At 41.4% G+C, this 144,179-nt stretch overlaps 1 protein-coding gene across 6 annotated transcripts; it reads right to left on the minus strand.

Moving 5' to 3' along the window:
• Positions 1-6,889: 6,889 nt before the first annotated feature.
• NR3C1 (nuclear receptor subfamily 3 group C member 1) lies at positions 6,890-113,223 on the minus strand. 6 transcript variants are annotated; one of them, XM_045513385.2, is made up of 9 exons: positions 113,084-113,223; positions 107,415-108,629; positions 34,312-34,478; positions 28,316-28,432; positions 23,258-23,536; positions 22,128-22,272; positions 18,382-18,512; positions 11,606-11,763; positions 6,890-11,059 (listed from the first exon to the last, which is right to left on the minus strand). In XM_045513385.2, the coding sequence occupies exons 2-9, from the start codon at positions 108,614-108,616 to the stop codon at positions 10,907-10,909; spliced, it is 2,352 nt and encodes a 783-aa protein (XP_045369341.1). In that variant the 5' UTR covers positions 108,617-108,629; positions 113,084-113,223; the 3' UTR covers positions 6,890-10,906. The 6 variants fall into 6 exon arrangements, with proteins under 6 accessions (XP_045369341.1, XP_074216971.1, XP_074216970.1 ...); XM_074360870.1 differs by lacking the exon at positions 113,084-113,223 and adding an exon at positions 112,201-112,333; XM_074360869.1 differs by lacking the exon at positions 113,084-113,223 and adding an exon at positions 111,811-112,133.
• Between the last annotated feature and the right edge of the window lie 30,956 nt (positions 113,224-144,179).

The raw sequence follows: 144,179 nt of genomic DNA on the forward strand, positions 1-144,179 counted from the left end.
GCATTTAATATAAATGGATTTGCAAAATATGTGGTCTTTCGTGACTGGCTTCTTTTACTTAGCTTAGTATTTGCCGAGTTCATCCATGTGGTAGTATGAAGCCAAATGTCATAATGAAAAATGATTTGGCAATGAAAAGAAATGAAATACTGTTTCTCCATTTTTCAGTTGGTGGACATTTAGATTGCTTCCACTTTTTGGATATTATGAATAATGTTGCTATGAATATTTGTGTTTAAGTTCTGTGTGGACATGTTTTCAATTCTCTTGGCTGTATATAGAAAAAGATAGTTTCAATTTTGATTTTTAGCTTTGATTGTCCTCCTTCTACTCAATGACAGTTAATGAAATTTAGCTCAAATTTATACGTATCAGTTACAGTGATAGCCTGGGGAAACTCTCCATGTGGGGTAAACAGGCTGGTTTTCTTTATTTTGTCAGTTGTCTTATTGGCTGGAAAAAATTCTGTACGAAAGGCTTAGGTCAAATCTATCACTTCTCACATCTCCTTTGATCTTACTGCCTTGGCACTGTTCTTCTCACGCTTTGAGGTACTGTTTAGAAATGGAAGACCCTTTCTGAAAGAATGTTGAGTGCCTCTGGGTTACCCCTGCCAAGGTCTGAGAGTTGGGAGTGTACGGGATAGTGAAAGTGCAGGCCAGTAATGTAACAGCCTTTTATTAATTAGGGCACATGAGGCTGGAAACTTGAATGCAGTTCTTGTGTTCACATCGCTCTCCAACGTTCACCTTGATCTTTTCTGTACATGTTAGGGGAGAACATTAAAAAAAAAAATTCCCCTTTTCTTAGATTTCCTTGGATTTCTGAGATTTCTCTTAAATGTCCTTGATCCAACTAACATCTCTCGAGCACTTGCTGTATGATAGGAAGTGAGCTAAGTAACTTAAATATGCTGTATATCATTTAATTCTGTCATTCCTTTAAGAAATTGGTATTAGTTCCATTTTTCAGATGTGGGAATAGGCCTGAAGTGGCTACAGCACGTTCCAAAGATCGCAGATTTAGTGACAGAAGTAAGACTTGAATCCAGATTTGCCTCATTATTGGAGCTACTAAGGTCTTAACCATTATTAACATTTAGCACTTGTGCCACACTTTCTCTCGTATTTAAAATAAGCAGCCATGTGTCTGCTGTGAGGTTTTAACCTGCTGTGTTGGCAGGCTCTTGGCACATGGTTGCTGTCTCAGGATGAGGACAACATACACCTCATCAAATACTGCGGGGGGCTATCTATTAATATTAAATGGATAAGCCTTTGTGCTGCTGAATTTCAGTGCATCTTTCAGTACCCAGCACAAGGAAGACACCTTCTCATAGGCTTTCCTGAAAAACGGCTGCACCTGCCTTTATGTATTCAAAGTACTCTGTACCGGCCTCTGATACAGTGACGGGCAATTTTACGTTGGCTTGTCCACTCTTAGATATTTTTAAAAAAGTGTGTGTATAGACACACACACACACACATACACACACACACACACAGATGTAGTTTACATACCATGAAGTTTACTCACTTAAAGTGTACACGTTTATGATCTTTATTAAATTTACTGGGTTGTGCATCCATCATTATAATCCAGTTGTAGAACACTTCCCTCTCCCGTTAAAGTCTCCTCATACCTATTTTCACTTAAACCCTGATGTCCTTCCCAGCCGAAGGCAACCATTGGTCTGCTTTCTGACTCTGTAGACCTGTATTTCTGGATATCTCGTATAAGTGAAATCAAGTAACACATGGTCTATTTTGTAGGACTTGTTGGCATAGTGGTTTTGAGTTTGATCCGTATTATAGCAAGCATCATCTTTTTTATTGCTGTACAGTATTCTGTTGTATTGCTGTGCCATATTTGGTTTATTTGTTCATTGATTTCTGTTATGTATTTATGTTGATGGACATTTGGGTTGTGTCTACTTGGCTATTATGAAAAATGCTACTGTGGACAGTTGCATCTAAGTCATTGTGTGGCCTTGTTTCTATTCCTTTTGAATAGATACACAGCAGTGGAGTTGATGAGCCATGGGTCTCTCATCTATGATTCCCTGAGGGCAGGAACACCACCCTGAAGTTTTCGTGTTGTCTTAGTGGTCTTTGAATTGGCTCCTCTAGCATGCCTGCTACATAGTGGGTAGGGAAACAGATCAGGAGATAGTTATTGACATAGTTTGATGTTCTGTGAACCTTTGTTTGGCTTTTATGCACACGATCCCTCATTACACACACTTGGAAAGTTTTAATTTTACCTCCATTTCCTTCAATGCTAGCAAACCATTCTAATGGTTTTGGGTGGCCTAGGTTTTTTTTCATTTCTCAGATTTATTAGGTAGAATTGTTAGAATGGGATTGCATGTATATATTATATTGCATGTAAATACATATATATAATACTCTGCACATGTTTTTAAAATTTATATATATGTACTGTTTCTAAGAATGTTTATAGAGCTTTAGCTATTTAAACATACGTAGTTATCAAAGGAATAAAGCCAACTAAGAATTAATTCAAAAAGATACATACACCCTGCTATTAACAGCAACATTATTTATAATTGCCAAGATATGGAAGCATTCTAAGTGCACATCAATAGTTGAAAAGATAATGGAGATGCAGCATATATATGTAGTGGAATACAACTCACCCACAAAAAAGGATACCTTGCTTTTTTGAACCCTTTGTTCTCCTTTTTTTTTTTTTTTCACTTCAAAAACCAGAATTTTATAACTGGCATAAACATTTGCATTGCGTCAGCAACTCCTGTCAAAATACTCAACATTTCTAGAGCAAACAATTCCAAAATTAAGATGGAATCATAAAAGACCCTGTACTGCCCAAAGCAACCTTTTGTAGGTCTTTTTTTTTTTTTTTTCCTTTCTTCTTCTTTTTGTTCTTTCATTACAGTTTTAGAGAAGCTCCTTTTAACATTTGTTGTAAAGCTGGTTTGGTGGTTTTGTTTATCTGTGAAGCTTTTGATTTCTCCATCAAATCTGAATGAGGGCTTTGCTGGTTAGAGTATTCTTGGATGTAGGTTTTTCCCGTTCATGACTAAATATATCGTGCCACTCCCTTCTGGCATGTAGAGTTGCTGCTGACAAATCAGCTGAGAACCTTATGGAAGTTCCCTTGTATGTTATTTGTTGCTTTTCTCTCGCTAATTTTAGTATTTCTTCCTTATGCTTAATTTTGTCTTTTTGATGTCTATGTGCCTTGGTATGTTACTGTTTGGGTGGATGCTGTGTGGAACTCTCTGTGCTTCCTGGACATGGGTGACTGTTTCCTTTCCCAGGTTTGGGCAGTTTTCGGTTATTATCTTTACAAGAATTTTCTCAGGTCCTTTTTCTTTCTCTTCTCTCACTGGGACCCCTATAATGTGAATATTAGTGCACTTCATGTTGCCCCAGAGTTCTCTTAAACTATCCTCATTTATTTGCATTTTTTCTCTTTTCTGTTCTGAGGTAGTGATTTCCACTAATCTGTCTTCTAGCTCATGGATTCGTTCTTCTGCCTCATTTAGTCTATTTTTGGTTCCTTCTAGTCTGTTATCCATTTCACAAATTTTACTCTTCAACTCTGGGTATCTTTTGTTTTCCAACTCTTTGCTGAAAATTTCACTCCTATTGAGTTGTCTGATCATCTTCATCATTACTTTCAATTCTTTCTCGGATGAATTGCCTATCTCCTCGTCACTTACTACTTCTGGTATTTTACATTGGGCCTTGGCCTGGGAGATACTCCTCTGCTGCCTTGTTTGTCTTTCTATTCATGTTTTTAGGTGGGTTAGTTACATTCCTCAACCTTGGAGAAGTGGCTCTCTGTGGGAGACGTCCTATATGTCCCAGCAGTACAGTCCTCTCTTGTCACCCAAGGGCCGGGGTCTAGCCTGTCCCAATGCAGAGCCTGGCCTGTGTTTGTGGATTCCTTCCTCAGGCTTTGGGATTGTTTTCTTATTTCTGTAATCTGTCCCCTGATGGATGAGGCTGGACTAAAGGCTTATACAGGCTTCCTGGCAGGAAGTGTCAGTGCCTGTCCACTGCTGGGTGAAGCTTGGTCCTGGACCTCTGGTGGGTCGGGCTGTATCTAGAGGCCTTTGTGGCTTAGGAAGTCTGCTGATGAGTGGGGCTGTGTTCCCACCCTGTGTGTTGTTCGGCCTGAGGCTTCCCTACAGCCTGTTGGGTGGGGCTAGGTCTTGGTGCTAATGATCCAATCAAGCTGTCAGCCTCCAGGAAAGCTCATGTAGATGAACACTCCTAGAATGCCGGCCACCAGCCTTTATGTCCCCTGGTTGAGCCGCAGCCATTCCCTAACTCCTCAGGAGACCTTCCAAAACCGGCAGGCAGGTCTGGCCCAGGTTCCTATGAAATCACTGCCTCTGCCCCTGCCCTTGGAACTAGAGCATGCAAGATTGTGTGTACACTTCCCAAGAGAATGAAGTCTTGTTTCCCCCCAGTGCCATGGGGCTCGTGGAGCAAAGCCTCTCTGGCCTTCAAAACCAGATGTCCTGGGGTCTCCTCCTTGGGGTGGCCCAGATTCTTATTTCCAGCCTAGCCTCATGTATACTCAAAGACGGTACTTTGTAAGAGAATGCCACAGTAACAGTAATAGAAAATTGATGGCTTATTTACAGTATGCACACATATTAACCTGTTGACTATGGTGAGGGTACAGAAGATGAACAGTATAAACTGCTGGTTATTCAAGTGGGCTGGACTTGAGCAAGGAGTTTTTTGTGTGTCTGCTGTGGTCTACGTGAACTCTTGTTCTGAAATTAACATGTCTGTACGCAGATGGAAGTAAAAAGAAAATGGTAAAAAGTGTTTCCCTACCGAAGTCTGGTTTCAGTTTTAAGTGGGAAGTAGAAGCCTGATAGAAGAAGAGGAAGCTGGGTTTTCTTTTACCAAAGAAAATGCTATAAAGTTGCTAACGCTGTTAAGAGACACTTAATGCCAATTAATAGAGATAAGTTGGTCTTAAATACATACTGAACTAGTGTAAATCCCTCTGTATTTTCAACACCCGACAACAGGTTCATACTTTACCTGCCAAATTAAGAATTAATTTGGACTTGCATCGATTCAGTTGTAAACTGTCTCCCTCCGTTTAAATGTAGCCTATATGCTCTACGTAGCTTGAAGAAATAAATTTGTTGATTTTTCTGTGGGCATTAGTTGCGTTAGGTCCCTTACTAGTGTATTTGACAAACAAAAGGTAGTGTCATCTCTGGGCAGCTGTTTCTCACCATCAGTATCCCCAGGGGATAGGACACATGTTTTAAGGACAAGGAATTATCATTGTTAGATGTCTAAGTCAAAACTGATTTAAATTTAGAGGACGAAGTGAAGTTCAGCAGCACAAAGGCTTTAATCCTTTCTGCTACTGTTAGCTTTAATGGGAGCAGAAAGGATTAAATGAGATCATGTCAAAAGCCCTGGCACATAATGCTCAATATGGGTTTATTTAATCTAGTTTGGAGCTTTGTATTAATCATTTCTCAGTAGTGCCTAAGAGCATGGACTCTAGAGCCAGATGCCCAGTATTTTTATTTAAAAAAAAAAAAAAAAGTCCTACTTAACCAGTTCCAAGCTTGTGACCTAGACAAACTACCCAACTGTTAGTCTCCTTGTATAAATGCAAGGTTAACAGTACTATTTTATAGTAGCACTTTATAGGGTTACTAAGTTTAAATGATATAATATATTGAAACATGATGCCTGGCACAGAGTAAGTGCTCAGTAAAATTGAAACATTAATTTAAAAACAGAAAAACAGAACCAGCTCCCTGCGAGCTTACAGCCTAGAGACATGTTGTCTGACCTGGGATAAATGGCCTCATTATGGGTATTTTTTTCATTCAGACTTGAATAAAAGGAGCGCTAGCAGCTGTGAACCAGTTGCTTAAACTCTGAGCTTGTTCCCTTTTTCTAAAATGGAGTTGATAGCTTCCTTAGCATTTGTTTTTTATTTCATTCACTTATTGGATGAGGATTAACTGGTACAAAGTAAAGTATGTGAAAGTGTTCTACAAATGTAAAATTCATATTTGAAGTAAGTGGTAAAGCAGTAACGTGTGTACCTACTGGTGCCATACCTGGTACTTCTGCCTTGTACCTCAGGATACTGGGAAAGGAGGTTTGTTACACGCTTGCAAGTGACTGAGGGTAGCAGCAGTATTTTCCTTGTTCACATCGTCAGTATTTATCAAAATTTAGCAAAAACTTGATGCACGTATGACAGGTAAGGCAAACTTGCTTTTAAAAACACAATACCGCTTTCTTAGTGATGGAGGTCATGTCGAGAAAAGAGTATTTATAGGCAGGTTTGCTTTTTAGATTATCCAGTTCAGATACGACCTGAACAGATGCTTTTGGAAATAGTGTGCAGATATACAGAATAAGCTGGTTTACCACTTTGCCCCTTATGCCTTTCTTGTATATAAGGTGCAGCATTACTATGGTGTTTGCTAAATATTTATGGTGTTTTCTGGCGGAAAGAGTTGACTTACAATTAAATAAGGTATGAATGTTGACTAGGTAACATTTGTTTATATAAAATGTCATTTTTCATGATAAAGACTTAGATTTGGAGATGCTTTAGGCATGCGTTCTTCCTTTCCTTAGTACCTTTGCAGAAACTGGCACATGACCATTTAAGGCATGGATGGGATAGCCTTTGGGTCTTTGACACCAGGATTAAGCACATTTTGAATTTATGCCATACTAGCATGCAACCGTTGCCACATCGACATTTAAATGTCCACTTGAGCATCTTAAGCTTCCTGAAGTGATAACTCTACCTTCAGTTGAAGGAGGCGGGGGAAAAAAGGAGGAAAATTTGAATTGCATGAGTTCCATAAAAGCATGTTGGAGTCATGTAATGAAAAAGCAGATTTTTTTTATTACGATGTTTTTCCATATTTGTCGTTGCTGTAAATCGCTAGCTAATATTTACTGCCAATTCAGTACAAATGTGTGGTTCAGTAATACCAGAACAGCAAATTTAAATGGAAAAGAAAAGTTAAACATTGCCACACAAGATTTTACATTTACAGTCTGACGTTTCACTGCGTAGGTAAAAAGACTTTTTTTTAACTGCAGATTATTCAGCATGAATAAAAAACTACAACTTTCATTTTTAAACAGGAGTCACTGGTTTTAATTCTTACACATTTTAAAATTACTGTGATAAAAAATAATGAAAAAGCTTCTTAATAATGCCATACACAGTATAATATAGATTTGTCCCCATTATATAGCATTTGTTTAATATACAAAATAGAATATTGACACACTTGACTCTATATGTAGGTAAGCAAGTTATTTGAGGAGGGTAATTTCATACAGCCTATCAATCATCAGAAAATAAAATCTGTCTTTGAGGCATTTTCTAGAGAAGCTAATCCTTTCCCAAAAACCTGGTCACTAATCCTTGGTGGACCAGGCTGACTGGTAATAGTCTGGAAAATGATGAAACTTCCATTCTAAGTGGTTAAAGTGTCCTCCTTACACTCTTTATTTTCCCTTTTGACTCTCAAACCAGGCACATAAAAACACATTCATCTACACCTACGGTCTCCTGGGTGACCTACCAGGATCGAAATCTCATTGAGGGCTGCCACAATTCTTGAATTGTGATAGATCAGAGTGTAGTAATATTGTTCACTCCATGGTGATGTAGTTTTAGGATATTTAAGAGAACTAAAATGGTAAGACTAAATGACAAGAAGATGTATAGACGGATGAGTAAAGTTGGAGTTGCTTATCCTCCCATCCCCCAGTTCGGAGGTGAGGCTGGCTTTCCTTTCTATGCATATCCAGAGTTCATCCTATGCTAAATATCAAGGTCTTCCTAGGCACTAATCATGCTAGTTTTCCTTCTGGGGTGCCAATTTCTTTTTCTTTTTCTTTTTCTTTTTTAGGAGAAGGCAGGTGCTCTTTTTGGTTCCCCTCCCATAGTTCTAGATAATTGAGTATGTATATATCCCCAAAGCACCTGAATAGTACCCCATAGCAAGGCCTAAAAACACTTGAGAGGGTCACTTTTTTCCACCAGTAATTAAAAATGTTTAGGATTTAAGTCACCTAGGCATGCCGCCTCTCACTGAAAATCCTACAATAGTTTGGGCTGGCAAGATACCACATACATAGAAAATGAAGCTGCTTTCAAATAGCACCATAGCTTATTTTCCACTTAAATCCATAATTAATTATACCAAACGTGATGAAGGTAAGTTTTTTCTTTCTCACACAATCTAAAAGGACACAGCTTTTATTTGCATTTAATGTACAGCCTCCTATAGTTTTATGAATGTCAGTTCATTTCCTTCTAACAACAAAGTGCACACATCTTTTTTTTCTCTGAGCTCTTTTTTTGGAGCCAAGTTGTTGGGACCAAAATTAAGATTAACGTGTGGTGTGCTTTCTGATTTTAACCATAGAACATTCTATAAATGAATAAAAATGTATCTTTCAGGAGCTTTTTTTGAAACTTAACACTGTCATTGATAATATTCAAGCAGTATTTCTTAGGCACGAAAAATTCACATCCAGCTCGGTTACAAACTATCTGAAAATACTTTGAGATCAATTTAAACGATTACAAAAGGTACAGCCCCCTTTAGAGAGCATTCAAAAAGCAAATGATGACATTTTTTATTAAATAGTTTCTCCAAAATACTGAAAAATAACAAATAACATTCAAAAGCATTAAAAGAAAGGATACACACATGTCCTCGTTTTATTCGGAAATGAACCCTTGTAGGAAAGAAAGGAATTAGTGTATTATTGGCGACCTAGGAGATTCTGCACTATTTACACGTTGCTGGTACCTCTATGCATATTATTGCCAAACTTCTAAAGCCTCTGGATTTATTAAATTGTTGGAGAGGCTGTGTGTGATGGTGCTTGTAAGTGTGTAAACACCACCTTTCTCTGTCCCCCGTTCATATACTTGAGCACAAGAGGAGATTTAGTAAACCTGTGCCGACAGACTCACTGCTGGAATGAGAAGGGTGGTCAGTCTGGGAGGCAGAGGATGACTTCCTCCGTGATCTGAATGGGACGGAGCCTCAGCAACCTTCACTGCACATGGGGCCAGTCTCCGTTTCCCTCTTCCTCGAGAGCAAACCTTTTTGGTTTCTGAGACCATTTCTGCCTGTATGAATGCTTGCACACACTATAAATCGTATAGGTTATCCATCAACATTTCTCTGACCCCTACAAAAAATATATAACATGTCGCGATAAAACAATCTCATCTAAAAATCATTCTTATGTTACACTGTACAAGCTATTTTACAATCATTTTAATAAATTGCATGTAAAGCTGCAGTAGCCCTTCCCTTCCCAGATTAGTGAATACCAATATGATATATATCTGAAACTATAACTAAATATAAAAATATATTAGAAGTTTCATATTTTTAATATTAGATGTTCAGTTTTCTATTACACAAATAATTTGGCCACCTTGAACAGAAATCAGATTTCTCGTGGCTTAGTTAAGTACATTCTGAATGTACAGAAAGTTGGTAAGGTGCACACAGAAAGGGCTACTACAGCTTCTATCTTGTTTAAAATAATTTCCAACATCGAGGAGGAGAAATTCACATGACTTTTGTTAAACTCTATGGCACACACAGGGATGTGACGGATGTATAGTTTTATGAACATGGAAGTCTGACATACAGCTCTAAGTCAGAAAAATCAGTCGCTGACCTTTCCTGTACCCCCAGGAAAGGTGGACCAGTTGGTGACAAATGGGAATGTGAAAATGGGTGTCTAGCCACTTTTGCCGTATTAGAGATTTGTTTTTTGGGGGTGAAGTTTAGTGCGAGGAATTACTTGGTCTGATGAAAATCTCTCAGCTGTGTTTCAGCTGGTCATTTGGAATTGTAACTTTTAAGAAGTTATACAAACTACAACAAAAGGTCCTGAAAGACAGCTTCCCAACTTTCTTGCCATCTAACCATTGCAGAGATAGGGCGTTAGATACAAACAGGGCCTATTGGTAGTTTTTTTTTTTTTTGAAACCATCACCTATGGTTTACCCAGCAGGTCACTGGACTAGGTGCTCTACACTGGTTAGGACGGTTAATTTGCACAATCTATATAATTCTCCACTGAAGCAGATATATACAAAATATGAGCTTTTTGACAAGAAAACTGGAGATTTGAGTCAATTTTTGTGGTCTTCTGACAGCTAAGTGCCATCAGGTTAGAAGCACCAACCCATTTTCACACAGAAGATTAATGTTTAGAGTTTATTTAGGAGAGCTATGAACTAGCTGCCCATCTTAAACAGCTGTACAATAACTTGAGTACAAAAATTATGTAGGAAAAAATGAGCAAGCGTAGTTCACTGAATAGAAAGGAAATTGTTAAAACCAGACAGTGATAGCTATAAAAGGCACAACTTCCCTTTTCTGATATACACTTGTAAACTTTTCAGGTTTCCATGCATAAATCAAAAAATGCTACCCTAACTATACAGGGGGAGATAGGCCAACAAAAAATAGAGAAGATTTTGTCCAGCCAACTCTGAGAAGTCTGAGCAGAAAGTTCGTCACACACATTTGGGGCACTGGTGGTTTAGGTGCCATCCTTCTCTGACAGTGGAGGTTACCCCTGTGGTACTGCGTCTAATTTTTTGGGATTCATCAACTATCACTTTCTACTTTGCCCATCACTGAAAAGTGATGGCTCAACTGCTTCTGTTGCCAAGTCTTGGCCCTCTGTAAACCACATGTAGTGCGTATTCAAAAACAAAACGAAACAACAAAACCCGGACAAAAAGAAAAATGATAAACAAAACTGCTACAGGACAGATTGATAGTTTGTACAATGAAAGCTATAAATTCAACTTTCTTTAAGGCAAACCTTTCTTCTTAAGGCAGTCACTTTTGATGAAACAGAAGTTTTTTGATATTTCCACTTGAATATTTTGGTATTTGATTGGTGATGATTTCAGCTAACATCTCTGGGAATTCAACGCTCAAGGACTTATCCAAAAATGTCTGGAAGCAATACTTAAGGAGATTTTCAACCACCTACAAGAAAATACATAGTAATGATTAGTCTTAAAATTTATCCATAGGGACATCTCATGCTTATTGTTGGCGTCTAATTTTTTTAAATTTCTGACTTAGGATATACCAATCTCTGCTGGAATTCCCCAGGTAAAAAAGTTTAATTAAGTAAAATGAGCATTTGGGTACTGAAGATACTGTGAATTGCTTAAATTGTATATAGAATATATGGAATTAAGTTTATCATGATGAATTGCAGTACCATGACATATGAAAGACAGAATTTGCTGGATTAATCATGGCAAAACAGAGAATTCTACCTTTTAAAAAATAGTGTTAAATTCTGTATTAGCATCATGATGTTAGGTGCCCATGAGTAGATGAACTATTTCACAATTGGCCTTAGGAGAAATGTGTGCCAAATGGAACTTCACGAATTGAACCCAAACCATCACCAAAATGCATAAATGGGGAAAAAATAAAACCTGGTAATCATATGCACTAATCAGGACATACGTTATGTCTCAGAAAAGTCTTGTGATATGTTGATTTTTGTTTGACACTTACATCATGCATGGAGTCCAAGAGTTTTGTCAGTTGATAAAACCGCTGCCAGTTCTGACTGGAGTTCCCTTCCCTCTTGACAATGGCTTTTCCTAGCTCTTTGATGTAGGTCATTCTAATCTCATCAAATAGCTCTTGGCTCTTCAAACCTTCCTTAGGAACTAAAAGGTGAAGATGTAGTCAATTAATTTTCTTACGGTAACTTTTCATACATGCAAGTAGTCATAGCACATTATCATGACTGACTTTGTCTATGATGCTCTGTATGCATTCTATTAACATATAAGCATTTTCAAAGGACTGTGAAGCTAACGCCAAGGGAGAATATGGGATAACAGGAAATTGGAGGACTGAACTTGGAGTATGTGACTTTGAGTATATAGCTTTGTTTCTCATCTATGAAGTGGAGCTCGTACTGACAGCTTCCTCCCTAGTTCACCAAGCGAGTTGGAAGACCAAATGAATAATGCCCTGATGATCATTCTGCCCTTGAGTCTGATGCTAGTACAGACGTAGAAGTCTTCAACGACAGTGTTGATTTCACCAGTTCTGTCTGGGAATACCTGTGATGTCTCCCTCAAAATCAGCATGCTGTGCACTTTACTAGTCAGGGTGTGATACCAATGTAAAAAGAAACTTAATTTTTTATGTGGCTCATATATAATACCTTACTGGGGAGCAAACATCTGCCTTTCTTTATGTGGAGAAATATAAAATACCTCATGGATCATAAAGTTGGCATAGAATGAGTGCTTTTAGACGAATCTTTAAAAACTGATACTAGTCAGAAGGACTGTGTACAGAGGGCTAATCACGCTTTCACTCAGACTTGCAGAGATGAGTCTTGAGGATGTCCCACTTCTTAAAGTGTGCTTCTAGGAATGCTGGTTCTGTGTTAACAGTGATGAGGGAAAAAAGGAATTTGGCCAAAATGGAGCACAACTAAATGTTAAGCAGATTGGTAGATTTCAGGACTTCTCAAGAGTTGTAATTAAGCACTCTCCAGGGAGGGGAACACATTGTTTATCAAACCTAAACTTCACTGCTGTTGACATCTTAGAAAATGCTGGAATAGAGAAAAAGCAGTGGGTTTAGGAGCAAAAAGTCTTCATGTAATTCCTACTTGCCTTGTGGACTTGAGTTATAACCTCCCCTAGCCCGTTTGCTACCTTCTTTCTCAGTGGAGTTAAAAAATTTTTTTATTTTTTAAAAGTTAGCTATAATTGGCATTTTGTAAAATTTAGATATAAATAGCATATAACATTAGGTTTAGATGTACAACATGAGTATTTGTATAATTGCGAAATAACGACCACCATAAGACTAACATCCATCATCATAAATTGTAACAGAATTTTTTCTTGTGATGAAAACTTAAGATTTACTCTCCTGTCAACTTTCAAATACCAAATACAGTATTACTAAGTATAGACACCATGCTGTACATTACATCCTCGTGACTTACTGTACAGCTAGAAGTTTGTACCTTTTGACCACCTTCCCCCATTTTGCCCATCTGCCAACACCCCTTCCTCCAACTTCTGGCATCCACCAATTTCTGCTATGTATCCCTGAGCTTTTGCTTTTAGATTCCACATAAAAGTAAGATTATATGGTATTTATCTTTGTCTGATTCATTTCACTTAGGAGAATGCCTTCAAGGCCCATCCACGTAGTTGCAAATGGCAAGACTACATTTTTTTCTTATGGCTGAATAATAATCCATTGACGACAGACACCGTATTTTCTCTATACAGTCATCTGTCAGTGCACACTCAGGTTGTTTCCATAGCTCGGCTATTATAAATAGTCCTGCAAATGAACTTGAGGGTCTTTTCCCGTTAATGCTTTTGGTTTCTTCGGATAAATACCCCAAAGTGGAATTGGGGGATCATATACAGTAGTTATATTTTTAACTTGAAGAACTTCCATACTGTTTTCTAGACTGTCTGCACCAATTAAAATTCCCTGAGGAGTGCACAAGGGTTCCCTTTTCTCCACACCATCACCAACACTTTGTTACCTTTGGACGTGTGGATAATACCCATTTTCATAGATGGAAGGTGGTATCTGATTGTGCGTTTGATTTGCATGCATTCCTCTGATGACTAATGATGTAAAGCACCTTCTTATGTATTGCTGACTATTTGTATGTCTGTTTGAAATGTCTGTTCAGATCTTTTACCCAGTTTTTCATCAGGGTTATAGTTTTTATGCTGTTGAGTTCTTCATATGTTTTGGATATTAACCCCTTATCCAAATATATCCAAACCCCAGATACATGATTTGCAAATACTTCTTTCCATTTGGTTTGGCTGCCCCTCCCCCCCCTTTTTTTTCATTTTGTTGATGGTTTCCTTTGCTTTGTAGATGCTCTTTAGTGTGCTACAGCCTCACTTGTTTATTTTACTTTTGTAGACTTGGCTTTTGGTGTCTGACTCAAAAAATCAACACCAAGAATGATGTGAAGGATCTTATTACCGCCTATGTTTTCTTCTAGGAATTTTATGGTTTCAGGTCTTACGTCCAAGTCTGAGCCATTCTGAGTTAATTTTTGTGTGGCATAAGATAGTGGTCTAGTTTTCCCCAGCATCTTATTAAAGACTGTCCTGTCCCCGTTGTGTATTGTTGCACGTCTGTCTTTAATTAATTGACCATGTATGCATGGGTTTATTTCTGGGCTGTCAATTATGTTTCCATTGATCTGTGTCTGTTTTCCTTGGAATACTACACTGTTTTCTTTTTAATTGAAATATAATCAGTTAAAACACGGTATTCCCCATTTCCTTGTCCCATATCTTGTTAACCTTGCTGTTGTTCATTTCCCTTACCCATGTTGCAATTTTCCAATACAGTGCTGCAATTACTACTTTAAATAGTTCCTAGATCAATCAAGAAAAATGAAAGCTTATTTTCATCTCCTTCTCTAAAGCTTTTCCTTTTATAAAGATCCATGTTTCTGAGCTGTATCATCTTCCTTCACTCTGAAGAACTTTTTTTAACATTTTGTGCAAGGCAGATCTACGAGTGACATTCCCCATTTTCTGCCTGAGAAAGTCTTTATTTTGCCTTCACTTTTGAAGGATAATTTCACTAGACACAGAATCTTAACGTAGGTAATTTTTTTCTTTCAACACTAAATAGGTCACTCCATTCCCTCCTTGCTTGTATGGTTTGTGGTAAGAATTCTAGTATAATTGTTATCCTTGTTTCTCTGTAGGTAACCTGTTTTTTCCCTCTGGCCTTTTCCGAGATTTTCTTTCTGTCTTTGATTTTTTACAGGTTAACTGAAAGATGCCCAGGTGTAGTGTCTACCTTTCTTGCTGTTTTCTGTGCTTCCTGGGTCTGTTTTCATGTCTATCATTAACTTTGAAAACTGACTAGTTGTCATTACTTCGTAGATATTTCTTTGGTTCCTTCTGATTACTCCGCTACTTACGTTACACCTTTTGAAACTGTCCTCACAGTTCTTGAATGCTCTGTTGCATTTTTTTCATTCCTGTTTCTCTTTGAATGTAAGTTTGAACTGTCTGTTGACGTATGTTCCAGCTCAATGATTCTGTCCTTGGCTATGCCCAATCTACTGACGAGCCCAGCATGATGTTTCCATTACAGTATTTTTAATTTCTAGGATTTCCTTTGGATTCTTGGAGTTTGTACCTCTCTGCTTACAACACCCGTATGTTGCTGTGTGTGTTTTACTTTTTCTCTTAGAGCCCTGAACATACTAATGGTAGTTACTTTACACTCCGTCTCTGATCATTACAGCACCAGGGTCACGTCTGAGTTGGGTTTTGTCGCTTGTCTCTCTACACATTATTGTTTAGTTTTTTGCTCAGAGCTGGATATGACATGTGAGAGCTGAGGTAATTAGGCTGTTAACCTGGCTGGGATCTGGGCCGTGTTTAGCGGCGGCTGCAGCTGTAGGTGTGAAGCGGCTTCCGTTTCCTCTGGTTGCATCGTTCCTATTCTACTTTCTTCCTTGCTGTCCTTGCGTTTCCCTAAGAGCTCTTCACATGGCTGTGTCCTAGAGCTCTCTCAGTTGTACCCCTGAATTATCCTGGAGCTCTGTTAATATGGCGGTAGGGTGATGGGGATGTGGAATGTTTTACACCTTTATGGGTAAACGTCAGGTTTTTTTTTTTTAAAGTAGGCCCGAGTCCCTGGGCTGTGACCTTTAGAGGTGTTACTGAGCCTTTTTTCCCTTCCCTCCCTGTATGAGATAGGAAGGTTAGAGGGAGCTGGAATGACTGACTTGCTTTTCCCCCCAGGTCGGATAAAGCTTTATCACAGCAGTTTCCCTTAGAGGACAGAAACATGACGGGGTCTTTGTCTGAGCTTCACCATGAGAACCTGGTGGAGCTTCTGGAGGGAAACCCAGGAAGTATGGGTAACAACCTCACTAAGAAGTTTTTAACACACCAGCTATTGTTCACTTGGTCTTCAATGATTCACCAAAATTATCACAACTATCGCTACCTTACTGGCTCCAGTGGTTTCTGTTCCCAGAAAGCTGATCTTGGCTGTGTTTCTGTATATCTGCCTGTATTCTTCACAATTTTTGCTCTGTGACCTCGCTTCTCTGATGATCTTAGAAAAGTCATTGATTTTGTTTGCTCAACATTTTCTTACTGTGAGGATGGGAGTGAAACTTCCAAGGTGTCTACTTGTCAGAACTGAAACTGGAAATCCACCCTCATCTTTCACTTTGCTTCCTTAGTTTAGTTTAAAAAAAAAATTCCTTTTTCTTGAACTGCTGCTGTTCTGGAAGGTTTCCATCTCTTTGTGTAATATTTTTTTACCTTTCATTTTGGATATTTGATTATTATTAGGCTAGAACTTTTTTCAACGGATGTACTATGAATAGGTTGCCAATGTGTTAGATAATGGTCTGCTTTGCTCGTTGCAAGTGGCCTCACTCATTCACCTCATTGTGCTATGTATGAATACTGTTTTTATGTTAATTGTGACATGAAAAGAGTTGTGAAGCAGTGTTTTAGTCCTCCATCAATCATGTCTTACCCTTGTTCATTTACATGAATACATAATACATATCCATATATAAATATGAATACATGTACACACATAGGCACCTTAAAAACTGTATTCTGGTTAATTTCTTCAGATATATATTTCACTTTAAATGTCTTCAAGTCCATCTTCTAATCTGCCTTTAGATACATGATACATTTTTTTTCAATGTCACTTGTGTTTAAACTAGCTAAATACATTGATCCACCAGGCTTTGCAGATACCCTCTGAGAGAGGCAGCTTCAGAGTGCAGTTTGCCTCTTTGGGTACTTGCCTATACTTGGTCTGTAATTTTTTCAGTTCAGTATTTTTTAGTGGGAGGTTAGGATACCTATGTCAGTGTTGTGTCAGAGTGGAATTCATATTATACCTGGTTTTAGGTATGTATTATCATCCTTGTGATTGTATTTTTTTTTTTAAAGGAACCAATGACAGATACTGCTTCAAGTTACTTTTTCCTATCTAGAATGAAAAAAACATACAGCTCAGTGAGCCTGGTATGTATAAACCTTAAACCGTAATTTTTTTTTTTTTTTTTTTTTTTTTTACCAATAGTATGTAGGCATTGACCTATACCTGGATGTTACCCATCAAAATCACGATTCATGGGCAGAACTTGAACTGTTTACTCCCTCGAGTAAAATCAAGCTCACTTCTTTAACAAGAGTACTTCTGCTGATAACCTTTAAAAAATTAGGTTTTTTAATGGGTTGTGGAGAATTCTCTTGCTCTGGTTGAAATATTATTAATACTCCTTAAATCCATTAATATAAAATAGCCTTTTGGAGAACAAAGATAGTAAGAGAGCATTAAGATGGATGTGTGCTTTGGAGAAGCTTCACTAGATAAAGTCATGGGCAACATCCAAGGCTCCAAGTTACTTAGGTACTTTGAAACCACAGTTACTAACGGAAGGAAGGTTTTTTTCCTTTAAATGGCAAAGGTACTTACTTGTATGTGAAAGAGGAATTCAGCCATCGACTCCAGTGTTGTATAAACACTAACCTGATCATTTTTACTGGAGTGGCCTTAAGTTTATAATACCAACTAGTTCACAGACCTTCATTTATTAGTTGTTGAAACTGCCACATTTTCACTAATACAGACCAGATAGTTTTCAGAAGCCTTCTAGTATGTCTTTGCTGGCTGAAACTAGTCTCAGTAAACTTCACATACCAATAAATTTACATAAATTTTCAGGATTGTTTTCTAAACCCTTGTTGCTCTTTTCTAGATAGATTACCTCTAACAGTCCTGCTGCAGTGCCGCAGGAAGCAACCGTCTACCAGTCATCAAGCACCCCTTCTGTAGGTCATACCTTTTTCTCCCACCATGTCTCACACACGGTAGCATTCATCGCATCATGAAAAATTCCGACCCAGTGACAGTGTAGTAAGTAGGGAAACAGAAGTCATCCTAGTTGGCTTGCTTTTTCCATGTCGTCTATAGTGGTATTGTCAAAGGTCACAGGAAAGGAGGAGGAAGTCCGTAGGCATTCTAGATCAGCAGAGACCTCCCCTATCCCCACCCAGCGGTTCAGATGCCTCTCCATTTCTCATTAATCTTGGTATCACTGGCTGTGCCTTTCTAAAATCTTACATTGTTGAAAATCCGCACTATCTGACTAACAGGAAGTAGCAGTAGACTTGGTGTAATTATGAGTGTTTTGTATACAAATAAACCTTTGTTTCTAGACGCTGGTAGTTCACATTTTGGACGTATTTAGAAGTGAAGAGGTGTTCACCAACCTGAAGAGAGGAGCAGTAAGGTTTTCATACAGAGGTACTCTTCGTAAGATACCTGAAGCCTGTGTAACTCAGAGGAAACATACAGCATATGTTTACACTGGTCATACATGCAGGGTAAAGCCATTCTCTGCCTGTGGAAAACAAATGATCAATGTTTGAGTTAGAAAGAAATAGTTTTTGTCCCCGTTAAAAAACAAAAGAAAACAAAACTTTTTTTGTTTTATTTTTTGCAAAGCTATGAAGTCATCTTACTGTTGCTATTAATGCTTATTCCTTATGGGTCAGGGTTTTGAAAACCTTTGCTTAACATAGTGGGGAAATGACTGTCATATATTTGTTGTATTTAAGTGTTTAGAATTTACTCCTAGAGAATTTATTGCTAGTTGTTCATTTAAATCAAGGTTTTCTGGTAGCATTTGAATCTGGCTAATTAGACAATACAGTTTTAAATCCTACCTATTTGAACATCAAGGTATTTTTTCCGCACAGCATTCCATTATAAAGACAACTTAGGTGTGATACTGTGAGTTATGCGGAGGGTCAGAATTAGAACCGGACTGGGCCTTCCGGTACCCCAGATCAGCCTGGGACTGAATATTTTTCTAACGAAAGGTACCAAGTAAATGTTCAATAGTTACTATCATGTAGATCTCTAAAGTTCTGTAACTTTTTAAATAACACTAAGAGCCCCAAACTGTGCCTTGTTCACTGTTTGTTAAGACGTGGTTTTTGTGTTCGTGTTTCTTTTGGAGTTTGACAGAAAGTGATCTTGAACTTAACAGAAAAAAAGAAAAGATTATCTGAGTAGCATAAAGATACAAGAATGGGAAATAAGAATGCCCTCTTAAAAACTACTGTTTTTGTAAGCTTTCTATCCTACAATGAAGTTGAACACAGAAAAAATTTCTGTAATTCCTCCTGTGTAAGAACTACCAGGTTATGGTATAACTGTTTAAATGAGTGGTCCCAAAATCAAAACTCTAAATTAGATTCACTTTATAACACAGAAATATGTTAGTGTTTCATATAAATCTGTGCTTGTAGTTTTAATCCCATGAAATGATTTCAAATGGACTTTTAGAAAGTGACAGTAAGTAGTAAATATTGTCAATGATGTTTTCAGTTTTTTAAGCATGGATGGAGTCTGAAATGAGCAGCAAGGACTGTATTTATCAGTTAAATTTGATCAAACAGCTTGTATCTTGTTAAATTGTGATGCAGTGGTTCGAGCAGTTCTTTTTTTGGCAGTAGACAGGCCAGTTCTGTCTCAGAAGCAGATCCCTAAGAGTATGTCTGTGGGAGGTGTGGTCTGGCCAACCACATGGAGGTGCCTCTAACTGAGGGCTGGGAGAGATGACCCCTGGAATAGAGTTGGATGACATCATATGCTTGACATTCCTCTTGTCATGCTGCTTCTCGCTATGAAGTCTGGTCTTCACCTCTTCCTCAACTCAGATGATATCTCCTCCAGGCAGCCATTAGCCACCCTATCTCCAGTAAAAACTCTCATCACAATGTGAAAATGACTTATTTGGTGGTGGCGTGTGCCTGCCCGCCTCGCATATACACGCAGTGAAGGCGAGGAGTCGTGGTGGGCTTGTTCTGCGCTAATGACGCACTGGGCGCAGAGGACGAGAGTGGTATTTGTTTTCCTCCTCTAATCCATTTTCCATCATGTTGTCATCTATTTGAAGCCATGATCCCCCTTCCTCCCAAACTGTCTTCTTCATGCTAGAATAAAATCCAGACTCCACATCATGGCCTACACGATTCTGCCTGACTTGGCCCGTCCACTTCTCTCCACTCACACAATAGCCTTAGTGGCTTGCTCTCGATGTCTATACGTGCCAAGGTTGTTTGCAGCCTCTGTGACTCATCTCTCCTGGCTGAGCACGCATCTCTTCTGCCTGAAGTGCCCTGCTTTTCCTCCAGCTTCTTTTTTAGAGAGAGTTCTTCTATCGTGCCCAGATCCAAAGCAGCACACACCCTCTCACCTTTGTTCTCCCCGATCATATCATGGCTCTCTGACATAATTTTGGTCATTTATGATTTTCCTGAGTTGTATAGCTCAAGCTTTTAAAAGACCATCTGGCACTTGGTAAGTCCTGTACCGTGCTGAAAAGTCGGGATCACCAATAGAAAAACAACATCAAGTTGAACTGAATAGTTCAGCCTCTTTTAAAATACCTGGAGCTAGTATCATCCGGTCTCTGAAAACACATATGATAATTTGGGCTAACTACATCATAAAGCAAGCCCTCCCATTAAATACTTAGCTCAAACAGATGCTTTTCTATAACCTCTGCCCATTATTTTTTGTGACTGGCATACCTAACAGAGAAAGCAATATGTGTGTTTTATCTTCCTAGGACAGCGTCTTAGGCTGTCCTCATTGTTGCCAAGCAGCCTTTTCTCTTTCCTCCATACATCCTCTGTTCCTCAGTTGATGCTGATTTCCAAACTCCTTGCCACTCTGGACATCCTTAAAGTTGTCACTGTTACCTTGAACACGGTATTCAGTTTTGAACACACACTACTTACTGGTGATGAAATAACTTAGAGTATAATGAGACTGTTATTCTGCGGACTATTAATGTGGCTTAAGATGTCAATATTTTTTTCTGGATCTCTAGTCAACAGCACCTGCAGCTCACAATTAAAAACACAAATCTTTCATTTTTTAACTCTGCCCAGACCATGGGTGTGTGTGTGTGTGTGTGTGTGCGTGCATGTGTGAATTCTGTGCTTGCATTCTAATTAAGGACGATTAGCTGTGAACACAAAGAAGTAATAATGCAAGGCAGACAGTGGTAAGAGCTAGGCAGATAAAGCAGAGAGGTTCTACAGGATGATGTGAACATCGTGATCTAGGGGTATGTTTGAAGGATAGATGATCTGAGTGGGAAAAAGGAGGATGTGAAAGAGGACGATGAGAGAGAAAGTGGAGGCCAGATTGTGGAAAGCCAGAAACCTTGCTGAGTGTGCAGTGAGTGGTCAGTGAAGACATCTGTGTCAGGGACACACATTATATGATCACACTGTGTGTTAAGAAGATAAAATGAGTCAACATGATGGAGGATACACTGGAGGTGGAAAACTAGTGGGGAAACAAATGCAGTGGAGGTAAGGGGAAGCGAACACCTGAAACAGGTCTCAGATAGAAGCAAGAACCTAGAGGACGAGAGGCAGCTGGTCTATCAAACCTTAAAGCTTGGTTGGTTCTCTCCCAGATAAAAAAAAAAAAAAAATTGTCCCTATGTTCTTTGCTAGTTATAAACATGGAGCGAGCCTTGCTACGCAAAAGGATAGCCTTTGTCTGCGGGTCCGTGCCTCCCATCCCCTCAGCCCAGCTGCTCTCGTGTGTAGTTGTCCTACTGAGAGCAGGGTGCACGTGAATTGTGTCACGCTTTGTTTCCCGTCTGGAATGGGATTTCACAGTGAAAGCAGTGCCACAGTAAGGTTCCTTTTTACTTGGTGTAGACTTTACTGATCCCAAGAGATGTTCCCTGCTTAAAAAATAGCCTCAAGTATGTCCTGGGACAGTCATGATGCCACAAGTAATATGCTCTGCAGTACACTTGGCCTGCCTTCAGAATTAATAAACAACTCTATTTCAAGTTTGCCCAGTTCCAAGACAACTGGTAGGACTGACTCAGTCCCTGAATGATCACAATGCACAACAGGAGTCCATCAGGAAAACATCAGCTGGGTAAAAATACCCTGTGAAAACAGGGAGAACGACTTACTCATTAATAACCAGATCAGGAGCAAAACAGAGCAGGTTTGCGTTCGATTGTCTGTAGGATCTCCATCCCAGGGCGAATGCCATGAGGAACATCCACGAATACTGAAGTAGGGTCATTTGGTCATCCAGGTGTAAGTTCCTGAATCCTGAAATCGGAGACATGAAGGTCTGAGCAAACAGTCCAGTTATCAAAGAGATGATCGTCTTGCTGGGAACTGCCCAAGACAGCACTGGGGGACCCCTGACAGACAGAGGAAGTGAAGCACCAAGTAGGCAGAGTTTTCTCTGATCTGGCATGTTAGGACGAAAAAGCAAAAAACTTAAGAGTTCAGTCAGTTTTAACAGTTTTTGCCGACTTAAGTATCCACTAAATAAATGGTGTACTACACAGTAAAATAGAAAGCTAAGAGTCCTGGCCCAGGACGTTACTCGTTCAGTGAATATAAGTTGAAAAACTTCCCCTAATAGTTACACCTCTTTCCCTCGTGACAGAGCATGAATGACAGGAGGCAAGGTTACTTTATTCTTGTCTGTCTCTAACTATTGGTGTGAACTGAAACTTGTCAGTTCCCGTGTAACTGTGACGTCCGAGTTGACACTGACGTTGACTTCTGCCGTGCTACATCCAGTTTCAGTAGGGGAACTTTTATTTCACATTATGTTGAAGTTAAATTAACTAAAACTTACAGTCCACACGTAATTTTGAGTGAAGAGTTGAAATCATTTTCAATTTGAGTACTTTTTGACAGTGTTACTAGGGCTGTTACTAGGCAAGTTTGGAAAGAACCTGATTTTACAAGTGATACTTAGAAGAAATACTATACATTATTATGTCCTAGACTTCTAGGTAAAGGAATAGTGAGTAACCCTGGTAACTGTAGTTCTGATGTTACATTATCTCATCTGAAATCACTACGTGCTCCGAGTAATAATCTAAAAAGCAAGGAGCAGTGTAGAAGTTTTATCATAGACTCTTCACTCTTGCTTAGTTACCTGACCGTCATCGTCAGTGCCCAGAACCAAGTAAGAGAAACGAGACGCGCCACGGGATCAGGATGATGAAGAGCGAGAGGGTTTCATTGAAAAAATGTTAAGGTTTGTGCGTTAGCTGTGTCATCTCTGACGTCTTACCTGGTATGGCCTTTGCCCACTTGACTGCCGCAATCACCTGCCGCCCCCCTAGCATATTGAGTGTGGTCATGAGCCGCCACGTCGTATCCGGAACAGAACTGTCGTACCCTGCGTATAACACCTCGGGTTCGATGACCTCCAGCAGTGACACCAGGGTAGGCGTGAGTTGTGGTAATGTTGTAGGAACTATTGTTTTGTTAGCAGGGTTTTCAGAAGTGTCTGGTGAGACTCCTGTAGTGGCCTGCTGAATTCCTTTTATCTTCTTCTTTGTTTTTCGAGCTGTGTGTATTAAAAAAAATACACAGAAATGAGTTGCCATGGGAAGGTCTGGGTGGTATCGTTTATTTAAGAGGTATTTTAACTTCTGAAACTATTGAGATGGAAAGAGGAGAAATCTTTTATATAGCAATGACGATAAAGTGACATGGAAGAAAAGAGAAATTTTTTCCTTGAAAGCAAAGGATCAAGAGGAACCCATGCATTTAACTTCCTTTTCCAATAAGCCAGTTACTTCATGCCAGTTATGCAGAATTGTCTTACAACACTGTGTTTAAACAATTTAAACAAATTACTTCTATGTATTCTTCCATAAATCGTCTCAGTTTCATTGCAAAGTCAAAATGGTCATTACCTACACAAGGCAAATTAGTTTGACTGTTAATCGAAAGAAAGAATCTTGTTTGTAATACCGCATCAGTCGGTCATGTGTTAGGGTTAATCTAAATTATGGTAATAAGTATAATGAAGAGAGTGATACTCCCTACAGGCTTGCACAGAGTCCCCTTTCTATCAAGATGCTGAGATGATACAGCAGATCACAGGCTAAAAATAGTATTAGTTCTAACACTAAAAAATCCACTTTTTACATTTTTATGATGGATATATATATATATATATTTATTTATATAAATCACTAGTGGGTACTTTCCCTCCTGTAAGAGATTTTTATCGATGACTCTGTAAACGTAAAGTTACCCATTCTCATAGTATGTAAAAAGTCACTAAAGTTATCTTTTATTTTTGACTGAGTTTGGAACAGTATAATCAAATGACAACAAGGATTCTGTAGATTTTTAAGGAATACTTGACGTAATTGGTTCCAGTGACAAAAGTATCATTCCTTGTTAGTTGATGTGCTGAAGCCAGCAAAGAATTAGTCTTCTTAAAAGGAAGTGTTCAGAGCTGCAAGGAAGGGCGAGGAGACTAACTGACCTTTAAGAAGAAATGTACCTGTCTTCTGCTGTAAGGTAGGCAAACTCTCTTGCTAAGCGGAAAGTGAATGCAAATTACCTTTTAGAATCATTATTAGATGCTCTGTCCCTAAAATGACCAACTGCAGTTAGTGGAGGACAGATGCAGTGGCGAGAACTATACATCTCAATGTCCAGTGTTGGGGAGGGGGGAAGTCTGTTGTTTACATTGAATAGAACGGTCCCATTTCTTACTGCACTCTCTGCTGCCACATTGAAGAACTGTTAGTTACCATTTGAAAGCAGAGAAAAAGGATCATGATCATTTATTTTACTGTGTTCTGTAGAAGAGAAAGTATGGTATAGTAGTAAAGAGAGCTTGAGTAGGAAAGCAGCATGTTTGAATTTAAATCCTGGCTCTGCCATTTTAGTAGTTGGGTATCTGTGCAAATTACTGCATGGGCCTTGATTCCTTCTTCTGTACAAGGAGGATACTGTTAGTACCTGCTTCTTAGAGTCTGTCTGTCCAGATTTAAGTCAGTTGACAGAATCGTTCCTGGCACACGTTAAGTGCTATACAAGACTGATGCTTGCCTCAACTGGTGGTGAAGTACGGTTGTAGAGTATTTTGAATTTGCATAGTCTGAGTCTGTAGAGGAGTGACAAAGCTTTAAAAAAGGAAGAGCTCCTTTACATAAAGAAATCCTCTCAACAGCCAAAGGCGTCTCAGTGACACCCAGATGTCAAAGTCATGATATGTACTTTGACAAGTTAACAAGGACATGCATGTCCCAAATGAATACACTGCAGCGATATTGTAAAAATCTCAATGAACCGTCAGTTTGCAATTTGTTTAGAACATATGTTCCTACACTGCACATTAGAAAAGAGAAGGACACAGACAAGATGGCATATTTTGAAGTCTTTTCTTATCCTCACTATACAATTAGTCTCTTACTGCTTACCTATACTCCTTAGAGAAAGAACTGGTTTTGAATTAAGCTAAGAAGCACTGGTGAGTCCAACTGTGTAAAGCAGAGCAGAGCAAGAAAAGGTACTAACAGATTTTCACATAACTTAGCAGGAAGTTGTTAATTGAATTAGTTAAACAATAACTATTTTAAAGCAACTTAGTTGATGAGATTTTACTGTAAATGAAGTTCTGGTTGGACCATAAGGATGAGCAGTCAATACATGCTCTGTACAGGAGTCTGTGATAGCTCCATTTTATTTTTAATAAAAGTAAAGTCATCTTGGTTTAAACCTTAGCTTAAATACCGGTTAGGAAATGCAATAATACCATAAGGCTCCTTGCCTGTAAGTTCCACTTAGCTCTTGATGGCAAAAATAAAGTTGTAATTGGGAATGATTACAGTATACCTTAAAATGAAAGAAGGATAAAACATTTAGGATCTCCAGGAAGAAACTCACAGTGTATGCAAATGCCAGGCACTCTGAGCAGTGAAGACGACTGCCTTGAAATCAATCTTGAGAATGACTTGGTATGGGGCAGCAGTATCAAAATACACCACTTGCAGTGCTAAATTACATCTGTGGAGAGAACTGCTCTGAGAGAGTTGATGGCTTCTGCAAAATTACTCTGGGGATGTCACGAAGCTGCTTGGCTTAGGCAAAGACTCGAGCAAATGCGAACATTTAAAAAAAATTTTTTTTAAATAAGAAGAATATAGATGAGCCATGTGTTTCATACTTAAGTATTATGGCCCATCAAGTATTTCTGGGACACACATAGACTTCAAAGAAAGGTTTTATATATTACTAGAATAACTTTTTTAAAAAATGAGGCTTCCACGCTGGAAACACACGTATATAAAAAGTCTATTAACTTAGATTTTTTTTAAAAGACGGCTTTCTTTAAATTTTTCTACAAGTAGAATGACATTATCAACGGCATGATAGGTGCTACCTAATATCTAATACATGATTATAATGACAAAGTGTGTAGTGTAAGTGGACATAAGGTTAACCTTGGCCCGAGTGGAGAGTGTTTTTTATTTGAGGGTCCAAAATAACCTCGTTGAATAGAAGGTATAACCAAGACTAGCATGTTGTAGCTCTTGACAAAGGCTCGTAGGCCCAATTTCTGATATTTTACATGAGACCCTAGAAAAGCATGCAGTGTGGTTATTTTTTAGTAGTGTTTTGAGACATTGCATCTCAGTTTAAGTCGTACGTTTAAATTTTATTCATTCAAAAAAGGTGACTTTTCAACCGAAGATCTGATTAGAAATGGCAGTGATGATACACTCGATCATACAGAGAAAACAGAGATGTCATTCACTGCCTTGGTCTTCGAGTGAGGTGAAGGCCAAGGGCACTACAACTGTTACTGAATTGTAAGAGGGAAGAGAAATGGGACACAGTTAGGCCATCAGAATCAGTACTTGATCTTTGATGCATCTTATTTCTTTTGAATAAGAAAATTCCCTCATACGTTGGATAGACAAGGAACAGCTGAAGAGAGTATTACATGTTGAAAGCTCCAAAGATGAATGTGAAGCTTGACGGGTAGTTGACCGGTAATGTCACCGGGTAAGCAGCCGCACTATAGTAGGGATACAGGCTGGCGCTGTTGCGGTCAAGTTCAAGCAACCTAGGCATTCTTAGAAGAAACAGGGTTAGGTGATGATGTCATGACTGTGTGTAAACATGGTAAAGAAAAGACTAATTTCATCTGTCTCTTTTGCTATGCAAGTAATAGGATGAAGTGAGAAGATCATGTTGTGTGTGTGGCTTGGGGAGTTAAGACTGTATTCACACCCGTCAATCTACTGAATAGCTCAAAACATACACGACGTGCTAAATAGCAGCAACATTTAGTCTCTCCTATCGAATGAACAGCATGGTTTCCATTCTCCCTCTAATACCAGCGTATGCAAGATGACTGTTTCCAAAGCACCAATCTGATCATGTCTCTGCCTTTATTTTCCACCTAACTCTCCCACTCGGCTTGTCTAAATTTAAAATGAAATGTTGCTTCTTGCAGGAATCTTCCCCGCCCTCCGGGACAGAATGCGGTGACCCTCCCCTCGTTCCCGTTGTCGCTCTATTCCTTTTGTGTGCTGTATGTGCTGTTTTGTGATTGACTCTGCAGCCCAACTAGATGGTCAGCTCCTTGAATACAGGTGCTATTTTACTGATTTTAAATACTGACACTGTTATAGTCATTTTATGTCTAGTGTCCACCTTGTTGGTGAATATCTGCTGAATCAAAATGCACATGGGTTTACAAGGCACCCCCACCACCACTTTGACAGAATTTCAATTAAAGCAAAATTCCAAACTCTTTTTTTTTTTTTTTTCAGAGAAAAGATTTTAAATGACGAGGTGAATGTTAAGTATATGATGTGCCATATAAGTAGGAATGTGAAATAAACTTAGAAGTCGTTTCGGATTCCTTCCTTACTCAAAAAACAAAACTATCCAATGTGTCCTTGAGGAGTCCCTCCTTGCTACCGATCGGTAAGAAATCACATAGACACACAGCACATACATACACCTATGTCAAGTAAGAGGTAACTAACAGAAAAGTGGACATGCAAAAATATCTGAGCAGTATTTCTAACCGTAGGAAATAGTTCTGATGTTGAGAAAAGGAGTAAGATAAAAGTAATGCTGCTTACAATACTCTAAAGTTCACGGTGACATAATTTTCTTTCTTAGTCTATGGTCTGGGTATACTGAATTCACTGTGTGTAGTAAGAGGGGGTGAGTACACTTGAGCAGATCATGAAAGAGTCATTTAAAAATTTCTACTTGTCAATACTTCATCTCTTAGATTTTAAAAAGGAAAACGATACATTTTTATCTGATGCAGAGAGAATTCCTTTTGGATACTTAAGATTACCTTCCAGGTTCATTCCAGCTTGAAGACATTTTCTATAGCGGCAGGCGGGGCAGTTTTTCCTTCGAATTTTATCGATGATACAATCATTTCTTCCAGCACAAAGGTAATTGTGCTGTCCTAAATGGGAAAGGAAGACACTGTTAAAATGTAAGAGGTCTAAAAGAATATTTTCATGGACAGGCTTTGTATTTTTGTTCTGGGTGGAACACAGCCCAGGATCAAAGGCACCGATGAAGGAAGGGACAGTGTACTTCTTTACATGCGTTACAGAGTGGAGGGGTCAGCCTCAAAAGTCTGTCTTACTGTGTTCGACAGAGTTTATTAAACTCGACTGCAGTATACATATAGAAATGGGCACCAATCGTAAGCGTACCGCCTGCCAAATTGTGATAGACGGGACGCTTCCACATCATCAGCTCTCGGATCAACAACAGTACCCCACAAGCCCTCTTCCTGCCCCTGTCCAGTCACTACCCACCGCACGGATCCTCTTTGTGGATAAACGGTTCTTTAAATGGTCTTTAAACAGTTTCTTCTTTTTAACGAAAGTTAGAGTATCTGTGTAATGACTATTTGATTATGATTTCTGACCTAATGTGAAGGAGGAGTGACAGAGGAAAGTGGTTTAAAAATATTATGAGAATCCTAAAGGGAAAATGACTGTAGTTCAACATGATGTCACCATATGCCAACAAAGTGTGTTCCGCCCTCCAAATACTGAACGAAATGATAGGTGAGCACTGAATCTTGAATGTTAAGGCTGCCGGGTGCATCAGACTTGGCAAAGTGAAGAATTGTATCTTAGGGATATTGGATCATTATTTCACAGATAGTAAAATGTAAATATGAAAGGTCGCTACTGCTTAAAATCTTTTTTGGCACACAGTATTCAATAATGTGTTCAGAGGTTAAGATGCAGTTGTCACCTGGCCAAAAATGTCAAGGAAAGTTTAAAAGGAAAAGAAGGAAAGTGTTCCAACCCCGGACCCCACCTCCCAAATCCATCTGTGTAGTTTTTTTTTTGTTGAAGAAAAGGATCGGAGGATCCGCTAGCCTGGCAGACACGGAGGGCGCCGCCTCCACGAGGCCGGCACGTCCCGTAGCTAGAGTAGATAATGAGGAGTCCATGCCCACGATACCAGAGGGGACGGTCTTCAGAAGACTTCAGGGCGTCTGTCTTCTCAAGTAGATCATATTCCAGGAAGAGAGAAGAAGATCGTAACTATGAATTTGCTCGGCAGAATATACCTAGATCAGACTTCTGGGAAAAGACCGTTGAGGCATAGGCCAACCCTACCCTTGACTTGGATGAAAACATACTGTATTTTTCTTGTTCGTAGTATGGTAAGTCACAGTGCTCCTTGCAAGCGCTCGTTTTGGGGAGCTGGTTAACAGTATCAGGTTCAGTTCTTTGTGAGGACAGGCCGCAGAGTTGACTGCTGGCCTACAATTCTGCTTTGTTCCAGAGTCGTGCTCCAATGCCAAATGTCGGTACCAGCTGTTTCAGTTCCTCTCTGTATCGTGTACGTTTCCTAGCCTCTCGACTTGGACATGGAATGGAAGCATTAACCCCATAATTCTGTCCTCTATAAAGTTTAAATAGGAACAACAGATGCCATCATCGCTGGAGCAGTTACAAAGCAATTCTACCAGAGGAACGTCCCTGAATTGTTGTCCTGCAGCGACTAGAAAGGACAACTGAAGAGATGACTCACTGCTCTCCACAGGAAAAGGTGCAATGCTTGATAGATATCTAAGCAAAAGATGAGAACGTACATGTTAAGCTAATGATTTTTCCCCCAGGTGTGTCTTGAGCACAGTTAGGAATCTGAGCTATAGGACTGGGGGCCTTTTCCTTCATAAACTAAAATCAGTTCTGTCTGGTTATAGGAAGTTGGGTAAGTCTCTGGGTGTCTTCTCTATAAAAGGGGGAGTGTTAGCTAGCGGTTACTATTTTATAAGGCATGGACAAGTACCAGTAAAAGTCCCTGCCTGTCAATGCTTTTGATGAGACGACGAGACACTGCCATTGCTGTCTTCTGCCACTTGGTAAATTCCTTTTGTAAAGAAGGCAGATGAGATGTCAGGAGAAGAGCCTTCAGGTCAGCTGGAATTGCTTAACATTGTTTTGTGTGCATTATTTTTTTTTATGGTAGATACGTAATTTTGGCTATGGATTCTGATTTTTATTCTCAGTAGGTGTGGTTACCGGTCTCTCAGATGGCCCCCAGCAGTGTGTCTTCTGACAGTCACCCTCTTAGGCAATCACTTCCCATAGTATACCAGGATGGGTCTGTGTGACCAAAATGTATGGCAGAAATGACCGTGTGTGACATGTGAGATGAAGTTATAAACACGATTTGCTTCCATATCTGTCACCCTGTCTTGTGTATCATGTGTTTAGAGGGATGCTGGCTGCTACGTTGAGAGAGGAGGCCCACAGAGCGAGGAACTGAAGCTTCCTGCCGAAACCATCGTGAACGGTTTGGGAAGTGGGTCCTCCAGCTGCCGTCCAGCCTTCAGATGTCTGCAGCCCCCACCCGCAGCCTGATGTCATTTCATGAGAGTCTTCAGGAGTACCCGGCTAATGAGCTGCTCCTAAAGTCTTGACTCTCCTAAAGTGTATGATATAGTAAGTCTACTGTTGAAAGCTACTGATTGGGGGGACAATTTGTTACCTATGAGTAAGTAGCTAACCCAGGAGGGACAGTCAAGTTGTTGCTGTTGTAAGTAAACTGTTACTGAAAGAGTGGTCCAAGGCGAATGCGAAGGAACGGGGCAGCGATGCGCGGACACGGCCGAGAGAAGGCAAGCGCTACAGGAAATGGGCAACGTGGCAAAGGGCGTGTTCGAGGGCTCTGCGCCGTTGGCAGGCCCTGTGTGAAGCGTGCAAGTTGTAAATGGGAACTGGGACTGTCAGCTTGGGCTTCTTCCTCGACTGCTCTCAAAAACAGTGTCGACGAGGGGCACGTGTACACGGTGAGCTGCCAGGGAGCCCTTGATCTCAGTGGCAGCTCTGTTTCCTAGCCGTGTGGTTTCAGCCATGCTGACTAACCTTGCTGAGCCCGTTCCCCCATCTCTGTAAAGCTGGAACATGAGCACCGATGCTGCCGTGCTTTTGCCAGGGTTAAAGGCCGTCGCGTCGAAGGTTCTTAAAAAAACAGCGCCGAGCACGTCGTAAGCTCTCGATGAATGCTAGCTATTAAGTAATCCCCTCGTTAGGGCTTTGATCTCAGTATGTAACTAGAGTGTAAACTGCCAGGAGACAAGACCTTTGCCATATCTGGGGGGCAGTGCAGCACCGTGGTGAAGAGTGTGTTTGGAGACAGCTATGTTTGAGTTCTAGGTCTGCCACTGAAGCTGTGTGAGGTTCAGTTTCCCGGACTAGCAAATGTGGATCATCACACCATCTAAGAGCTCACAGAGCTGTTCATGACATGATACGATACACATATATGGTACTCGGTACAGGGGAAATAGAGGGCAGCCGACGCCCATCTCCGTCGCGACCCACCGACGACGATGGCACGCCCTTACGGGCAAAGGGGACAAAGGAAAAAGGGACTCGGGGGGAAAAAGATGACTGAACTAGTTTAGATGAAAAGAAGTGGAGCTACCCACAGTTCTTTCGTGTGAGCAGGAAAGCAAGTCTCAGAATAAAGAATAAAAATTCAGCATATCCTTGATGTGTGTTGTACGGATAAGAAGTAAAACTTCTGCAGATTTCCTAAAAATACTTAAATGTTTGGGTATTTAATAGATGCTGTACTGATGTGGTGGATAACCTGTAATTTCTAGCAGGTGTTAAAAATGGAATGCACACAGTATTGTAAAATCATACAACGAGCACCTTTGTCACGATTGAAGAGTGCTGCAAAATAAGTATCTGGGCTTAAAGCATACTTGCATCGTGACTCGGAAGGAAAAGTGGAAAAACTGCTATGAGTTAGGCTAGCGAAGGATGACAAAAGTTTAGAGGTGGAAGGAGTGTGAAGACAATTTAAATCCAAATTAAGGATTTAATTAACTCAGTCCCCATTTTAGCCTTTTCTTAGTAATCATGTCACGTAGCCAGCATACTTGAGTGAAATACTTAGCTGTACTGTTTCAAAATGTGTATCATTTAATAGTCAATGACATTTTTACCTCAAAACAAGTCTTAAGAATTTAATTGTCAAGCGGGGATTTAGCCCAGAGGGCCTATGGCCTGCAGCGATGTCTCACTTGGGAGGGATGTTTAGCCCTTTTTTCTTGGTAAATGACATGTGGATGCTTCTAGGCAGGGCATGGCTGCACTCCCGTGACAATGATTGCCCTCCTTCCTCCAGCTGTATTGTATTTGGCCAGTGACACACACTGGGTTCCTGTAGGCCATGGAAGTGGAATCTGTAGCCCGGTGTTAAAGAACAATTTTAGCGAAGATGAAGAGCAATGAAAAACATTTTTAAAATACCTGTAAGTGTTTTAAGGCTCCACTGTGTGATTCTGAATGTCTCTTTTAGTATTCAGTCTGTCAGTATTCTTTACTATATACAGGAATAGTGCAGTACTGCTAGCACTGAATTTATATCCTGGAAATCAGTAACGAGTTGAGAAGTGCTGAGTAAAGGAAGGACAAGAAGCTTCCTTCTCCTTGGGGTTTGTGGTAAATAACAGCTCCTGTGTTAGTGGCATTGTGTGAGCTAGCGGTGGGCTTTACCTAAGGACCGTCTCGTCTACTCAGTAGCTGGATGATGTAGCAAAGCAGTCGCAGCCTGCATCGCTGTGCCGTATGTGGCTAACGTGGGTCATTTTATAGTGTGTTAATGTATTAAAAGCCATCCAAACAAAGGAAAATGACGTACAGAACTGTTAAGGACATGCAAACACAACTCAAGGCTAATGATACTAGTAGTAGTAATCCTTCTCATCCTGTGAATGAATAGATAATGATATGTCTTTAAAAACTCATATAATCAGAGGTGTAGGTAATTCATTCAGGCCACACTGCCTTCTAAAGGTTTGCAAACAACTAAATGATGCAAGTTTGTTTCCCAGAGAAATTGCTGGTATTAGAAAATGTTAGTGGGCTTCCAATAAGTTAGGAAACGAGTGTTTCCTTCTTTGAGAAGTTGCCTTTGTAAGCAGACTGAATCTGTCACAAGGGTCACATTTCTATGCATAGAATAATTGTAGGGTGAAATCCCTTTCTCTAAAACACTGTCTTTCCTGACCTCCTCAGGCAGTGCATCACTTGTCCGTCTGTGCTATCATCTCGGTTGCTTGTCATTGTTAACTCATCTTTTCCCTCCAAGTTGACCGTGACCTCCCAGAGGGCCGGGAGCAGGTCAAATTCGTATAAACACCACCGCATTTAGGCGTTCCTTAGCACACTGCCATGGCTCACTAGGGAGAAACAGAAACAAATCCTTTCCCCCCTCATGGTTTTCACTGTCACTCATTTTTGCCAGAGTGGAAAAGCTGGCGGTTTTAGAAGCAGCCAGTCTACGGGGATGGAAGTCCGCGCCAGTAACACGACGAGCACCGTCACTGCCGAAGCCTAGCGCGATCACCGTACGTGACGGCGACGTCTTGCGGTTCTTTTCTGTTCTCTGACCGTGCTCCCTCCCTTGAGTTCATGCTCTTCTATTGTATTCTAGTTGGCCTACGTTGCTTTTGAACTAAGGTTTTTTTCCTTTTTTTTTTTTAGGGGGCGGGGAATGTAATTAGGTTTATTTATTTTTAACTTTCTTTTTGGTTTCTAACGGAGGTAGTGGAAATGGAAGGCAAGACGGCATGCGTGTCAGGCATGCGCTCCACCAGTGAGCTCTCCCCTCCTGCTTTGCGTTGCTTTTTGAAGTCTCTCTTTCCCACGAGAGGACTGAGGAGCCAGCTCCCTCTTCCTGGTTTGACTTACTTCTAGCTTTAATGGACTTTGCATATAGTACACATTTCCAAATCCACTCAGAGAAACAGAAACCCAATAGAGGAAGAACAAAACTCTTCAAAACACACACTACCTTCCACTGCTCTTTTGAAGAATACTTTACAGCTTCCACAAGTCAGGACCCCATAGTGACATCCCGAAGCTTCATCCGAGCACACCAGGCAGAGTTTGGGAGGTGGTCCCGTGGCCGCTGAAGAGCTGGATGGAGGAGAGTTGACGTCTGGTCTCATTCCAGGGCTAAAGAAAGGAGAGAGGCATGTTAGAAGGTAACCGTCACGACTGCCAAAGAAGTATGAAAGCAGTTGTGTTAGAGTCTCACGCCACCGTGAGTGCGTTCACACTGTACTCTGGCTGCAGATACTAGGCAGCATTAAAACAGGCTCCGTGAACAGGTTCCAATGATGTTGTAGTCTTCTTTTATACAAAATTAAGAGTAAGATAATTTCTTGGTAAGTATTCTTAAAAAGGATGGTGAGATCGTGCTTCCCTTAGATGAGCATTTTTAGTTGCGTAGGATTTGTTAGTATTTATAATCACCTTTATGCAAGTATTATTTACATACAGTAACGTTCACGTTTTACAAGTGTACAGTTGATGAGTTCTGTCAAGTGGATAGTTGTGTCATTACCACCATGATCTACCACCACGTTCAAGAAAGTATAGCATCTATCCATCACCCCCAAAAGACGCTTCCTCCACTTTTTAATGCTTAGGACATCTTTTTTTCTTCTGAATTTAAGATATTGTACAGGCATCTTTTCCGCCTTAAGAAATTGTTTTGAATTTATTTTTTATTGAAGTAGAGTCAGTTGACAATGTTGCCAGTTTCTGGTGTACAGCCTCATGTTTCAGTCTTACATATACATACATACATACATACATACTTACATACATTTGTGTTTGTATTCTTTCTCATTAGAGGTTACTATAAAATATTAGAGAGTCCCCAGTGCTGTACAGTATGAACTTGTTGATGTGTTTTATATATATTAGTAGCTGCAGAGCTCGAACTTCCCATTTATCCCTTCCCGACCTTTTTCCCCCTAGCGAGCATAAGTTTGTTTCCTATGTCTGTGAGTGAGTCTGCTTCTGTCTGGTCAGTAAGTTCACGCGTCTGCTTTTTAGAGGGCACATAGAAGTGATATCATACGGTATTTTTCTTTTTCGGGCTGACTTCACTTAGTAGGGTGATCTGTAGGTCCGTCCATGTTGCTGCAAATGGCATTATTTTATTATTCTTTCTGGCTCGGAAGTATTCCGTTGTATAAATATACCATAGCTTTTTTATCCAGTCATCCGTGGATGGACATTGGGGTGGGTTCCACGTGTCGACTACTGGAAATAGTGCTGCTATGGACAATGGGGTGCACGTGTCTTTTCGAAGTAGAGTTACCTCTGGATATATGCCCAGGAGTGGGACTGCCGGACCATACATACGGTAAGTCTGTTTTTCAGTCTTTGGAGGAATGTCCATCCTGTTTGACCATAATGGCTGCACCAAAGCAAAAAACCATCAGTGTAACAAAGACAGCCTACAGACTGGGAGAAAATACTTGCAAAAGATGTGACTGCCGAGGGCTTAGTTTACAGAATATAGAAGCAGCTCACAGAACTTAATAAGAAAGAAAGAAACAAACCCACAAAGCAAAAATGGGCAGAAGCCATTCTCCCATGAAGACATAGAAATGGGCAATAGGTGTACAGAAAAATGCTCAGTTTTGGTAATGATGAGCGAAATGGAAATGAAAACTATAATGAGATCTCACGTCACGCCAGCCAGCATGGCCATCATTCAGAAGTCCATAAATGGTCAATGCCGGAGAGGGTATGGAGAAGAGGGAACCCTCCTACGGTGCTAGTGGGAATGTTGGTTGGTGCGGCCATGGTGGAAAACAGTATGGAGATTCCTCAGCCGTCTTGCTAAATGGAATCGAGTCTCATGACGTTTCTACCCGTGTCTCTAGTAAGTGGAAACATTTTACAGGCATACCTCGTTTTATTACTTTGCTTAATGACACTCACAGAGGTCGCAGTTCTTAAAGACTGAAAGTTGGTAACCGTGTGTTGTCAGATGGTTAGTATTTTTTAGCAAAGAGTGTTTTTAAATTAAGGTATTTGCATTGTTTTTTAGACACGATGCTACTGCACGGTTAATAGTGTAAACATAATTTTTACATGTACTGGGAAAGCACCAAACTCGTGTGACTTGCTGTCTCGCAGTATCTGCCTTCTCACGGTGGTCTGGAAGCAAACGCGCAGTCCCTGTGAGGGGTGAGTGCGTTCGAATGTCTGGTTCCCCATAGCATCCTCGCTGAAATGACAGGTTCTTATGACTTGGAAGAGAGTGACGCAGAAACCTGACCTCGTGTGACCTTCCAGTCTGACAATGAGGACTTTTTTCCAGTATTTGGGTCCCACCAGTAAGGACTGTTCTGCCCTCCCGACTCGAGATGTGTCCTGGAGGCAAACATGGAAAAGGTGGACCTGCTTTTCCTGCTTTACGTCGGGTGTTGACGTTGTAAGACTTCTTGCCACCATCAGTGTAGGTGTAGTGTTTAAAGATAATGCCTGTTTTCCTAATGTATGTTTTGAAAATTTTCAAACCCAGAGAACTGTTGAAAGCATGTGTGCCGTGGATAAAGGTCTACTTACACTCATGAATGCTCAACATTTTGTCGCACGTGGCTCCGTGTGCTCCCTCCAGGCCCTCCTCCTTGTCTGTAAAACTCTGGCCCAGAGCGGCTGCACTACGTTAGGCATGAATGCTCACATTGGTTTATGAAGATACATTTGTCAACATCATAGTAATCTTTATAATGCTAGAGGAAAAATCGACCCTAAAACACTTCTTAACAGATGATACAGCGGCTTCCAATACTGCATCTTCGTAAGGAATTTTCATGTTACACGATAACCTTAGAGCCAAAACTGTACTGTGTGACTCAGGAGTTTGTAAAACCGTGTGATGAGAGTTTCTAAGACTTTGCATACCTCAAAAGTCTCTGAAACTAGTTTCTGGAGACCGCCCCGTTCTTTCTCTTGTGATGTGTCTGTCAAAAATGGGGTGGCAGCAGTCTGCTGATTCTGGAACTCTACAGTATGCTTTTCCTCCTACGCGTGAGCAAGCTCATAGACACCCCATCCCCTCTGTCTGAGGTCTTCTTGGTCTGCCTGCAGTTCTAGAAGAGATGGCATTGAGGAATGAGCTTGAATCATTGGTGAGCTTCCTCTAGGTCATCCTTGATAAATGCAGCTGATGACATGACTAGATGTCCAGCGGGGTGAAAGTCACTCAGAGCCATGTCACTAAAATGGTTTGGCTTAGTATCATGGTTAGAAACGACACTGTTCTATGTTTCATCGTTATTGTTGTTCTGTGCTAGGAGTAAGGGTTCAAAGTTAATTGTAAAATGACAGCATTTTGTGTAGAGTGAGCATGTGTTTTATAAATGTCAGTGCAATGAGGCTCAAACTCAAAGCTCCCCCTAAAGTTTGTCCTGAAGGAAGCGTGCTGAACGTTGCCAATCGTCTGTGTATCTAGAGGCTTAGCCAACAGGCCAACGTTCCCCCTGCCCTGGTTCTGGGAAGAGGCGGCAGGGTTTCACGTTGTTCTCTAAACACCGTCCAGGAGCATCTCTGGTTGCTTCCGTGGCACAAGGCATCGATTCCCTGCTATATCTGGGAGTGTGGACGGAGTGCCTACTGACCACACACAGTGGAAGAGAAGAAATTGAAAGGAGTGTGCTGTAGGCCTGGCACGAGGCACCCTGGATGAATGGCAACCTGTGCCTAATGTAGTGGAGCCGCTCTGGGCCAGAGTTGTACAGACAAGGAGGAGGGCCCGGAGGGAGCGCACGGAGCCATGTGAGGGAAGCAGAAACTTCGTTGGCTGCGGTTCTGAAGATGCTCCTTGTCCTGCTCAGCCCATGTCTGTCATCTGATTTCTATTCTTAGGGACCAACCAGTTGTCTGTGTATTCAGTGTATGTCAAATCAGTGCAATATTGAAGGATTGGTAAGGTTAATTCTGTCATGTTTCCTCAAGCCATTATAGATGTATTTATATACATGACGGATAGAAACACCCGTATGAAGAATGTGTAAGTAGTCCTTTGACAGGACTTGAGAGTTTTAGAGCTCTTTTGTGAATAGAATGGCATGTGTTGTCTGCAGAACCGTGTGCAAAGGATGCCGTGTCCTGTCTGTGCGGTCATGCAGTTGTAGGAGGTCGAACAGGGAGCCTGTTGGTGGTGAAACGGACATGCTTCCGATCCCACATGTAGCGTTTTAAAGGTCGTGTGACCTGACCTTGGATAGGTATAGACTACCGTGGGGCTGTTTCTTCACGAGTAAGCTGTGAAGGCCATCACCTGTGTGTGTGTGTGTGTGTGTGTGTGTGTGTGTGTGTGTGTGTGTATGTGCGCGTGCTGTGTAAAAAAGAGAACGCACAGGATTCTAGTCTATAGTTTGTACATCTCGCAAGCATTCAATAAATGTTTGTTGTTTTGTCTTGCTGGGAAAGTGGAGAGGTGATGAAAAAGCACGCTTAAGTATTATGAAAATGGAAAGTAGCAGTGTAAGTGTCAAAGTGAGGACTGTATTCCCAAAGTCTCAATTATAATGAAAGCTTTTGGCAAACATGTTGAGGTCACTCAACTGTGAGCTAGAGATGACAAACAAAAAGGAAAGTTAAAAGTAAACGAACAGATGGATGGATCGACCTGTAAGCAACTGGAATGTAGGGCAGGCTTCTGACATCTCATCGGGCAGTCATTCCAGGCTCCCTTCGATGAGCACTGAGTCCGTGGGAAGCTGCCCAGTGTACCACGGACAGCAGTGGAAAAAATCAGGTTTTGTCACAGTCATAAGGGCACTAGGAGGGCCTCTAGTGTACACCCCTGGAAGGAAAAGATGAATGGAAAATAGCATCGAGTGGCCCGTGCGAACCCCATGATACTGCTAAAAGGAGTAGGGTTCAGTGAAGTAGGAAGTGGTTAGAACTCAAAAGTAAAACCGTATTGAATCACAGTTTTTAAGAAGGATATAGGGCAGAAAGAAAGAAAAAGCATGCCAGAGGAAGAGTGCGTGTGACACACGTGTTGCATGGAAAAGCTAACCTGTGCTGCTCTTTGCTTCCGTTTGTGTTTACAGCTGTGTGCGACATCCTGAAGATACTAAGGTTTTGTGTCCAAGGGACTCTCTGCAGAGTGCTTTGTCATAAGAGAAGAGCCGCAGCAACAAAGTGCATGTTCCGGGTGAGTCCTTGAATGCTGTCCCCCATGCAGGATGGAGAGCGTGCTGGGTCTAGAGTTACTCTGGAGGCTACTGAGTGTATGTTAGAGAGAGAAAGAAACATGTATGAAGGAGGTTTTGCTATTGAATTCTATGGCCAGGAGCGCAGCTGACGAAGGAGGATCCTGGGTGGATGAGGAATGTGACGCAGCCCGACAAGCAGGGAAAATGGGCTCGTAAATGATTCCGTGTGTCTCAGCACGTACTTGCAGGCAGCTGAATGCCCGGCACTGAGGATCCAGAGGTCTCGTCACCTATGGAAGTCCTAACGTGCGTGGAAATGCATTCATGAACTTTGCAAGTTCGATAAAGGCAGGAGAGCATGTCTTAACTGGTTCTGGGTTATGCATAGTACTATTGGGAAGAGATCTGGCTCTGTCTATATATGCTATATACAGTGTGTGTGTGTATATATACACATGCATACACACACACCCACATGTATGTAGACAAATGTGGTTCCACTCTTAGCTCCACCGCTGTAACTGTGTGACAGTGGCCAACAGACTGAACCCCTGAGTCTGAGTTTGTTTCCTTAGTAGTAGCATTTCAGGAAATTGTGTAGAGTATATGAAGTACTGGCACATGTGCAGTGATCATCCAGCAAAACGTCTCTCCTTAACCCTCAGGCTTTAACTTCCTTTTTTGTCCCTCCCCAAATGCCTTCTCTTCCTGGAGGATCGTAGGTAGGGAATGAGAAGTGCTGTCAAGAGCCTTCCCTGTGAGCCAGGGGAGGGTTCAGGGTCCAAGAGAAGCGTAAATTCCAGTCACCGTAAGGAATTTTTTTTGATAGTACACCAGAGTTGGACCATTTGGTTTTACAAAGGTGAGTGAGTGCAGGAATGGATTGTTTGTAAGTGTTACGTGAAAAGCCATTGGCCTGTCTTGCCCCTTGAATGTGCATCTTTGATGCAGGTGTGATTCTGTAGTACCGTGCAGGAGTCATCGGAACAATTCTGGTTCCCCAAGTGACACAGGTGTTACACATGTAGACACCGTTCGTGCTAGCGTACAAAAGAGATGCACAAACTCGGTGACAGAAGGTTTCAAAATTGTAAATGTTCTTTGACACCTCTAATGTGTATCGATAGGCAAGAAATACTGTCAGTTGTGTTCCTTGAAGTGATCAGCTCCCTTCAGCTATTTTTCAGAAAGTATCTGCCCGATACCCAGCACCGACAAGCACAGCTCATCCACGCTCTACCGCGGAAGCAGTGGTGCGTTCACGTCAGAAGTTGAACGGTCCAGCACGTGGTCTTTTCTGAGACAGCCGTCCTGTACGGCACCTGCTGCGGCACTGCTTTATGCATCTTCCCATCGTGTCACTCAGATACGAAACAGAGAGTGCAGGGGAGAGGTTTAGTGGAGGTAACATAGTGCCCCGTCAAGGATGTCCTTAGGAGGAGCTGGCTGGCTTTCCTTGCACTGTGACTGCGTGGCAGGGAGCGCGGTGACTGCTGCGCCCTGAGCTGCCAGCAGTGTGACTCCTCACGGGTTCGGTATCATCACTGCCAATGTCAACAGGGTGCAAAAGGCACATCAGGACCAGGGCTTGTCATGGAAAGTGTTTTCAAAGGGTTGGGGATTCCTAGGGCTTTGTCGACCATGTTTTGGGAAATGGTGTTGCAGAGGGCTAATAAAGAACAGAACTCAGGCAGAGCAGGACGTGTAACCCAACGGCAACGTAGCAGGTGGCTGACGTGTTCTATGTCCGTCCATCTCCACTGCCCTGTGTCTGAGCGGGAGTCGTTATGTAGCTGACCCAACGCTGCGGTACTGCTGACTAAGGTAGAGGAAGGAACAGAGACGATGAAGTGTTAGAACCCCCAATGGTGTGGTTGGCCTAGGCTTCCATTTAAGTGAGCGTAAGTAATAAATTTTGAATGAAATGGGAGAAGTTCATGTTGAACAAAAGCGAAAAGGAGAGTTTCGCCTCAGGAAACTACTGTTGAGTAACAAGGGGAAAAAATGGTAGGAATCAAGGTGGCCCCGCCAGATCAAAGTTTACCAGCTGCCAACGGAAGAGGCTGCCAGGCATTGTCCCAGTGGCCCAGAGCAGGAGCTGTGAACGAGGCGTGCCGGTGCCCCGCGGGCCCCTGGCCCCGTCTGGAGACACGGTGGTCCGGCGGCCCTGAGCTAAGGCCACCGGGCCGGGGTGGGACGAGGCCTGGCCTCCCCGAGGGCGCGGGACACGCTCTTGGGCAGCGAGGCCTCTGCAGCTCGCTGCGTCGGCTGTGCTGAGGGTCATCCCCCCTTGCTACCACGTTGAAGCAAAGTAAGATGGAAAAAAAGGAAAATTCAACAAAGATTGGAAAAGTTCCTGTGAAACCCTCTTCACTGTGTTTCAAAATGGAGCAACAGCCCTCCTGAGGAAGAAGTCAATATAGTTTGATTCACAAGAAGTCCGCAAAGAGATTTAAAACGGCGCTGAAGTCGGGCACTAGACTGGTCTCCTGCTGACCCAGAGTTAATGGAGTTTTGTCTTCTCCCCTAGCGGTAGCCCTGAAAGGTGGCATTTATACATAGTCACCTGGAGTTTTCTTTGTTTGTGCGGACACATGTAACTCCTCAGCCGCACGCAGCAGGTGATCGCAGCGCGTGAGTGCGCATGTGGCCCCGCGGGGGCAGAAGGGTCCCTGACGTGTGTGACAGAGAGATATGGGATAGTTTTCAGCGCAAACAGAAGGATCCTTTGGGGGGAAGCCTTTCACGGTATTTCTGTTAACACGCACTCAGGCAACACAATGTGTCTTACTGAGCAGGGCCAAGGAAGAGTGATGTGTTCGCTCTGCCTCTGTGGGAGACCTTTCTAGGGCGTTTCAGTTGAGGTCCACACTGAGCCCGCCTCCCCGCGTACGCATCACTCACACCCAGTGCTGTTAGAGCAGAGCGGGGCCTCACAAAAGCAGTGCTGTAAGGGGCCAGGGACTTTGTGAGGAAAGGATGAGTGACGGAGGCGATGTGTTTCTTGAGGTGTCTGACACCCATGGCCTGTCACTTAATGTTTCTGGGCTTTGAGTTTTCTCATTTGTAAAATGAAGGTTTGGACTCAATCCCCTCCCAAGCAGCTGTCCCTCCCTAGTTCCTAAGAGAGCCATAGAGCTAGGGAAGAGGATTTCATGTCAGTTGACTTTAGGCATCTGAAAGGGTGATCACGGAGTGTAATTTGCATAGCATACACTTCCACCTTGGCTGTTCACCACCACATGTGTCTAAACATCTTCTTCCATGGGGGGGAAGAGGGGAAGAGGGGAAGAGGGGAAGAGGGGAAGAGGGGAAGAGGGGAAGAGGGGAAGAGGGGAAGGGGGGAAGAGGGGAAGAGGGGAAGAGGGGAAGAGGGGAAGAGGGGAAGAGGGGAAGAGGGGAAGAGGGGAAGAGGGGAAGAGGGGAAGAGGGGAAGAGGGGAAGAGGGGAAGAGGGGAAGAGGGGAAGAGGGGAAGAGGGGAAGAGGGGAAGAGGGGAAGAGGGGAAGAGGGGAAGAGGGGAAGAGGGGAAGAGGGGAAGAGGGGAAGAGGGGAAGAGGGGAAGAGGGGAAGAGGGGAAGAGGGGAAGAGGGGAAGAGGGGAAGAGGGGAAGAGGGGAAGAGGGGAAGAGGGGAAGAGGGGAAGAGGGGAAGAGGGGAAGAGGGGAAGAGGGGAAGAGGGGAAGAGGGGAAGAGGGGAAGAGGGGAAGAGGGGAAGAGGGGAAGAGGGGAAGAGGGGAAGAGGGGAAGAGGGGAAGAGGGGAAGAGGGGAAGAGGGGAAGAGGGGAAGAGGGGAAGAGGGGAAGAGGGGAAGAGGGGAAGAGGGGAAGAGGGGAAGAGGGGAAGAGGGGAAGAGGGGAAGAGGGGAAGAGGGGAAGAGGGGAAGAGGGGAAGAGGGGAAGAGGGGAAGAGGGGAAGAGGGGAAGAGGGGAAGAGGGGAAGAGGGGAAGAGGGGAAGAGGGGAAGAGGGGAAGAGGGGAAGAGGGGAAGAGGGGAAGAGGGGAAGAGGGGAAGAGGGGAAGAGGGGAAGAGGGGAAGAGGGGAAGAGGGGAAGAGGGGAAGAGGGGAAGAGGGGAAGAGGGGAAGAGGGGAAGAGGGGAAGAGGGGAAGAGGGGAAGAGGGGAAGAGGGGAAGAGGGGAAGAGGGGAAGAGGGGAAGAGGGGAAGAGGGGAAGAGGGGAAGAGGGGAAGAGGGGAAGAGGGGAAGAGGGGAAGAGGGGAAGAGGGGAAGAGGGGAAGAGGGGAAGAGGGGAAGAGGGGAAGAGGGGAAGAGGGGAAGAGGGGAAGAGGGGAAGAGGGGAAGAGGGGAAGAGGGGAAGAGGGGAAGAGGGGAAGAGGGGAAGAGGGGAAGAGGGGAAGAGGGGAAGAGGGGAAGAGGGGAAGAGGGGAAGAGGGGAAGAGGGGAAGAGGGGAAGAGGGGAAGAGGGGAAGAGGGGAAGAGGGGAAGAGGGGAAGAGGGGAAGAGGGGAAGAGGGGAAGAGGGGAAGAGGGGAAGAGGGGAAGAGGGGAAGAGGGGAAGAGGGGAAGAGGGGAAGAGGGGAAGAGGGGAAGAGGGGAAGAGGGGAAGAGGGGAAGAGGGGAAGAGGGGAAGAGGGGAAGAGGGGAAGAGGGGAAGAGGGGAAGAGGGGAAGAGGGGAAGAGGGGAAGAGGGGAAGAGGGGAAGAGGGGAAGAGGGGAAGAGGGGAAGAGGGGAAGAGGGGAAGAGGGGAAGAACCCACGTCATCACTCTGTCAACTGTATCCATCGTCCACTGCAGGCACCTGCACTCCGACTGCTTCCACCTGCGACGGCCTACCCGGACATGACGCTTGGGACCAGGGACCTCCCCCCACCCCCACAGCCGTCTCGTGTACGGGGCGGGAAGCACCTTCCTCCTTGCCTTGTGTATTCACGCATTAATAAAGGGTTTGATAGGTGACCCAGCCCTCTGTCTGACTGACTCGTTTCCGTGTGTCCCCAGGCCCTCCCCCTACAACCCTCGGTTCTCCCAGCTCGCATTTTCGACTGTTGCCTTTCCGGATCCAAGACCATCTCGAAACATCCCTAAAAAAAACACACTGTACACAATACCCGGGCTGGGCCTCTTTCAATTTTATTACGTACACTTCTGACGGTCTGCCTGCACACACACCACACGGCACTTCTTTCCTTCAGTTGACACACAGGTGCACTCGTCACGGGCTCTCTGATCAGAGGAATGCTGCAGCTTTTGAAACTTCTATCACTCTCAACGTCAGACAGCCCATGACAACAGAAGAATCCACAGACTGCAGCAATCCAAGCATCAAAGCTGCTTAGCTGTGCTGACACATCTTCCAGCCAGCCATCAGCTACGTCACAAAGGAAAAGTCCTTCATTCGGGCCACTCTTACTGTCTACCTTGCAGACTGCACACCTAGGCCCTACCAGACGGCACTTCCCTTGCTCCTTCCACCCACCTCGCTTCAAAGCACACTCTTCAACTCCATTCCGACGGCTTCACAAGTCCTTACGCATTTAGGCCCCAGGACCATTCCATGGTATACACAGACCACGGCATCTTCATCCACTCTACATACGATACCTTCGGATGTATGTTTCTATCAGTGCGTCCTGTCACGTCACACTCCATGTCCTAGGGCTCTTTGCTCCCACCAGCATCGTGTCCAGGAGACGTGATTTTACTGAGCTTCCTCACACATTAGATCATCATCATCTATTCTGCAAAACAACTGGAGGCAGCCGACATGGGAGATGTTGGAGAGATTTGACACAGACGAAGGGGGGCACCTCAATAATACTAGCACCTACTATGCAAGCTCCATCTTTAGACACGGTACCCTCTTTAATCCTCCCCACAAACCTACAAGGGGAGTACTACGTTCCCTATTTTCCACAAGTAAACACACTTACACAGGTGGACCAGCCTACGGTGACACAGTAGCTCACCACGTTGCGACTCAAACCCAGCTCTTCCTGACACCAAAATCAGGGTCCCGAGGCCCGCTTCTGCACATGATCTGCAAAAGAAAATTTTTGCCCTAACGAGGGTTACCATAGCAGGTCCCACACATAAAGCAGTTACCTCAAAAGTAAACGACACTCTGTATGTTCGACGACATTGTCAAACGCTGTCCAAACTAGGGCCTATCTCATAGTCTACAATTAAACCAGTATCTAAGTTTCGACATCCCTACTACAATGTTTGCAAAACAATCACACTGCCGCACAACCGCTGTGTCTACACTCATATGTATATTACTACAGTGGAAGGAAGAAAATCCTCAGCACTCACCTGAACCTAGAGCCAACACTGGATTCCTGGACTCTTAAATAAGCATAAGAACTTCTGTGCTGTCCCCCCCCCCCCCCACCACCACACAGGCCAAGTTGTCAGCTCACGTTCTCCCCGCATACCTTCCCATCAGCTTGGCATGCAAAAGCTCTCACTTCACAGCCCACATCCTAAATATCCACTGAAACAATGGAAAGCAATCACTGAAAACATTTCACGTTGAGCAAACACACTGGTAAACTCGTCCCTAGAAGAGCAAGGAAGGAATAAGAAACTGGTCGTCTTTAGAATGCTACAACTTCACCCTGTCTGCCATCCTCTTCGAGGAACACGGGCACTGACGGCAGTGACATGAACATTTTCACACGGCAAACCTTTCCACCAGGTAACACAAAACACTCCCACTATACTACTGCTCATACTGCATACGACTAGACTGATTTTTACCTCAACCACCCACCCCCAGGGCTAGGGATTTTAATCTATGATCTCAAGGAATCCTTTCCACCACTCCACGTGACAAATGCACATATGGCCGTCGAGCCCTGGGTGGACCCAAAGTCCCATCACCACAATCTACGTGGGAACTCCAGACCGCCTGACACCGGGGTCCATGTTCCTGACGCTCGTGCCTTGGCCACCCAGGGCCACACCTGCAGGTCAATATCCAGTCATCTTGATAGAATTCTTCAAACACTGCACAAGGATCAAGGAGATACTCTGGAGGTCAAGCTACACATCAACAGTGATTGCTCCTCCCCTCTTCTGACTATCCCTGCTATACCAATGCAGTAGAAACTGCCTGTCTATCACTAAAACATACAAAGGACATAAATACGAAAGATCAGGGAGGAAATACATAACATAAACTATACAGTTCACAAAACCCAAAACACCGGGACCTGGTTTCTTGAAAGAATAAACAAAATCGACATACCTCTGGCCACGCTCGGCAAAAACACAAGGCTCAACACGAATAGACAAATAAAGAAAGGAACATGTAGACATGACAACCAACACCACAGAAATACAAAATAGCGTAAGACAATACAAGGAACAACCCTCTAGAAACAAACTGGACAAACTAGAAGAAACAGACAACTTTTCTGTAAACGTACACTCCATCGAGACTGAATCACAAAGAAACAGGCCACGAGAACAAACCAGTCACTAGAAAGTAAATACAACTTTAGCAGGAAAAAACCTCCTGACAAACAAAAGTCCACAACCACATGGCTGCACTGATGAATTCGACCAGACATACGAAGCAGCAGGCACACTGACCCTCACCAACATCTTCAAACACAAGGGACTACTCCCAAACACATTCTAGAAGGCCACCGTCTCCCCGACACCAAAACCAGACACACACACCACCAAAGAAGACACTCAGAGACCAAGATCACTGATGAATACAGATGGAACAAGCCTCAACAAAATATTCACAAATAGAACCCAACAGCACATAAAACACATCACACACCACGATCGACTGGCGTTCATCCCAAGGACACGAGGACGCTTCGACAGACACACATCACAACGTGATACACCACCTCTTCAAAAGAAAGGACAAAAACCACATGATGGTCTCCACAGATGCAGTAACACCATTGGATAAAACGCCACACTCATGTATGAAAAAACCGCTCACCAAACTGGGGATAGACGGAACATATCTCCACAGAATAAAACTTATTTCTGCCAAACCCACAGCCAGCACAGGACTTGACGGTGAAAGACCGAAAGCCTCCCCAGTAAACTGTGGAACGAGACAAGCATGTCCACTCTCACCACTTTGATAGAACACTCTTGGAAGTCCAACCCACAGCAATCAGGCAACAGAGAGACACATACAAGGGATCCAAATAGGACGACAAGAGGTTTAAGTGTCACTATAGGCCAATGACCTGATGCTATCTATACAGAGAAAACCCTCAAAGCTCCACACAAACACTACTAGACCTGAGAAAAGAATGCAGCAACGGAGCAGGATACAAGATGGACATACAAAAATCAGCTGCACGCCTTCAAACTAACAACGAATTATCAGGACAAGGAAACTAAAGAAACCATCCCTTTTACATTCACATCCAAAACAGTAAAATACTCACAAATAAATCTCACCAACGAAGGGAAAGACTTGCACACAAAGAACTACAAAACACGGCAGAAGGAAATTACACAAAGACGTAAACAAATGCACAGATATCCCATGCTCTGGGATGCGACTTATCCACATTGTTCCAATGGCCATACTGCCCAAGGCACTCTGCACATGGAATGCGATGCCTATCAGATTGCCCAAGGACATCTTCTTACAGAACTAGAACCAACAATCCTAAAATGTATATAGAATCACTGAAGACCCAGAGGTGCCAAAGCAATACACAAGCAAGAACCTACGCTCCCAGACTGCACACACAACTACAAAGCAACACTCATCCAAACATCACGTGATTGGCATCGAACCAGCCACATGGATCCATGGAACAGGATAGGGAGCCCAGAAATAAACTCACAGACTGAACAGTCAATGAATCTTCCACAAAGCATGCAAGACTGAACCCTGGAGAAAAGACAGTCTCCTTGAGCAAGTAGTGTTGAGAAACCTGGATGGCAGCACCTCAGTCAAACAACTTACAACACTACATCACCCCGTACACGACAATTAACTCAACATTCCTTACAGACTCAAATCCTAGACAAGACACAGTACGTCTCCTAGAAGAAAACACAGACAAAAGTTTCTCGCACATACGTCTCAGCAATGTTCTCCTGGGGCAGGCTACGCAAACCATACACGCAAAAGCAACAATAAACAAATGGGACCTAATGACACTCATAAGCTTGTGCACAGCAAAGGAGACCATGAGCAAAACAAACAGAGTACCTATGGAACACAAGGAAAGACCTACAAAACAGGACCCCGACAACAGTGTCGTTACCCAACTATATAACCCACTCATACAACTTTGTACAGAAAAAACAAACAACCCGATCCAAAAATGAGCAAAAGGCCTAAACGAGCGATTTTCCAAAGAAGACACACAAATAGGCCAAAAGGCACATGAAAAAAAGCTCAATACTGCTTATGCTCAAACAAATGGAAATCAAAAACCTACAATGAGGTAGCACCTCACACCAGTCAGAAGGGCCACCGCGGAAAAGCCCACCAGCAGCACACGCCACAGAGGCTGTGGAGAAACGGGAGCCCTCCCACACTGCTGGCAGGAATGCAGTGAGGGGCAGCCACTCTGGGAACCAGGACGCAGACCCCTCAAAAAAGGACAAGTACTTCAATATTGTAGAGATGATAACTATAGAATACTACAACTACCCTCCCCCCTTCTTTTTTTTTTTTTAACAAAAACTAACATCACATGATGCCCAAAGTCACAATTATCACACAGACAGATTTCGTACTATTCACAACACTTGCATTATCCATACACCACGCCTTCTCCAGATACAGACTTTACAAAGCTGACTATATCTTAAAAATACATGTAACCTGCTCGAAAATTCAGCCCTTTACCGACTTAAGATCTGTTGCTCAATGATATAATTAACGACCAGTCAAAACAAAAGGAAACGACACCGTGGCACTATCACATATACGTACTCTAACCTCAGCGGGCCCACAGACACATATTCTCAACACAACTCCAGAAGTAACAGTGATAAGCAACAACCTATCACGTAGGTTCACTTTGGCTACACTGAGCAATAAAAACCAAGCAAGCTGTGGTTTGTTTCCCATAGTCCATACAAGTGGAAATTACGGCAGTTCAATGTGAACCTTTGCTAGAAGACTAACTTCTGTTTCTTCTACTGCTGGACCTGCTAATGAAACTTGAAAAGCAAATGATGCTAGGATGCTGACTTCAAAAAGTTTTGGGGATATCCCTCGCAAGGTACACATTTCAAGGACACAGGCAACACCTTTGTGGAGAACACATCAAGGCTAAGTAGGGTGGACGCTGGCCATCTGAAAGCTCTGAATCTCATATGCAATTACGATCAAGTAACAATACTTTTTCTAAAACAATCTGCAGAATATTTACACATAAAACGCTTGATTCCCACACACTTATCTTAACAGCTCTCTCCAAGTTTGTGTCTTCACAAAACTATTATAAAAATTGTCACTTTCACTGAACCAAGGCCCTTCCTTAAAAGCACATGAACAGGAGTGGCCGGCCGTTAGAGACTGTTGTACAATGCATTTCTGACGTGGGCAGTCACAGACCTGGCCGAGGACCGGGGCACATCGGACACTTCCGGTCAAAGGATAGCTCCAGAGCCAAAGAGAAATGGAGCGGCTGAAAACACAGCCCTCTGTTTCAAAAACCACAGTGTTTTTCACATGTGCTACTTTGAACCAACATCACCACTTCACAAAATCTTCGTCAATTCAACACAGTAACAAACATCCAGGCAGGCCTCGCGTGACTGCGCTCTGCTTCACCGAGCTCTTCGGCAGATACTGTGGTTCTTCTACACAGAAGACTGCTGGCAGGCCTGCGTCAGCTAGTCTTTCGATCCCACTGTTCCAACAGCAGTTGCTCGCTTTGCATAGCTCGGTCACATTTTGCTAACTCCATTGATACTTCAAACCTAACCTCTACTACCTGTATTATGGTGGCCTCTGATCAGTGATTTCTGATGTTACCACTGTCACTCGAGGAAGGCTCAGATGATGGTGACCATTTTCTAGCAGGAAGGTATTAGACAGTTCAAGTATGTATTTATTTTAACACATGATGCTATCACACATTGAACAGACTACCGTATACTGTAAATAGAACTTTTACCTGCACTGGGAAACCAAAAACGGTGTATGACTCACATGACAGAAGTATTTGCTTAACCGGGGCGGTCTGCAACCTAACTGCAGTATCTCTCCCGTGGGCCTGTACAGCGACAGAAGACGGCAACGCTTCCAAGGGGGCGGGGAGGGAAGAAAAGGAACTGTGAAAACGATAACTTTTACAGAATGTTCATCCATACTTTAAAACACAACACAAAACATCGGCTGTCGGCCAAAAACAAGAATCACAAAATGAATATTTCAGGGAGACCTTTCATTGCTGATCCATGACTCCCTCAGATGAAGACAGGAAGCAGACAAGTTTTTAGGACAGCACAACAAGACATCACAAAGTGAATTCCTACCTAGAAGGGAGACAGTCCGTGCATGACGGCAGCTCGACCAGGCTTAGGTAACACAGTTGGGATACCCTGAGTGTTCCTGTTGCTTGTTTACTTCTCCATCCCTTTCCATCAGAACTACAGACTACATCATCACACCCAAGCCATGAAAAGGAAGAGTACTAAGAGCAAGAGGAGGAGAGGCATCTTTCAAAATTACACGGGAGATGGTGAGCCAACATTGGTCCAGCACGAGGAAGAAACTTACTTCCTAACCAAACAAAGCTGCCAAAAGAGTGTAAATAGTATCTAAGAACGTTCCTGTTTGAATTTTTTCTTCTCTTCTCACTTCCCAGAAAGACTAACGTACAGGAAAAAAAAAAGGGACTTCTGAAATATAGCACAAACCCTAAGCCTGAAAAGAATGAGGACCGGTGACAAAGGACATGGACACAACAGGGAATGGAAGGGCTCACCCTTGGTGGCTGCTGCACTGGGTAAAGTGACCGGACGACTCCATTTGCGGGCAAGAGGCTCTCATTTGGAACAGAAAGCAAACTGCTTTTCTCCCCGCAAGCACGAACAAATACACATCACGTGCGGTACAACGTTACCTGTTCCCGTGTTCAGGCCGGTCTACGAGTGGGCGTGCGGTATTTTGCACCCACCTGGGAAAGGACAACGGACTACACCAGGATCCCTGCACAGAAGAACACTCGTCACTCCGCCCATAAAAGGCCCAAACGGCTTTTTCCTACTTCACTTCTTCATATGCAATCCGTCGTCGACTCCAAGATGACTGCTTTACATACACTGACAAAAATACAACTAGATAGAATGAAACAGTGATTGGCCAAAGAAAGCTACATTGGAAGATACTTTTACAATTATAAAAGTATTAAGGATGTCGTTCAAACATTAGGGAAACATCCAAAAGATTAAAAGCAGAAAAAAAGACAAACTTTCTGTCCGAGAAAACCCAACAAACACCTCTCTGTAAATCCTTAATCTAAGAGAAAAAAATAGAAAGCTGTACACATTGCTTTTGGGGGTAACACTATGGATGGCTGCTACACCTCCAGCTCTTTACATGGGAGGCACTGGTCGTCGGTTGCTCAAGACTTCACAACATGTTGAAAAAACACTCTGTATGTCAACAGATCATCTTTTACAACATGATGCTTTGGTAATCCCCAATTATTTGCTTTTCACTTAGCCATTCTTTCATTGCTGCGGAGTCCTTGTTTTTCTTTTCTCACTGCTGTAAATACCACCGCAGAAGCCTTTACACACATCTTGGACTATATTTGTCCTTCAGGTAAATTCCGAAAAGGGCAAGGAAAGTCAACGGACGACGTCAGGGGCGCCTCCCGCGTGCGGTGAAACTGCCGACCTTCCCTCGTTCCGACACGGCGGGCACGAGCACGCCCCTGCGTCCACTCCTCACGGGGAGCAAACCTGCCAAGCTGCCAACAAACGACCCCGGCCTGCGGCTCCACAGGGCTGTCTATCTTCTCTTGCTTTCCAAGGATGCTGTGGATAGTAAGCATTTCAACCCTCCATCCACTGACGACGTGTCTACAAAGCCCTGTCTTACAACACTTTAAAAATACTTCACATCCAATGACGAGACTCTGTCACCTGCAGAGCCTGCGCTGTTGCTCGCGTGATACTTCTCTTGGCCGTGATACTCTCCGAAACAGTACGTGAGCTTAACAACAACTGACCGACCCAATACAGTTTTGGATCAAGATGTCACTTTTAACACAGGCTTTTATTTCAGCGCTCTCTGCAGCCCAATAAAGTGACAGGAATGACATTTATTTTAAAAGGGATAACCCCCTAAGAAAAAAGACAATGAGGGAAGCGGTATTTGGTCAATTATCACACAGCAACGCTGGGCAGCGGGGTGGGGACAGCAGAGACACCGGGAGCGCCGTTTCCCACGGGCCCGGGCGTTCCGGGGCCGGCTGTGGGACCAGCGGTGAAAGCTACGAAGCGACCCGATAGACTCGACGGAACTGCCAAACGGCTCAGACACTGGGGAGAGAGGTAGGGATCCAAATAAGGACAATGGGCCCAAAGGCTGTGGAATACCACTTCAGGAAGACGGCAGGCCAGGTTATGGCAGCCAGTCTGCCCATCAGAGACAAAATGCTACGTAAAAAAGGTTTATGGAAAACCTGGTTCAGAGCACCCGTCAACTAACACGACAACAAGGCTGAAGTCTAAGGCTCAGCGCGCTGGGCACCTGTGCTCTGTGAATATTTACAAATATAGACAAACATGCATTTCAAACAAAAGGGCAGAAAACCCTCCAGAAAAACAGACAAAAACTGACACAGATATTTTATAAAACAGCAACTCCCAACGGCCAACAAACACATAAAAAGTTTTAACAGCCTCATCGATCATCCCGGGAATGTAAATTGACACCACCGTTAAACACCATGACAGACCCACCAGGCTGGCAAAAATTAAAACACGCGACAAAAAGGACAGAGTATAAATGGTACACCACTTTTAAAAACTCTTCGGCATGATGTAGTATAAAGACTGACACAAGAATATCCTAAGATCCAGAAACGCCACCACTTGACCTGTACCAAGAGGTTAATCTGCGTACCCAGTACCACGGGGACCGACGCTGACAGCTGCGTGTCCTGTGTAACGCCAGAACTGCACACGACTCCATTGTTCATAGTAATCATGGAATGGAAATAGATACACAGGGCTGTAATTCTACGCAAGGAACTGTACTTATACATACTACCACGGAGGGACTGTACAGTGTGAAAGCAAGCAGATACAACATAACCTGTATGGTATCAATCTATTTGTTACAGCGCAAAAAGATGCAAACTCACTTACACCGCTTAAGGGTAGTCAGGGAGGAAGACACGCTCAAAGGTAACTACCGTGAAGTGTGAGGGGACAGCTTCCCTCTAGAGAAAGGGAGCAAAAAGGCACTGGAATCTCACAAGGTAACAAGGAGCTTTCGAACGTGTTGGCAGTGTTCTTTTTCTTTCCCTGCTCGGTAGTTACCCGAGCGCTAGCTTCATAATTATTTATGACAGTGGATATACATGTATCTTGTTTGTTCTTATGTATGCTTTCTTTCAAAGTAAAATTTTTCAAAAATTCTGACTACAATAAACGGACAGGAAAACACGCAGGTCACCGAAGCCCTGTGCCGTCTCTGCTACTCCGGAGGCGGACGATCTCTTCCGTCCCGCTGTCCACCTTGCCTGGTCCTCTCCATTTCTCCCCTAGTTTCCATCTATCTATCTTTTTGCTCTTCTTTCTGGGCTAATCTCCCCAACTTCCACTGAGCTTTTCATGTACACGTTCAACTTTGTAACTTCCAAGACTTTGGTTTTACGTGCTCAATCGTCCCTCTTTTTAAAAACCTCCTTACGCTTCGGTGACGAATACACTATCTTCCCCCTCTCTCAGCATATACAGAATAGATTACGGGGATGTCCCTGCTCTCGGCATAGCTCCCGTCTCCTCTGAGGTGGACTCTTCTGTCATCTTGATCTCTGCTTTGGAGACTAGAAGCTATGACCCTTCCTTTCGCCCTGTCCATCCCCTCCTTCCGGACACAAGACCGAAGGCCTTTCTCGGTAAAGAGCAAAATAAAAGGGCTCTGAGATGAAGGATTCCCCACAGAGTTGAGGGCAGAGGTACTTGACAGAAAACAGGAGGATTAAGTGAACTGTTTCATACCTGATATCCGTGGAATTCATATACTCTGAAGGACAGAGAGGAAAAAAAACTGGTGAAAATTCAACGGTACCTCGGGGACCTGACAGACTTCACGTGGCCTAACGTACGTAGAAAAGAAGTCCCGGAAAGACAAGACGGTGAGAAGACAGCAGACAGATATTCAAAGAAATACTTAACAGAAATCAGAATACATTACAGACACTGAGGAGGGTCACCAGGCACAATGTATAAACATTAAACCTCCGTCAAGAGATTAGAACGATCCGAAAATGAAATGCGCTCTGATTTTTTAATTACAGCAGAACAAAAACATCTACACACAAAATATGGGCATAAATGGGGACAACATGCAGAACTCTAAGGGAACACTAGCAAACACGGAGGAAAGACACAAACGAGGATCTAACTAAACGGAAGGATAGAAAACGTCAGTTACGTCTGCTCTCGCCACATTGATTTATACACTCGATGCGAGACCAGTAATGATCCGAGCAGGCTGTCTGGACGTGCAGACATGCACAAGGGGATTCTCAACTTTCCGCGGAAATGCAGAGACTGGGAAGAAACCCTAACCACGGCCCTGCCTTCTGGGGGAGGGTCAAATGCCTTCAAAGGGATCATTCATTTACCAAATAGCTTTCAGTAGCAGCCACCAAATAACCATAATGAAGGCAGCGCATCTGTTCAAACTGAAACTGTTTTTCACTCTGCGGGCTTACACAAAACTCTGCCTTCAGATGTGTTATAAGCCTCTGGGGTTTCAAAATAATAAACCAGAGTACTTGATTTAGTCAAAAGCCTGGAAAAGATTACACAAGTCACTGCTGCAAAGAAACAATCGGCAACCGGGTCATGGAATGTGAAAGGCAAACAAACCAACTAGAAGGAAAGTCCCTTTTGCCAAAGGGTGGGTTGAATACGTTCACTCGGAATGACACTGGTTCTGTAACTGATGAGGTTCTCGTTTCAGTCCTTTAAAGAATTAACGTAAGGGATCCGGTGCTTGCCGCTCTGACGTAAAACGTCTCGATGTGAGCTCATGGAACATCTCGCTCTAACGTGCTGGATGCTCTGCTGCTCTACTTCAGCATAGTCATCAGAACAAGAGCAAATTTGAGCAAAAGAGTGAAAACCACAAGTCCATCCCCTCGGCAACCAGAACGCCAACTAAAAGTGCCCGAAGAACAAAGAACCACATCCACCGCTGGTCTTCTCAGGGATATTCGTATACACTGCTCACAGCTCTCCTGAGGAACAGGCCTTTCCGGTGTAAGAAGACAAGGCTTCCGACTGCCAAAACCCTTTTAACACGACCTATGCTTCACATCCGTTTGTATTCATTTCGTTATTTTCTCTCACAACTAGAAAGTTAAAACTGAAATGACATTAAATACTTAAAACAAATCTGTTCTTAAATACCGTTACATATTTACTCTTCTTTCGTTATTAACGGACAATCTTTTTGGAAAAGAAAAGACCGACTGCAAATAAACGGTGACTGACTGTAGGATGACTGAACTGCTAACACATAATATATGCACATGCCCTCCAATTTCCATGACTGGACCTGAAATGTTCCTACTATGCTACATTCGAGCCTGACATGAACAGACTTCTGTGGCAAAGAAAACACAGAGAAGGAAGAGAGAAGAAATGAACGTCTTTCAACCCATCACACCCTGTCTCACGGCCATCTGATGCTTCTCCAGGATGAACTGACTCTTGGATCATAAGCTCTGCTGCAAACGCCGTGTTCAGAATGACAAGCTGGTCTCTCCGACCTTCCAAGGGAATCCGGGACAGCCACGGTCAAACAGTATGAATAGCCAAGAGGGGCCATGCAAGGGTTTCAGAGGAAAAAAAGGGCTCTGAAAAATCATACGTTTGAACAGAATTTCTTTCCTTTCGGTTACCTCGTAGAATCTGTTGAATAATTGACTGATTTAATCTACAATTAATGGTCGCTCATGTTCATTTAGTACATGTTAGGCACTGTGCCACACGCGGTATAGGAATCATCTCCGTTATTTTCACGTCGCTGACGTCTTTCAGAATGGGTTCTACTAATATCTTCACTTTAAGAATGAGGAATAAGAATGGAAAATCAGGTCAAACGGTCCACCGTCCACGGCCACCAATGTGGCAGCTCTGTGAGAACGGGAATCCACATTCTCAGACTGCCTGCTGAGGAGTTTCTCTCCCAAGTTCTGTGGCTCCTCGCCATTTTGACGACTTCATCCATAACATTTCCTAGCGATACACATTGGAAGAATCGATCTTGAGACGTTGGAAAAGCTACCAAAAGGCACTAACAGAAAATGGTAGCAAAACCAAGAGGAGGAGATGCCCCCAGCTATACTGGGATGGAATCAGAAACTCCTGAGCAAGTGAGGCAAGACGATCGAGTTCCCAACCAGGAATTACCAGACAGACAACGGTCTGTATACACAACACAACAATGTCTTTTCATGAAGCTTCCACAGCCCCTGTAGGGGACGTACAAGGCAACGGGCAATTGTCATACACTATCATTCTTGCTGCCGCAGAAGAATATGGACGGACCTTTAGGCAGAGAGATGTGTCAGCGATGTGCTCCTCGAAAAAGTGGCATCGATGCCAAGAGCTGCAGAGGCAAAGGGGGGAGGGAGGGAGGTCAGGATAAAGAAGGTAACATGTGCAGAGGTCTCTTGATATACAGAGTAGGGCCTTTGTGGGGAAACTCAAAGTAAATACAACAGAACAGTATCAAGATAAACACTAGAGAACAGTAGAAAACACTCCCTAGGCAAGGTCCAAAGAGATCTGGAAGTCAGAGGTGAAATTTCTTAAAGTGCTCATGCAAGATACCACCTAGGGAAAGGCAGAAAGACAGAAACCTTAATGACACCAACAGGCACGGCGCATTTCCACCTTTACAATGGCACAGCATTCTGATGCAGAGAACAAACCCCCTGAAATGGACAACCAGAGAAATTCCAATTCCTACCACTAGGTCACGGGGCACCATCATTGGTATAGAACTCACTGAGCTTCCCTGGCACTTCAGGCTCCTTCTGGGACTCACAGATGAAGGCGCTTATCTTCCAGGGGCAGGAGCTGGATCTCCCACTTGTCTCAAGATTCTTTCAGTTCTGATACGGTAATCCTCCAGTGGAATGATGGCAAACAGCCAGAGATGACAACAACAAAAACCCTATCTCGGTGAGAACCAGCGGCCGTAACTGTGCCTTTAACACCAAGCACTGCGTGTCACCTCCAGGTTCCCGATTCCGTCTTCCCCACAACCGTATGAGGTAGGTCCCGCTGTTATCCCCAGACAAAGAAAACGCAAACTCAGACAACTCCCCTGCCCAAGATCACGGACCTAGCCATCGGGGGACTCGACTTTCTCATCTCGACACGCATCATTTATCAGCCCCACGTTACGGAAAAAGAAACGTAGGCTCAGAAAGATAGTTTTCCCAGAGGAAGTGACACAACTAGAAAACGGTGGTATCTGGATCCCAAATGAGGTACACCGCTCCAGATGCCAAGCTCTTCCCCGCGGTACCGAACGTCCACTGTTACACCTTTACTAAAAGGCAGATTACTGCGAGGGATACGCTGCAGGCTGTCAGAATCCTAAATTTAACTTCTATAAGTTAATGATTGAAAAGTTAGCGATAACTGGCAAGTGATGACGCTCAGATCCAGCAGGTTAAATGAGACAGCAGCTGTGGACAACCGAGGGGCCGTATCGCAGTCACTGTTCCACCGCTCCCTGTTTCTCCCTTTCCTCACAACAACTTTAGAATTCCACGCCATCTGACGTTGGGAATGGCGAAGCCTCCTCATTCGTTCCCACCTAGGTCCCACAGACCTCACATCTTTGATCGCTACAGAGGGGTCCGCCAAAAGAAAGATGAAATAGGACACACGAGGGAAATAAGTCTTGACCCAGCCACTTAATACACTCAGCATGATTTCAGTCTGACTTCAGTTTCTGCCTTTCCCATGTATCATGCCATCAGTATTCTTAGATAATTGAGCAAGAGGCCTAGGGTCTTGAACAATATATAAAAAACTGTTTTTTTGTGCTTTTGTAATAAAATTATAAATCTAGAACATTAAAACTTTTCAAATTTGGACACTCAAGAATACAATGAAAAGAGTGCCACCCAGACGATTTTCAGATCCCCAGGAGTAGCTGACATGAAACATTCTTACAACAGGTTCATAAAGTTAACCAGAAAAACTGGAATGACTAAAAACTACATTATTTAACTACACTTGAAAAACTAACAATGTAGAAAGTAGTTTTTGACTTCAGGGACACAAGAATTAAGAGAATCAAAAAATCAACATTATTTTATATTTGAAGACTGCTTGGCAGAAGCATAGTAACCGTGAACAAGGTGACTGAAAACTGCTTTTTCACATTACCAAAGCAGCAGTAAGAGGGTGGCCTCACAATGCGCTGTTTTCTCTGTTTCATGATTTACAACATAAGCTTCACTAAGTAACTCTATGAAGGACGTCCCTTGTCAGAGAAGCTCTTCTCTGTGAGAAGTGTCCCTCACCCCCTTGTCTCTTCCTGATACTTAAATGAAACGGTATATAAAACGTACAATTGATACACAAAGGGCCAAACATCCACATACCCATAAAGACACAATTCCTGGGCGATTATCTCTGATTGCAATGGATTCCCATTCTCTTTCATTAAAGTACGAAGGACACAGACCAAAGTATCCTCCTCTATGACAAAAGGGAATACAACGTGTAACACGTACACAAACGGTAGTCATTACCGATGGCAAGAAAGGAAACTGGAACAACTGCTGGCATTTTGCCTTACTTACATTAAAAACCATACAGAAAAAAAAAAAAAATTCTCCATGTAAAAGCTGGTATCTTAAGCCACTGCCATGACTGCTAGGCCCCAACTCTTTATTACTTTTATAGGGTTATTGCATTATTACAGCACTAAGGGCCTTCTTCACTTGTAAATCCCTCTTAAATTACATGACATTATCTGTTATAGGCATTAGAGGGCATGGACACTGCTTTTTTGGAATCCTACTTTACTACACGTCGAACTGGAGCTTGCCAAGAGCTTAACCAGGTATGAACTTCTGCTACCCAAGAATTGTAGCCTACAAAAGCCACCTCCTCCTCCTAGTCACGAATGTGCAATCACATTCTCACTGCAAAAACTTAGGCCAAACTACACACGGAGGAGTATCCGCTGGTGAAACGACACTGGTGGTTTTAGGCAGGTAAGAACTCTATCAAATACAGGCTCCTGAAGAGCTGCTTTTATGCCGCCCCTCGAAAACTCATAGCTTTGTCCTGTGGAGGATAAAATCCAAACTTCTTCGGTCAGCAGATACTGCTACGACAGTCTGTGCCCAGTCTGCCTGCTTCGGCCGTCTTCTTGCTCTCTTTTAAGTACACGCTTCATGACCAGCTTTCAGTCTCTGTCCCCGGACCAACTTATCTGACTTCCTGTCCGTTTGTGCCTTTTTGGTCTGAGGCCTAGACCCTCAAAACATAGGCACCCTTGTAAGAGTTACCCTGCGCACGACTCTTCAGGACTCATTTCAAATCTCAGCTTCCATGAACGTTTGAAAACGTTTCGATCCCACAGTCATCGTGGTAGATGACCTGTTGATTTCGCCTCACGGCATCAGCTCCCCTTTCTCGTAGCATGCTTGGGATCTTCAAGCATAAGATCTGAAATGTGACTTCTGATGAAACTATTACAATGGCCCACAGAAACTGAAACATTAAGTGACTAAAAATCAGGGCAGATCATAACAGAAGTAATAATACTTTAAAAAACGGATTCAATAATCGGGTAAACTGGTGGAAATGATTCTCATTATCTGCAGGTTCCCCTACTTGCTACAATTTACTTGTTAACTCCAAAATCGATACTCACAGTGTCTTCCTGGCCATCTGTAGAGAAGCACGGAATGGCAAAAAACTTGAATGGCTCGATGCACACATTCCCAGCTGAGGTCAAGCAAAAGCACGCCATTAAACACTATGTTGTTTCACCTCTCATACTGCAAATAAGTGTCCTTTTCCCAATATACTTAATGCTGTATTTGTGCATTTTTGTACTTTTTATTGGGGATGTCCCTGTTTAAAATGGCTCAGTATTCCTAAGCACAAAAAGACTGTGATGTACCTCAGGGAGGAAGTGTATCCAAAAAGCTTTCATCGGGTATGATTTACAGTTCTACTGTCCATGGGTTCCATGAAAATGAATCAGTGATGTTTATTACATAAGGTGTCTTTAAATAGAAACACACGTACAACAAGGTACATACTGATGGGTTGGGAAAAATATTGTGACCAGAGGCTCAAAAGGAACCTAGCCCTGCATTTCCCCTAACAGTAACGGACTCTCACTATTTGGTAATTCGATCTTCATTGAGACTATTTTGGAAACTACAGTAAATAATGAGAAGACTATATATCCATATGATAGATATCACACATGTATTAAAAAGTATGATTAGACGAGGGGCCACAAATTTTTTTCTGTAAAGGGCTAGATAGTAAATATTCTACACACTGTGCATCACATATTTTTTGTTTGTTTTTACAATCCTTTAAATACATAAAAACGACTCTCTGAAGGCTGGGTTTGGCCTGTGGGCTACTGGCCTGCCAGCCTCTGACGTAGCTCTAGAAGCATCATCCATCCTCGTCCACTGGTCCATAAATACACTCATGTATTGATCCACTTAATCCCCCCTTCATTCAACAGATTATTATATGAATATACTTGTGGCAGAATACTAACTGAGTTTCCTTTTTTTAAAAAAAAATCTAAGAGCTCAATTAAAATCTTTTATATAAAGACATCTCAACTCAATTGTTATTCTGATTCAACTTGCTCTTCTATTATTCATTATACACTGCTTTCAAAGTTTTTTTTCCTCCCTTATAAAATTCTCTCTCTTTTTAAGTTTTATTCCTGCATAGGCGTTAGATACATAAAGAAATAAACTCCGTATGGACCACAATAGGTAACTGATACTCCATAAGCCACAGTGCCAGACAGATAGGAGCAAGATGAAGAAGCAGAGGAACCACTCCCAATTCAAAGAGCAAGAGAAATCCCCTGACAGTACAATCAAGGAAATAAACATCAATGGCCTACTAGATCAAGATTTCAAAAAAGGAGTAATCAAAGTACTGAATAAACTAAAACAGATAGTGTTGAGAGATATAAAATATTTCAAAAATGAAACGGAAGCTATAAAGAATAGCCAGGTAGAATTGGTAAACTCACTGGCTGATATGAGAGCTGACCTAAAGGCTGTACAAAGCAGGCTAGATAATGCAGAGGAACGAATAAGTGACCTAGAAGACAAGACAACAGAAAGCACCCAATCAGAACAGCTGAGAGGAAAACAAGTAAAAAAAACAATGACAACAACATAAGGAACCTATAGGATAATATAAAGCGTGCCACACTAAGCATAATGGGGGTCCCAGAAGGGGAAGAAAGAACCGAGGGGACTGAAAAAGTACTGGAAGACATCATGCCTGAAAACTTCCCAAACCTAAAGAAGGAATCAGATATCCAAGTACAGAAGGCTCAGAAGGTCCCAAACAGGAAGAATCCAACAGACCCACACCAACACATGTCATAATCAAGATGGCCAGAGTCAAGGATAAACAAACGATCCTAAGGGCAGCAAGAGAAAAACAAACAGTAAGTTACAAGGGGACTCCCATAAGGCTCTCAGCTGATTTATCTACACAAACACGACAGGCCAGAAGGGAGTGGCAAGATAAATTCAAAGTCCTGAAAGAAAAAAAGATGCAGCCTAGGATACTTTATCCCGCAAGGCTATCCTTTAGAATAAGAAGGAGAGAGAAAGAATTTCACAGACAAGCAAAAACTAGAGTTTAGCAACACTAAACCCATGCTAAAAGAAATACTGACATGTCTACTCTAAATAGAAAAGAAGCAGGATGCTACAAAAATCAGAAACTCGTAACTGGAAAGGTAAAAACTACCATGAATAACAAATAGAATAAACATGAAACTGTACAAGAAGATATCTAAATCATTAAGACTGGGAGAGGGAAGTGAGTAAATACAGACTACTTTTCTTCTTTCTTTTTTAAATGTTTTCTTCTTGGTAGGATGGTTATGAGCTTATATTACTATCTCTTTAACACTAACAGTTATAGTCATGGGCTAATGGACCTACAAAAAAGGGCAACCACAAGCCAAAAACTTACAAGGGAGTCCCAAAAACTAAATAAAATCCAAGATAATACAAAGGAAAATTATCACACCACAAAAAGAAGAAGAAAGGAACAAAGAGGAGATACCAGATCCACTGCAAAAATAAGTTCAAAAATGGCAATAAACACACATTGATCATTAATTACTGTAAATGTTAATGGACTAAATGCTCCAATGGAAAGACGTAGAATGGCAGACTGAATAATAAAGCAAGAACCTTCACGATGCTGCATACAAGACACCCACTGTAGGGACAAGGACACATACAGATGGAGAGTGAAAGGATGGAAAAGGATATTCCATACAAATGGAAAAGCCAAAAATGCAGGCATACCATCAGTACTGACTTCAGACAAAACAGACTTGAAAACAAAGACCATAAAGAAAGATAAAGAAGGACATCTAATAATGACTAAAGCAGTAATACAAGATGAGGATATTACACTCCTTAATATATATGCCCCCAATATAGGAACACCTAAGGACATAAAGCAATGACTAACAGAGATAAAGGGGGATATGGATGGGAATACAATCATTGTTGCAGATTTCAACACTGCATTAACTTCAGTAGACAGATCTCCCAGACAGAAAATAAATAAGGCAACAGAGAAATTAAACGATACAATAGAAAAATTAGAGTTGGTGGATATTTTCAGAGCATTACACCACCCCAAAACAGGATATACATTCTTTACAAGTGCACATGGAACATTTTCCAGGATTGATCATATACTTGGGCACAAAAGAAGCCTCAACAACTTTGAGAAGACAGAAACTATCTCAAGCATCTTTACTGACCACAATGCCATGAAACTAGAAATCAACTACAGAGAAACAAAGGAGAAAAAAAAGAAAGCATGGAGATTAAACAACATGCTACTAAAAACCCAATAGGTCAATGATGCAATCAAAGTTGAAATTAAAAAAATACCTTGACACAAATGAAAATGAAAACACAACCACACAAACCTCATGGGACGCAGCACAGGCAGTGCTGAGAGAGAAGTTTATAGCCATACAGGCCTTCCTCAAAAAAGAAGAACAATCTCAAATAAACAATCTAACTCACCACCTAAAAGAATTAGAAAAAGAAGAGCAAAAAACCCCAAAGGGGAGCAAAAGGAACTAAATAATAAAGATCAGGGAGGAAATAAATAAAATAGAGACTAAAACAACAATAGAAACAATCAATCAAACCAAAAGCTGGTTTTTTGAAAAACTAAATAAAATTGACAAACCTCCGGCCAAACTCACCAAGAAGAAAAAATAAAGAATACAAATAAGCAAAATAAGAAAGGAAAATGGAGAAATTACAATCAATAACAGAAATACAGAATATCAAATGAGAATATTATGAAAGACGATATAGAACCAAAATGAGTAACCTAGAGGACATGGACAAGTTTCTGGAAGCATTCAGTCCACCAAAAATTAATCAAGAAGAAACTGACCACTTGAACAAACCGATCACTAGAAATGAAATCAAATCAGCAATTAAAATATTAAAAAAAAACCCTCCCTATAAATAAAACTCCAAGATCAGACGGCTTCACCAGGGAATTCCACCAAACATACAAATAAGAACTCATACCAGTCCTTCTCAAACTCTTCCAGAAGATTGAAAAGGAGGGAATACTCCCAAACTCATTCTATGAAGCCACCGTCACCCGGATACCAAAACCAGGCAAAGACACTATCAAAAAACAGAATTACAGACCAATATCACTGATGAACACAGATACAAATATCCTTACCAAAATATTCACAAACAGGATCCAACAGCACATAAAAAAGACTATACATCATGACCACGTAGGGTTCATCCCAGGGACACAAGGCTGCTTCAACATATGCAACTCAATCAATCTGATACATCGTATCAACAACAGAAAGGACAAAACCCACACGATCATCTCAACCGATGCAGAAAAAGCATTTCATACAATTCAACACCCACTTATGATACAAACTCTCACCAAAGTGGGTATACAGGGAACGTATCTCAACATTATAAAAGCAATTTATGACAAACCTACAGCCAGCATAGTACTCAATGGTGAAAAACTCAAAAGCTTCCCACTGAAATCTGGGGCAAGACAAGGCTGCCCACTCTCACCACTCCTATTCAACATCGTCTTCGAAGTCCTAGCCACAGCAATCAAGCAAGAGAGAGACATAAAAGGGATCCAAATGGCAACAGAAGAGGTGAAAGTGTCACTATACGCTGAGGACATGTTACTATATATAGAAAACCCTAAAAGATCCACACACAAACTACTAGAGCTGATCGAAGAATTCAGCAAGGTAGCAGGTTACAAGATGAAGGTTAACAAATCAGTGGCATTACTTTACACTAACGATGAATCAACAGAAAGTAAAGAAATAGTCCCCCTTACAATAGCACCCAAAGTAATAAGATACCTAGGGATAAATCTAACCAAGGAGGTAAAAGACTTATACATGGAAAACTATAAACCACTGATGAAGGAAATTGAAGACTTAAAAAAAAGGAAAGATATTCCATGCTCCTGGGTTGGAAGAATCAATATTGTTAAAATGGTCACACTGCCCAAGGCAATCTACAGATTGAATGCAATCCCTATCAAATCACCCAGGACATATTTCACAGAACTAGAACAAATCATAATAAAATTTATATGGAACCACCAAAGACCTAGAACTGCCAAAGCATTACAGAAGAAAAAGAAAGAGGCTGGACTAGTAACTCTCCCAGACTTCACACAATACTACAAAGCTACAGTCATCAAGACAGCATGGTACTGGGACAAAAACAGACCTATGGACCAATGGAACAGAACAGAGAGCCCAGAAATGAACCCACAGCCTTTTGGTCAACTCATCTTCGACAAAGGACGCAAGAAAACACAATGGAATAAAGACACCCTCTTCAGCAAATGGTGTTGGGAAAACTGCACAGCAGCATGTACAGCAATGAAGCTAAAACACTCCCTTACACCATAAATAAAAAACAACTCAACATGAATCAAACACTTACATATAACACAAGATACAATAAATCTAGTAGAAAACATAGTCAAAACATTATCTCACGTACATCTCAGAAATGTTCTCCTAGGGAAGCCTGCCCAAGCAATAGAAATAAAAGCAAGAATAAACAAATGGGACCTAATGAAATGTACAAGCTTCTGCACAGCAAAGGAAACCAGAAGTAAAACAAAACGACAACTGACAGAATGAGAGAAAATCTTTGCAAACAATGAAACTGACAGAGGCTTGATCTCCAGAATATATAAGCAGCTCATACAACTTAATAACAAACAACCAAACAACCCAATCCAAAAATGCACAGAAGACCTGAACAAGCAATTCTCCAAGGAAGACACACAAATGATCAATAGGCACATGAAAAAATGCTCTACATCGCTAATGATCAGACAAATGCAAATCAAAACTACAATAAGGGATCACCTCACACCAGCCAGAATGGCCATCATTCCAAAGTTCACAAATGACAAACAGTGGAGAGGCTGTGGAGAAACAGGAACCTTCCTACACTGCTGGTAGGAATGCAGGTTGGTGAACCCACTGTGGAAAACAGTATGGAGAATCCTCAAAAGACTAGCAATAGACTTACCGTATGACCCAGGCATCCCGCTCCTGGGCATATATCCAGAGGGAACCCTACTTCAAAATGACACCTGTGCCCCAATGTGCATAGTAGCACTATTTACAATAGCCAAGACATGGAAACAGCCTAAATGTCCATCGACAGGTGACTGGATAAAGAAGAGGTGGTCTGTTTATACAACAGAATACTATTCAGCCATAAAAATGACAACATAATGCCATTTGTGGCAACATAGATGCTCCTGGAGAATGTCATTCTAACTGAAGTAAGCCAGAAAGAGAAAGAAAAATACCACATGAGTTCGCTCCTATGTGGAATCTTAATAAAAGAAAACAAAACACAAATACAAAAAAGAAACAGACTCATAGACATAGAATACAAACTTCTGGTTGTCCAGGGGGCAGGAGGTGGAAAGGGACAGACTGGGATTTCAAAATTTGTAGATACTGACAGGCATATGCAGAAACAAGATTATACGGTATAGCACAGGGAAATACATATGAGATCTTGTGGCAGCTCACAGTGAAAGAAAAAGCGACAATAAATGTATATATGTTTATGTATAACTGAAAAATTGTGCTCTACACTGGAACTTAACACAACATTGTAAAATAACTATAACTCAATAAAAAAAAGTTAAAGTAAATGAATAAAATTTTTATATAAATACAGAAAGGAAATAGGTCTTACTATATTTGTAAATATTTTCCCAAAAATGCTCCTTGGATTACTGGCAGAGGACAACATCCAAACAATTATTTTTCTCTCCATGCATGACATCCTAGTGAAATTTTCTACAAATCCCTAATTATGACTGAGTAACGTGTGGTAACACTGAAGTCAGGGAAGGCTGGGGGTAGAAGCCTTTTACACTCAGAAAAACGCTTCTCTTCTTAGCCCTCCAAAGTCCCTGAGAAAGGGTCACAGAGAATCAGAGTTGCTCGTACTGTCTTTGGTGGTGGCGACCATAGAATGGTCACACACTCCTTAGCAGCATCGCTTTATGAAAACATTCCCCGTCGACAACATTTTCCTTACGACACTGTCTGACGACGGCTACTCCTTTACCGTGCGCTCTGAGACCTGAAAGGCCAGGGAGAGCGATCAGACACTGCCTCCTCCGCTCTGCCCTTGCTGCTTCTTCACCACGCCTCCGTCGCCCCGAACGTGTGAGCTCTGCACGGGGGGGGGGGGGGGGGGGGGGGCTCATCTTCCCAGCCCCGAACCCTTCCTGCTGTCATTTATCATCGCAGAGGACTCTATTCCTTCTTCGAGTTCTACCCGGGAGACTGGCTCTCTTTCTCTCCACCCTGTCACCTACAGTGACCCACTGTTTGAGGATTCTGCTCTCACTTATAGTAGCTCTGAAACACAGAGCTTCCTGACCCAAATTCAACTCCCCCTCCACCTTAACCTGCTCCTCCCTTCATCTTTCAGCGTCTTTTTCGTTGCCTTCCAGCTTCCTCCCACATCCGGCTCGCTTTTTCATTGATTTATATTTATGTCTGCATAAATATTTGGAATATGTATTTAATATTTATTGAGCACCTATCCTATTCCAGTCACTGGGGAAATCACAGTGAAAACCATAGATATTGTCCTCCACTCTCACAGAACTGTTAAGACTCGCACAGGTAAACAGGCAGTTGTGACACCGCGCGATAAATGCTCAGCTAGGGGCAACGCCTGGTACTGAGGAAGGACGTCTGACCCCGATGTGGGGGATCAGGGGGACCGGCGGTGTGCCTGCTTGAGGATGTGATGTTTCAGCTGGGCTTCGGCTACTCAGGAGTAGCTGGCGAGCCAAGTGAAAACGATATAAGAGTTAAAGGTGGGTGAAGCACAGGGAACAGCATTATGCAAAGGCACAGAGGCAAGAAAGGGGGAAACAAAAGCAACTGGGAAAGGTTACACCAGTCATACAAGTCCTGTGAAGCCATGGTAAACTGCTAGACTGTCCTGAGGCGGCGAAGACCCCAAGGTATCACACACAGGGAAACGAGCAGATCGCTTTCTGTCTGTCTGAATGAATGCTCTAGCTGACTGAAGATGACAAGAGAGCCAGGCAAGATGCTGTTACAGTAATCCAGCTACGAGCTTATGGCAGCCTGAACTTACAGCAGAAGTGAGGATACTAAGTAGATAGGTTTGTGAGGAATGTAGTTAGATAAATCTATTAGAGGCTTGACAGGTGAAGTATAGGGAGAGAATGGAAAAGGTTAAGGGAGGGTTATGTCCAGATTTCTACATTGGGGACTGGAACTGACAGACCACTGTACATCTACTGAGCTAAGAAATACGGCAATGAGAGGGAACGTGGCTTGGAATAAATTGATGAAGTATTTGGGACATGCTGAGTTTGAGAGATCTTCATTCCAAGAGAAGATACTCAGTAGTTAGTTGGAAATACGGGTCAGGAGGTTGAGAGAATCTGTCTGAGCTAGAGATACAGAAAATACCGGCGTGGGTGTCCACTGCATATGGACAGATGGCAACTGAGGCAACCAGAGAGGACAACAGCACTGAGGCAGAGGCAGAGAGTGAGACGAGGGCCTAGGACAGACGAACTTGCAAAGAGGAGGGTCTGAGAGGTAGAAGGAGGAAAACTAGGAGTATTATTTAAAAAACCACAGGAAGAAGCCTTTACAAACAGGATCCTGTTGTCCAGCACATGGCTGGCGCACAGTAGGTCACTGGGACGTGTCTGCTGGATTTAATAGGAAGGTAAGTGGTAACTCTGCAAAGATGTGAATAGTGCCGGCAGAAACCGGTGACTCTCCGGGGTCAATGCGTTGCCTCATTGTATCTTCCAAATGACTCTCAGGTCTGTCCACGTACCTCCTCCTCCAAAGCCACTGCTTCTGCTCATGCTTTACCACTACTTGAATGCTCTTTGTCGATAGCTCATAGACATTACCTTTCCACAGTCTCTCTGCGACAACTTCCCTTTCCTCAAATGAAACAAAGCAATATATAACTCTTTCTACACAAGGCCACCAGAGTAATTTTTCTAACATACAGCTTAGAGCAAATCAGTCCTTGCTCAAAGACAAAATGGTTATCCACTGCCTTCAGAATGAAATGCGAACTCCTTAGCATGACATTCAAAGACTTCCATTATTTGTCCCAATCTGGGTCCAGTCCTTTTGCCCACACTCCAAAAAGCCCACTCTCCACACACCTGACTTTGTTTAAAAAAAAAAAAATGCTGATCTCAAAAAAGTTCTACAAACATTTAAAAAGTCAAGATTTAAATTATGAGCATCATAGGTGAAAATACTTTCTTCCTTTAATTAAAAATAAAATAGGGGGGAACTGGGTCCAGACCTATATTTTCCCCATCACAATGAACAAACAGCATCTGACAGAGCCAACAGCCACATAACACAGCTCTTCCCTGCTGTGTCACTGCATGAAACAACACAGCTTGGTGGGGGGGGAGGGGGTGAGACACTGTTTTTAACATGTACTAACAGATTTTATAAATACTACACTGTTTACAGTAAACATTTCCACCTTGTGATCAGTTCACTCATTCTACTAAGTAAAATGACAAGAGAAAGGAAAAAAAAAGGAAATAATGGCTTTCCTTTTTAAGGTTTTCCCCTACCAATCTTGGAGAAGCTATCCAATGGTTTCTCACTGCAAGACAGCAGTCTGTACATACTGCACTAAAGCAGCAAGTGTCATGACTTTCCAGTGATGGCACATGCTTCTTAGGAAAAAATTATATGGAACAAAAGCCATTTCAGACGTTCAGACCAATTGGAATCCATACGGATCAGAGAGGCCTGTGACAAACCTAAGAGGTCTATTAAAGACAACCTAACAGATCAAGTGAGTTTTGTTATGTAGTTTCAGGGGTAGCTGAAACCCTCTCAACATTCCTAGTCCCTTAATTTTGGTTTTCTTTGTAGCTTTCTAAGATTCTACACAATCACAACGTGGGTAAACACACACACTGAATGCGTTGCAGTGAGGATAAACGATGCTTAGCAAAGCTGCTGTCCCTGTATAATGGACTCTGCTCGCCTCGGTACTACATTACACGGTGAATGAATGTATACAATTAAAAATACACATATACATGTTCACATATATAGAGATACATGAAATGATCCCAGGATCCATCACAGCAGATTACTGTGCACTTTATAAATCCTATATCCCAAACAAATCCTATCTATGAAAAATTTTTCCTTTCTTAGATTGGTTCAGCAAAAATCATAGTGAACTTAAAAGTCTGATGAACAGCACAAAGTTATTACCCTGTGCGTGTCTTCTTGGTTTACAGAGGAATGCCACGAAGTCTATTCCCCTTCTGGAATTCTAATTTAGCATGTTCTCAATTAGAGGAAAACACATTTTCATTGATGTGGTTGAAATCTCAACTTTTTCCATTATATATGCCTTTTTTTTTTTTTAATATGCTGGGCTTATTTTTCAGCCACAAAATAGTAATATCTAAATATGACGGACTACTCCTGTAATCCTAGGCCACAGCTATTATGTCACTACTGGTTCTCAGGAGTATCCGAAGCATTCGGAGAGCTTTATCAGCATACAGATAACCAACCCCAAGCCCCCCAATTCTTATTTAGTAACTATGGCGTGCAGCCTGAGTACTTTCCAGGTTACTCTGATTCGGTGATGAGCTACTTTGTACCCTTCATAGTCTTTGCTGCAGTTAGCAGTGACAGAACATATAATTTATATGTCACATACTTGGGACACAAATCAAAATAATTCCCGTTCAGGGCCTCTGTCACTGCTGATTGCTTAGCTTATTCAAATTAAGATGAATGCCTTGACTTACCATTTTTTGGGTAAACTGCCATGGATGCTTTTAAGAGACAACAGCCAATTTCTTAGTATTGTTTACATCATCAACTATCCAGATTTTCAGCCCACTGCTAGAATTCAAAGTAAGTAAAGCATGATTGTACGAAATGGCTAACACTCATCTCAGTTTCGACTTGCTTTTTTAGTTTGCGAGAGGAAAGGACTTTATTGGAGTTCCTTAAACATTGCTAACAATAGAGATGTTCAAACCACGTAGGGTTTATGAATGAGCTTTAGCTGGGTCTAAGACGTTTCTCGGTGACAAAGCCATAAAACATTGTTTAGTATGTGTGTTTCATGCATTTTTATTTGGGGGAAGGTCAGTAACTTTCATCAGATTCTCAAAGGGATTTATGGCCCAAGAAAGCTAAAAATTCTCATTCAGGGGAGAACTGAAACAGTTATTAAAGTGCATTGTACATTCCACTCTAAAAAAGCTGTTTTCACATTCTAACACTAAAAGAAGAGCAGGCGATCTAAATCAACGTTTCTTCTGTTTCCAGCTTGCCGTTTTATTAGTTTTAAATGCACTGAAAGGAACCACAAGAATTTCAGTGATCTTAGAAAGAGAAACATATGCTAACTCAATAAATGTCTTTTTCACCCAAAGAAAAATTACTTGTTTTAATCATCAGGTATTACATCATGCAGTTAAACCCCACCCTGAAAGACTTTCAGATATGAAAAAGATTTTAAAGAATTCAAGGGTGAAAGATATAAATACTATATTATTTTATTCTTAAACGATAATAAATGATTTTGTTAAAAAACACCTATTTTTCTTAGATTTTAATGCTTTAATTTTTTAAAATAGATTTTAATCTGGACAACACTTCCTTCTTCATAAAGTTTTCAAGTAAATGAAAACCTCCAAAAGTCTTTCAGAAACCTTCAAGTTAGTCATCTGATCCCACAAAACTGCTCTAATTTTACTAACAAAGTAAACACAAGCATTTCTTGGATTGTGGATACAATATACTAGAATATTCAAGTACATCATTAGCTTTTGACGACTTTTCCAATAAACAGTTGTATGGAATTCAGCAGCCTCCACTTTTCATGCAGGATTGACACTCAGCTGTCTTAGGTGGTTAAAATCACTCACCAGCTGCAAACAATTGCTTTGGGCATAAAACATCTTTGGAGGAAAGGTAAGGTCTTTCCCCTTTTGCTAAGATGTTTTTGGAGTTTCTCGTATCTAAGTACAAAAAAAAAAAAAAAAAAACACGGAGAAAAACTCAGTTTTCAATATCATATAATGTTTTCCTCCCCAAAATAGTGCTGGAGAGTAAACCAAACTCTTCAAACGTAGGTCAGAGAAACCCCTGAATATAATCCCAAATAGACAAGGTGAGGGCAAGCCAATTAAAAAAATCCTTAACGATTAAAACTGCCTTTTAAAACCTTGTCATTGTTATGTGAGAGGTATTCAGATCCAGGGAAGCAGTACTAATAACTTCCGAGGAATTCCTAAAGACCTTATGAGGCACTTAATAAATCCGTACAGTTGTGCCTTTTTTCCATGTTTAAAAGCAGCGGAAATGAACAAGTTAAAAGGCATTTTCCTAACCCTGACTGCAAATCACAAGCTCGCTGCTGCTGGAAGCCAGCTGGCTGAGTGCCCATTTACAGTAAGCTGTTTACTCCCTGTCTACCAATCACGCCACAGAGCATGAATGCCTACAGACACAGTCAGCGTGTCTTTTCAAGACAGAGCAGCACAGTGAGACGGGTTTATAAGCTTTATTAAATTCTTAGTGGTATTACTTGGAATACTGCTCCAAATTATTCTAATCTAGTTTCCATAACCTCAGCATTTTAAAGTCAAATAATTGCCCTTCAAAAGACAATACTTATGTACATAGACTATTATAATTTGATATTGTTTTTAACCCCATTTACCACGCTCGTGAATACTTCCTCATGTATTGTTCTTGTAACTGTTCATGTAAACATAGTATTTCATCATCTGTGTTCCCATCAATGTTCAACAATCATTTTCTTCTTGTTGAACATTTACGTTTTCTATAAATTTTTACTCTTACAATTTATTATAGTTTGTCACACCTTTGCGGGCATCGTTGCTTGATTCTTTGATAGGAGTATTTTTGTTCTGTCTGTCTATGGTGATAAAGTTTATATATTAAATAGGGATATGACTTTTATCATCACCCAAGTGAAACTTTATCACAAATGTATCGCACTATAAAAAAAAGAATGCTTCTGAAAACAGATAATGTGAAACCTTTTGATAATTCTGACAAAATTCCGGTCAAATTCTAATGATTTTTGACTTCAAAAAAAATAGACAATCTTAAAATAGCTTATCACTGGAATGGGGGGGGGTTGTCCTCTACTCATTTAAAGTAACTTTTTAATATCACTTTTAAAGGCTACAATATCCATCTTAAAATGGATTGAACTTGATTAAACTGAAACCTCTGAATAAGCAATTTTCAGCCTGAAGACTGAAAATAGTATAAGGAAAAAAGGAAAGAAAAGACATAGAATGCCCATAGAAGGAGTAGAAAACAGAAAAAAATGAATTCCGATTATCAGGAGAGAAGTGGGTAACAGTAACACAATGATTCACATAAGTGGCTCCTGCTCTGCCCCCAGAAAGCATGTCTGCTGCTTGACCTCTGAAGAGCCAGCTTTCCCCACCCACACTGGCTAGTTCAGGCAAAACCAGGGAACAGATACCTTGTTCTTTGGACCACTCATCTACTACAGCTGCACCCTCAGTGTCTTCCCAAGGTTACATGCCATCAATGATATCAACTGCCACTGAAAACCTCAGACCATAACTTGCACTCAGTGTGTTCAATAAATGCTAAAATGAGTGAAAGACATAGAGGGAACGCCTTGTCAACATCGACTTCATCGGAGAATCAAGTCAACAAGCATTTGGAACAAACCCCAGCTCAGAAGGCCCTTGGAAGCAAAAGGACTTTGAAAGCCACGTATCTGTAGTCAAAAGGTGACCAACTACAGAAATGACAGATTCAACAGCCTCTGTGGAAAAAGCAAGAAACTACTAAGACCGCAGAAACATCCGAAGCTAGATACTATAAAAGAGACAAAAGCATTACTTTGTAGGACTTGCCTTCTCTAGCTTCCTCCTTACATGTTTCTACAGCCAAGTTTTCAGTAGGTTGCAGAGATATCTTTTACTATGAGAATACCCTAAACAAATCATCTCATGACAGCCGTTCTCTAGTCCCTCAGTAATTTCACCCCATCCCCAAGCCCAAATGGCAGAGTGAATCATTTCACTAAATAGAGCATTATTTAGGCTCTCAGAGCTAGACTGTTTCTTTTTTTTTTCTCCCTGTTTCAAGTCCATTTTCCCCAGCTAAGTTTGGAGTGTTAGTTCCTGCAACCTTTGGTCCTATAATAATAATTCTTCTGCCATGTCTTTCACTTTTCTGTATTTCTCATAATTTTCGTTTCTTAAAAAAAAAAAACCATCATGTGCAAATTCTATCCAATAACGTAACTTCCTAATTATCCTATACTACTTGATAAGATTTTTTTTTGCAGGGGAAGAGGGAGTTTAGTGTTAATGATCATCACACTTGGGTTAAATTTCTCTTTTAGGACCCCAAACAAGAGAAATATACACAGAGTACCAGGAGTAGTTGTAGGTCAGAGTGCTCACATTACTTCTAAGATCTCACTAGAGTTTGAGGTTTAAAGTAGACTTCAATCAGTACTTAAATAAAATCAAATTCTAGCTTTGGTATACAAGTTAATCCCTGGAAAGCTTCCAGACTCATGGCCTTGAATATTATGTAGTTTTAAAAACAGGATCTCAAAATAATGCTGAGGCAGCAACGGTATTTCCTCACTGCCTCAGTCACTTCTAAACCCAAAGGCTAAAAATCATCAGCTATTCATTAAAAAGGGTGAAAGTTTTACTTTATATATGTAATGTACTTCCTAGTGCATTTGCTACAGGACAGCAAGTGTTTGTTAATATGTGATAAATAGCTTGATACTAAGATTATGCACAGTACTGACAAAGAAAATTCAAATTTAATGGGTTGATAATTAAACACAGTTCTTGTAGAAATAGTCCATTTCTCAGATTTGTAACCTCACTTTCCCTTTGAATTTTAACCAATGGAGAAAAAAAAAAGCCAGAAACAAAAAACACTGTTCCATTCGTTTAACAAAACAACTCTTCCGTATGACAACATGAGAAAGCTGAAACTGAAGAAAGTCAAAAGATGCTCATTTTGCCTATTAAGTGAAAACTAAAATCCTCACCTTAGAGCTGAACTAACAAAGAGGAATTCAGGCAGATACTATGAACTACAAACGGGAATGCGATGGATTTTTTCTCTCTCCTTTCAGACTAGTACCTTCAAAATAGCACTTTAAACACGATGAAAAAGAAAACCCTGTGGTAATGTATTAGTTGTCCTCACTGAAAAATACATACCTTCATAATTATAATTGCTTCTCTTTGTTTTGTGTGTGTGTGTGTGTGTGTGTGTTTAACGGAGGTACTGCGCACTGAACCCAGGACCTCGAGCATGCCAAGCACGCCCTATACCACTAAGCTGTTACCCTCCCCCGCAACCGTTTCTTCTTTTAAGGTGGCACATCTATTTCGTACAGTATCCTCTCATCTTCCCCGAAGCCTTCCCTTCCCTCATATAGTTGTGAACTAAGACTAGTTCTGAAATTCTGGTTAATAGCTACTCAAAAAACCTGAGGCAAACAAAAAAAACTTAAGCAGATATTTTCTTGACCAAATATCTATTCAAGCCAGATGAACATCACTTCTTTCCCTTGAAAACAGCCCACTTAAGAGGTCTCGATCTTTAGGTTACCGTGTGCTCCTGCGTAGGAAGTTTATTTTGCGTAAAGCATGTTAGGATTTGGCTGAGTGGGGCTGGACCACAAGGAAATGAAGGCAGACATCTCTTCATATCCTCTCCGACCAACGGCTCTTCCCCACCTCATTCCATAAAACATTTTATGTAACTGTTGGGTTCTATTTTTTCTGCTTCTTTATTCACCTTTTCAAATACTTTGCTGCCATTTTCCAAAAGACATCACTATTTAACACTTGGTTTATAGAGAACTCCCCATCAAAGACCCACGTTAGCTCAGCAGTGAACAGGTCACCGGAGGACCTAAGAACGCAAGGCACGCTCCAGGACGTCTACATTAACTGCAACTATTGCGTACAAGTAAATGACTCAGTTTTCAAGAGGGAAAAGCCTTAATGACATTGAGATCATGAACCATGAATATGACAGCATCCTTTGAACACTTAAGCCGTTACAACCGTCTAATATCTGGTACCATTAAATATTTATGAAAGGAATTCTATTGTGTAAATGTTAGCAAAGAAATCTGAACACGAGCCTCCTACCCGTTCTTTTTGCCTTGGTTTTAACCTATTCTAATCCATTCTCTTAAAATATGAGTTTTTCAGGTCCTTTGCAGCAAAATCCTTTCTTTTAAAAAACTAAACCTCTTGCACAACTCCCATGGCTTAAAACAGGTAAAAGTGACATTATACTGATACAGTATGTTGTATACATTCAAATTTATAGCATTAATCCATATAGGAAACAGTCAGTGACATGATTGCTTCCTATATGGATTCTGATTGCTTCCTATATGATGAAGGAAACAATGAAGCGGTCTTGCTAAAACCAGTAAAACTGAAATTGGAATCCAGCTTTACCATCAAACTTTATATCCAAACAGAGTTTGGAAACCACTGCCCTAAAACCTCACACGGTATGCTCAGCTACAAACCTCATTTCCAAACCTCTATCAAACCTTCTCCTTATAAAAATAAAGCCCAAACTTTAACACAGCCCATTAAAATCTGGACTGTAACATCTCTCTCACCAATTTCTTACAGGAACTGTCTTCCAGTCAGTATGGGTTCTCAGAGTCCCTCAACATGCCAAGTTCATTCATTCACTCACTCGTTCAATTAACATGTATGTTCTGACGTCCTATAATCAGCCTCCAGATTTTTTCTGATTCTGCCCCTTTTTTCTGCCTTCAAATCTTCAACTATCCTCAACAAAAGTTTTTTTCTCTCATTTCCCAAAGTACTCAGTGACCTCTGCCAGTCATGAATCCTGAAGCCTTTATTAATTAACGGACCACACAGTATATACATAGTCAAGGCTAATAGAGAAATGTAGCGAAGTGCACCACCGTTTCCTTAATTTGGATATTTTTAAAAAATCAAGCTTTTAATTCTGTTGAAAAAAATAACGCCCATTTCTGAATTTCAAAAATGAAGGTCTGAGTTTCATGTGTTTCACAGAAAAAGCACATACGAATGCATAATTTAAGTGGTGTTTGTGGTTTCAGCCTACCCTGTTGAGTAATTAAAAAGTTAAAAGCCACAGTGTGGCACACTGAAAAGCTATTACGTTGCAAAAGAAAAGCCAGATTTTTCATACACCTGATTAAAGCACAATTATCCAAAGTATTTTTCATAGCACAATTTTTAATCAAAATTTTGAAAAATATTCAATGCATGATTTCTCATTTCTGCCACTATTTGTAAATTTAGTAAAACGGCTTCTAGTGGCTTGTAAGTGATTCAGTTTTGAAACATGTTTTTTTTCTCTGCAACCTTATCAAGCAATTTTTTATAAATTCATAAAATATGCCAGCCTCATTTCAGAAAGGACTTGAGTCAGCTTTAAAAGACATGTACAATGCAAGGTGGTAACTTTAAAGAGGTTGAAGTCTTCAAGCTTTCTCAAGCTTACATTTCTATAGGAGTAGCGTACTAGACTGTTAAATTACTTAGAAACAAAATATTCAAACTACTCTCAGACTTTCAGCTGTCTTTGCTGATTAACTTTAGACTACTCTGAAATTTTCTACTGCCACATTAAAAGACCATCAGTATAAGAATAAAACATATGGGTGTTTAATCACATAGTTGCTAAAACTGGTACCAAGCTTGGTTTAATGTATAACATTTAATAAAACATTAATGACATTGCTCCACCTACTGACGTTTCTTTTTCAAACTGATACAGACGTCTGTGAAAAACCTACAGCTATCAACATACCTAAACCACAAGTTTGTCCCCTGAGTTCAGTACCAACACCAGCACGCCCACTTTGACCACTGCTGTGCAGCATTACACTGCAGGTTCAAGCTAGGGCAATTAGGCAGGAAGCAGAAGTAAAAAGCACCCTGACTGGAAAGGAAAAAATAAAACTACCTCTCCTTGCAGATGACAAGATCTTATATATAGAAAATCTTAGGTAATCTACCCAAAAAAACCTATTAAAGCTAATAAACAAGTTCAGCTGCAGGATACAAAATAACACAAAAGTCTGTTACATTACTCTACAGTAGCAATGAATAATCTGAAAATGAAACTAAGAAAACAAATTTATAACAGTTAAATAAAAATAAAATACTTGGGACTAAATTTAACCAAAGCAGCACAAGACTTATATGCTGAAAACTACAAAACACTGTAAAGAAATTTAAGACCTACACAAATGGAAAGATACTTTGTGTTCATGACCTGGCAGACTTACCATTTCTAGGATGATGGTAATACTCCCCAGGGTGATCTACAGGTTCAGTGCAATCCCTATCAAAATTCCACATACCATATTTCAGACATGGACAAACTAATCCTAAAATCTATATGGATTTGCAAAAAACACAGAATAGCCAAAAAAAATCCTGAAAAAGGAACAAAGTTGGAGGACTCTTAATTCCCAGTTTCAAAATTCATTATGAAGATACAGTAAACAAAACAATATGGTACTTCCCTTACACCATACACACAAATAAACTCAAAATGGATCAAAGACTTAAACATAAGACAAGATACAATAAATCTCCTAGAAGAAAACATAGGCAAAACATTATCTCATGTACATCTCAGAAATGTTCTCCTAGGGCAGTCTACCCAAGCAATAGAAATAAAAGCAAGAATAAACAAATGGGACCTAATGAAACTTACAACCTTCTGCACAGCAAAGGAAACCAGAAGTAAAACAAAACAACAACCAACAGAATGGGAGAAAATTTTTGCAAATGAAACCGACAAAGGCTTTATCTCCAGAATATATAAGCAGCTCATACGACTCAATAAGAAAAAACCAAACAGCCCAATCCAAAAATGGGCAGAAGACCTAAACAAGCAATTCTCCAAGGAAGACATACACATGCTCAATAGGCACGTGAAAAAATGCTCAATATCACTAATAATCAGAGAAATGCAAATCAAAACTACAATGAGGTATCACTTCACACCAGTCAGAATGGCCATCATTCAAAAGTCCACAAATGACAAATGCTGGAGAGGCTGTGGACAAAAGGGAACCCTCCTACACTGCTGGTGGGAATGCAGGTTGGTGCAGCCACTGTGGAAAACAGCACGGAGATTCCTCAAGACACTAGGAATAGACTTACCGTATGACCCAGGCATCCTGCTCCTGGGCATATATCCAGAAGGAGCCCTACTTCAAAGAGACACCTGCACCCCAATGTGCATAGCAGCACTATTTACAATAGCCAAGACATGGAAACAGCCTAAATGTCCATCAACAGGTGACTGGATAAAGAAGAGGTGGTATATTTATACAATAGAATACTATTCAGCCATAAAAAAAGACAACATAACGCCATTTGCGGCAACATGGATGTCCCTGGAGACTGTCATTCTAAGTGAAGTAAGCCAGAAAGAGAAAGAAAAATACCATATGAGATCGCTCCTATGTGGAATCTAAAAAAAAAAAAAAAAAAAAGATAAATATAAAACAGAAACAGACTCACATAGAATACAAACTTGTGGTTGCCAGGGGAGAGGGGGGTTGGGAAGGGACAGACTGGGAGTTTGAAATTTGTAGATACTGATAGGCATATGTAGAATAGATAAATAAAATTATACTGTATAGCACAGGGAAATATATACAAGATCTTCCGCTCACAGTGAAAAAGAATGTGACAATGAATATATGCATGTTCCTGAATAACTAAAAAATTGTGCTCTACACTGGAATTTGACACAACACTGTAAAACGACTATAACTCAGTTAAAAAAAAAATTGGTACTGGCATAAGATCTGACACAAAGCCCGATGGAATACAATTGAGAGCCCTGAAATAAACCCACACATTCATGATTAATTGACTTCGACAAGGGTACTGAAATCATTCGGTCGAGAGAGAAGTCTTTTCAACAAATGGTGGTGGGCCAAGTGGATATTTATATGTAAATATATACCTCACACCATGCATAAAAATTAACTGAAATTGGATCAAAGAGTTAAATATAAGAACTAAGACCATAAAAACCTTACAAGGAAACATAGGTGAAAAGTCTGACCTTGGATTAGGCACTTTTTAAAAAAGATGTGACACCAAAACCACAAGTAATCAAAGAAAAAAAAAAACCGGATAAACTGTACTCCATTACAATAAAAAACTTTTGTGACTTAACACTATCAAGAAAATGAAAAGACAACCCTCAGAATGGGAAAAAAATGTCTGCATGTCATGTATCTGCTAAGGGTCTAACAGTATTCAGAATATATAAAGAACTCTTAAAAACAACAATAAAAAGACAGCCTAATTTAAAAAAAAAAAAGGCAAAAGATTTGAACAGATCTTTTCCCAAAGATACACAAATGGCCAAGAAGCACAGGAAACAATGCTCAGTTACATGAATCATGTGGGAAGCAAATCAAAACTACACTGAGATAGCCACACCCACTCAGATGGCATTATAAAAAAGACAGATAATAACAAATATGGGCAATAATCTAGAGAAACTGGAATTCTGAAACGTTGCTTATGGGATTGGAAAATGGTGCAGCCACTGTGGAAAGCGGTTTGGCGATTCCTCAAAAGGTTAAGGTATCCATTTAGCAATTCTCCTCCTAGGTGTCTACACACAAGACAGAAAACACATGTCCACACCAGAACTTACACATGAATGTTCACAACAGCGTTATTCATAATGGCCAGAAAGTGGAAACAACCTAATGTCTCATCAGTTCAGTAAAGGAACAAGATGTGGTACAGTCACATGACGAGCATCATTTAGTCATACAAAGGAATGAAGTACTGTTAAATGTGACAACACAGATGAACCTTGAAAACATACTAAATGAAGGAAGGTGCATACAAAAGCCACTTATTGCATACAATTTATATGAAACTTCCAGCACAGACAAATTCATAGCGGCAGAAAGTAAGGTTAAGCATTGCCAAGGATACTGGTAAACATCCTGCAATGAACGGAACGTCCCCCAACGACAAAGAATTACTCAGTTCAAAATGTGAGTAGGGGTGAGGCGGAAAAGCCCTGTCCTAAGGTGAAGTGGAATCTATTAAGTAGGAGAAGATAATCGATCATGTAAGATTACATTAATATCATTTCAAAATATAGTACTCCAAACTTACTAGAGCTCTTATTTTTCATTCATTTTGACAATATCAAATCATATGCTGAAAGGATGTTCACGTATCAACTTCAAGTTCAGAGTGTACCGTAAGGGTCACCTATTTCAAGACATCGTGAAGATTCTGCAATTCAAGTAAGGTTCTTTTTTCTGATTAGAGTTCGACCATATTAGATACAAGGATTTTGGGAAATCTGAATGCCATCACGGTGTTTTTAGAAGTTCAGTGTTTTTAGAACTTACTTTAAGGAGGTTTCATTTGTGGAAATCTCCTTCCTATTGTATATTTACCTCCACTCACTGGAGAAGATAAGATTATGACTTTGGGGATTGGGATCCAGGACTTCAAGACTGGCTTCGTGACAGAAGGCCGTGTGTGCGTCCTGTTGTGGAGACTCTACATGATAACATGTGTCGCTGCACGAGAGCTGTGAGCACACCGGTCCCTCTGCGTCTTTTCTACTCTCCTCCCTGGAACTGGAATCTGACCGGTCACTAGTTTTTTTTTTTTTTTTACTCTTCCTTGAAAGATGAGATAAAAGGTGTTCACCTTTCAAAGGGAACTCCTTTTGGATTAAAGTGTTTGACAACCATGAACATGGACAGAAATGACTTAATTTGCAAAATAGATGCACTTCCGAATGAAAATTATGAGAACTAAATAATTCTGTTTATAGTCCTGTGAGGCAGAAAGCACAGACTCAGAAGTAATGACCTAGTTTCAAATCCTGGCTCTGCTGAGTTAACATCCAAGTCACTGAATCTCTCTGAACCTGTTTCCTTATTCAAAAAAACAGGGACAAATTTTTATATCCTCTAAGTACTTCTCCAGATTATGAAGATCAAACAGTAATACAGTTTGCAAAAGGTCTTATAGTAAGTAATCCCTTGCCTACTAAGGAATGTATTTCAATGGAGGGTTTTTATAAGTGAACAAAGTTAAAAAATTAATGGAAAAGGAGATTAAAGTGGAATCTGGCTCTTTGGTTAAGATACTATTACAATATTCACTAACGCAGCTCAAGGGATCTTCTTCACAGCGGTCCCTCCAAACCCTCTTTCCCCAGCTCTCCAAAGAGATGGCGTTTCTGGTAGGCGCTGAAACACAGCACTACCAAGTAGCTCCGAAACACGCTGCAGACGCCACCAACTTACTAAGCTTACTTTCTTTAGCTGTCTTTATGTCATCTTGGGCTGGCAGCCAGGAGCCCATGACAAGGTGCTATCACTGGCACACTCTCCAGGCTGAGGAAGCCCGTTAACTTTCTTTTTAAAAGACCTACAAGATCTTAACTCTGAGGTGTAATGAGCATTATCCTCATCCTTCCCAAAAATTCACTAATTATAAATATGGCATTATGATTTGCTCAACTTTATTTCAAACGAGGGGCGCTAAGTTAATTTTGAGAATCTCTCTTCCGGGAAAAAAAATGACAACTAATTTCTTAAGCTGCGTATTTAGAGAAAGGAGCCCTAAGACATGCAGCCAATACATTAAGGACACTGGCTACAGATCTGTATATCGCAACATACTGGTCCTCCCAGGTTTTAGCAATGACGGGCCGATTTAGCTGAGTTTTACTGGTCTGACTCCAGGCTACTGGTTCTACCTCTACTCAAACACCTACTGACCTGAGCAGCTTTATGATGAAAGCCTCAAAGTTCCCACTTGGAAGCTTTTGCGGACTCTCAAGAATTCAGGAAAAGAGCAAGTGAAGAAAAGAAAAAACTCAAGGATAAAGAATGTGAAATTAGATCTACAGAAAAGCAACTTATCAGGAACTGTAAGTGGCTGGAAGCTTAGTATCTGAAAACGACACAGGCAGTCTGACACTAGAGATGTACCAGTTCAGAATACAGCTGTTAAAATCTGTCCTTTAAATGTCCATGAATTCTTCAGACCACAGCCGAGTGAAAAGTCACATGCAAAGCATATGGGGTTATTAATAAAAGTATACAAATACAGGAAACTAAAAGTTTTCTGTGAGTCTTACTAAAGGAGTCCTTAATTGGCCAAAGACCAGAAAAGGAAAATCTTTTAGATTTGAGTATTGGTCTTTAAAAATAAATGTTTTTCTTTTACATTATATGTACATCCACCGTTAAATTACATGGTTACCGGAAGTTACCAAATGAGTAGCACCTTAAATACCAGAGTGAGAAGTGTTTTTCTTCAAAGAAAACTCAATTTGCATCTTGAAAATAAATTTCAATTTCAATTCTCACACTTGTATTCCATTCTGGAAGGTCCAACTAAAGCTCATTTTTACTGCATAATCTAACATTTCATTAAAAATCATTTTGATTCTCTTCTTGTTTCATATCCGTCTTTTATGGAGTTGTGTTAACGCTGTAAGTTCCTGAGCAGGAATCTGGCTTTTTTGAGTCCTGACCAGGACATGAGATTGCTCAGAAGGCACAGATCAGTGCTGGATGACACGTTATCCACAGCAGAAACTGCAGCTGTGGTGCTCAGGAGTCGGAAAAGCACGGAGCAAAGGACCTGTGGGCCTCGGAGGAAGAGCCCTGAGGACACACCACACCTCTGTCATGTACCAGATGGGTGTCTTTGGTCAACTTGTTTCACCTCTCTGATCTTTCTTCCTCTTTATCAATAAAGCAGTGGTGAATGATACTTTTCTTTTAGCATTATCATTAAAGGAGATCAAAAGTGGAAATGTGTGTATTTTAAGAGTTCTTTGTGATAACTTACCATTGTCCGTGCCACTGTTGCTCGGGTAAAATACTCATCACATTGTTTCCTTTCCCAAAGAATCGTCTTACCTACCCCCAAACTGCGGAACTGCGCCTCTCCCGCCTCTTCCCGGCCTCTCGTCCTCAGCCCTCAGTTAACACTTACTAGTAAATGTCAGATCTCCTGCGGCAGCGCCCTGTGTGTTCTAACCCAGCTAGTCACCAACATGCTCATCTAACAAGAGGCCTACACCTCGCTGGAACTTCGAGCACGTGAAAGCTGGGGGACGCTGACACTGACCCACGAGCGTCCCCTGTACAGTCATTCAGAAATAGCTTGCTATCGTTCTGCTCAGTAAGTACAGCTATTGCTCAACTGCTGAACCACACAGGCATAATTTAACATACTAGCTTTATTCAATGAGGCAGAGTAGCTCCAGAATACAAAACAAGATTTTCTTTTAGGCACTTTTGTAACCAATGTTTATTCCAAATCCTAATCTCAATTTCTGTATTATAGTAAAACTCAAAAAACTGCCTCAATTTTTAAAATAGGTTTAAAAATCTACTTGGATGGTACCATGAAAAAAAGAAAACGTAAGTATTTCACATCCACCAAACTGGCACAAAAGTAAAAGGCTAGCACTACACACGCTGGTGAGAATGTGGGGTAAAAAGAACAGTATTAACAGCGCTTGGAAGCAGCATGGCACAGTCCAGAACCTGTAGATGTATACACCTGCTGACCTAGTTACTCCACTTCTGCACATCGTTCCCAGAAAACTCTGACAGTATGTACACCAGGAGACATTTTCACAGCAGCATCGTTCAAACTGGCATAAACCCGGGAAAAACCCACATGTCCATTTACAGGAGGACAGATAAATGTACTATTTTCATTCAAGGGCATAACATAGCAGCAAATGAAACCAAAGGATTAAAAATGTGTGGTGAATCCAAAAGAAGGCCAGAAAAAGAGACATGAATTCTCAAGTCATGTTTTCATTTACTATCTAGATTGTGCTTCTTTTCCCAAGCTCCTTGGGTCTCCAAATTCCACCTATTTTCAGAGGCCCCCATCTTATAACTTGGGATGGCTATCATGGAGTGATGGAAACCACAAATCTCAGTAATGGGATGCTGGCTTGCAGGCCGACGGTGGAGTCAACACACTGCCTTGCCAGGCTTCAGGCTGACACCAGGTCAGCAACTATATTTGAATACACTTCTCCAAAATGCTTCTCAGGCCCTCACTCTTTCAGCGAAGGAAGTCTAGTCATCCCTCCTGCTCTTAAATTGAAGATTTCAGGCATTTTATGCAGAATATATTGAAAACTGACCATACAGATGACACATAGTTTTTAAAGAAAAAGACAAAAATGCTGTTTAATGCTTCTAATATTACTTAAGGCAATTTCAAAACTGTTCCTTTCTAAGACTTAAACCTATGGAAACACTTGGAAGAGCGAGGGGGAAATTTATCTATACACACACACACAGATGCACACTGTGACAACAGAGTAGCAAACAGTGAGTTACTCTAAATTCTATGGATATCTGGTTAAATATAGTATATCCATTTAGCAGTTAGAAAGAGATTTACTTTGACATAGAAAGATGCCTGTGAAACATTTTTATGAGACATAATTTATATATACACACACATATTTTACAAATTAGAATTTTACTCAAATTTTAAAAAATATTTTGAAGAGTTAAAGGTCATGCATTTTTATTTACAAGTAAACTGTCAACTTCTGGAAAGCACAAAAAATTTTAAACATACTCAGAAGATTAGCATCTGTTGTAATACCATGCTGCCACTTTACAATTTCTGTCAGTCTGTTTCTCTGAGAACTGACTATATCAGTTTGCATTATTCGCTCAACTGATTAATGAAAGAGGAACAGAAGAGTTAGAAGTATTTTGCACAGAGAAGGAAACCATAAGCAAAACAAAAAGACAACCTACCAAATGGGAGAAGATATTTACAAAAGATGAGACTGACAAAAACTTAATTTCCAGAATACATAAACAGCTCATACACATAATAAGAAGAAAAAACCCATTCCAAAAATGGGCAGAGGACGTAAATAAGCAATTCTCCAAGGAAGAAATACAAATGGCCAACAGACGGCATGAAAAAAATGCTCAATATCACTAATTATCAGAGAAATGCAAACCAAAATTACAATGAGGTATCACCTCACACCAGCTAGAATGGTCATCATTCAAAAGTCCACAAATGACAGATGCTGGAGAGGCTGTGGACAAAAGAGAACCCTCCTACACTGTTGGTGGGAATGCAGTTTGGTGCAGCCATTGTGAAAAATAGTATAGAGACTAATCAAAAGACTCAAAATAAACTTACCCTAACAGCAATCCCACTCTTGGGCATATATTTGGAGGGAGCCTTAATTCAAAAAGATACATGCACCCCAATGTACATAGCAGCACTATATACAATAGCCAAGACATGGAAACAGCCTAAATGTCCATCGACAGATGACTGGATAAAAGAAGCTGTGACATATTTATACAATGGAATACTACTCAGCCATAAAAAATAATAAAACAATGCCTTTTGCAGCAACATGGATGGACCTGGAGAATGTCATTCTAATTGAAGTAAGCCCGAAAGAGAAAGAAAAATACCATATGATATCACTTCTACATGGAATCTAAAAAGGAAAAAAAAAATGCAAACTTATTTACAAAACAGAAACCGAATCACAGACATAGAAAACAAACTTATGGTTACCCGGGGTGGAAATGAGGTGGCACGGGATAAATTGGGAGACCGAGATTTGCAGATACCAACTACTGTATATAAAATAGATAAACAAGTTTCTACTGTATAGCGCATGGAACTATATTCAGTATCTCATAGTAACTTATGGTGTAAAAATATAAAAACAAGTATTTGTGTTCATGTATGACTGAAGCATTGTGCTGTACACCAGAAATTGACACAACACTGTAAACTGACTATACTTCAATATATATAGACACAAAAAAGTATACAGTGCTTTTTAAAAAAACAGAAAAAAATCCTTATTTCAAAAGAAATCATGTTAATTCCTTTACAGTCTCTGAATGAATATACAAGAGATGCAAAACACCAGGGCAAGGACTGCTATTTTTCTTTTAAACTTTTGGCTATTTTTCCCCTTTTAAAGTAGGCACAACGCTCTACCACCGTATTTTCAGAAACCCTCAATATTATGTGATTTTCTAGTGAGGCTCCCTAAAATTAGGTCTGTGCCAATAAGAGTTTTTCTAAGGCAAAATGAGAAAAATTATTACCCATTAGGAGAAATAAAATAGAAAACTTAGATGATTACAGGAAGCTGAAAAAGTTCTCCTAGTTGACACAGAAGAGCAGTGGGAGAAATAAACTAAAAAAGTTACAAACAGAAAGGGGTTACAGCATAGCCTTTCTATCTCACAACTGTAGTAACAATTATATTAAGAGTGATAAAGAACCTCAGATAAGTTCTTAGATAAGGACTTGGAAGCCCTACAAATGCAGGACCTTAAGGGAGCCTTTTCTTCCACCGGATTCTTTCCATCCCACCACTGCCCTTCTCCATCTTGAGCTGCCTTTATCTGCCCACGTTCCCTCGGGCTCACGACATCTCAGGTAAAAAGTCCAGGCACAGGGAGCATGAAGAGCCAGCACCCACCCGCCCAGGTGCTTTTGACTTTATTCTTATGTAACTGGGGGTGTGAACTATTTGGCTACTGTAAGCCTCTCGTTTTAGCAGGGTTCCAAGTTCACAATCACATCCTTGGCAGTAGAGTCTACTGGCATCTTTGTTGTCCTCCTTAGGGCAGTGGTTCCGACGGTTGGTGATCATCCAAAATTTCGGGAAAGTTTTTTAAAATGTTCCAATTCTCGGGGTCTGCCCCTGGAACTCTCAAACAGGGGTGAGGGTAGTAAGGAGAGGCAGATACAGAAATCCATACTTCTCTTCCAGTATCCCAGAAAGAGGTCGTTACCACTAGTTCGGGACTGCTCCGCTATCACGACCTAAGAGCATCAGTGTTTAAGCAAATGCACAGTGGGGGACTGGAGATGAAGAAGGACAAGGGGAGGGATGAACACAAGGTACACACTGCTCCCGGGGAAAGACAGGACTGGCTTCATCTGTCCACGCAGGAGGTGCTGTGACTGAGGCACACTGGGAAGGCTCTTTTGCCTTAAATTATCTCACTTTAAAAAGAGTAAAATGCCTCAAATGCCACCATTATGATTTCATTCCTTCCTTAATATTGTGTTGCTTGTTAAACTAGGAATATCTCTTGGTATTCAACTGTTAGTTTCACTGGTGCAGCTAAAATTCATTTGCTTCTTTTTAATAGGCCCCTGTTCTGGAGCAGAAGGAAGGGAGTGCCCCCTAAAAGGCCACAACTCAATATGGTGGATTTTGCAACTTGCCTCAGGCCAGCCTTAGGGCCACATCTCTGGAGCTGCTGGGTGCCTGGGATGAGACACGACCCGCAGGAAATGCGAATGCGCGTAATAAAGATGATGCATTACACTGTCCCTTCTCTGACACTTGCTTTACCATTCTCTGACCCCCTGCAACTCTCTTCACCGCCTGCTACAGTTCACTGCTCCTTAACTATTTCGTGTATCTACATCATGTGTCCCCAGCCAGACACAAGCTCCTTTGAGATCAGAAAGAACTTGTGATTTCTTCACCTTCCCTTGAGCACAAAGTGCAACACTGAACAGGGGGAAGGTCCTCAGTAATACATTTCTGGACCCACAGGATCAGCAGGGAGCAGTGGGGAGAAACTCCCTTCCTCGGCCATCTCTTTATGATGGCCCACTTCTGAGCACTGAACTTTACTTGGCTGTCAAATTTCTCTTCTTTTCAAGTAACTGTTCTTCCAAACTAAGGTTCTTTCCTCAGTACAGTCTGTTTTTGTTCGTTTTGCAAACATGCACTGATATGAAATTAGCATTGCATGTTTTGGGAAAATATCCCAGGATCCTAAATATATTTGGGGAAGCTAAAGTTTCCCTTGGTTTACGGTCGAAAATGGTGTTTGTAAACAATGAAACTCTGAAATGCTGATCAAATAAAAAAAAGGCAAACATTGAAATCCATAAACACTAATAGTTTATTTTTAGCCTTTAAAAAAATGAGTAAGGGCTTCTAAGCCAAACACTTTCATTGTTCACACTAAAGTATTTTCTCTGTAGTCAAATAAGTATATTTAACTCTTGAACAACATGCAGGTTAGGGGTGCCGACCCCCATGCAGTCGAAAATCCGAGTATACCGTTACAGTCGGCCCTCCACATACCTGTACCTTTGGTTCTGCATCCGCGCAGATCCAACCGACGGTGGATTGTGTAGTATGGTAGTATGTATTTCTTGAAAAAAATATGAGTACAAGCGAACCTTCAAGGTTCCAATCTATGTTGTTCAAGGGTCCACCGTATACCTGAACTTTCTTTTCTTAGAATAATGTGTAATTATTAAACATGACCGGTAGCTAAGGTGCAGACAAGTCACCTGACTTGCTTGTGTTCACACACTTAGCTAATGCCAGAAGTGGTCAGTCTCAGTTTTCAGTTCTTTGAGAACGCTTGCCTGGTACCTCTCCTAAAAGAGGCAATGAAACACTCCAGTTAACATTTCTGATTATCTGGATTTTGAAATACCTGGCTCTCTGTGTGAGTCGAGCTAACCCAGTTTTCCGACGTTTTGTGTGTGTGTTTCTGTGTGTGACCTTTTCTGTTTCTTACTGGTAAGATGGACAGGTTTAAGTGTTTAGCTGCTACCCAATATGACAGCTGTTTTCAACACAAGAAAAAGAAATCCATGTGATTTCATGTCTAAGTGGCCTTCTTTAATTTTTTAAAAGCAGTCCACTTAAAAATGCTCCTGCGGGATGGTAATGTTCCTCTCCCTATTCCATGTAATACCTGCTTTAGCTGTGACAGTTCCCAAATCTTCTGTTAAGGCACCCAGTGTGTCTGAGCAGGACCAGAATACTTTTTTAAAATGTAGATTCAGATTGCGTCTAATGTTACAACTCTCACCGCATGAATCACAGTGTACCATACCCAAGGAGACCTATGGATTCTTCTTTTCTAACTACGGGTCTCGGACACTCTTTTCTTATAGGAAAATAACCCAGTGAACAGTCACTTCATTTTGAGGCTATATTCGTCAAATATTTCTTTCCCCTTCCCTAACCCACTTTCTCTTCCTTTTTATCCCAAGGAAGTAACTGAGCACATTGCACCTTGACTGGAGTGTGGGAGCCACGAATAAAAGCAATTTTATTTTGAAAGAACAATCGCAATTATTTACATAGTTAGCAGACACCTAACCTAGCCCTTTCTTTATAATAAATCACACAGGAAGACTGTGAAGTTCAGGCAAATCAACCATTACTAAGTGCCTACCAGGAAGGCCAAGCAACTTGTGCAGGACTGCACAAGTCAGTGATGCGGCTGGAAACTGAACTTCAATCTCTAAATTCTAGGCTTTTTATCCTCTTGATGGCAAGGACTCTGCCTTTTAGCCCTGGGCAAGTTTCATAAGCAATTAGAGTATCACCAGCTGAAGGATCAGAATTTCAAATGCATCCAATTCCTGTAACTACTGTGACAGATTTCAAAAAAGGACCCCTCCTTATAGTCCCGTCCTTTGCAGTGTAACTTTGCAGCTCCTCCATCTCCTGCCCGAATTCAGACCTGGCCTTATGACTTGCTTTGACCAACAGATCCTGGTGGAAATAAAAGTTGTTCTAGGTCTAGGTCTTAAGAAGCTTTGCGTGCTTCCACTGGCTCTTCTGGAGCCCTGCTGGTACTCTGTGAACAAGCTCTGGAGAGCCCGCCGGGTAAGACATGGCCGAGCCTTCACTGCCACAGTCAACCAGCCAGCTGCCACAGACACACTGAGTGAGCCCAGCTGAAATCAGCTGAACCTGGCCAGAACTGCCCAGATGACCTGAAGACTCATAAGAAATCAGAAATGGTGGTTATTTTAAAGGTACTAAATTTGGGGGCAGTTTGATACAACTATCAAACAAATCCACTTTAAGCCAACAGAGAAAGTGAAACAAAAAGTTGGTCCTAAAAGATGTCTTCAACATGGAAAAGCATGTTGATATTTAGTAAGTTCAGACATCAACATGAACAATCAGGTGTTTGAAAGTCTACATTCAGAAAGTAAAGTCCTTTTTTCTTTTTTTTTACATTTTTTATTGATTTATAATCATTTTACAATGTTGTGTCAAATTCCAGTGTAGAGCACAATTTTTCAGTTATACATGAACATATATACATTCATTGTCACATTTTTTTCTCTGTGAGCTACCATAAGATCTTGTGTATATTTATTTCCCTGTGCTATACAGTATAATCTTGTTTATCTATTCTACAAGTCCTTTTAATTGTGGGATTTAATTCACTCTGAATCATTAAAAAAAAAACCCTTTTAAAAAGTTCTTCTTTGAAGAGGTAGGAACTCTGGATTGTAATACGACTTTTAGAGAATTAACATTCTTTTTAAGAAGAAGCCAATGATGTATAAAGAGGTCAGATAACGGAAGGAATGAACCTACTTATAAAACCCCAAGAATCTGTCAGGACATGAGAGAGCTGCTCTTCTCAGTTATCCTGATTTGCTTTCACCAGGCTCCTGAGAGATCAGGCAGCAGAAAAGTGACCGAGTGGAGGAGCGCGGGGCGAGGCAACACAGGGTGGGGAGAGAGCCAGACGGAAGCTCTCAGCACTCACTTTAACAAAACATTCATCACATAGGCAGTTTTCAGTTCCTCTTCAAACTTACAGTGAAAAAATCTGATAATGGTACCCAAGGTTAAAGTCTCCATTACATAACTGTAATTACTTCGTATGAAAGTTAAGAAGATCATAATAAGGAAGCCAGTTTAAGAGCTCTCTTAATGAAAGAGGCTTATGAACAGCATGGTATGGCACACTGGGCAGAGTTCTCAGCAGGAACCTTTGGCATTAAGGAGCTGTCTAATCTTAGCCACGTCACTAAAAATAACAGCGAGCATCTCACGAGTGCTTTACAACTGCCAGACGTTCTGCTATGAGGTTTATGCGTATTAGCTCATTGCGCCCATTTTAAAGGTCAGGGAACTGAGGGCTTGTACGGTTACAAGACTTGCTCAGTGTCACCTGACTGGTAAACAGATTCACACCCAGAGAATCTGAGTGCAGAATCCTGCTTCTGACCCTCAATACTGTGCTAACTGTACTAGGCCCCCGTTTCCTCACGCAAAAGTGAAGACTGGATAGCAAGACTGAATTCAGTGGGAAAGGGTGACAGGAGCGCACTCCCTGGTGGTGTGTGTTCGGGAAGTGACGGGGACTGGCACCTTTCCGGGAGAAGGAGCCCTTGGGAAATACGCCAGCATTAACCACTCCATGTAACCCTCTGCTTCTATACACAGATGGAGAAAAGGTGCAGCGGGTTTGGGAAACAAGTCGACTACCACCAAGCAGTCACCCTGAGTAATTCACCACCTCCCACCAAAGCTCTGGCTGCCCTTGGGCTTTCTCTTCAGGGCCTGGCAGAGTTGGCACTAATGAATGTTGAATGAGTAAATAAATATTCCACCACCCCTGCTGCAAAGAGCCTGAAATCGGACACCGCTGTTTTGCCGTTTCCTACATATCTTTCGCATGTAACATCCCCAGACCATAATCTCGGCAAGGCCAGAAACAACACCGGCCTTGCTCACCGCTGTATCCTTTGCACCTTGACCTGTGCCTAGCACACAGTAACTGCTGCACACGGTGCTGCTGCTACTATGAAAGCGGCTACCGGATTCTCACACTTCCAATCTGACCGAAAAGGGGTAAAATACATGACTGAAGATAAAGCCATATTATTTGCTCTTCATCTCTGTGGCTCGTTGTTCAAATAGCCAACCTAAATTGAGTATCTTAAGTGCTAGGTGCTGTAAGTGAAAACATGCCCCATCCTTAAGAATGGATCTAACTGGAGACATAAATGAGATATATATACATATACACACAGTATTTACGAATTGTGTGTGTATGCACGTGTGTGTGTATATATATTATATATAAAGCAATACTAATTCAACAAATATTTTTGGGGCATCTACTACGTGCAAAAGCACTGAGTGGGGTATAAAAACCTGTAGGGTTAGTGGTTGCCCGAGGATGCCGTCAGATGAGGGAAGAGGTGGCTATGAGCCGGGCGATATAAGGGAGAGGGTACAAGGGGAGTGTGCATGGAACTGGTCTAGAAGGCTGCACGATGTTAAAAGCGAAGAGGAGGAGCCTGAATTCCAGACGGCACCAATCCTCAGCTACATCCTATGGCACAAGTGATCATGAGCTACATCCTACAGCATATGTTATGATCAATTTTAGGGTCTGTGGCAAGGAATTTGTTAGTAATAACGACTTATATATTTTCATTATAAAGAAAGGTATAAATGCTGCCAGGTTAGACTGGTTTGCTGTAACCCTTGTGAAAAATAATTTGGAAATACCTGTTATAAATGTAAATATACATACCCTGACTCAGCAACCCTGCTTTGGGGGAATCTATGTTTAGAAACACAGCTGCTACACTGAAAGATACATAGAAAAGGGTGTTTACTGGAGCCTTGTCTGTAGGCAAAAATCATGAAACAACCTGGATGGAATATTATGCAACTATTTAAAAAAATGAAACCCACATCAATTGATCTGGAAGGATGTCTGGAGTATACAGTTAGAAAAACAAGTTGCAGGGAAATCGGTATATGATGACCCTGTTCTTAATTAAAAGCAAACAACCCAGAATGCCTTAAATATGTGTGAGTGTGCACGCTTACATAATTATACAGAAATGTGGAGGCTAAGAGGAGACAGGAAAGGAAGGAAGAGGAAAAGAGAGGCAGTGACCAAAAGTTTAACTTTTCTTGGTATTATTTTGCTAAAGGGGATGAACACACTGTTTTGCAAATTTTGAAAAGGTATTTATTTGTGAAAAAAATAATAAGTAAAAATAATCAAAAGAGCCAATCCCCTGTGCTATACAGCATAATCTTGTTTATCAATTCTGCGTATGCCTGTCAGTATCTACAAATTTAGAACTCCCAGTCTGTCCCTTCCCACCCCCCTCCCCCCCTTGGCAACCACAAGTTTGTATTCTATGCCTATGAGTCTGTTTCACAGATAGGATAGACCAGGACAGAGTGGCATGAACTGTGCATAACCCAGGTCCTCCAAGGGTTCTGGAGTATCCCTGTGGCAGCCATGTGGCATATGGGCTGTGGCAGAAAGAAGATGGAGAACCACTATGCTATGAGCAACAGAACCGCCATTTTTTTTATTGGAGAGTAACAACAAAAGCAGTGTTGGAGGAAGATCAGTCTGGCAGTACAGTGCAGAATGGACTGAGAAAGGAGAGGGAAAAATCTAAGAAAACACTTAAGAGACTACTGAAGTGCCAAGAGTCTGAACTAGGGTATGGTCAGCTTTTTCCTGTTGTGCTGGCTTCCCAGGGAACAAAAACTTAATCCCCTCTTGGTTTTCAGCCTTTGTCTCTTACTCCTAAGCCAGTGCCAGGGTCTCTGTGGTCTCAGAGGTGTGTTTCTTATTATCTACTTTAACATTTTCCTCTAAATTTGAAAGACTGATTAGGCCCTCAAGCTTAGGGTTTCTTTTTCTTTTCTTTTTAAATTATAAACTAACCACTATTTAGGTTGTTGTTCCATGTAGGATTTCACTGATTGCTCTGGCTTTGACTTCTGAGAATGTTTACGTATTTTCAAGACGGACTTCAACAACAGTCCCTCTTATTTATGACAGTGTATTTTCTCTCTCGCACCTTAGTTGACTTAACAGCGTAAACGACTCTCTCCCACCCCAATTTAAAACTGTTGTCTCCTAATTCTCCGGCTATTCATTCAGGATCTTTTGTGGCTGCTCTATTTGGATGCCTTCCAGAGCACTGTCCTTGGTCCTCTCCTGTCTTTTTCCTGAATACTAAAGCAGTTCATTCTTCAATGACCTCATCTGATTTTCCTGCTTTAGCTAATACCTACTTAGCTTACATCTCCTCTTTTCTCTGACTGTCTTTACCACATTGGGCTGAACTCTCCTACAAGTTTCAGTAAAAGAGATAGCGTACTAACCTTGCGAATTGCTGTTAATACTATAGATAAAATAAGTTAAAGCTATAGCAGAAGTCAAATCTAAAATAGAAATAAGCTGAAGAAAGATAATTTAGAAATTCAGGCAAAAATAATATACTTCTCCTCTTCTGGAGTGTTCAGTCACTACTTTTCTGAAAAATAGGCAAATCGATTTCTTATAGATCAGTCAACACAAATGTATACAGTACAAGTCTGCAAGGATAATGTCAATTCTTAAGCAAGTAAGAAACATCAAGATGAAAGCTACAAAAGGTTACTTTTTTGAGCAAGATAAATTAAACAAAGCCAAACCTCAAATTCTTCATTCCCAAGCTTCGGTTACCCTAATTTGTTCAACGCTAAATGTCCCAGAGTTGTTCCAAGACACTGTGAAAAGTAACCCATTTCAAAGTCTTAGAGCAAATTTAAAGACTGACAACAATTAAAAATACATTTTATGTACTTTCCCTCTGCACACGTCAGCACGTCTCCATCTTTACACCTGTTTCCTATCTGGAGAAGATAACCTGGGCAGTCAGTGCTCTTCCTGATACTCACTGCCTTTCTCTGCCAAGACAGAAGTGCAATCCATCCCTACACGTCTTCTTGGTTTATAAGTCAAGCCTGTTGTTCATAAATTCCACATGTATGTATTCAGGCTTCACTATGTGCTACACACTCTTCTGTTTGCTGGGATACAGGGGTAAGCAAGGCAGACAACATCACTGCTCTAAAGGAACTTAGATTCTAGCAGGTGAGCAGATAAGCTAAACAATTATATATATCATGTTGAGAGAAATTAAGAGTAAGTGACAGATGCTACTATTTCAGATAGAACAGAGGTCTCTCTTAGGAGCTGACATTTAAGTGGAGGCCTAAATACAGTGGGAGAATGAGCCATGTAGATACGTGGGCAAAGAACATTTCCAGACGTAGAATGCATCAGGGGACCTAAAAAGAGGATTATGCATCTTTTAGAGAATAAGGAGATATTCTTAAGTGACTAGAAAAAAAAAAAAAGGCTTACACCAAGGGTGCATAACCTGAAGTTATGTGTCTTGTGTCACATAACACACAGGATGACAGTATGCATAGATTAGTTTCCCCCACAGGTGACTGCAGTCTCCTCTGGCTCGTGTCCTGACCACTCAGTCCTCACCTCATCAGCTCAGTCCATCGGTATCAGTCTCCTTCTTGTTACCACCTTTTCATTCCAAAGAGCTGAATCAACTCCTGTTTCCCATTCATCCACAGACTTTCCTCTCTGAAGTTTCAGTTATGCCTTCTACGGAAAGTGGACATTTCAAAAAGGAATTGGGGGTGGGGGCGGGGGGCTGGAGCTGGGGGTCAGGGTGGAACAGGTGTGAAGATCCCTGTAAGACCCCGGGACTGCTCTGTGAGGTTGCACGTGGGGGAGTCTTCCTCGTCTCCATCTCCGCGCACCCACGGCCTCGCTCAGTCAGTGTTTGCTGCTGCCAGTGCAGTCAGAAAGACCTCCGAGACGACGGAGTTAACCTCCCACTCCACCCGTCTCAAGAATTCCTCTCCTAGAACAGGCCTCTGTAGCTCTTCCACCCATTAACACATTGTACCTGGCTGCTTATGCAGATCCCGGTGTTCACACAGGAACACGGAAGCAAAGAAAAATCAAATTTAACCAGACACTGGAACCGGGATTTAGAACAGTCATTTTCTTCTTCCATGGCTTTTTTAGTTCTGACTTTTCCTTCTGGTTTCACTTAGTTATTCTGTTTTCTCTTTTAAACATGTCTGTGGTACCACCAAAGCACTGTGCAGCCCCATTAAACGATATTATCAATTAAAGGGTCATTCATGCCTCATACATTGATTTAGAGATTATTTTATCTCTTTTTCTCACCTCCCCTTTAAAAATATTTCTTCTTCTTAGATTATATTCAAAACCTAGTACCCACAGACTGTGCCTACACCAGCCCATCGCATGCACTTGGTCATCAGCGTTTTCTACTTAACAGAAAAATCTACCAGCCTCCTAGCTAAAAGAATAAACTAGGAGAGTCCAGGCTAATAAGAGAGTAAAAAATAAAACCAAATTTAGCAATAAAGCACATCTGCCATGCTTTAATGGCTCTTCTTCCCTTTCCTTGGCCACTAAAAACTTACAAACCATTTTGGGGGGAGAAAGAGTAAGTATTGGAGAAAACAGGTTGTTTTCAGCACAAACATAGGAAACCTACTAAGGTTCTTAAGCAGACTACCCGCACAAAGACATTCTCAACAAAGAATTCCAGCACTAACAAAACGGTTACAAAAGGTATATCCAATTTTTAATGCCGCTGCCTGTAGCTTCATGATTTCAAAGGCAGGAATTCATTCCAATCCTAGCATTTGATGAGTAACAAACGTGACTAAATTTATAAATCGGTAGTGACAACCAAAATTTACTTAATTTTCTAGAGTACTTTCACTAAGAGTAGACAACTTCTTTTCAGGTTATGAGGAATACAAGTAGAAAACACATGTAACTGTAACTCTCTGTTAAGCTGTTTTATGGGTGTAAATAATTTCAGTGTGCTTGAGTTGTTCTTGTCGTAACGATCCGCAAATAGTTAATTCCCTGATACACTGAGGGCTGCATTGGGAAATAAACTGTTTTGGAGACTGCTGTGAGAATTAACATCTACTCTATATCTGCTATCATCAGATTCCCTTCAAGTTCAAGGCAAAGACAGGTCTTACTTGAACATAAAATAAACACTTAAGAAAAAAATCAGGCTTAGAGGTGAGTAAGCTCTACTTTTTTTCCGTACTATGTCAAGAAAAGGGAATATGTAAGTTGTTAATATAAAGCTCCTTGATAGCTTGAAGAAAACAAGTCACAATTTAACCACTGAGAACTGTCCATTTCGGATGAGTTACCCTGGGAGGCTAGGCACTTCTTTCAGGGGTATCCAACACAGCTTAAAACATCTTCTATAGAAATACCAACATGGGGCCTTCTAAATAGCCTCAATGAAAACAAATGTTATAATCTGGAAGGAGATTAAATTTCCACATTTTTGGAAGTACTCAAGTCATCTGGAATCACATAAATAAGATATAAATGATCCAGCTAAGGAATAAATACATCTTCTGATTACGCAAGAACATTTAGGTGTTACTACGGTATAATGAGTCCAGTTTCCTTTCAGGCTTACAAGGTGGTTTTGAAGGCAATTTCAAAAGAAGAATATACATGGCCTCCCAAGGTGGAGGCTGAGAAAGAGAAAGACAACGTTCATTTTGGGTTTTCTGTTCTAAAAAAATCAATCTAACTGGTTTAGAATTACACCTTGCCCTCAATAAACTCAGCTGGAGTCCAAATGACAAATTTCACGTTAGGTTCTAATCGAATATTTTTAAAAGTTTCCCTATAAGAAAGCTGCCTACAGACGTCATACATCATTTTTTACACTGCTGTGTTGACCAATTTCAACTGCCATTTAACTCGTTTTTGGACTTGGCTCTTTGTTATCTAAAGAGACTTATAACTGGTTTAATCCACCAAACTTGTTTTTCTGAAGTTTTTTTTCCAGCCACTTTACTAACAAAGAAAAAAGTAAATACAGTCAAGTGAGCTTCATAATTCTCCAAATTTATACACTTAGGGCAAATTTCGGTATTCATTACGGTCAGAAGCTCTTTTTCACACAGCTTTTGAAAGTAAAGTTTCTTAATGACAAAGAATCTTTGCGTACTTAATTTTATAAGAATACCAGACAATAAAACAGAAAGGGGGTAGTCTACCATTTATTAATAAAAAAGATTACAATCTGGTTGAAGTTATCAACATGGCGAGTAAATTCAGGTGGCACCTAAAAGCTAACAAAAAAAACAAGACTGGAAAAAAAAAAGTCAATGTTAAAAAAAAAAAATGATCTTGGCACTTGGAAGCTTTAAATATGGTAGCCCTTATGAAACTGGGACCCATAACCCTTCAGTGACTGTACACACTATAGACACTGAAAAAGTCTTAGTGCCTGATAAATAGGAAATACCTACACAGGCACAGATGTCCCAGTGTACTTAAGCCAAGGAGGGTCATGCTGGTTTGAGCTCAGCACCTTTGGCAGAGCTTTAAAAATTCCACCTTGAATTTTTATAGTACTTTTTAATTTTCAAAGTAAACAACCATGCACAAAATCATGCAAGCAAGAATGCTGGGTGCTCTATTTTACAGACGCGAAAACTGTGCTAGAGAGCAGCAAGTGACTACACAAATACACAAGAGCAGGGATGTTTGATCCCAAGTCTCCTTTATACACTGTTTGAAAACCCACTGATGACAAAAATTATTAAAGTTTCAAGAGGGATTTCTAATACAATGTTAAATATTTCCCTTCAGATCATTGTTTTCCTATTTTTCTTTTTCTCTTTAAAAGTCCCATCTGTGAAATGAAAGTAAGTAACAGCTGCATTCTATACTACAAAGATAATGTAAAGAATCATAACAACATAGAAACTAGAATTAAAAACCTTCCTTGGGTTGTTAATAGGTTTAAATGAGATAAATGCTTACAAAGTCCTTAGCACAGTGGTGCCACATAATTAGGAAAAAACACATTAGGGAGTAAAAGGGTTAAATAATATATAGGAAAGAATATGGACAATGTATATTTTTTAAAATCTGCTAAAGTAGTTGATTTCATTAGTGACTCTTATAAAACACCTGACTAATCTGTACTATGCTTCAGGTCTCTAGAACTAGAGGCCAGATGTTAAGAGAAGCCTGCCGGGGAGCTTAGACTACTGACAATAGGATATTCAAAGTGGTAACACCGCTCACTAATTCTGTGATCTTTTTCTAGACACTTTCTATAGGTCTCATTTCCTCATCTGAAACAAATAAGAGTGTGGGGAGCAGTGAGCTCTCAAGTCTCTTCACGCTCTAACCTAAAATCATTGTGTCTAGCATGTAAAGCAAGCTTTGAGAACCAAGAGACCCACCTTTCCGGCTCTGCCAACAACAGCGGTCGCACATTATTTTCTACATACCATCAACTACATCATTTTAAATTATTATTTTATAATAATAATAAATATTATAATAATATAGTAATTTTATAAAAATGCCAAATCTGGGTTCATTTTTGTCTCTTAGTTGACAACGTACAACAAAAAGGTCAAAGAATCAATTTCAGTATACCGCAGTTGCCTCCTTCACGAAAGCTATAGGTTAAGAGGACCGTAGAGTTTTAGAAACAGAAACACACGCACACACGTGTGTTGAAAATAATTCATATATAACAGTTTAAAAAGTCTGACTCCAAAACACCGAGGTATTCAAGGTCGTGGACTGGTCAGCTCAGCCTCAGAACTCAAGTCCTCTGATTTTCACTCTAGTTCTTCCTACTATTTCTACTACTGGATAACTAAATTCAATTGGAAGGGATCTGAAAAATTTTTAAAAACCGCCAGATTTGCAATTTACATCATCTTAAAATTAAGGAAGCACTAATAATCACAAAATAAAAGCACTAAAACGTTAAAACAACAACAAAGTAAAACAGTATCCATAACAAATCGGTAGAGCTTTAAGGTTCAACATGTGACAAGCATAAGGTCATAAGTCACTGTCCTGACCCAACCAGCATGACATAATAAATCTCGTACTAAATCAGATGTCATTTCACAACAGCTTTTAAAAATTGGCTATCAAATACACTTTCATAACAGCCACAGCTAAATTTTATCGACAATTATGAAATCAACTAGAATAAAGGTTAATTATATTATGAAAAGAAAAGTTAACATTTATGGCAACAAACTGTATGTCCTAAACACCGTATACTTAAGCTAAACTCTCAGATTGTTAGTTACAAAAAATAAAAATTCAGTGTAAGGTAACATGCTAAACATCTACAACTACTCATATCATTAAATCTTTCTCTCCTCATATATATTTTTTCTCCTCTTATATATATTTGGTGCCCCACAGCGTGAATTTAAAAAATTCAAAGGTAAGAGGTATTTTTACCAAATTGGTTGTATTATAGAAACTATTCATCTTGCTGAAACTTGCTCAAAAGAAAAAAAAAGTTAAAGCACTCCAAATTAATATTTGAGTTACTCTGTAATAGTATGTTTAAGGACGCAGCTCTACCAAGATAAGTCATTAATATTTAAACTGGCCCAAAGATAACATTAGGGGATGACACACTTCCACTCAAAATAATTGGCTTTAAGGACTACATTGCAATATAAATACTTTAAATGGCTGTCTAGCAATTGCAAAATCCCATAATTTATTCTATATCTGAACCATTAAGTAAGGACTTCTCTCCTCAATATTCCAGCAGAAAAAGACACAATCCGTGGAAATATATTACTAAAAAAGAGGATTACACTCCAGAGTCAGATGATCACCTATTTAAAAGTGCACTAGGAAACGGAAATAAGTATGGTTGTATCAACATAAGATATCATTATTTCAACTATATCCCAGTAATTAGATTTTTATTGATTAAACAGAAGCCTAAATAAAAATGGGAAAAATACGAATTTGATTTTAGCTGAAATGATCTAAATAATAATTTAGAAATAATTTAAGGGAATTTAAATATCCATTCCATCCTTTTTGTTTCCCCCATAATAAAGTACAGCAAAAAAAAAAAAAAAAAGAACAACGTAACCCTATAAACATTGAGGGTTATATTGCCACAATTAGCTTTAGATTTTTACCTCAAATGAAAAACTAAATTGTAATCCTGGTTAATGCACTCCCTCTGTACTTAAAAACTCAACCCCAATTTTCTTTTTTAGCCCTCTGATTTCATGACAATTGATGCAAACTGTTGGTTTTCAGAACTGTTCTCGATATTTCTAAACTTACCCTGCAGCGTTCCACACCTCTAGTGCTCCTCCCTCTTGCCTCCCTTCCCCCAACAGCCGCTAATTCACAAGCTCCACTAGAAACCTGTATTTAAGGGACAGCCTTGACGGTAGCGAGGAATAAAAAGGCAACCTGTCAAAATTAGGTGTTTCGGGTCTGACAACACTCTCTACAACTAATTCTAAGTGGCTATAAAATTGCTTATTTTCTAAAATATACCTTAGTGGGTAAAATCAAGACAAAAATCACCATCAAAATTAATCCAGTTTAGCATAAAAATGATCACGCACAATTCAACGAGAAAGGGACACTTAGTGGGTCTTTTCTTTTTCTGTTTCTAAATGGAAATTCTCCATAAGAATATTTTCATTTACTTGAGAAATAACAAAACTGAAGTAGTATAAACCAGAAGAAACTGAGAGCAGCTGGCTCTCCGAAATTACAGAAGTAAGGAGAGCATGGGCTTTTAAACTCTTCCAAAAAGGTCAATAAGTAATTGATTTTTCTCAGTTATAGCTTAATTCAACAAAATATTTCTTGAAAACTCTTTTGCGACACTATTTACCGATGTGTATCTTCCATGACTCAGAAATATGGAAGCAAGTGCCCATTAATTTGGCAGATACCTGTAAATACTGCATTACACAATTACCAGGATGTCCTCAGAAGGGTAAATGCTATTCAGCACAAATCTGTTTTGCCTATTCATTTGCTCACATAAATAGCAGTATATAATGAGAAATTATTGCTCATTAAAATTAGGTATGAACTTAAAAGTAGAAGAAATATATTTTAAGAGATATGCCAACTTATTTGAAACCCAACATAAATTAAGATTTCCTAACAATCAGGCTATTTCAATCACCTTCAGGCCAGAGTGGATGAAGCCTTACATAATCAACCAGTTAATACATATGTTCTTTCACATCGGGCACTTACACTTAAATAAACCCTTTGATCCAATCTCTGCTTCACTACAATCTCAAAAGGCCCCTAAAGTGATATCCACCCACATATGAATTTTCCTGTTAATGCAATTTGCATTTAATCTACATTTCTGCAAGGTACATTTCAGAATAAGTCTATCATAAAATTTATAAACAGTCAATAAATATTGAAAGTGGCCAGTTTAACTAAAGTATCTGTAACATCAACAGACCATCAAAACCACAAAATAATACAAATTATGTTATCAGGGATAAAAATAAAATGGAATAGACAAAGAAACATCACAACAAGTAATTTCAATAAAATCTGACCACATGCCAATCACACATTTCTGTACTGGAGTCATTCCACACTAAATTGACACACCTGAATACACAATGTGTTTTATCTTTTTTTTTTCTTTTACTAATAATATGGTCATAACAAAAAAGAACAGGGTTCAAAAAAAGAGAAAAGATTCTTATCATAAAGCTAAAAATAAATAACCAAAGGGAAATCTCTTTAAACATTCAGAAATAAATTTATACACATGAATATCAGAAATATTACGCTTGAAAGAAAAGATAATTAAACACTCACTGCCAGAACCTTTGGAGAGGGAAAAGGTAGAAACTAAAGAAAGTAGCCATTAAAAAGGGAATAAATCATAATTCAAAAAAATCTCTTTCTTATGCCTCTTCTTTCTGAGAAAACAATCAACACAATGTTAACAAGAAAAACGAAAAAGGGAAAGATTTTGAAATTGACACAACACTGTAAACTGACTATACTTTAATAAAACATTTTTTTTTTAAAAAAAGGGAAAGATTTTGCTTCACTCTTCCTGTAATTGTACAGGTCATTTTCATTATGTTAATAAAATTAGACACAGATGCAACTGATAATGAGAGATGTTAAACCTACATAAATTTTCATAGCTTCATAAATGTCAAACCGAGCCCTAAACTCCACCTAAGATGGTTTACAGATTGATCCTGCATCATTCTAATAATCTTACCCTTTAGAAAATTATCAACTTAACACTAAACTTTCATCATCTCATAAGAGCTCTAATTCCACCTGAAACCATTTCCACCTTTACCTCTTTTTCAGCAGTTTTACCATTAGTACTGAAGTGAAACAATGTTGAAAATCAAATTATGCAGAAATGTGCCTTCACTAATGTTACAAGTTTATACGAGATTTATTGAATTTCAGTATTTAAAAAGCATATTGCATTAGAATGGCTAATTCGTTTTACTCAGAGCATGTATCTGAGTATCAGTAAGGTTCTTCTTGTTTTACTATTAATGAGCTTAAACCTCAAATAAAAGAAAATACTATGCTCAGTCATGATATTCATAAGTTTACTATTTAATGTGATAACTGGATGTTGTGCTGGGTTGACACATCAGAAGGAATTGCCTTCCCTGGCAAAACAGTGGAAAGTGCTTTTTTTAAAACATTCTAAGAAAAAGTACTATTAAGTCACATCTTAAAAGTCAAATTGTAATTTATGCTTTTAAAAATTTTAAATAGAATGCAAGTGAAGTTTTCAGGGGATTTAATATTCTTCTATCTAAAGTCAGAAAGTCAGGAATCAATACAGTTGTGGCCTCAACATGTTGATTTATTGGCCGATTACTCAGGGTCACTGGTCATAATGTTTGGCTAGAACCATGTAACAAGTAGAGAAGAGAAAGCAACCAATTTTAGTTGTATCAGGACTGTTGTTTGCAAACAATAGGCTAATTCAGTGATGGTTAAAAAAAAAAAACAGTTTCAATTTATTTGGAAGAAGCTTTGTTCTGGGTAAATCACAGTTCCCAATGTTAAGTTAATGCTGTAAGCTATAAAATGTTCAAACTTTCTCAAATGATCCTGTGTAAGTTATTATATGTTTCCGTTAGGACACAAACTACTGATTCTAATTCCAAATCACACATAAGCATAAAAACAATCATTTCACTGTATACCAAAAAACCTGGAAAGATCCGCACCAACACTGCTGTGTCCGCCATCATATGGCTGTGATGAGGCTGACACACTTTCTAAATGCTATCAATTACGCAAAAAGGTATTAAAGCTATCTTTAATGACTTAAAGTATGTTCATCTAAGACTTAACGCTCCAGATTCCAGATTATATAGGGTTTCCTGAAAGTTCATTGTGAATGGAAAATAAGTTCTTGTTCCATCCCCTTTTTTTTTAGTAAGGAAAATGAAAACAATCCTATGCTGATTATCAGAACAAAATGCATTAATAATCCCCAAGCATTTCCTAAAATATATGATTTTTCTTTGTACAATTACATTTGTATAAATCAACGTAACAGTTTCCTACAGATCCCTTAATCAAATCAACTGTACGTATTCTAAGACAACAGCATATTCAATCATGAATTCTACTGCCAAAAACGTGAGATTGAAAAATTTTAAAAACAGCATGTTTTTACATTTAAACATAACAGTTTATGTGATAGCACCTCAAATCTTCTTATTGAAAACATTTCAAACCTTCAATTCATAGTGACAACAATAAAAAGCTAAAGCAGTGTTCTAAGCAAACCATAATCATTATTTAAATAACAGATTAATAGTTTACATTACATTAAGACACACATGAACAAAGGATTTTTTCTTCTTTTGATAAGAAACATCTAAGCCTTTTAAAGGAACAGAGCACAGCCTGTATGTATCTAAGTCTAATTTTTTTCCCCCAACAAGAAAAGCTTCCTAGTTAAAGAGGAAAAGAGACACCTCAGTATAAGGCTATATCTTTAACAGAAAAAATATTTTAAAGAGTTTTAAATAAACTCTTCACTGACTAGTTAATGGGAACAGTGAGTATCACTAACATTTAAGAAAAAAACTTGAAACACTTAGGTACAAATAAATCACTGTGTCTACTATGCCCTTCCAAAAAAAGAAAAACCCCAAAAAACAAAAACCCCCAAAAACCAACAATCCACTGATTAATCAATCTTGTGTCTCTACAATTACATTATAAAGTTGTAATTTTCCTTCACACCTAAAATGTGATGCACATTCACCTGAATCGAGGATGAGGGTATTGGATAGAGAACTTAACTCCTACCAACAGAGAGAAACATCTAAATTTAGAATTTTTCCCTGGTAATTTCACTTTGACAGACCTTTTTGAGCTCAAATGGAAATGGCAATGTTCTTGTAAATGACTGAGAAAGAAGAAGACAGAGACAAGTCACACACAGCTGAGACCAAAGCTTAGCAGTGCTGGCCATCAGTTACACACTTGAGAACCTGTGGGAACATTTGAAAGTAAAATCAAGCACCTTGTTGCCACCAATTCCTTCCTTAAATAAACCAATCAGCAGACACAACCTCCCTACTTTAGGTCAGGAACCCTGTGGGCAAGTCCCAGGTCTAATACTCGGCTCAGGTACACTACTCAGTGCATTACTTTAGCAACCTCAGAACTCAGATTCTTCAACAGAACGTTCAGTTTAAAGAAAAGAGAGCACGGTTCAAGCTTCTAATTTTTAACCCTTTAATCCCGTCACTTCAAAATGTAAAAATATAGCACAGCTTTTGATTATGTAAAACATTAAGAGTACTTTTCACTGTAACCTAAAGAGCATATTCTAAAACAGCTTAAATGAACACATACAATAAATACATTTCCAAACATTATACCCCCTCGAACATAGTTTTTACTGAAGATGCCTGTTAATGAGCAATATTATTTTAAATTTTGACATAAAATTTTCAACCACTGGCCAACGAGATACTGAATACCATGATTTCAGGGGGAAAAAAACCACACCTCGAAATGGTTTTGCACAGATACATCACTTAGGCTGTCTACCACGCCTGCTTCCAAAAGACCACTTAAACTTGTTCACATGAAAAAGCACATGCATCACTGGAGAACACATACAAATAAACGAGTATTTCAATCTACTCATCTGTCTTAAATGTACCACTCTCAAGAAATAGAAAAGTATTCACCTTACCTTGAGTAGCCATTAGAAAAAACCGATCGACCTGGGAAGTTCAAAGTCCCCAAGGAAGTCAAGTTATCATCTCCAGATCCTTGGCATCTATTCCAATTTTCTGAACCAACAGGAAGTGGTGGAATGACATTAAAAATAGGTTTCTGATCCTGCTGTTGAGAAAGGGATGCTGTATTCATGTCATAGTGGTACATCTGTCCCCCAGAGGTACTCACACCATGAACAGAAATGGCAGACATTTTATTACCAATTATATTTGCCCCAGAAAAGCTTGCCTGACAGTAAACTGGGCCCAGTTTCTCCTGCTTAATTACCCCAGGGGTGCAGAGTTCAATAAAATCTTCTTTTTCTGTTTTCACCTGGGGCACTGGCACACTGGTGGGGCTTGGTAAGATCAGATCTCCATTATCCTTAACTTTAGGTTTAGTGTCCGGTAAAACAAGAGGCTTATAGTCCTCATTTGAGCTTCCTTCCAAAAGGAACGGGTCACCCTCTCCTGCCAAAGGAGAAAGCAAACAGTTGTCATCTATCAGGAGGTCTGAGCTCCAAGGACTCTCACTCGTTTCTTTACCTGGGGACCCAGAAGGAAACTCCAAGTCCTGGAGTTTTTTCCTCCAAACATCAAAGGTGCTTTGGTCTGTGGCATACAACTTCACATTACCCCCGTTGGTGCCAGTCTGGCCCTTCAAATGATGCTGTTCTGAAGACACGTCAGAGTGAGTCTTTTGAAATTCCCTCTCTGTGGGGGCAGCAGACACGGCAGCAGGTGCCGAGTTCTTGGGGTTCTCTGGAACACTGGTCGACTTATTGAGGTTCGCGATGCTTTCTTCCAGAAGCCGAAAGTCTGTCTCCCCAGAGGAAAGGCTGGTTTGGCCCTGCGGTGGGAATCCCAGGTCATTTCCCATCACTTTTGTTTCTGTCTCTCCCATATACAGTCCCATTGAGAGTGAAACTGCCTTGGACAGATCTGGCTGCTGCGCGTTGTTGCTTCCTGAGCCTTTTGGAAAATCAACCAAAAGTCTCTGCTGCTTGGAGTCTGACTGTGAAGCGGCAGCCAGTGAGGGTGAAGATGCAGAAGCCTTAGCAGTAGCTCCTCCCCTTAGGGTTTTATAGAAGTCCACCACATTTCCCCTCTCCCGAACAAGCACACTGCTGGGGATCTCTTCTCTACTGGGGGTGCTTAAAGATTCCTTGGGGTCCATCAGGGAATATTAGCTACAAAAAAAAAAAAAAAAGGAGGGGAACATAATAAGCTAGAAAGTCACATTATCTCTGTGATCCGATTAGTAAGAGCCTGTTAAATGAACCTTTTAGTTAGCTCCGAATCGAATTCAGAAGAGTAGTTTATCTTCCAAAAAAAAAAAAAAAAAAGCTGTATCCCCTGTTCCCATTCAATGTGCCGTGTCACATTTAAAAGTACAAGGCAGTCCATTTGCACAGCTGAGGACAAAACTGTATCAGCTGAGCTTGGCTATTCACCCAGCCACGCACAGAATTGTAACTCTGTTAATCACAGACATTATCACTCATTACATCTGATTATTCTAAAGGTTCAAGCTGATGTCAAAGTATTTAATTAAAAAAAAAATTCCTGCCTCTTTTCAAGCAATCAAGGCTGTTGTGCTGTTCTTCGAATCATACACGTAAAATCTGATAAAAACCATGCTAGAATTCTCTAATTATTCTCAAATTCCCCTCCTACCAGCTGGTTACACATTCAAATCTTTTAGTACAACCTACCGGTGCACATTTTATTTCAAAAATAAACAATGATGATTTGCTTATCTTTCAACAGGCTAGGAAAAGGCTCTTATTTTTAACCCACATTTCTTACTGAACGTACCTATCAGCTGCCTGCCTTCAAATTTTGGACATACGAAATGAAATACACTGCATACAAGCTAACTAAAATTCACATTTTAAAAAGCAGAATAGAATGTGTAGTAGATTCTCGGTGCAATTTTAACTTCTTTAAATACAACAAATAATAAAACCCTCAAAACACAACTAAATCTCAATGAAGCCACTTACTTTTTTTTAAACTGCTTAAGACCCTCAGTATGAAATACTGTATCTCTAAATTAAGATTTTTCCTGACCAAACATCGAAGTACTGAAAAATAGATGGAAAAAAAAAAACCCCCAAAACTGTAAAATCGCATCCATATTAATCCAAGTAAAATAATACCGAATAAAATACTCGGAAAAGTTTTCTCTGCGATCTAAAGCTTCACCTATACTAATCCTGAGCCTTTTCTCAAGAGAGTTACGTTGCTGGTAGACTATTAACAATCAAGATGTTTTAAGAGGCGGGCACAGATTTTGATAAGCACACTTCCGACATTATAGTCAAAAACCCGTTCAGTGAAAGGAAACTTTTCCTGCACGGAGACTTTAAGAAGCATAAACTTCACAGCCCTCACTGAAAGTGGGAGTGTAATGAAGGTACAGAAAGGTGGGGATCCGCCACTACAAATCTTGAGGGTAAACTGCTTCTCTCTCCGATCCTCCGCCGCGTTTATCTGATAACGATCTCTAAACACAAGGTATCAAGTGGAGCCTAATGAATTTCCACGCCGCTTTGACAGCTGCCTTCCAACTCGAAACCAAAACAATACTTCCTAAAACGAAACAATCCCTCAAACGACTTTATCCCCCCGTTTAAATCGCAAATAACCCTGTCACATTAATGGGCCTTAATGAACCGTGCGCAAGGGTCTTAAGTGGCATTAGAAGGCTGCAATTATCAAGTCTACAATCTCAAAACGTCAAACCAGCGCCGGTCACAAATGGCACCACAAAACCATCACAGGTAGGGAGGGTCTTTTTCCAAAAGGGGCCCCTTCAAAACGTCAGGCGCGGAGTGATGCCAAGCGCTGAAGAACAAACCCTCTCCGGGGAGAGAAAACTGCGAGGTTAAAAGAGAAATGCGTCCAGACCTGTTGAGTTCTTTCTCCGACACGCCCACTCCTACCAGATAACGCCAGCCCTGGCCGAAGTCTCCGAGTCGCAGGCTGTCAGCCCCCCACGTGTGCACACGCACACACACTCACACACACACACACCCCGCGCGCCAGCCGGAGAGGAGACGCACGGGAGCCTCGACACCAGCCCTGCTCGCGCTCGGGCGCGCCAGGGTGGAGTGGAAAGATTCGGGCCAGGAGAATTCAGACGCGGCCCCGCGTTCCCCAGGAAAAAAAAAGGGGGGGGAGGGGTGTTTGGGAGGCCCTCCGGGAGGGAAGAGATAGGGGACTTGAGCAAATTTTAAAAAGAAGCCAAGGATTCTGCCCCGGGGAACGAGAGGCTGGAAAGCCGGGGCGGCTCGACGAGGCTCCCCTCGCCGAGAGCTCAGGTTCCTCCCCCTCGGCCCGGCCGGGGGACGGCGGCCCAGGGAGAGGAAGAGGCCAGCGCTGTCACACGCGCGCTGCCCTTTCGTCACCGTCACCCGGCCCTCGCCTTGCCCCCACCCCCACTCCCCCAGGCTAATAAAAGTTTGCAGGCTCCCGCGGCAGCCCCCGAGCTGGCCTCCGGGCCCCGGCCCGCACCTCGGGGAGCGGGCGCCCGCGCGGGCCCTAGCCCCCGGCCCTGCCCTGCCCTCCCCTTACCTCTGCCAGCGGCGCCGCTCGCCCTCCACCGTCCGCAGCGCCCACCGCAGCTGAGATAAACAACTTAGCGTGTGAAAGCAGGAGGAGCGGGAGGGAGAGATTTTTTTTCTAAAAAAAGGAAGTAAACAGCCGCCCCCTTCTCCACGGGGGGAAGGGAGAGCCCCTATTTAAAAAAGACTCCCATTTCCCGGCTGACAAGCCAGCCCCCAGCCCCGCGCCCGTCTCCGCGGGCCAGGGCTCCTAGGTGCGCGTCCTCCGGGCTGGCGCCCCGCCGCTCCGGCCGCTCCGGCGGCGGCGTCTCTTTCCACCCTCTAGAATCCGTCCCCGACGGGCGGGCGGTGACTCGGGCTCCAGTCACAGACTCGAGCTCGCAAAATGGAGGAGGAGGAGGAGGGGAGGCAGCGCGGACACGCGAAAGGGCCGCCCGGCCGCGGCGAGCGAGCGGGACCGAGCTGGGGGCGGGCGGAGGCGGCGCCACGGCGCGCACACACTCGCACACACACGCGCTCCCACTCCACCCCCGGCCGCTCCCCGCCCGAGGGGCCGCGCGGCGGCGGCGGTGGCGGCGGGGAACGCTGCAACCTGTTGGCGACGCGCGGCAACTGCAGGGGAGGCCGCGGCCCCCGCCCCCACGCCCTGCGCGCGGGCTCCGCCGCCCCGGCCGCGACGGCGCCTGCACGCCCGCGGTCCCCCCGGGCCCGGCCCCGCCCCCCGGGCCCGCGGGGGCTTCTCTTCGCCCGCCCACCCCCTCACCCCCAGGAAAAAGGAGAGGAGGCGGCGGCGCGGGCCGACCTGGTCTTTCTGAGGCCGGCTTCGGAGGGAATCCGAGTTTCCCTAGTTTCTCTTCTCGCCGCTCCTTCCCGCCCCCGCCCAGCTCCGCGACTCCCGACCCACTCTGGAGCTCGCCGTGTCCCTCGGCGGCGACCGCCGGCTGCGCCCCTGCGGGTGACAGCGGGCTGGCTGGGGGATCCGGGGCAGGGCCCGCAGCTTAGCCGCGGGGGTGGTCCGCGCCACCGCCCCCGGGCCGACTTACGCGAAGTGTGTTACTTCGCATGGGGCTACGAGGTTGCACGGAAACGGTGCCGCAGCGTCTCCGCGGCTCGCGGGGCCGGACGGCCAGACACGCCCTCCGGAGAGGCATCAGGGAGGGGAGGGCAGGGGAGGGGGTCGGGGCGTACGTACTCTGGGCCCGGGGGGGGAGTCGCGTGCCGGCGGGTCCCCCACCCCGCATCGTCTGGGCGGCCCAGTCTGCAGACGCCGCCGCGCGCTCGCACCCAGAGAGAAGTTGCAAAGCAGAACCCACCCTCCCCCGCGCCCCGACTGTCCCCCACCCTCTTCCCCGAGTCTGTGAGGCGGCGGCAGCGGCAGAAGGAGGCGCCGCCTGCCAAGTTCAACCCCCATCCTTCCCTCCTAGCGCGCTCACACTTGAAGGAAGTTGCACACCAAATGCAAAACCTACTGCGAGCTGGATTTCTTTGCTCTTTATTATTACTGTTATTATTATTAAGGAAAGCAGGAGGTGGCAGGCCTAAGAGCAAGCTGCAACGAAATAGTAAGTTGCTTGCAAAGGACGCCCTCCTCCCTCCGCAACTTCCCAACTCCCGACCTCTCCTTTCACCCCCTCCCGGGATAGCGTCCAAGTTCCCCGGGGAGGCCCCTCCCCCGAATCTTGACATATGCTGCACTCTTCTCAACGCGTCGCCCACCCTTTCGTCTTCGTGGGACCCCGCTTTCTCCAAATAAAACAAAATACACGCAGCTTTAAAGTATCAGCATTAAACTCCTTCCAGCTGTTCCCGTTACACGCCTCCCCCCTCTGTCAGAGGGTAACACGTGGCCCATCCCCAAAGAGAGGGGCGTGGGGCGAGGGGTGTCGCGCGGGAGGCCGCCGCCCCAGCTGCTTTCTCCTGCTCGCCGCGTCGGGAGGGCTCGGGCGACGCGAGGACCGAGCTTCCTACCTTGCGCGGCACATACTATGATTTTTGTGACTCGGGAAAAGGTTGTGCTGTGTTGCTTTAGGGTTTGGGGAGGTAACTTTTGCGCCCCCACAGGTGACAGTACTTGCCAGCTGCTGACGAGGGCGGAGGCTGCCGCAGCTCCACCTAGCCCTTCCCGGCCGGGCGCTCGGAAGCGGCCGCTCCTCCGGCCGCGCTCAGACTGGCGGCGGCTGCTCTGCCCTGACATCTTGCAGAGGATGGGGGAAGCGCGTGCCGGAAGCCGCCCGCCGCCATCTTGGTAAAGGCCGGTGATGCCGCCCGGCCGCCCGGCCACCATCTTGGCAACGGTTCTCGGTCGCGGGCCGCCAGAGTCGCCCTTCCTAAGTTCTGAGGGGTGGACGCTGCCCCGTGTGTCGTCTGATGTGACAGGAGAGCACTAGGCTCCTGGCAAGCCGCCAGCCCGGAGGCGATCTGCACGGGTCGCCTCCAGATGATGCCAGGGCCGCCATCTTGGCAAAGGAAGAGCCGCTCGCCGCCTCAGGAAAGAAAAGGGAACCAAGACCTATGCCAGCGTCGAACCCTCAGCCAAGAGAAGGGCGCTGAGCAGCCATAGATTAACAAAAGTCCTTCTAGATCCTTTTCTTTCCCTTGGCGCCAGTCAACTGGAGGGAGGCCCTTGTCCTGGGTGCTTATAGTGGACACTGGGTGAGAATTTACTCCGAGAACGCTAACTTTCCTAACTTACATGTCTCAAATACTAGCATCTTTTAGTGGGTTGGGTCCCCAAACAACCAACAGTTTCATGGGGAAAAAAATCAAGACCCAAACTTACAATAATGTTATGCATGTTTTAAAAGTGAGTTCAGTAACTCATACTGATGATTATCCTTGTACAGCTGCTTGAAAGTGATACTAGAAGTTTCATATAAATATGTAATTTGCACATGTAGAACATATGTAAAGGGACCGTAACAGTTACCTACTAGAATACCACTTCCCATACCATAAACGTATTTCATAGTTGAATCTCTGCTGTAACAAAAAAAAAAAAAAAAAAAAAAAAAGTAAAGAAAAGAAAAATCCACCTCATCTCGCTTACCTGTTCACATTCTCTGTGGAGGGTACCCTGCTTTTAAATAATACCTGCTTTTACAAGAGTGCCGCTTTGACTTTCTTCCCACTCATTTTTTCCTGCATGTCCAGTGGATCACCTTAAAATGGAAGAAAACACATTTTAAATTAAAAATCCCCATTGAAAACACTTCCAGTTGAGCAAAGTGGTTTTTCTATGCCCTGGTCTAAATGTGCGTTCTAATTTTTGAATTTGATAGAAAAAATTCTTAGTCTTTAGTCTTTCGTGTTCATTTGAAAGCAGGCATAAACTGTGGACTAGCCCAGTGCCTGCTTTTCAGAGTTAGAATTATTATGCTTTATGGCTAACATTTATTGATTCTTTCCACTACGCGCCTGCATGCACACACATGCACACACTCAGACTTTTGCTGACAATAGGTGAATAGACAGGTATTCTAATTTTTGAACATGAGGAAACAGAGGTTTACAGAGCTTGCGGTATATCCAAGGTTGTACACCTAAGTGTAGAGGGTAGAAATAGACAATATTGAAGAGGTTTTTCTTCACTAACCTCGTAATTTCCATAAAAGAGTATGCAAATCCCATGATAGGCTTGCAATAAGTGTGTATGGAATTTAATTCAAGAAATGAAATCCAGTGCACTAGAAAGGACATGAGATTAAGCGCTGTAATAACAGCAGTTCTAACAGTAGTTACCATTTATTGAACTTCTACTACCTACCAGGCACCATTGAAAGTGTTTTCTATATACAATTGAAGTCTTTAGATAATGAAACATTACTAATCTGCAACCCATGGAAGTTATAATTACTACAAGAGAAGAAATAGGGGGAATCCCCATCTGAGGGGGAATATATTTGATTGTCTAAGAAGTAAACATGGAAGTAAAGGAGATATTTCCAAACTCCATGAAGGCAAGGACCCTTTCTGTCTTGTTCTTTGCTATATGTCCCACTCCTGGAACAGAGCCCAGTATGGAGTGGGCACTCAGCACATCTTTTACAGAGTTATAATAAAACACTGAATTAACAAGACAATATCACTTTTACTGAGTTGTTTGGGAGGCCAAATGAGTTAATGAAAAGTATACAAATATTACTTAAGATTCTTAAGATATTTATTGTCTTATGTTTAAACACCTGAGTACTCCTCCCCCTCCCCAAAAACCCAAAACAAACAAACAAACCAACAAGCAAACAACAAAGACTCATTATTGTGTATTCCTAGAGTGTCCTGTACTTTACTTTGGTAGCACATTACAATGATAGTTTTTTATTTCTGGATTCATTTGTTCTATGTCTGTCTCCCCCTACTAGAATATAATAGCTCTGCGACGGCAGGGCCTGTGTCTGTTCACCACTATACCGCTAGCGCTTAGTAGGTACCCAGTGGATATTTGTTAAGTAGGGTCAATACAAATATAATATGAATATAATGTACAATTGTTTTACAATTGTAGAGAATACAATATAAATATAAATAAGATCCTAAGATCAATAAAACCTTAAACCTGAATATTAAGCAAACCACCTTTTACGTTTATATAGCAATTGATATATTATCCAAGTGAGTTCTCCCACTCTGTTCATCTGTTTTATCTTTTCCATTTCCATTAAACCAGTCCAAACCCCACCACCAGATTACTCCTCCAAGTCATCAATTAAATTATACATGCTCCTCCTCAAGTATCTATAGTAAATCCCTATTCCAGTGTATAGAGATCCCAACTCCCATTATGGTATTTATTTAAGACCACCATCTTTCACCTGATCCTTTGTAGAAGGCAAAACCTAGCTGATGCCACACGCTGGTATTTAATTCAATTAAAAAGTCAGTAAAAGCAAGGGAATCATTAAAACAAACAAACAAACAAAAAAACAAAGCCCTGTACTTTCAAATATTAAGCTTTAAAACCTAAAACCTATCATTGAACACTTATTTCCTAATCCTTTGATGATGGTCTGAAGTGTTTGGGAGCCCAATGACTGGAGTTCCGTGCCTCCATTCATGTATAAACTACAGCCATCAGTACAGCTTAGCTGTTAAGAGCCCATTTGGCTAGATAGCTTCTGCCTCTACGAGAAATGTAACCTTGGGCAATCTAACTCTCTGGGCCTCGGTTTCCATCATCTGTAAAATGGGGATGATAACAGTACTAACTCAAGTTATTATAAAGATTAAATAAGTTTGAAATGTTTGATGTGCTTAGACTAATTCCTGGGATATATAAAGTGTTTAATCATCATTAACACTTATTATTAATAAGTAATGTTACTATTTCCCCAGTTTTCTTTAAACTAGAGCAAGAAATGAAAAGGACTTACAAAATAATACAAGTATAGTGTTCTAAATTTTTATGATTCATTCCCTTCTATCCTTGCCCCAGTCTTCTAAAGTTGTCTTACATCCACCTAGTTTGACAGCAATTGTTTACAGGGCATCTTTCCATTTAGAATTTATAGACTAACAACTGTTTCTTTCATTACTCATATTTCATCATTTTACTTAGTATTTAATCAAATCAAGTAATTACAAGAACAACACAAATGGAATAAACATGTTTTGGGGGGAAAAACCACCAGGAACTGTTAGTAAGCAGAAAGTGTAACTGGTGGGAACAGCGCTGTGTGGAGTATAGGAAGTAACCTTAGCTCCAGTGTTCAGCCTGCCCTGCAACACTTGGTGTGTCTTCCAGGGAGAGTGGAGAACTTGGATTAGTTGAAATGAATGCATCAGCAGTGTTGGTTAAGAGAGAGCCTGATGAAGAAAGACCACAGTATATACCACATTCATTCCCATCTTTACTGTTGTTTATCATGTATTTTTCCTTTCACATAAGGACACCTCTTGTAACTTACTCTCCTGTAGCCCATGATTCCTTGACATGGCTGTGTTTCCCTTCTATCCTCCAACCCCCCCACCCCCCTTTAAATCTGTGATGTTAAATGTACATTGGAATCCCCTTAAAAAGCCGAAAATAGGCTTAACCTATGATCCAGCAACCCCTCCATATATCTGGAGGAAACTCTAATTCGAAAAGATACATGCACCCCAATGTTGAAGGCAGCACTATTTACAGTAGCCAAGACGTGGAAACAGCCAAAATGTCTATCAACACATAACTGATGAAGGAGTTGTGGTATGTTTATATAATGGGAATACTACTCAGCCATAAAGAATAAAATAATGCAATTGGCAGCAACAGGGATGGACCTAGAGATCATCATTCTAAGTGGAGTAAGCCAGAAGAGAAAGAAAAATACCATATGAGATCACTTATATGTGGAATCAAAAAAAAAAAAAATGGAGGGGCACAAATGAACTTATCTCCAAAACAGAGACAGACTTACAGACATAGAAAACAAACTTATGGTTACCATAGGGGAAAGGGGTTGGGGAGGGATAAGTTGAGAGTTTAGGATTTGCAGATACAAACTACTATATATAAAATAGATGAACAGCAAAGTCCTATTGTATAGCACAGGGAACTGTATTCAATACCTTGTAATGGCCTATAATGAAAAAGAATGAAAAGGAATGTGTGTATGTGTATATATATATCTCAATCACTATGCTGTACACCAGAAACTGACACAATGTTATAAACTGACTATATACTTCAATTTTAAAAAGCAGGTATTAAATTTATCATTTCCCAAAATAAATTACTCTGAGGCTATTAAAATTCCCATCTCTAATTTAAAAAATCTTATGATATAGCAGGAAGACGTGGAAAAAATGTAAATTGGAATCAAATTTGTATCATGTTTGTATGTATTAATAATTTTGAATATGATAATTCATTGAATATGTTAATTTTATATTAAGCCAATGCAAGCAGCCTTTGTGGGTTGTCAGAACTTACTTTCAAAAAAATTATTCCTGAAGCTATCATAGCTATTAGATGCCTCCTTAAAATAGTATCTAGACTTAAGGAAATACCTCTATTCTTGTTTAACTTTAAAAAACGTGAGAGGCTCAAAGGAACCCAGCTGAGCTCTGAATGCCCCATCTCTTTCTGCTTCAGTATTTGCGTTTTACACCCGACATGCCTTTTATAAACAATTCACACTTAGAACAGCAAGTTCTTAATCATAATTAATTCCACTTTGGTACTTCTTTTTATAATTGGAATTAACATTCCCACACCAACTGGGAAATGCTAAATTGTTACCAGCATCCCTGGTGTTTTGCTGCTTCTCATGATGCTTTCAATGATTTCATCATAAGCAACTTAAAATATCACAAATTGTGGTCATATGCATGGTAGACTCTAAGGGCGTCCTGTTAAGTCTATATTCTTTACACCAGCAGAACTCAGTTTTAGCAATACCTGGTCCAAGGATGAGGTAAATAGCAGCAGATAAATGAGATAAATGTTGCCCTGAGCAGGAACCTAATGTTTTTAGTGTTTGGCGACATTAGAACCAGCACACTGAATAATTGTAACAAGTATTACGTACTTTGTTTTTCATTTGTGGCATTTGTGGCTGGCCATTATGTCATTAGCTCTCTTCCTCTTCTGATTTAATCTCCCTTTGTGTCCCATGTTCCTTTGGAAGAGATTGTTTCAGTCTGCTCCATTTCTAGGTGGAAACTCTCAGCTCATTTTTGACGACCTGCATTCACATTTCGGTGCATACGTGTTATTTACTAGGTCACACTGGGTTATGTTTTGTTTTGTTTTGGGCTAAGTCGGAAATAGTGGAGTTAAGAGATCAAAACATCGTTGGTATAGGGATCCCATAACAAGATACGAATGTACTTTGTGTCAGACTCTGAAGTGTTACAAAAGCCATTTGGAGAACTTTTTAATTTAATGTCAATATTCATCAATTACATTTTCTCTAGCTTCCTGTGTATTTTTCAACATAAGACCTGTCTTTGAAATCCTGTTCTATTACTTAACTGAATGAGCAGGGGCCAGTCATTCAGTTCTTCTCAGCCTTGTTTTTCTACCTGTAAAGGAAGGGTAATTATAGCCCCTACCTACTATACAGGAATCAGTAAGTCGAATGGGATGGTGCAGACAACAGGAGTTTTTAAACACCAAACTTGGGAAAACAGGGAGGGATGTGTAGCATTTTTGCATCATTAATTCACCACAACAAAAGTAATTACTAATTCTGTTGAAAACTGTCATTGCCTCTCTTCACTCACTTCCAAGATAATCAGTGCAATGAGTGTCCTGAAAGTGTCAGCAGAGGAGGGACAATTCAGAGGTGGGCTGGAGCCAGGTGTACCAGCCTGGGGAGTTGAGTGCTACATTTTCGGTAAGTTTTAAATCCGTCGTTAATCATGGCCAAACATTAAAAACTAAATTATTTAGAAACTTACAGTTAAACAAAATATTTTTAAAACAAAGGTATCAAATACTCAAAACTTCACTTCTTAACTGGTTTACAATATTTTATTATTATCTATGTTTTAAATTTTTTTCCGTCTGTTCTGAATAATGGATATCCTATAATGGTATGATAACAGTGTCTCTCCCCAGCTCTGCCTTCAGAAATGTTATTTCAGTAGTTTGAGATCAATCATGGTGGAGTATTCACACTACAGCAATTGGAAAACACTGTAAATCAGAGCTTGATTTATTTTGTTTGTGTTCTGAACCTAAGAAGGTGATAGAAGAAAATTTAAAAGTAAAGATTGAACTTCAAAGTTTGTTCATTTATGAATGACAAAAAATTGAGGAAATATTTTTCTGGTACTTGAAAACTATTATCTGATCAGTAAAGAAGCACTCACGTCATTGACAAAGTGTAGTCCAGACATATATTTTTGTTGTTTCACTTTCAACTCACTCATTAATGTGAAAACATCAAGCAACATTCATGTCTGAGCCTCAGTGGCATGAGCAACTTCTTTGCTGAATTAAATATTAACCAAATATGATCAGAATTACAGCTATAGGCAGACTATGGATACAAGAGGTTGGCAAAAATCATTGAAACCATTCTGCAGAAATCAATGGGTTATGTAGATAGAATTAACTGTAAAAGATGTTATATTTTATTTTTTGTAAATTGTGTGCTATGCTTTTTTTGTATCAGTAAAATTTATAATAGAAACACAGATACTCCCTCCTGGCAGTTGTTAAACATTTATCAGCACAATGATTATGGACATAATCGAATTTACTCTTTGAAAGCTCATTCCCCGTGACACATGGAACCTGAGTTGTGGGAGCTAAGACAGGAAGCAGGGGGAGCAGTGAAGAGGCAGGCACGTTGGTCCCGGGGAAGACAGAGATTGGTACTCGGGTGGTGGCGATGGAGGTGGGAAGCTATGGGTGGACAGACGAAGGCAAAGCAGTCATTGAGCAGCTCCGTGGAAGAGATGAGTATTCAGGGACCGCCTACGCTGAAGGGATTGCGTCTGGAGAAGACTGAGGAGGCTCCGTGGTTGGAGGAAGTGAGTGTACAGACAGCTGCAATGAGAGAAGGAGTCAGGAGCAGGATGTGGAAGGAGGGAAGGAAACAGAGGCAGTTCCAGAGCTCAAGTCAGTATCTTTGAAGCACATGGAGAAAGTCAGGCTTGACTGCCTTGCAGTGAGAGTGGAGAGGGAAAACCCCAAATACCAGTAACGTGCATGACTGGAACTCATATCCTCAGAAGTTTTCTTACTCATCTAGCAATTTTATTAAGACTTTTGCCCACATAGAGGGTTTATTTGTGCATCCCAATGCCTTGACCCTATCCCAATCTACAGATGATTTTTTCCCCTAGCATTTGCCCATTTTAATTGTAAAACTTCTCTCACTCAGTCAGCCTGTGCTACACAGATAGTGCTTCCTCTTTTGATCCTCCTCAGGGTCTTGTTATTCTTTGCTGTGTCACAAAGACGGTCCCAACCATAAGCCACTCTACTCTATTGCCTATAACAAGTTACCAGCAAGCTCCCGGCTGCCACAGCTCTCCCTGCTTCCCCCTTCGCAAACTACAGCCTACACTCCACACTGCAGGTTGTATGTTTTAGTCTGAACGTTTTGCAAGAGAGATTGTTAAATTGTATGGAATTTTAAAAATAGTACATGTTTTGCAAAAAAAAAAAAAAAAAGGAACCACTTCCTCCTCCCCTTTCAACCAGCCTCTCAATCCTAATGACCAGAGAAAGGAAAATTTCTCAACCAGACACCACACTGAGGATTCACCGTGGATACATCAATTTGGTTTACTTTGGTATGCTGATATTAGATATTTTATCAACAGTTTCAATTAACCGTGGAATCTGTATTAACAGAAGGGACTTTCCCAACTAATTTTCCCTCCCATTCATCGATTTCTTCAGCAAATTACAATTTCTCCAACAAAATAGCAAGTATTACATATGAGGCCCCAGTGTAAGGCTGCAGCAATATAAAAATGACTAAGATACAATCTGTGCTCCGGAGGAAATGGAGAAAGATACAGTAACAAGTCATTATCAAACCAGGCAGACTTGCAGAAATGTGTTGATAGACGGGTAAAGGACTGCATATGCATCAAGAAGTCACCTGCAGGGTGTCCAGCGTAGTCCAGCAGGTGCTTAGCATGCATGAGATCCTGGGTTCAATCTCTAGCACCTCCATTAAAAAAAAAAAAAACCTAATTACCTCCCCCCTCCAAAAGAGAGAGAGAGAGAGAGAGAGAGAGAGAGAGAGAGAGAAGTTACCAAAAAAAAAAAAAAAAAAAAAAAAAAAAGGCACCTGGGTGTTTAAGGACAGGGAGGTAGGTATGGGCATGGAGATGGGGGCCAGGGAGGGTTTCTAGAAGATGAGCATGACTGGTTTGAGTTATGAAAGGTCTCCTCCAGGTTATTTGGTTATTTCTCATGAAAGTAACACTAAGAAAGCTTGCCATTAGTACTTTATCAGGACATTTTTTTTGGGTGCATTTAAAAGAAACCCAACTGTTAAAGCAGAAAAAAAAACGTTTATTGAAGTCAAGAGGAAGTTTAGCTTTGGGCATGGTTGGATCTAGGGGCTCAAATGATATCGAAAGTGCTCTTAGCTTTACTTTCCTATGTTTGGGCTTTATTCCTGGGAAGGCTATCTCCACCTGGTGGCCTGCAGCACCTGGATTGAAAACACTCTACCAGCTTAGTAACTTCAGTGGAAAGAAAATTCTTCTTTTCCAGTCATTTTAGTGGATGTCCCTGGGAGGAGCTTCATGGGTCTAGTTGGGTCATATGCTCATCCTTGGACCAATGAGTATGACCAAGGGATGTAAGGGATGTACACTCTGATTTGGCAAAGCCTTGGTCACGTGTCCACCAGTGACATCTAAGAGTAAGGTACCAATGAGAGAGAGTGTGGGCGAGAGAGAGGGGAGAGATGCTCCTGCAAATAATTGGTCTTTTAAATTAAAGTAGGAGAAAAAGGCACGCAGAAAACAACAGATGTCCACTACAACAGCTGTTTATCAAAATATTAACAATGACACAAACATCATATTTTACATTTTAAGGGAATTCGTCATGACCTACAATGTTTGTCAGCACTGGAAAGAACCCTGAAAATTAAGTATACTTGTTACAAGTCCTAGTGATTTCCCTTCCTGACTTTAATAGAATAAGGTTCCTAGAATTGCCAAAGTATTACTGAAGAAAAAGAAAGAGGCTGGAGGAATAACTCTCCCAGACTGCAGACAATACTACAGAGCTACAGTAATCAAGACAGCATGATATTAGTACAAAAACAGACATACAGACCAACGGAACAGAATAGAGAGCCCAGAAATGAACCCACAAACTTTTGATCAACTCATCTTCGACAAAGGAGGCAAGAATATACAGTGGAATAAAGACACCCTCTTCAGCAAATGGTGTTGGGAAAACTGGACAGCAGCTTGTAAATTAATGAAGCTAGAACACTCCCTTACACCATACACAAAAATCAACTCAACATGGATCAAAGACTTAAATATAAGACAAGATACAATAAACCCCCTAGAAGAAAATATAGGCAAAACATTATCTCACATACATCTCAAAAATGTTCTCCTAAAACAGTCTACTCAAGCAATAGAAATAAAAGCAAGAATAAACAAATGGGACCTAATGAAACTTACAAGCTTCTGCACAGCAAAGGAAACCAGAAGTAAAACAAAAAGACAACCTACAGAATGGGAGAAAATCTTTGCAAGCGATGAAACTGACAAAGGCTTGATCTCCAGAATATGTAAGCAGCTCATACAACTTAATAAGAAACAACCAAACAACCCAATCCAAAAATGAGCAGAAGACCTAAACAAGCAATTCTCCAAGGAAGACATACAAATGATCAATAGGCACATGAAAAATGCTCGATATCACTAATTATCAGAGAAATGCAAATCAAAACTACAATGAGGTATCACCTCACACCAGTCAGAATGGCCATCATTCAAAAGTCCACAAATGACAAATGCTGGAGAGGCTGTGGAGAATGGGGAACCCTCCTACACTGCTGGTGGGAATGCAGTTTGGTGCAGCCACTGTGGAAAACAGTATGGAGATTCCTCAAAAGACTAGCAATAGACTTACCGTATGACCCAGGCATCCCGCTCCTGGGCATATATCCAGAAGGAACCCTACTTCAGGATGACACCTGCATCCCAATGTTCATAGCAGCAGTATTTACAATAGCCAAGACATGGAAACAGCCTAAATGTCCATCAACGGATGACTGGATAAAGAAGCTGTGGCATATTTATACAACAGAATACTACTCAGCCATAAAAACTGACAACATAACGCCATTTGCGGCAACATGGATGCTCCTGGAGAATGTCAATCTAAGTGAAGTAAGCCAGAAAGAGAAAGAAAAATACCATATGAGATCGTTCATATGTGGAATCTAAAAAAAAAAAAAAAACAAAACCAAAAACAAATGAAGCATAAATACAAAACAGAAACAGACTCATAGGCATAGAATACAAACTTGTGGTTGCCACGGGGGCAGAGGGTGGGAAGGGATAGACGGGATTTCAAAATTGTAGAATAGATAAACAAGATTATACTGTATAGCACAGGGAAATATACACAAGATCTTATGGTAGCTCACAGAGAAAAAAATGTGACAATGAATATATATATGTTCATGTATAACTAAAAAGTTGTGCTCTACACTGGAATTTGACACAACATTGTAAAATGATTATAAATCAATAAAAAATGTTAAAAAAAAGTTTCAAATAGTGCACCAATGAATTGACTATTGCTTTGCAAAAACAGTACCTCTACTTAATTGAGCCCTTTTCAGTTGATGTAGCGATATTTCCAACTTTTAAGCTGGATTGGAACTGGTCTCGCTTGCCTGTGATTCCAGCGAACATGATGAGGTCTAGAAGGTTGCTATGAGCCTCTGCCTGCTTATTCTGCTCCTTCTGTCTCGACAAGCTGACTGTCACGCAAATGTCTCCAGCCCGGGCACTGGGCAGGCAGGAAGCCAGAACCAGTAATAGAACCAAGAGTCACTCCATGAATACTTGCTGATTAATTTTAGCTCTATAGGCCTGATGGGTTTTCTAGCCCTATAATTACCATCAGCAAATAGTTCTTGAATGATGTCCAGCATATTTTTATTCCTCTTTCCTTGGTCCTGATTTTCATTTTCTATTTTACCTCTCTGTGATTTCATCACATGTGTTTCTGTTCATCAGACCCACAGAACCTCCTTGATCAGTTTCACATTGCTCAATTTTGTTTCACCTATGAGATATCTATCTATCTATCTACCTAAATCTAATTTTATTATGAGGAGTTTAGGTCCTCTCTGGAATTAGCAACGGAATAAACTGGGGGGTAGGAAGAAATAAATAGGTTATTGAATGGCTATTCTGTTAGTGCATTCCACACATGCCTTTCAAGTCAGTCTTTTTTTATTAGAAGTCATGCTCAATAAGACTGTAAGTCCTGACTGGGTCACTCTATAGAGCAAATGGAGAGCAGCGAGTAGTGAGGGGATGAGTTATGAGCACAACAAATAAGGAAAGATTTTACAGAGGGAAGACTGGGGAAAAATGATTGTCCCAAGAAAAATGATTGTCTTGTGTGGATAGCATTAGAAGAATGAAACATAATTTTAGATATTACTTCAAAAAATCTTAAAATAATACAGACTAAAAAGTAGATACTTATTTAAAAAATCCAAACCTGCAGATAGACAGAAATGCATAAATTAAGAAGTAAAAACTGCCCTCCGTATGATCCCATTTTACAGATGTAACAATTTTAAGGAGTTGGTGGGCAGTCTTTCAGACCCTGCACACAAACATAGTTTCTTAAAAAAAAAGAAATACATTTTTTTTCAACTTCATTCATCTAATGTTTTTGGACATCTTTCCCTGTCAATATTTTCAGGTAATAGCAGGATAGTTTTCTATTGTTTGGTTATATTATAATTTATTTAACTTCTCCCTTATTGATGAATATTTAAGTTGTTTCCAATTTTTCACAACTGGAAGGCATGCTGCAATGAAGATCGTTGTAGATACGTCTTTATGCACCATCCTGAATGTATTTCTATCGTACAGAATTGGAATTGCTCAGGTAGATGTGGTCCATAACAATCATTAAGCACCCAAAGGTGTAATATTAATGGCCCTACTGAAAAACTGCTTGTCCATTCCCAGCTCATTTTCCTCATCCTCTAGGCATTCTAGAAAAATCCCATTAGAGCAGGATCCATGGGTGGCGATGCAGAAGAGGCTGCTACCTGAAGACCCCTCACACCCTGTTTCTGGATCCATTTTTGCTGAATCCATCTTTGAGTGAACTGTATTATAATTCAGGAGGATTCATTTACCTATGAACTGGGAAGAGTCACTTGCATGGCATCATTTACGGACACCACAGTGCTTCTGATGAAAAATCTGCATCCTGTGAGGGTACCTAGTATGTCCTCTATGATGACCAGATAGGGGAATATCGTTTGTGCCTGCCCCACATTCACTCTCCACATGTGGTACTAGGACCTCTATTTTCCTTTGGAAAAGCATCCTCTTCCTAACTTCCATCTATGTGTTTGCGGTGAGAAAGAAAGAAAGAGAGAAAGAGAGAAAGAGAAACAGAGAGAGAGAGGGAAGGAGGGAGGGAGGATGGAAGAAAGAAGGAAAGAAAAAGGAAGGAAGGAAGGAAGGAAGGAAGGAAGGAAGGAAGGAAGGAAGGAAGGAAGACCCCATTAATACCCCATTCTAAACTCTACGCAGGCCTGGCCTGACCTATCAGAGCCTTAGTTCACAGACGGGTCCAGGACAGACACCAAGGAGCCTTCATTCTAGGCCTTCAGGGACTATTCAGAAACTTGCCCTTTTTCAACAGGAGTGGCTAAGCTGGCGAGATGCCAGCTTGGAGCAGCTGTATTCTGCCACTTAGACCCTGCATTGGGAAGAGGTTGACAAAAAATAAGAACAGGCAAAGGGAGATAGACAGATTCCCAATTATACAACTTAACTGTCTACATCCTGAAGCTAGGGCTTGACTTGACAATTACACACCCCGATAAAGTCTTCTGTTTTTTTCATCTTGAGCCAGTTGGAGTCAGCTCTTTAACACTTGCATCTAAGAGGCTCCTGACATAAGAAGCGAAGATCTAAAACACAGGACGCTGCTCCTTCTGGAAGAGAGAGGCAGGCTAAGGTTACTAGACATCTAGGGTGACCCCCAAAGAGAAGGGGGAGCCGGAGAGAGGAGCCAGTTGTATGCCTAAAATTAAGCTTTACCTGCTTCATGAATTTAGCTAGAGTTTCCTGTTAATGATTAACTAGGCGAGATGGTCAAACTCCTTCTTTATTTAAAAATGCAAGTATATAAATGAGAACATCAACCCTCAGTTAATCCACTCATTTTGGCTACATCTGCCTCAGATTTCCATGTTTTATTTTTTTTTAATAATACAGGAAATGCTTCTCTATTTTAGTTTGTGCTTTAAAAGGAAAAATTAAACCCTGGTAGTCTTCCAAAAGAAATGCTGAATCTCGTTTCTCTTTAAGGAAGCCTTAATTATTACTCTGCTCTCCATATTGATCCAGACTTATATATTTTATTGCTTTGTTTATAGTAGACTTGATGATATATTAACTTAAATGCGGTATCTGTAAATATGGTCCAGTGAAGTATATATTAAAATATTTGTGTATCTTCTTATAATTTGTGTTTTTGAAACTCAAGCTCGAGAGCTGAAGGAAAACCTCCACTAATATAAAAAAACCAATCCCTCAGTTGAATTAAATCCATAATACTTATACAAATACTGCTACTGTTTTGCATGTGTAAACTTTATACTTTTCTCTCATCTGTAGTAGGGGAGTAAGGCGTGGCGGTCGGTAGGGATATTTTTTTTATAACATTTTTTATTGATTTATAATCATTTTACAATGTTGTGTCAAATTCCAGTGTTCAGCACAATTTTTCAGTCATTCATGGACATATACACACTCATTGTCACATTTTTTTCTCTGTAAGTTATCATAACCTTTTGTGTATCGTTGGACTCAGTAAACATTTATTTAGTTATTAATAGCTCCAGCTCAGTCTGAAATAGACTTGAGACTCTACCTCTTAGTAGACATGTGTCTTTAGGCAAGTTAGTTAGCCTCTCTCAATCTTAGTTTCCTTAACTGAAAAATAAAGGTCATTACAGTCTTTGCTTCATAAAGTTCTTATACAGATTAAACAAGCTATTCTATTCAGAGACTTAGCAAGGTCTCTGACATTTCGTAAGTGCTGTTATGTTACATGATTATTGTTGTTACTAAGCCCTGAATTAATGACTGGCAATGCAAAGAAACCAACAAATTAAAACTCCTGCAGAATGTGAAATGGACATGTAAGCATGTGCCAATCAGAAAGGATACACCACACACACACACACACACACACACACACACACACACACTACACTACACTAGCATCCTTCAAACTAAATCACTTTCCTCCTTACGTCATGGATTGTGAAGTGAGACTCATTGAGCACCTGCTGGGGATTCTGTGAAAGAAATTTAGCCACTAGCTGGAAATTTTCACTGTATGATTTATCAGGCTCCTCAAAGCTTTGGGGTTCTGTAATTCTGTAAACCACACAAGTTACAGTTCACTGTGGGATTTTATCCTTTATGAAACCCAAGAGAACCACAGATTTTCCACATCCAGCTGAGCATGCTCAAATAGAGAAGGACATTTGAAAGCACAGAAAGTAATCACATGGTCTTTAACCAGCGAAATCCTATGGCCAAATGAAATAAAAGCACAGAGAAATGGGATGATTTGACTGGAGTCTCACTGATTTGCCAAGGAACCAAAATGAACAGGCAAGCCTTCCTAACTCCTGGTCGAGTCCTTTACAGAGTAAACATAGTGATATATAATCTTTAGATATCAATATTTACCTTTTATGAATTTATTGCTGGCCATGTGTCAACCCACAAATTCATTTGTTTACTTACATCAGTGCCATCAAAAACCCTTTCACTTCATCGTCAATGTTTGTATAACAGGGTGGACAAAGCATTGGGCAGGGGTACCAGGGACTAGGTTTTGGTTATGGCTTTGGGGACCCTTCTTGCCCCACTCCCACCCCAAACTACACGACCGTGGGTGAGATTCTCTTCTCCTTTCTGAGTGTCTTTCGCTGTTCAGGTCTCTGGAATTGCACTCCCCATCTCTTTCAATCCTTAAAGAGGTTATCCTGTTCCTCTTGTTGCAAAGCTTTTACTAGGCAGCCTGTAATTATTGGGCTCCTACTGTATGCCTATACATAAGGCAGTGGAGATAGAGACAAATAAGGGAATCTTCTGACCCTCCGCTCTCCCAGTGAGGAGGGGACAGAAACACAAACAGATGATGGGAAACAGCAAATGCAATACTAAGGCCGTGTACAGGATGCGACAGGACATAGGAGGTCAGAGGGTGAAGTCTGGGATCAGGGAAGGTTCTGGAGGAGGCAGGTTGAGACGTAAAGGATGAGCAAGATTTGCTGTCCGGTGAGGGAAGATGGATACAGTCTGAGCCTCTTGAGAGATGACAGAGATCATCCTGAGAGGAAGAAACTGGCTTGGACTAGGGCAGAGCTAGAGAGAACGAAGCTGATGCTTATAGCCATGTGACCTTGCCCTACTCCCCTCAGTTTTCCAGTCTATTAAATAGGTACAATGATTAGGTTTCCTCTTAGGGCTGTTATGAGGACCTAATGAGATTATTTATGCTCATTTTAGCACAAAAGTTGACAGTAATAACAGTGGTAGTAATAGTGACTAGTAATAATGACAGGAATATTACCAATTTACTCTCACCAAGAACACACTGTCTCCTCTCTCTCTTCTAAGGACACAAACATATTCATATCCTGCTTTTAAATATATTTTGTTTATAAACATTTTTAGAGATAACACCCAAGTATTTGAAGCACTGTGATTTAAAAAAAAAAAGTGAACATCTCATACCATACCTAGAAAGAGATCCTAGAGGAGCCATTAATTACAATGGTTTCCCCTAGATCAGGAGTTGTCAGTTGAGGGTAATTTTTGCCCAGTGGGCATTAGGCAATGCCTGGTGATCACAGCTGGAAGGGGGCATCTCAGTAGCATCTGGTGGGTAGATGCCAGGGACGCTGCCAAAAATCCCACAATCCCACAACAAGGAATTATCCAGCCCCAAGTGTCAACAGTGCGGAGCCTGACAGTCCCTGCCCTGGATATAACCCGCTCAGTGCGAACTTTCGTGGAACCATCAGGAAACACAGCAAAGCAATGCTCCTAAAGATTCTAAGTTCAGCTGCAAAAGTGTATCCCCCAGACGTTTTATGTGTTTTAACATCTCTGGGAATAAAAGTCCTTCAGAGCCCCTGGTAGCATCAGTCAAACTTTTTGTGCTCCCAAAATAATGGCAATTAAAAAAATTTATTTTTCCCCACCAGGCTAACTCAGGGCAAACACCTTCTTTTTTTTGATAGTGGCTTTAATGAAATTTACCAAAAAGAGATTCAAACTCTAATTTGGGAGCCTTTTTTCGGAAACAGAGAAACTTGGGACAGTCTTTTCTTGCCTCCACTGCCAAAGGGGTCCGAATGACCAGCCACTTCTGATGGCTCCTGTGGTCTCCAGGAGAAGGAAACTAAGTGCCCTTTGGGCTCCTGTGGTCTTCCTAAGTTTCTTGCCAGAGCCTGGCGAGCACCAGGGGGCCTCTGAAGGGTTTGTATGTTCACTTTCCTCGAATGAAATCTTGCTCCAAGTAGCTTTTCTAAATTGTGCCGTTAGTGGCCTCATCCTTCATTCCCTTTTTTTCACTTTTTCTCTAGAAGCAGCATACGAGTGTGAGCTCTGGGGCAACACTGCCTGGGTTTGAATCTGGCTCTGCCATTTGTGACCACATGGCCTGGACAAGCTTCTTAACTTCTGTGTACCTCAGATTCCTTACCTGTAAGATGAGGGATGACAACAGTACCTGCCTCATAGGATTGTTATGAGATTTAAGTGGATTCCTACATATAAAGCACCTAGAACGTAGCCTGGCACATAATGAAGCAATAAATGAATGTTAGTTCTTTCTCTTACTATTCATTATTTGTCCTTGTGACTCATTCATTTGCTCATAGGAGACTCTGGACTCCTACGATTTTAGGTGTGATAAGGACTTGGTAGAAGGAACTTGTCGTTGCAGGATATGTCACGCAGTCCCAGCCACGGCCAGCTGAGGACCAAAGGAGTGGCTGCCGTGGAGCTCACTGCTTGGTCAGTTCTGCTTCTTGGTTAGACTGCCAAGAGCTTGTGTTTTTCTTTCCCCCTCATCTTTACTAGCACCCATTTTTCTCTTACTTTTCCTGGCTTTTCCTCCCAAGTATGACATCTTGACTGAATCCTCCCTTCTCTGACCCTCCATGGTGTTTTATTTCACCATTCCTTCCAGCCTCGGTCTCCAGCTGAGCTCTCCACCAAATCTTTCCGGAATTTGTTGAAAGTACAGGTATCTGGGCATCAGCTCAAACCTACTGAACCAGTCTCTAAGGGCAAAGCCCAAGGATCTTTACTGTAGTCTTTATTTGAGAGGCAGCACAACATAGTCTTGAAGGATGTGACCAAGGAGCCAGCAGCCCAGGCTACTTGCTCGTTGTGTGACTTTGGGCAAATTGCTAAACTCTGTCTCACATTCGCGTCTGTAAAACAGGATTTATAGGAGTGCCTATCCCACGGGGTTGTTATGAAAATACATAACACCTCTTAAAACAATGCCTGGGACATTATAAACATTCAGTAGGTGTTAGCTGTTTCTTTCCTCTTTCTCGTGTACTTTATCTTCTCTTTTGCCTTCTCAAGCATCCTCCCTTCTTTTGCTATTATCCTCTCTCTTTCCAACAAACATCTATTGGCCAGCTACTCAGGATGTAACTTTGGGGATCCAGAGATAAATTAGATGTGATTCTGGTCCTTTATGGGGTTATAGTCTAATGGGAGACATAGACACAGAAACAAATAAAGCTTTCCAAGGCTCTGATAGATACATGTACAGTGGATGAATGAAGAAGTTATTGATTTTCTTAGAAAGGAGAAGGGGTTGAGGAAAAGCTCCAAAGAAGATACGACTTTAGCATTCAGAGTTGGAATAGAGATTAAATCAGTCCAGTCTATATGATAAACATTTTCAGAAGTACTACGTGCCAAACACAGGTCACAATGCCTTCTTGAAACTATCTTCCTTCAGAGAGTTGCAGCTTCATTTTTAACGTGATGTTTTAAAATGTTATTAACCCCGAATAGCAAAATAACCTTGAAAAAGGAGAATAAAGTCAGAGGACTCACAATTCCTGATTTCAAATCTTCCTACAAGGTCACAGTAATCAAGATAGTGTGGACTTGATAAGGATAGAAATTTAAATCAACAGAAGAGAACTGAGAATCCAGAAACAAACAAACAAACAAACAAAACCTAATTTTTGCCAATACTGTCAAGACTATTTAATAAGGGAAGAATAATCTCTTCGACAAATGCTCCTGGGACCACTGGATAACCATATGCAAAAGAATGACGTCGAATCCTTACCTCATACCACATACAAAAATTAACTCAAAGTGGGACAAAGAATTAAATATAAGAGCTAAAACTGTAAAACAGTTGGAAGAAAATAAAGTGTAAATCTCCATAACTTTGGACGTGGTACAAGCAAATAAGGAAAAAACTGATAACCTGCACTGCGTCAAAATAAAAAACTTTTCTTCTTTGAGGAACATTATGAAGGAAATGAAAAGATGATCCACAAAATGGAAAAAATATATATAAATCATATGTCTGATAAGGGTCTAGATGCAGAATATGGAAATAACTTTTACAACTCAATAATAAAAAGACAACTTTATGTCTTTAAAAATGGCCAAATTAATAGACAGTTCTCTAAAGAAGACATACAAATGGCCAATAAGCACATGAAAAGATGCTCAGCATCATTAGTCACTAAGGAGACGCAAATCAAAAACACACACGGTTATCATTTCACATCCACTTGAATAGCTATAATAATAATAAAGGAAAGCAGTGTCGGTAAGGATGTGGAGAAGTTGGAACTCTCATGCTTTGCTGATGGGATTATAAAATGGTGCAGCCTCTGTGGCAGTTCCTTAAAAAGTTAAACATAGAGTTACCATATGACTGAGTAATTCCACTCCTAGGTATCTACCCAGGAGATACAAAGACATATTCACACAAAAATTCCTACACAGATGTTCATAACAGCGTTCTTCATAATAGCCAAAAAGTGGAAACAAGCTAAATGTCCATCAACTGATGAACAGATAAATACAATGTGGACTATCCATACAACAGACTTTTATTCAGCCATAAGAAGGAATGAAGTACTGATTAATACGTACTACAACATGGGAGAATATTTAACACAAAATGTTAAGCGAAAAAAGGCAAACCTCAAAGGCCACATTTTATATGATTACATTTACATTAAATGTCCAGAATAGGCAAATCTACAGAGACAGATAGTTGATTAGTGGTTCCCATGGGGTTGAGGAAGAAGGGAGTTGGGAGCAACTGCTAACAGGTACAGGTGTTACTGCCAGGATGATGGAAATGCCCTGGAATGGTTGCACAAAATGAAGACTATGCTAAAACCCATTGAACTGTACTTTTAAAAATGTGAATTCTGGGGGTGAGGGCTCCACTGGTAGAGCCCGTGCTTAGCATGTATTGAGGTCCTGGGTTCAATCCCAAGTACCTCCTCTAAAAATAAATAAATGAGTAAACCTAATGTTATGTGAATTCTATGTCAATAGGGATGAAAAAATAGAAAAAAATTATTAAAACCCGACAACATATGCTTTCTGTTTTCTTTGGAATGCTGACTCATTGATACAGATCACCTAAAATAATAAAGGACAAGAGTTATTCCATTAATATTTGTTTTGTAAAAATACATGTGTTTCCTTCTAGGTGAGAAGTTAAAGTTCATTCAGATTATGATCGAGAGTAGTTAGGGGACAAAGGGAGACCAAGGTTAAAGGGCTTGATCATTAAGACTCCTACGACTACTTTTTAAACTTCCACATAATAATTTATCTGCTCATTAAAGCAGTACTTTGAAAAAATAAATTTCATTAAAACTTTATGGTACATGAACTCGTGGGTCAAATCCTATCTCAAAGGTACGAGTTAGTCATTCTGAGAGATGTACATGCTCATGTAGTGCACTGAACAGCTGTGTGTCTGGGGTGAACTGGTGAGGCTCCGGCGTATCACTGCCTCTTCTCAGGTGTTTCATGGGGAAGACTCCACAATGGTACCTCGCTTATTCCCCGAGCAGAGCACCATGTCAGTGGATGGAGGATTTGATTTGTTTGTGGGGATATAATTCATAAATCATAAGGACTCAGTCTTGTTTACCAAAGCAGATCTTTTCTCTCATTTCTGCTTTCTTTGAAGGAATTCAGAACTTAAGATGCTCTCTGCAGTGAAACTCCTGAGCACAACGGAGCAAATGTAATACTACTAACCCTTGAGGAAAAGCCCTGGTCTACACCATTGGGGGTAACAATTTTCATTATTTAGTGGGACAGACTGTTCTTACTGATCATTCCACTCCAGATATGGTTTTCTCTTTTCTTTTCTTTTCTCTTTTCTTTTCTTCTTTCTCTTTCTTTCTTTCTTTCTTTCTTCCTTCCTTCCTTTCTTTCTTCCTTTCTTCCTTTCCTTTCCTTTTTCTTTCTCTCTCTTCTTTCTTTCTCTCTCTTTCTTTCTCTCTCTCTTTCTTTCTTTCTTTCCTTCTTTCTTTCCTTCCTTCCTTCCTCTTTCTCTTTCTCTTCCCCTCCCTCTTCCTTTCTTTCTTTTTTTCAACAGTGAGGCTATAAGTATTATGAAGCACTTTTCACCTTACTGGGTCGGGGTGATTAATCACATTGGGGACTGCCCTGGTGGTGGAATGGGGTAGAAAGAATTACCCTCAGAGTTTGACTATGAAATTCACATAAAACAAATGCAGAGTCATTTAAAGGGGCAGAATGGCAGATAGGACAAGATGCAGAGGGAAAAGAAAGTTGGCAACAAAACTCAGCAGTGCTTCCTCAGGCCCCATCTGCAAGACAATAGGATTTGGGGACTCCCGTCCCAGCGGGAAGGCCACGGCCAGATAGAGCGTTGTGATTATGGACTTGGTGAGTGGAGGACCGATTGGCAATACCCCTCTTCTGGGAGACGGATGCACCCTTAAAATGGGATTTCCCTGCCTTCTTCTCCCTCATGGATTTGAAGTCCGCTGTCAGCCTTCTGAGCATATTTGCCTTCTAGGGAACACCATGTTATAGCAGTTCAGAGCCCGGACTCTGGTTTACACCATGTGGTTCAGTTCCCGGCTATATCACTCACTAGGTTTGGCATCTTATCTTACAAGTTACATAACCTCTGACTTTCTTTATTAAGGGGGATTAACTACAGTTCCTACCTGAAGGGCTTGTTGTGAGGATTAAACAGGATTAAACAAGGTAATCAGGCCTTTATATGGTGCTCAGCCAACCATGTTGATTGTTGTTATGTTACTCCATGTAGATTCGTCAATGGGGACAGCTCACGTGTGGCAGTTATGTTTTTCCTTGGCAATTACTAAGTTGGGCTTCTGATTGAATATGTTAATCACTTAAACTTAGTGTCAGTTTGACAGGAAGAGAGAGTGTGTGGACTGACAGATTCGGGGCTCTGATCCCGTCTGTGGATTAGGGGCATTAAAGCCACTGCAGGTTCACCAAGGTTATTAATGTCGCCTATGAAGCCCTTTGGGGTCTGTCTGCTGGTCTTTCCCTGAAGAAGCTAACTCAGTCAATTAATGGAAACTCACCATCTCGTGAATTGCTTTGAATTTCCTTAGGAGGAGACTCTACAGACGAAGTAATAAAGTGGGTCCAGTGGTTCACATGGTGCTTAAAAGCTGTAGTACTAGTCTGCTAAGGACTGGGCTTGGATATATCAGGTCATACCCTTTCCAAAAGCCTCTGAAGGCTTCCCTCTTGCTCGTTGGGTAAAAAGCAAACTTCATGCTAGGATCCACAAGGTCCTTCCTATCTGGCAGTTTCTGCCCTTCCAACCATGTGATACAACTCTCCCTTGCTTGCCATGCTCTATTCTGGGGGCTGGCAGATGACGGCGAAGTTCTGTCAGGCTGTACTGGGACACAGCACACACGTTTGTTTGCATGTTGCCTACTGCTTTCACGTGGTGGCGGCAGAGGTGGGGGGTTGGGACAGAGACCACACAGCCCACGATGGTAACACCTGGTAACACCTAACTGCCGGGGACCTAGGAAATGAGGTCCACTTGTGGGTCCAAGAAGAGATGGTTTTGTCCATCAGCTAACAATTTTTGCCATGAAAACAAAGCGGTATCTTGAAGCTTCCAGTGCCCTTACCGTTCTGATTGCCATGCCTCCCCAACCAGGTCCCCAGGGCAACTGCAGGACTAATAACTTCAAGGTGCACATTTTGAAAAACACTGACATTCCTAATTGGATTTGGTATTTTGAATAAAGCTATTTTGGTATTTTGATAACATTTGTCACTACATGAAATAGACATACACCACCAGTACTTTCAGAATATTCAACAGGAAGCCAATGGCTTCTAACCAGTTGCACACTGAGTCTAAATTCACTGCTTAATAGTAAGTAGTAATGATAATAATAGAAACTAACACCAGGCTACAAGTTTTAAAGCCGTGATCTTACCTAATCCTCACCTATGAGGTAAGTGTTTTTGTTGTCTAGCTTATAAATGAGGAAATGGGGAAAAAGAGAAGTTAAGTAATTTGCCTAAGTTACGTAATAGTAAGTAATGAACGATGGGTCCAGCAGTCGACCAGCAGTCCCATGCAGGGCACCGATTAACTCACTGTAGCACGTTATACGGTTAAACTTAGTATCTCATCCTCCCATGTTAGTTTACAGTTTACAAAACTGATGAGAGTAGCCTTGTTTTCTAGATAAGGAGACTGAGGCAGGAAAATTAAGTGATTTGACAAGATGAGGTATCCATTTTCAGGTCAAAGAACACTAGAAACTGGTGTGAGGATTCCCGCTATCAGAAACAAAAGCCAAAGTGGAACCATGTGCCACCACCTGCTCTGCAGCCCAGTCACACCCCTAGAACCTGGGTACCACATTGCAACTGACTGTCTGCAGGGCGTTGACCCCCAAATGCCAAATGTTATCCCTTGAGAAAGCAGTTCTGCTCCTAGGAATATATCCTACCTCACTAAGAATAAGAGAGGCATTGTCTGATAATGAGAAACTGGAAACCATCCTAATATCAACCAATGGAAGAATGGTTAAGTAAATTATGCTGCATTCATAAGATAGAATGCTGCCATTAAAAAATTCATGATTTCTTGATTACTTGAGGAGATTCCCACAATAAAATAAGAAGTGTACATACGCTTACTATACTATGCTGACTAATAATATATACCTATTCATATTTACATATGAATATATGTAAATTGTGCATATAAAACACGCATGATAATAATACAGTATTTGAAAAATATAGCTTTATGTATTTCATGCCTTTATATTAGATTATGTTTTCTAAATGTACTAGTTTAATTACTTGTTAATAAATTCAATTAAGCATTAAGTATTTGTTATTTTAATATATTAAGATATACTACTTTATGCTAAATAACCTCACAGGAAATGCATTCAGATATTAACCATGGTGATCTCTCAGAAGTGGATGATAGTCGATTATCATCTTTTTCAACATATTTTTCTGTCCTTTCCTACTTCTTCCAATAAAGATGTATCACTTTTATGACGGGAGAAGTTTCACAACTCATGGTATTTTAAGGAAAGGGGTTGGGAGCCTATATCTCACGGCCTGCCTACTCAGTCAGGTCCCACCCTGTTTGGGACTGCAAAGCATTTACATGCAACCACTAAAAACACTTTGCCACTGTGAACTGGTAAATAATTCGGAATTCCTCTTAGGAAACCCCAGGTAACCATTAAGACCAGCCAAGTATGTCTTGAATTCAATCATCTGCAATGTTTCTTGAGCAGAAATGCAGGGAGGAGAGGAGAGGTTTTAGTCTTTGTGGCTTCGTGGGATGTACTGTTTGGTGTCCCTTCAGGAGAGGAGAAGAAAAAGGAGCAGACGGGGCTGAGGACAACAGAGTCCAGGACGGGGCAGGAACTGCGGCTTCTGGGGCTGGGGCTGGGGCTAGGGGCAGACCACACCCTTCCCCAGCGCATTCATTTGTCTCTACTGATTTTTAACAGGAAGGCTTAGGAACCTTCAGAGAAAAGTCTGGAATCCTGCCCACCATGCATGGCAAACTGAGCTCGGCAAAATGAAGGTGCTCCCTGGTGAAGGACAGACTGTCCAGAAGCAGGTGCCTCCAGGGAAGAAGGAAGCGGGCCCTGCAATTCCAGGAGTAAAGGCTGACATTAGTGGAGGGGGGTGGCGTTACAGGCAGTCTCTGACCCGGGTACCCTGGGCACGCTAGCAGCCTTGGAAAAAGGCGCGGTGGCTGGGATTTGGAAGAATGATAACCCTATAATGGTAGTCATGCATTGGGACGCAAGCAACTTCGCAGTGGGGCCCCTAGCTCTCAGCTATACTATAGCAATCACATTCTCTGGCTTTGAATCCCAGTTATATTGGCTTGAGCACAGGGATGACTCTCCCTGAGGAGATAATGGTTACTGCAAAGATGACAGGGACACTCTCAGGCTTGGAGACGCAGTGCATGGGGAGAAGTGTCAGGGCGTGGGCTGGCGGTGGCCCAGCTGGGCTCACTGCACCCTCAGTGAGGAAGCCCTGCCACTAGCCCCTCTGACAACTCAGGCTGAGCCAGTCGGCCATGGGACTTCTAGCTGAATGTCACCCTGAGTGTTCTGCTCTTGCTTTGCTGAGCAGGGAGGTGGCGGGGGCTTCCAGTTTAGGGAACTGGTAGGTATTCCCAACTCACCAACACTGGACTTGCAGGATTGCAGGCGGTGGTCACTGTGACAGCCATGGAGATGGGGACAGACTTCTAGACCTGAAGGGCATCTTTGTGGAAGCATCTGGAGCTCCGGTCCATGGATTCCCACCACGGTGGGGACACTCAACCAAATTATTTCTGATCACATGTCAGTACCCCGGGGCACTTCCAGAAATATTTAGGGGAAAAAGGACTCTTTACAAGGCCGAGGTAAAGCAGGGGCACTCATAATTAGAGCGGTGTGAGATGCTTGGGGTGACTTTGTTTAAGAAAAGGAAGCCAAAGGGGCTACTTAGGCAAACGTTTCTCCATGAATTCAATGTTCTTCGGGGGCAGCTGCACTTCCATAGCCACCTGTTATAATTATTTCAAAGAAGTGCCCTTCTGGGACTTCATTTTTTACTGGATGAGAGAAACACCATGACACGAGGCAAATCTGGACAATACTGCACCAGAGACAGAGTTTATTTTTGGAGGCTCTCCCCACAAGGGATCTTCTCAATCTGCCCACAGGATACTCAGCAATCCCCCAGCTTTCAGTCTCTGCCCCGTGTTTATTCTTTCCTTGCTCCTGTTCACGCTTGAGCCAGTTATCACAGCAGGAAGGTGATATGATAGGTAAATTCACCTCAAGTGGCAAATGATTGACAGTAGCTCGAGTTAACTCCTAAAGTTCACTCTGAAGGTGTTGATGTAACTAATAACCCCTAAGCCTGAGCTGTCTAAACTCTGCAGAGTCTTTTTTTCCCAGCAAGTCCTTTTGAAGTAGGTAGAGCAGCAATGACCATCCCTAATTCGCAGCAAAGATACCGAGGAGCAGAGAGGGCCACTCACCCACCCCAGCCTCTCAGCCAGTGACGGATGGCACCACAACTACAGTCATCTAAGCGTTCAAGAGGAGGGTGTCTTCCTTGGCCCTGATGGGCATCCTGGAATATGACATTGTAAGGGACTTACAGTTCAGCTAAGTTTTCTGCTCTGTAAGCCTCTCCTTCTCTCACGCCCCATATCCTGCCCTTCCGCAAACCCTTCAGACTTCACATTGAGAGTTCGTACCGCGGTGGCCACCTTCGCCAGCTCCACAGGTCCAGCCCTACCCGAGTCCTCCCGTCTCTCATTCACATGATCACAGCAGCTTCCTGACTGCCTCCCTGCTTCCATACTCGCCTCTCCACAACCCGTGCACACACCAGCCACAGGGATCCTGTTAAAGCAAAGCCAGATCGTGGCGAGTCCTTGGCTTAAAACCCCCAGTAGCTTCTCCGTCTCACTCAGCATCAAAGCCAGAGTTTACCCCTGGCCCCTGTCTGCCTTGCTGGCCGGGATCCCCACCGCCCCAGGTTCTGTTTGCTCCCGCCCCGCTGCTCGTCTTGCTGTTTCTCAGACTTGCCAAGCACCCTCCTTTCTGCTTGCTGTACCCCTGCCTGGAGCCCCTCACATAGCCATCCATATAATGGGCTCCTCTTTATTCAGACCTCGGTTCAAATGTCACCTCCTCAGAGAAGACCCCTCCTCACTCCCAGCACTCACTACCCACTATGTTTTCATCTTTTTCACAGCACTTCTCACCCGACACAGTATATATGTAGAGAAAATGCGTTGTCTGGCTCTTCTATCTAGATGTAAGCATCGTGTGAGTTTCGTTTTGTTCACTGCTTGTATCCTCAAGGCCTAGAATGGTGCTTGGCACCTACTTGCTGAATAAATGAAACCAAGAAACTCAGAGCAACGCATTTCTTTTTAGATAAGAATGTTTCCTTCCTTTCCAGTTTAAACGACCCAGCATATGACATCAGTCCTGCGATCAACTTTTTTTCCTGACCTCTGGGTGACCTTTAGCAAGTAACTTGACTTCGTTAGAACTCACCTTACTCAGCTGTAGAATGGGAATGAAAATGCCACCTACGTCCTTCCCTGACACTTCACCCAAGCAGCCTCTGGCAAGCCTTTCTTGTTCTTTGAGGGAAGGTGCCATACAGGTGAAAATTGTCCTGATGAAGTTACAACGAAAGCCCCAAGAGGGCAGGCACTGTGCCGTGTTTCTCTCCATTCTTGCACAGAGTAGGCACTGGTGAAGTGCTCGTCAAAGTTAATTATCTGCGGGACGTCAGTTGCACCTGCTTCTGCAGCACTGCTCACGGAAGCTGGCCCCTTTCTGGGCTAACGCTCTGAAACAGCAGCAGAACGAAATCTAGCTTAGAAGTGACGCAGATCCTCTTTTCCAGAGGAAGCCAACCGCACAGCTCCTGATGGACAAACAGCTGTCGTTGGTCCGTTCTTTGCTTTGAATGTGAAGCAGGCAATTTCACAAGAAGAGAAAAATTCAGATCAGAGGATTCATCCCCTCGGGTACAACTTTTTTCAGAGTGACCCTGATTAATACTATGACTCTCCTAACTTTGGTGAATTTCCTGGTTCAGCTCAGAATGACTGATTCAGCAGATATTCCCAGAGTCACACCCTAGTGGAAACTAACATGTGACATCCGGTGCCAGGTGCTTCCCGATGCTCAGCAAGGATTTGTGGAACAGACGAGAGCGTGGATGTTCACGCCACACTACTTGTTTCTGTCTTCCCTTCTTTCTCTTCCCTTTCTGACCTTTTAAAATTCCTTCCCCATTCATGCCCCAGTGCTTTTCTGAGACACGTGGGGATTTTATGGCTTTGTTGGACTTGACAGATTACTGATCCTCCGAAGTCCAATGATTTGGTATCAGAAGATCTAAGTTTTCTCCTTTTCTCTACCCTCTAAAGCAGTGGGTTGTAATTTCCCCAGCAGAAGTGAAAGTCATCAGCGGCTACTCAGATGCCTGCACAGGCACAAGAATGAGGGGGAGAGGGAGCAAGACAAGAGGAAGAGGGGACTTTTGGAGGGGCTGAGAGCAAACCTCGCAATCATCCTGACAACCCAGTGGAAAGACATGAACTCCTGCGTTCCAGGGCAAGATTGCCACTGATGATAATTCTCCGTCATCAAGCAGGTGCCGGGGGAAAAAATGTTCATTTTGATTTTTATACATTAATTTTAACAACGGGACTTCCTCATTTGCCTGAGAAGGAGCTAGACAAGGATGCACAGTTTACAGTTAATGTGACGATGAAAAAAATATTAGCATATCTTTTGTTTCCCCTAAAACAACAATACCTAAATTAGCACTGTACCCTGCTTACCAGCCCACACAAGCATTTAGATTGTAAATGAGCTCAGTTTTAGGCACGTTTGTAACGGTTGAGCAAGTGAGAGGCGAGTTAGGTGGCCATATTGATATTAGTGATGGTGACCTCCAGAACTGTCCCAGCCCACAAACACCCACCCTCAGCAGAACCGATATCCTGACTTCGGTTCCAATCAGAAGGTTTTCATCTAGGGCCTTCAGTCCTAATCATAGCAGAATATGTCAAATGAATTTGTTTCCACAAAGCTTGCTTGACACAGGTCAAATGGAAGAAGTGGCAAAAATATCATTGTTTCACATATAATATCTGAGAAATTACACCGAGAAATGGCTGCCCTTTCATCCCATTAACTGAGGTATACAAAGTAACAGCCAGGTCAAATTGTTACCATGGTGACAAGGATCACTTTATGTACATTCGTAATTGTTCTAAAAAAATTAATATGAAATACGAAGTGAAAGTTACCAGAATTGAGAGGTGAGGTTTTGCTTAAGAAGTGGAAAAGATGAACAGTACACTAAGAGCCTAAGAAGAAACTAGTTCTAAGATACTTGTTACTGTAGCTGTTGAAAGAATATTGTCGAGGTCTTTATCCATATTATGTGGCTGCAAAGAACACAGTTTCTTTAGATTCTAGTCTTAGCTTCTGCAACACTACCGGTTTATCTTAATCTTATAGAGACTGTAGGTTTTTATACATGCTCATATTTTCCTCTTTGCTTTGGTTGGTAGGAAGCTTGAAACCAAACTTACAGACTGTCTCTAATAACTTTGCAGAATCTCATGTTTGCATTTGTTTTTTCTTTCTTTTTTCTGGGGCAGGGGGAGTGTGAGTGGGTGTACACTAATATTTTCCTCGGCTTTATTTTCTTACTCTTATTTTCTCTTCACTCAGATTCCTTCACTTGTTTCTTTTCTCCTTTCCTTTTATATATGTTTTTCAAGCCGTCATGCAAGGAGATGGAGCATGAATATATCAATACGCCTGGTGTCAAGGTGATAAATGTAACCCATTCAAAATCATCATCCTGCTGCTACTATTTATCCTGTCCAGCTATCTTTTTAGAACAATGAACTTAGAATGCTGTCCTCCTGCTTGAAGTTACAGAGACATTTTTCTGAATTTGCATATACTGAACGTAGATTTTCTTCTTAGTCTTTTGCATTTGGTTCTCCCTTTTTTATTCTTTGTCTCAAAGTAACTCAGCATGAACTATTACCTTAGGTTCTATCAGTCAGCAACTTGGGGACACACTAGTGCTGCCCTGGCAGTGAGTATCTTATGTTTTGGTTTTTTTTTTTGATAGTTCCAAGAGGGGTTATGAATCTATCTGGACCCAGAACATTCTTTTACTCTGTCTGCCCAATGACTGTATTCTTATGTTTACTGCTTTACTCTCTCAACTTCCTATTTATTATTTGACCTTTTCATATTCTCTCTCTCCTCTCCCTCTCTCAATCTTCCCTTGGTTTCCCTAGGTTCTTCTTTTTATCTCTTTCCCCATCCATCCATCCTTCCCCGCTTCCTTCCTTCATCTCCCCCTCCCTCTCATATATGCTCCCTCTGTTTAAAAATAACAACAAAGGCTCATCTATAATCAGGTCAAGAAAACATAAATAAAATCCTACAAATCATTGAAAATGAAGAGGAAACATGTACAACAAAAATCTAGTTACAATTAGAGTCTTAAACTCCGTCTGGACTCTGTTAACTCACATAAAGGAGAAAATCAGAATAGACGGGGCAACTTGTATTAACATACTGGCCATAAACACAGCTGGACCTGGAGTGGGTGGAGGTAGAGAAGAAGAGGGCAGTGGTGGGCATCAGAGACTAATCTGAATGTATAATGGAATGAAGATCAATGGATCCATTTTGGAGTCATCCTGACTCCTCCCCCTTTTTCACGCCTCACACGCAGTCTATTAACAACTGTTCTTCCCAACCTCACTGTATCGGAACCTGCCCATACGCCCTTCACCAGCACTGTCAGGACACAAGTCATCTCCTGCCCGGATTGGCTTAGTCTCTTTCGGCGGCTCTGCCCCTGCCTTTGACCTTCTTGCTTTTCTCCACCTGGCAGCCAATGTGAAAGCGTGAACATGTGGACCACCGCCCTCTGCTCAAGCATCCCCAGAGGATTTTCCTTTTCATTTCCCTCACAGTTAGAGCCAAAGGCCTCCAATGGCTACAAGCGCTGGACCCCCGCCTTTCTGAGCGCTGCCCCGCACCCCCGGTGCTTTGGCCATGCCGCCCAAATGTGTGTCCTCAGGTTTGCTCCCTCTTCCTGAAGGAAGCCACAGACAAAGTCAGCCCTCGGTATTCGTGGGTTCCACGTCCGTGGATTCAACTGCCCGTGGATGGCAGTGGGGTCATTTTACGTAACGGCCTTGAGCATCGCAGATTTTGTTGTCTGCTGGGGATACTAGAAGCAAGGGACCACCCCATAGCTGTGTCTCCTTGTTTCTTTCAGGTCTTTGCTCAAGCGTTCTCTCATCAGAGACCCTCTGACTTGCCCTACAAT

Source organism: Camelus bactrianus, chromosome 3 (genome assembly GCF_048773025.1).
Source record: "Camelus bactrianus isolate YW-2024 breed Bactrian camel chromosome 3, ASM4877302v1, whole genome shotgun sequence".
Classification (NCBI taxonomy): domain Eukaryota; kingdom Metazoa; phylum Chordata; class Mammalia; order Artiodactyla; family Camelidae; genus Camelus; species Camelus bactrianus.

What these genes read in the sequence shown, in the direction of transcription:
- NR3C1 (XM_045513385.2), bottom strand. Translation starts at nt 108,616, where the DNA reads ATGGACCCCAAGGAATCTTTAAGCACCCCCAGTAGAGAAGAGATCCCC. An exon ending in CAAAAGAGCAGTGGAAGGTA is followed by an intron (nt 28,433 to 34,311) that starts GTGTGTGTTTTG and finishes TTTCCCATTTAG; the next exon opens with GACAGCACAATTACCTTTGT. An exon ending in TCTTGGACTCCATGCATGAT is followed by an intron (nt 11,060 to 11,605) that starts GTAAGTGTCAAA and finishes ATTTTCTTGTAG; the next exon opens with GTGGTTGAAAATCTCCTTAA.